Here is a 144179-nt window from a genome sequence, read left to right as displayed (position 1 = left end):
GTCCATAAGATGCACAAGAAGGTGAACTTGTATCGTGAGCATGCTAGTGGGCAGGTATTTCTCAAAGAGACAGACCGTCTCAACTGTTCCCCGCCTTGCAGATTCAATAGAGGACATCTTAATCTCTTTCTATGAGATCCATTGCACCAAAGTCGACAACTTGTAAATGGCCCCGCGAATTTCTAGAGTAAGGCATCTCGTGATCGCGATCGGTAGGACAAACTACCACAAATGAGAAAGCATTATGAATAATGGCCACTTTTCAAATTGCAAAATGTCCACGCTAATTAAAATCCATTCTGTTCACAAACCTAACATATCTTATGCCAATCATGGGATTTTAGCCCAGACATTTGGTCATCTTTAGAAAATGCGGACCTGAGAGAACGCATCATACCCGTCGGAGTGCGGATAGACTTGATTACTTGCTTCACAATGCGCTCTTCTTTGGTAAACAAAACCCAAGGTGCGCGAGGAAGCTGCACTCCCCCTTCAGCACTCGACTACGGCCAAAGCGCCTCCATCTTACCTACCTCCTTTAAATCCATTCGTGACCCTATAATGTCTCTCTTTCCTGTGATGTGGTCCCATAGCAAGCTGCTCACATTCTTGAAAATATGCATGGGATCCAACAAATGGTTGACCTGTAAGTGGGTTCAATATGGCAACTTGTAGAAAATTGAGAATCGTCGCATTCCATTTGGATGTGATTCCGGGTTTACCATTTTCAGCTCATACCAGCTTGCAGCGTTCATACGTGCTGGAGGTCGTCCAAGAAAACCTTCCCTGAGTTCATAATCCTTCGGCAAGAAAGTGGCATGTCCTTGATATATCATCTTCTTCATGGTTCGTGACCTTCGGGAGTCTAACTGTGGCCCACACAATGGACATGCATGATAACCTAAGGTAACCAGACCTGTAAGGTGAGCCACGACCTAGTGAATACTTGATTGAATGAAATTATAAAATATAGATATTACTAGTGAGAACAAAGGTCTGCTCACTTGAGCACTCTCCCAATCTCGGAAAGTCATGCATCATCCACATGAGAATGGCTCGAATGTTGGCTGACCGCCGACCATCGCGCCTGCTCATATCTTGCACCGTGACCCCCTCCTCCAACAAAATCTTAAGCTCATCGACTAATGGACGAAGATACACGTCCATATTTTTTACTTTGTAGCGGCCCGGGACGAGCAACCTAAGGATGAGATGTCCTTTCTTTGTAGAAAGCCATGGAGGGATGTTATAGTTGACAAGCACTATAGGCCACACACTGTAAGAAGTCGAGCGTAGACTGAATGGGTTCACACCATCCATGGCAGGTCCGAGCCGAAGATTCCTTGGGTCTTGCGCAAAGCTTGGGAAGGTAGAGTCAATGTGGCTCCCTGCGTGCGAATCCGCTGATATTCGTTGAACTCCATCCGTGGACTTATTCTGCACATGCCATGTTGTCAAGCTTGCCATGGCAGACGTGCGAAACATGTGATTTATGCGGGGGATGAGCGGAAAGTGTCTGAGAACTTTTTGAGGGATGGTTTGCTCTTGCAAGTCCTGTCGATACCTTTGAGCACCACACTTTGAACATGTCTCCATAGTCTCGTATTCATCTCGAAACAATATGCAGTCGTTGATACATCCATGGATGTTATTGTAGTCCATGCCAAGCTTCCGTAAAACATGTCGTGCATCATCACGAGACTCAAGCATGGTATTTACAGGTGGTAATATATGATATTTCAATAACCTGAAAAAATCATAAAACACCTTGAAAAAACACAAATGTTTGCAATAATACTGTTTTAAAAAAAATCAATGAAGCTTGTATGCAAGGTACCTGAATAACTCAATCACACTCGTATCGCTCCAACCGTATTTTGCTTGCACACTTAAGAGTGTAAGCAATGTCTTCAACCGAGATACTCGGCACCCATCATATAATGGTATGGATGCTTCCTCTCTAAGCGGGTCAGATGTCTCAACATCCATGGGAATCAATGCATCGATCATTGCCTCCATCTCAGGCTCCAAGATTGTAGGTAGGTCGGGAAGGTTATCTGTCTCCTCTGGCATTGACGGTATAGATGGGCCTTGCAAGTGGTCGATTGGCTCCTGCAATCCATCCATCACACGTCCACAAACTCTTCTAATTGGCCGCAAAGGGTGCCCTCCCCCTTGGGTCGAGACATCACCCCCCTGGATAGAAAATTTCCCAACAAGACCCAATCTTATTGTGTATGGTTTTCAATTAGCTTGAGAGTACAATGCATGATTAATATTAACTTCAAATTACCGTTTGCTGAAAATCCGCAATCGCCTGATAAATGATCTCAGATTGAAACTCGCCAAATCGTCGTACGTGTTCTATAGACAATCGGCGTTTTCGTCTAATTGCCAACTTGCATTGAGAGCAAGGACATGGGACACGATGATTAAGATACGTCTCGCGGTCTTAAACAATAAGACCTTCTTCGTTTTCCATCTTATCTACATTACAGCAAACGAGGCTTAAATGGATAGCTTTATGGAGATGTACGTCAAGTTGCAAGTTGACCATAAATCTTGCATTGTATATAGTAGTTGAGAGATTTTCCGATGTTATATCTCAGCCTTGTATCGTGCTCAAGGATTTGTTTGTCCCGGTAGATAATTAGTTGTTATATCTCGGCTTTGAGTATAAGTAATCCATTTTAAAATTAATGCGCGCCATGTATGAAATTTAATAACTATAGTAATAAAATTTATTTCAATCAATTCTACTCATAGTCATAAAACCTGAGAGAAAATATCATATACTCAATTTAAGGGTTTCTTCTTCTATAACAATACTTTTGGGTTCATTTTGATGAAGTACCGTAATGACCATTAGCTAGGGTATCATTTTCTTTTAGTCCTTCCGTTGACTAGTTGGCATGATTTCTAATTTGGTATGCCTATAAAGTTAATAAAAAAATAATGAATTATGCATATCACAATTAGATCCCCTACTTGGACATTATGAAGGAATTGACCATTTTTAAGCCATCTTAAAGAGTCACCAATGTACGTGGCCCATGGCAAAGCACATTGCATACCATTATCGATAAGTCTATTATCTTAAATTTCCTTCCCCTCTCTCTCCCTCTCCCTCTCCCTCTCCCTCTCCCTCTCTTTCTCTCTTACTCTCTCGTTTCCTCTCCTAAACAAGCAAAAAAGAAAGTGATTTAAACATTAAACAAGCAAAAGGGAGAGGGAGAGAGAGAATGCACTCTCCCTCTCTTTCTCTTTCTCTTTCTCTCCCTCTCCCTCTCCCTCTCTTTCTCTTCTCTTTCTCTCCCTCTCCCTCTCTTTCTCTTTCTCTCCCTCTCTATCTCTCTTTCTCTCTCATTTCCTAAACAAGCAAAAAATAAAGTGATTTAAACATTAAACAAACAAAAGGGAGAGGGAGAGAGACAATGCACTCTCCCTCTCTTTTTCTTTCTCTCCCTCTCTCATTTCCTTCCCCTCCCTCTCCCTCTCCCTCTCCCTCTCTTTCTCTCTCATTTCCTCTCCTAAACAAGCAAAAAAGAAAGTGATTTAAACATTAAACAAGCAAAAGGGAGAGGGAGAGAAAGAATGCACTCTCCCTCTCTTTCTCTTTCTCTTTCTCTCCCTCTCTCATTTCCTCCCTCTCCCTCTCCCTCTCTTTCTCTCTTACTCTCTCATTTCCTCTCCTAAACAAGCAAAAAAGAAAGTGATTTAAACATTAAACAAGAAAAAGGGAGAGGGAGAGAGAGAATGCACTCTCCCTCTCTTTCTCTTTCTCTTTCTCTCCCTCTCCCTCTCCCTCTCCCTCTCCCTCTCCCTCTCTCTCCCTCTCCCTCTCCTTCTCTTTCACTTCCTCTCCTAAACAAGCAAAAGAGAGTGATTTAAACCTTGAACAAGCAAAAGAAAGAGAGAGGAAGACTCACCAATGAGATATGGCAAGCGTGGGGCGGCTTCTCTTTGCGATGAAGGTTCCTCCTCTCCTTCACGAACAACGGCGGTGGCGGCGGCGGCGGCGGCAACAAGTCTTCTTCTCTCACAAAGCCTTCGCTCTCTCCCTCGCTCTCGCTCTCAAAACTCGAAGCAAAAGAAATGAAAACCGCGCTCGGGTTTCGACCGCGTTTTTTCCCTGTGGCGTTGCTATTTGCGTCGCATTTGTGACCAAATAGCGTTGTAGTGTTAATCAAATGGTTTATTAAGTGTTGCAAATAAGGTTTAACAAGTATGTTTGCTTCATTGAGAAATTCAAGAATGGAAAAGCTAGCAAACTCATAGCTTGTGGTGAAAAGAAAGATATGTTATTTGCTTTGGATGCAAGAACCCCCATCATACATAGTTCTATGTATGTTGAGGTTGGGCATGGAGAAGATAAAGATGTCAACTATTGCATAGAAGAATAAAAAATGTGAATTTGCAAAGTCTTAAATAGATGCAATCCAGATAGGTTGCTCATGGGCTTCCATAGTTTGGTCATGAGATTATGATCATGTATGTTAGGCTTATCAATTTGGCAAGTAGTCCAAACTCCTACTTTTGAAGAGGGGGGGAATGAGTAGTTATCCTTTGGAAATGGTACACTCGCACATTTGGTGTCCATGTCAGAATGTTTGCTTGAGTGGAAAATGCAAGTTCTATATCACTTTCTTTAATAATTTCAACATGATAACATGGGTGTACTTTTTGCAACATAAGAGTAAAGCATTAAAAAATTTGTTAGAGTTTAAATCCATAAATGAGTTCTCTTACTTTTTGAAAGACCATGGAATAAAAAGACAAGTTACATGCAAGTGTACACCACAATAACATAGTGTGGGTGAAAGGAAGAATATGATGATTGAAGAAGTAACAAGGGCAATGATGAATTAGATGCGTATGTCCTTCATTTATTAGGCTGAGGTAGTATATACTGATATCTATATCATGAATAGGACACCTATAGCTTTGACTCATCACATGTCTGCATATGAGAAGATGTATAGGTCACCTATAGTTGCATATCTTAGGGTGTTTGGTTGTGTATGTTATGCTCATGTCCCTGATGGTTTTAGGAAAAACATGGAACTAAAGGCTATTAAATGAATTTTTATAGGGTATCCAAATGAGAAGAAGGGTTACAACTACTATGATCCTATCAATAAAGAGGTCTATATAAGCAAGGATAAGAAAATTCAGTGAATATGAGTCTTGTTATAGATGGAAAGCTATAGTTGAGATAGATGCATATGAGAGTAGTGATGATTATGTTTATGGAAAGAAAATTACAAAAAATAATGGTCAAAGAAATCAATATACTAAGGATGTGTCTAGACCTCAGGATCATGAAGAAAGTAGTGGTAGTTATGGTCCATGCAATGACAAGTTGAGGAGCATACAAAACAGGGTAGAATTTGCACAAGGAAAGAAGCCTATGGGTGAAAGTTCTAAGGATGAGTCTATGGATGACGAGTTTGGCATACCACATGTTAGAGCTCTAAAGATAAAGAGTTCAGGAAAGTATGTTCTAGCATATGTAAGAATGATTGAGACACCACCTAATGCACCTCATTCGTGGAGATTAGATAAAGTAGGATATCTACTATTTAGCATGTAGAGTCTACTTGCTTTGAAGAGGTAGTTGGAAGAAAAGATTGGAAGAATGCTATGAATGTATTGATAAAGAATAAGACATGGCATCTAGTTGAGTTTCATTATGGCAAGAAGGAAATTAGCTGCAAGTGGGTGTATAAAGTCAACTACAAAAGATATAAAGAAAGGTTGGTTGCGATTGGTTATGCACAAACATATGGTATGGACTATGGTGAGACATTTAGTCCAGTGGGTTAAGATGACTATAGTGAGATCTACAATTACAGTAGCTTCTATTTATGGCTAGAATTATACCAAATGGATGTGAAGAATGCTTTCTTAAATGATAGATTGAAAGAGGAAATATATGTGGACTAGTAAGAAGGGTATATACACACAAAATATTTACATTATGTATGTAAGTTAGGGAGGGCATTGTATACATTGAATCAAGCATTTAAATCTTGGTGTAAGAAGATCAACAAGTTTGTATGTAGCATGGGATTTTGACAAAGAATGGCTAATTATTCACTTTATGTAAGACATCTAGAGGATGGAATGTTTGTCATGGTCATCTACATTGATGAACTCATCATAAAACATAGTCTTGAGAGAGAGATTGTTGAAGTAAAGCATGGAGTGAACAAGGAATTTGACATTAAGGACCTTGGTTTATTAAGGTACTTTCTTGGCGTTTAGGTAATTGACAATCCACATAGAGTTTGGTTAGTGAATAGGCAATACTCATTGGAGATGTTAAAGAAGTCCATGGAGAGTACAAACCGATTAGGCTACTGTTTTTCTCTAATAGAGAGAGGCTATGGGACATGTACATCCTGTCTAACTGTCAAGATTGTGGGAGAGAAGGAATGAGTCTCACTTGTAGCTTTCTTGCTTGCACAATGGGGGAATACACACAAGGGTGGAGGCTGAAAACAGTTTTTCTCTTCTTAGTTGTGTAAGCCAAAAGAACTCTAGTATAAGGAAATAAAAGAACCCTATATATGGGTCTCAAACCAAACTCAACTAACTAAGGTGGCATACTAACTGAGCCACGAACTAGAGTAGATAAGGATAGCTAATATGTAGCTATTATTCATGGACGGTGTACCAACTGCATCTAACTGACAAGTCGGTGACATAAAAACACAACGGTCACCCTGGTATATCACGAGTGGAGCTCGATATCTCAACACTCCCCCTCGAGCTCAATCCCAATTCCTGCACACCAAGCAGGTCTCTGAACTTGCGCAGCTTCTCTGCGCCCAATGCCTTCGTGAATATGTCAGCTACTTGATCCTCTGTGCTGAACATAAACTAGATCAATAAGACCTAGTAAAACCCTCTCCCGCACATAGTGATAATGCACCTCAATGTGCTTTGTTCTAGCATGATAGACTGGGTTATTTGCCAAGTGTATACTACTCATGTTGTCACAATAAATGACAACAGGCCCATCTGTAGGCTGATGCATATCATAAAGTAGCTTATGCAACCAAGCTACCTCACATGCAGCCATTGCTGCACCCCTGTACTCAGCCTCTGTGCTCGACAAGGCAACTGTAGGCTGTTTCTTGCTGCTCCAAGTGACTGCAGCACTCCCAAAAGAGAACACATATCCACTGGTAGATCGTATATCAGAAATGCTACCAGCCCAATCAGCATCAGTGTATCCATGCAACTGTATCTGAACCCCAGTCTCATAAAATAGTCCATACTGCAATGTATACTTCACATACCTGAGTATGCGTCTAGTCGCATCCAAATGCGGTTTCCTTGGAGCCTGCATAAACTGACTTACCAATCCAACAGCATAGCTCAAATCTGGCCTGGTAATAGTCATATAAATCAAGCTTCCTACTATGCGTCTGTACATAGTAGGATCTTCCAGAAGCTCACCTGCATCTGCGCTCAGCTTCACATTCTACTCCAAAGGAACTGAAATAGGCTTATAGCCTGTCATCCCATATTTGGACAGCATGTCCAATCCCTACTGCCTCTGCAAGAGCTGTATCCCACTTGGTGATCTAATCACCTCAATGCCCAAGAAATAACGCAGCTCTCCCAAATCCTTCATCTCAAAGTTCTGCTTCACTAGCTCACAACACTAAAGATAAGCTACGCGGTAGAGACAGATGACCACAGCAATTCCAAGCCAATGGTAATTATGGATCTAAACAATTCAATTCCAATTTTACAAGATTTAATCCAGGTCGTTTCTCTTCATCATCTTTCCGTAAGAATTGGGCTAAACCACCTGCATTGCCATCTAATGTCAATCAAAATCCTAAGCCTATTCCATAGCCAAATCCTAATGTACCTAGACTTCCTGCTATTGCAAACAATGTAACCAAAGCCAAGCCAATAGTATGCTATAAATGCCACCAGCCTGGACATCTAGCAGCAAATTGTCATTCAAAGAAGCCACCAACTCATATCAACTATCTTGGAGCCATGGACGAAGACGAACATGAGGATATGCCTGATTTCACTAAAGATGAGGACGACACTACTACTACTTCCGATACTTTACCAGGTATGTCTACTCCACATTCTTTATTGACTATGAAATGTTTGGTGCATGGAAAGGAAAAGACTATTTTGCATGATGACTGTAGTACTCATGATTTTATTTCAGCAAAATTGGTAAAAGAATTGAATTTACAGACTGTACCTACGCATTATCGCATAAAAACTACATTTTTAGGCCATAGGTATAATGGTACACAAGAAGTACAAGACTTAGAGATTCAAATTGGTTCATACACTGAAAGAAGAAATTTCTTAGTTGTTCCATTACAGTCGAGTGACATTATTTTAGGAATGCCTTGGCGTCACCAGCATAACCCAGATATAGATTATTCCACACACACAATGAATATTAATTTTCAAGAAAAATCTATTATATTATATGGTATACATGCATCTAATGTTTTTCCACTGCTTTCGCATACTCAAGCTAAACGTGCATTATGCAAGAGTAGTAAATCCTATCTTATTTGGGTGAATGAATTGCAAGTAAAGGAAAATCACATGCACCCTAGGCATAAGGAATTTCTTGCATATTTTAAGGACTGTTTTGTAGAAGACCTACCACCTGGTTTACCTCCTTCACGTCCAGAAGACCATAAGATAGATTTGATCCCTGGCACACAACCACCTTGCAAAGCACCATATAGGCATAACCAGATAGAGCAAAAAGAAATCCAAAGTCAAGTTGAGGAATTACTAAATAGAGGTTTAATTCGACCTAGCAGTTCTCCATTCGGTGCACCTCTATTGTTAGTCAAGAAAAAGAATAATACCTATCGTATGTGTATTGACTATCGAGCTTTAAATAAGATCACTGTAAAGAATAGGTATCCTATTCTTAGAGTTGATGACCTTATGGACAAACTACAAGGATCTTCTATATTTAGTAAAATTGACCTTAAGTCTGGTTATCATCAAGTGAGGCTAGATAAGTCTGACATATTCAAGACTGCATTCAGAACACAGTTTGGTCATTACGAATTTTTGGTCATGCCATTTGGATTGACTAATGCACCTGCTACCTTTAGTAGAATGATGAACCGTATCTTTTTGAAATATCAGTATTGTGTAATTGTTTTCTTTGATGATATTTTGGTGTTTAGTCAAAATGAGAAAGAACATTATGAGCATTTGTCATTGGTTTTTCAGTTATTGAAAGAAAATCAACTGTATGCAAATCCTGAAAAGAGTGAATTCTTTAAGACAGAAATTGAGTATTTAGGTCATATTGTATCATCTGATGGAATTAAAGTTGATCCTAAGAAAATTGATGCAATATTGAATTGGCATGTTCCTAAAAACGTGCATGAGTTACGCTCATTCCTTGGTCTTGCTAGTTTCTATAGGAAGTTTGTACGTAATTTTTCATTACTTGCTTTACCATTAATCAAACTTTTGAAGAAAGGAATTGTTTATCAATGGACCGAAAATCAACAAAAATCCTTTGACTTACTGAAACATGCATTAACCAATGCCCCTGTTCTACAGTTGCCTGACTTTAATAGACTATTATTTCTAGTAGTGACCGATGCTAGTGGATCAGGAATAGGAGCCGTACTTATGCAAGACAATCATTCTATAGCCTATTCTAGTTGTGAACTGAAACCCTCTGAGCTGAAATATTCCACATATGACAAAGAACTATTAGCAGTTGTACAAGCATTAAGACAGTGGAAACACTACTTAATGGGTTCAGAATTTATGATAAAGACCGATTAGCAAAGTATTAGACATTTACTTAGCCAACCTCAAATATCTGACCGTCATATCAAATGGGCTTCCTTTATTCAGAGTTTTCATCCTATCATTCAATACTAACCTGAAAAAGAAAATGTAGTGGCTGATGCATTGAGTAGAAGACCTGCCATTCATAATATTTATGTCATATCTTTTGATTCTTTGATTGCTATGAAAGATACATATCACCAGGATATTACTTTTTATTCTGATTGGAATAAATTAGTTCAAAATAATTTCATTCTTATTGATTCATTGTCATATAATGATGGATTTATGTTTTATGAAAAGAGATTGTGTGTTACAATTCCATTCCGATCTTTTGTTTTGAATGAAATTCATTGTCCCCCATATCAAGGTAATGGAGGTATCATATCTACATTACGTATGTTAATTGAAGATTTTTTGCCCGCATATGGATGCTGATGTATCTAACTTCGTTTCTGAATGTTTGATTTGTCAAAGAATTAAGAGACATCATGGTAAACAATATGGATTACTTATGACCTTGTCTATTCCATCTAAACCTTGGAAACACATTTCTATGGATTTCATTACTGGTTTACCAAATACTAAATCTAACCATGATATGATTTGGACAGTTGTAGATAGATTTAGTAAACAAGCATATTTCATTCCATGTAAGAAAACTTTAACAGCATCACAAGCAGCACAATTGTTTTTGAAAACTGTTTTTACTAACCATGGATTGCCAAAAGTGATTATTTCAGATCGTGATTCTAGATTTTGTAACAACTTTTGGATTACCCTGTTTGCTAATCTTGGCACAAAGATTGATTTCTCATCTGCATTTCATCTAGAAACTAATGGACAAACAGAAGCCACAAACAGCACCATTCTAGATCTTTTACGTGCATATACTATCTCTAAACCTCAGACATGGGACATACATTTGCATTTATTACAGTTTGCATATAACAATACACCGCACACATCTACAAAGAAAGCACCATTTGAAGTCATTTATGGATATAGATTATCTACACCTGTTGCATCTTTGTCTTATAGAATTCAAAGTGCTGATGATATTGCTAGTATGCATAACACTATTTTTTATGAGGTTAAAGATATGATTACTAAAGCCCAGCAATCATATACCAAACAAGCCAACAAGAAAAGACAAGCCATGAATTTCAAAGTTGATGATTATGTTTGGCTAAGAATAGAAAAACATAGATTGCAAAGTGTAGATAGACATCCAGTTGTCAAATTAGGTCCCAGATTCTATGGACCATTTAGAATCATTCATAAAGTTAATGACAATACATTCAAGTTAGAATTGCCATCTCATTGGAAAATTCACAATACATTTCACATTAGTTTATTGAGACCATTTAGAGGCCAATTACCTGTCCACCCTGTTTATGAAAACCCACCTTTATTAGAGGAAGAGACTGAAATACTTGAACCAGAAGCTATCATAGACACTGACTTTATGACCACTAGAACTGATCGAAGGTATTCTAGATATCTAGTTAAATTTAAGAACCATCCTGTAGAGGAAGCACAATGGATGCACGCTAGAGACTTAAATGCTTTCCCCACTCTATTAGCTCCACATTGAGCTAATAGCAATTGAGGTCAATTGATATCCCATCTCGGGGGTATGATGCCAGGAGGCATATTTCACGGTGGATTCCGTACCATGGTGGATTCCGTGAGGTTTTACGGTGGATTCCGTAAACTTTGATGATTGGGGCTCATACACAAAGTGGATTCTTTGTGTGAGAAGTTGATGGGGACGCCTGTCCTTTTCAGGCGTTTCATTAATTTAGTGTGTACATGGGTGATTCCATAGCGGGTGATTCCGCAAAATGCATATTAAATTAATAAACGTTTATGAGTTTAGAGTGTGCACTCGTAATAAATTAAGGTTAGGATTTATTTCTAACCAGTTGATTTATTTATGTAGCTGAAGACTGCTAGGTATTCACTTTTGTCGGTTTAATTGTATTATTTTACTAACGATTGTGAATGCTTCAGTTGATGTGTAGAGATAGCAGCAGTGGCGGAGGAAAGCATTGGAGTTTAGCGAGTATTCGACCTATGGATTATATTTTGATAGGCGCCACGCCTATATTTTGTTATGTCTATTGAGGCATCGATTATTTATTATTATTTTGTATGCATCTATGCGCACGGATATGTTATTTCTATTTGGACATTGTATTGGGCGTGCCAGACTCTTTGGGCACCGTCCATTAGCTTTATCTTCTATTTTTGTAAAAGTAAACTCAAAAGCTAAAAGCTTGATATATTTTTGTAAATTGGGCTATTATTGAGCATGAAGAAGAAATATACATAAAATACATGCTTTGTGAAGCGCTCACACAAGGCATGGGGGGAGATTGAACCCAATTGGTCTCTTGCTCTTGTCGTTCATGCTTTTTACCTTGTAATTTGTGCAAAAAGTAGAGTTCATTGTTCTTGGGGACCTTCCGGGATTCACTACGTGAGCATACAGCGACCGATCTGCACACCATTATCAGAGATTCGTGCGACAATGTCATGAAGATCATAAAATAGATTTAATCCCTGGTTCTCAACCACCATGTAAAGCACCTTATAGACACAATTAGATTGAACAGAAATAAATCCAAGCACAAGTTGAAGAACTATTAACCCAATGACTTATTAGGCCTAGTAGTTCTCCTTTTGGTACACATGTCCTATTAGTTAAGAAGAAAAATAATACATATGGGATGTGCATTGATTATGGTGTCCCTACACAAGATTACTCTTAAGAACAAATATCCGATCCCTAGGGTTGATGATCTCATGGATAAACTACAAGGAACCACTATTTTTAGCAACATAGATCTCAAATCTGAATATCATCAAGTACAATTGGATACACCTGACATTTTCAAGATTGCATTTAGAAATCAATTTGGTCATTATGAATTTCTTGTTATGCCTTTTGGTTTGACTAATGCACAAGCCATATTCAGTCGTATGACGAATTGAATATTTTTTAAGTATCAATATTATATAATTGTTTTCTTTGATGATATATTGGTTTTTAGTAAGAATGATAATGAGCATTATGAACATCTATCTTTGGTTTTCAAATTATTGAAAGAAAATCAATTAGATGCTAACCCTAAAAAGAGTGAATTTTTCCAAACCGAAATTGAATACTTAGGTCACATTGTTTCTTCTGATGGTATTCAAGCTAATCGTAAAAAGATAGAATCAATTTTGAATTGGCCAATCCTTAAAAATGTGCATGAGTTATGTTCTTTCTTAGGTCTTGCTAGTTTTTACAGAAAATTTGTGAGAAAATTTTCATTACTTGCATTGTCTTTTACGAAATTATTAAAGAAAGGTGTTATATATCATTGGTATGATAATTAGCAAAAGTATTTTGACTTATTGAAATATGGTTTAACACATGTACTTGTTTTAAAATTATCTGATTTTAATGGATCATTCTTTCTAGTAGTCTCTGATGCTAGGGGATCAAGAATAGGAGTTTTCCTTATGCAAGATTCACATCCCATAGTCTATTCTAGTTGAGAACTTCGACCCTCCGAGCTGAAGTATTCTACCCATGATAAGGAATTGTTAACTGTAGTACAAGCTTTACATCAATGGAAAAACTATCTAATGGAATCTGAATTTATGATCAAAATTGACTAACAAAGTATCAAATATATTCTTAGTCAGCCACAAATTTTGGACCATCATACCAAATGGGTTACTTTCATTCAAAGTTTTCATCCACTTATCCAATATCAATGTGGAATAGAGAATGTTGTTGCCGATGCATTGAGTAGAAGACCAAGTATCCATGATATTTCCGTTATATATTTTGATTCCCTTATTCCTATGAAGGATACCTATGACCAGGACCCCACTTGTCAAGCTTATTGGAATAAATTAGTTGCTAATAATTGGATTCCAGTTGATTCTTTTTCTTATTTTGATGGATTTATGTTTTACGAGAAAAGATTGTGTGTCAGTGTTCCATTTAGATCATTTGTATTACACAAAATTCATTGCTCCCTATATCAAGGCCATAGAGGTATTATTTCTACTTTAAGCACATTAGTTGAAGATTTTTACTGGCCACAAATGGAATCTGATGTTTCTAACTTTGTTTCTAAATGCTTAATTTGTCAACGAGTCAAGTGACACCATGGTAAGCAATATGGTTTATTGATGCCTTTACCAAATCTTGAACAACCATGGACACATATTTCAATGGATTTTATAATTGGTTTGCCTAACACACAAGCTAATCATGATATAATTTAGACTATTGTACATTGATTTAGCAAACAATTCATATTTCCTTCCATGTAAGAAAACATTAATTGCATCTCAAGCTGCACAATTTTTCTTAAAGACTGTTTTCACTAATCATCATTTGCCAAAAGTTATTATTTTAGATTGTGAATAACACCATATTGAGGAATATGGGAATTTTCCATAAGTTTGGGACACATGGTCAAATCTTTGGGATTTTCATAACTTGAATACTATAACTCCAAATCGAGCGCTCTATAGCTCAATAGATTCCATTTTTCAAGCACTTTCCAATGATAGGTCACATCATATGGTTTTGAGAAAATTATCGGTATGTTATTCGGGTGCCACCTTTTTAGTATTCAAAAAATGGTAATTGGGAGATTCCCAAACTTACTAATATTGTGTTGAATGTAGATTCTGTAACAATTTTTTGACTACTTTGTTTTCTAATTTAGGTACTCAAATTGATTTTTCATCTACATTTCATCCAGAAACCAATGGGTAAACAAAAGCTACTAACATTACAAATCTAGATCTTTTATATACATACACAATTTCAAAACCACAAACATGGAATACACATTTTCATCTACTTCAATTTGCATATAATAATACACCACACACAGCTACACAATAAGCACATTTTGAAATCATTTATGAACATAGATTGCATACACCTGTTACATCATTGTCAAACAAAGTTAAAGTTGCTGATGATATTGCCAATATGTATGCTACTATCTTTGCTTAAGTTAACGACATGATTGTGAAAGCCTAGCGATGTCGTGCCGCTACACGCATACCATGTGAAAAACTCTAAAGTGTGGATTTCTTATTGATCTCCAGAGTCAATGCCATTTTAGACATTAATGTTAGTGTCCATGGTTCAAACATATTAGTTTTTGGACAAGTATAGCCAATTTATGATATTTTAGATATTATCTCTTGTAAAAAAATCCAAAAACTGTAGACAACTTCTAGATTAGGATGACATGAAAAAGAAAGCATGTAGCTTTCAGCCATCTGTGAGGATTTTATGTAAAAAGAGAGATGGACGAAATCGCGTGCGTCGTGATCGCTGTTTTCAGACAGTGAACAATACTCCCAAGTGGGAGATAAAGAAGGAGCGATCTAGCAAAATTCTGGCCAAGTGTGCTAGTATTTTATCTAGCATAGAGGAAGGCATTATTTTGTGTATGTTTTTGTGTACAAGAGATTTGTCTTCTCATAATGGAGAAATAAACTAACATGCTTCAATTCTGTGAGTATTATTCTACATCTTCTATTTCTTTATGCGATTATTCTTTCATGTATTCTCTTTCTTTCAACCCCTTCTCTTCGGTCAACTCCACTCCTTGAATCTCCCTTCACCCTGTTGTCTCTTACTCCCGCAGTTGCCTTTCGACCGCAAACGCTCCAACAGTGGTGAACCCGACGTGAAAGTTGGCAGCAAAGGTGTGTAAAGATGGGAGATTCTACAGCTTCAAGTGGTGGTGATGCTTTACAACAAATGATAGCTTTGTTACAACAACAACAACAGTAGCAGTTGTTGTTACAACAACAAATGCAAACTCGGCAGGAAGTAGAAAGAATTGATTTCTTAGCCGTGAATGCATTGCAGGTAGTGGGACAAGAATTGAAGCAGTTTAAATGTCAAAATGTTTTGGCCTTCATCCGACTGTATGAAGAAAAGATGTTGTTTCATGGGATACCGTAGTATGCATGGAGTCAGTATTTCTCCAGTTTGGTCATGCATGCTTTGCATGATTGAATTGATGAGTTACATAGAAGAGATGCTGATTCGACAGCTTTTAAGAAAGATTTGAGAGAAAAGTTTTTCTTGGAAGATACAGGATTGGTAACTAAAAAGACATTTACAGATTGGATTGAAAATCCCAATAAAGGGTTGGTTGCTACAACTTTGCTCCGTGAATTTGAAAGTCGGTATATGCAATTGGATGCTGGTGAGCAGCAAATCATTGGAGAGTTAGAAAATTGATTTGTTTCTGAAGGCTTCAGATCCTATCTTGCAGAGGAAGCTGACTGATCGTTTAGAAGATGCCTCTTCTGAAACAAGACTGAAATCAGATTGGGCTAATGTAACTGAAGCAATGCATATGTTGGTAAAGAGAGAGCGGATGAAATTAAGATGGGATATAGGCACCACAACTGCTAGGGCTCAGAAGGGGGCTGAAATTGCAGCCAAGGAGCCTGTAGCTATGGCAGAACAATAGGCTATACATGTTGGTCCAGCTCTTAAAGGTGATACTGTTGATGAATTAATCAAAGGCATGTGTGATTTGAGACTGAATTTGATAGAAATACATATAAAGGTCAAAAAGTTGGATGTTAAGGTAGAAGAGAAGGCTTGGACAACAACCCAAAGACCATACAAAGAAGGATACAAGAGGAGATGCATTTGGTGTGATAGTTTACAACATGAAAACCGAGATTGTACAGCTTACCGTGAAGTGGAAGCAAAAAGGTTAATCTTTTGAAAAGATGGAAAAATATATGCAATAGAAATTGGTCTTCCAATAGAGCCGAATTTTGGAAAAGGTGGCATGCATAAGAATTTGGTAGATATGGCTACAAGGATAGCATTTGCTGCCATAGATGCAACCACATATGGGTTGAGAATTGAAAGGATTGATGAAGCTCCTAAAGGAAGCATGGTTGAAGAAAAATCTTGTGTTTGGATGCAAGCATTAGATTGCATGGAAAAGTGCAAAATAGCAAAGTCTAAATTGGCTGATACAAGTCAAAGTATACGAGGGAGAACATGATGGAGTATACCAATGAACTCATTTTTAGCCTATGCTTATTTGGCTGAGGTTCATAATCAATAAGCTCTTGTGGAAGAAAAGAGAATAAGAGATGAGGACATTGCTGGTCCTTCCTCTTCAAGCCCGAGAAGATCAAGATGCAAATTTTGGAGCCCTCTTTAGCTCCAAATTCAAATCAGTGGTTTACCATTCCAAAGAAGAATGGTTCTTTGAGGTTTATATAGGATTTGCAGCCAGTTAATAAAGTCACCATAAGGAATGTTGGATCAGGCCCGATAGTGGATGAATTTGAAGAAGCATTTGTAGGCAAAGCAATTTACTATTCGAGAGATTTATATTCACAATATGATCAGTTCTAGCTTGCATTAGAAAGCCGAGATATCACTACCATGAAGACACCACTTGGATTGGTTAGGATGTGTGTTCTTCCATAGGGGGCAACCAATTCAGTGGCATATATGATGAATACTATGCATAAAGTATTGAGGGAGTAGATTCCTCAGTTGACCTTACCCTTTCTTGATCATGTGCCGATAAAAGGGTGCAATATCCATGAGAAGAATGAAGAGTTGAATGATCAAGGATGTAGAGGATTTGTGGTTGATCATATTTTTTATTGTGACAGGATTTTGAGTCATCTTGAAGAAGTGCATTTGACTCTATCACGAGAAAAATCAGTTTTTGGAGTAGAGGAAATATTAGTTGTTGGGCACATGTGTGGACCATATGGAAGAAAGCCCTCACTAGTAAAGATTGACGCCATAAGCAAGATGTGGGAGACATGTTCAAATGTATCCAAGGTAAGAAGATTTTTAGGGTGCATGTGTCTTTTACTTGATATGGATTCCGCATTTTGCTCATGTGGCTGAAAGTCTATATTAGCTCTTGAGAAAAGGGAAAAAGTTTTGGTGGGGAAAACAGCATATGAAGGCAGTTTAAAAGTTAAATAGCTTATTGATTTCAGCCCTAACACTAAAGAGAGCAAATTATGAGAATGGGCAACCTATTATTCTCACTATGGATATAAGGCCAATTGGCCTTGGTTGGGCAGTGGGTCAGGATGATGCTGATGGGAATAGGTATGCCATTCCGTTTGGAGCAAAGGTCCTTAATAAATGCCCACGATGGTATTCTCAAGTCAAAAGAGAGCTTTCACTACAAGATATAGACCTTATACCGACGTTTAAAGCGACGAAAATACAAACAAAAAAATTTACCCCCGTCATCGCAAAAAGCGTTGTTATTGACGACGCCATAGAAACGTCACTATTGGCGTCGCTATATGCTACACATATAGCGACGCAACCAGTAAATTTGCGACACACATAGCGATGCAACCAGTAAATTTGCGACGCAAATAGCGACGGTAATAGGGAAAAAAAAAATTGTAGCACTCTGTGCTGTATGAAGCCATACAAAATAGTTTCTGCACTACTATATACAAAGCGCTTGCAAACAAAAAGAATGTATACTGAAATCATAAAGCTGATACATGAAATAAATACATGATCGCATAAAAAGAGATCGGTACAATTATGACAGGATATCACTAATACATAGAAAATGTCTACATAAATCATGCAACTAAAAAATAAAGGTGTGTGAGCTCCAAGGATCCAAGGGCGAGCTACAAATCCTTGTCCCCTGAAAGCTCGTCCCGCTGCAAAGGAGCATCGAACAGATTCTGCAGAAAAAGAAACAACACATCAATCCACCATACAATAATGCATTCAAATATCTCATGGTAACTACGGACAAGAAAGATGAGTGACTTACAGGGCCACCGCGTCTATATAATTGCTCGATCAATGCATTGAGACCATGCCTCTCTGCATATCGAGTCTCAAGGCATTGTGGATCGCAATTTGTAATCGAGTGCTGCAAAGAAAACAAAGTGCTAACTGTTAGAAACATGATTGTCAGTACAAAGAATATTTCAAAAAAACAAACAAGCAAAACAAAATAGAAACTTACAAAGTCCTCCAAATATGTTCTATGGCCGCCACTCCCAAGATGATGGGCCACTCCAGCCTCGAGTCATGCCCTCGCCGCCTCCCGCTTCTGACTCCAACATCCTGGCAAATCTGTAGTCTCCTCCCTCAGTCGGTGCCAGTCGTCTGCATCTAACCACTCGGGCTTTGCAGCCCCACTCTTGATTGCCTTGCGTGCGTCGGATCGTCCATGTGACATATATACACGCATGCAATCCATCATCCAGCCCGTAGAGAATCTATCTACTGCGGCTGGCACTGGAAACTCCTCGTGCAAGGATGCTACTATGTAGTCCTTGCTCCCCTCCGGTATGTTCTTCCAATGATCCAGGACGTTGTATCGAAAAACTTGTTGGCACAACTCTCTCATATGAGCCATCACCCTCCTTCCCTCATCATTCATGATGATGGCTCCTGACCTACTATCAACCAGATATCCATAACCCCTAGGAGTCTCCCTAAGATGGGTCCTCTCACATCTCCGTCCACGCTCCTGGGCATATCCAGGAGACCCCTCTACATCCGGTGTACCGACGGGGGTAACCTCTCTCGAAGTGGCACTCAAAGGGGTGCCACCAACAAGGGTACCACCAAAAGGGGTGCCACCTGCTGACGGCTGCGCAAAAGCCGGAGTAACTGGAGTAGACATCCCCACAGGTGTGACAAATCTTGGAGGTGACGCAGCTCTAGCCAAACGACGAGACGGAGACACCACATCCGTGTTTCCACAGCAGCATCTCCCTGATCCCGATGCAGTCCCTCCCTCTGGCCCAAGTCGTGAGCGTCGAGATCGTCTGCTCGAAGCTGAAGCATCTGATCGCGCTTTAGCAGATCTAGTAGAGCTCCTTGATGAAGAACGAGACAGCTCGTGGTCTGCCATCTCTCTGAATCGCGCGAGATGGTCTGGAGACATGCTTTCCATCATGTCCTGAAACTCCTCATCGCTCATCCCTCGACTCATCCTGAAAATGTCACCTACATAGATAAAAAATGATGTTAGAATAATCAATTTAAACTATACAAAGCAGAGTAATATAAATCATTTTTTAAAAATCCCTCTTAAATTGCATATCTTATGTACCTTTATAAGAGATCTAAACAACGAATTGAGTAATACAATTCTCCAAGAATGAAGTACCCTATGGTCCCATGTTAATCTCCTGACACAACTCTGCATACACTGGAAGGTCAATAGACATGTCACCACAAAAGAATAAGTCTGGTCATTCTCAAAAAATTCTTGGACTCCTGTATTTCCATCATTGTTAGCCGATGCGGGCTCCAAGCTTGCGGCAGCCTCCACCCCTTGTAATATCGACCCCTCTATTTGGATATTATCTTCATCTATGTCCGAAACATCGCTTTGATCATATACTCTCACACTTCGAGGAGTTGAATGTATAACATACCACCATCGAGGTTGTCGGGGGTTTGGATAGAAGATTACATGTTCACAAACACGTACAAAGCGAGTTCAAACCATTGTGACATAAACCATGTCGTATTACAACTAGCAAGAAAATGACTCTATGCACCTGTTCACAATGGGCCGGCAACGCAAAGGTGTCGCACAAATCCGTCCATTTTTTTTTGGAATCTATTTCGAGAAATCCAGATGGACCTCGTCGAATTGTTGCACCAGCTCCTCCAAGTACCACTTTGAACCACTGCACATCGAATAGTATCATGGAGAAGCTATGGTAATCCATTGTAATAATACTTTGCAAGTTTCCAAAATACTCCATCTCATCCACAACCGTGTTCGGATCCGTTGCTCGTCGCCAGCTCTCTTGCTCAAACCTTGCCATGACACCACAGTCCATTCTGGAGCGCACTTTGTCAATACGCTCCACGCGAAAATGTCGTCCGCGCGACCACGCTGCACTATATATTTTGTACTGTACATTGAAACGCTCAAATAAGACCCCCTCCTTCCACAAAATCTTTAGCTCATCGACTAATGGACGAAGATACACGTCGATATTTTTTACTTTGTAGCGGCCTGGGACGAGCAAGCTAAGGATGAGACGTCCTTTCTTCGTAGAAAGCCATGGAGGGATATTGTAGTTGACAAGCACTATAGGCCACACACTGTAAGAAGTTGAGCGTAGACCGAATGTATTCACACCTTCCATTGCGAGACCGAGCCGAAGATTCCTTGGCTCTCGCGCAAAGCCTGGGAAGGTAGAGTCAATGTGGTTCCATGCGCGCGAATCTGCTGATATTCGTTGAACTCCATCCGTGGACCTATTCTGCACATGCCACGTTGTCAAGCTTGCCATGCCGGACGTGCGAAACATGTGGTTTATACGGGGGATGAGCGGAAAGTGTCTGAGAACTTTTTGAGGGATGGTTTGCCCTTGCAAGTCCTGTCGATACCTGTGAGCACCACACTTTGGACATGTTTCCATAGTCTCGTATTACTCTCGAAACAGTATGCAGTCATTGATACATGCATGGATGTTATTGTAGTCCATGCCAAGCTTTCGTAAAACATGTCGTGCATCATCACGAGACTCAGACATGGTATTTGCAGGTGGTAATATATGATATTTCAATAACCTGAAAAAAATCATAAAACACCTTGAAAAAGCACAAATGTTTGTAATAATAGTGTCAAAAAAAAAATCAATGAAGCCTATGTGCAAGGTACATGAATAACTCGGTCACACTCATATCGCTCCACCTGTATTTTGCTTGCACACTTAAGAGTGCAAGCAATGTCTTCAACCGAGATACTCGGCACCCATCATATAATGGTATGGATGCTTCCTCTCTAAGCAAGTCAGATGTCTCGACATCCATGGGAATCAATGCATCGATCATTGCCTCCATCTCAGGCTCCAAGATTGTAGGTAGGTCGGGAAGGTTGTCTGTCTCCTATGGCATTGACGGTATACATGGGCCTTGCGAGTGGTGGATTGGCTCCTGCAATCCATTAATCACACGCCCACGAACTCTTCTAATTGGTCGAAAAGGGTGCACTCCCCCTTGGATAAAGACATCAACCCCCTGGATAGAAAAATTGCCAACAAGACCCAATCTTATTGTGTATGGTTTTCAATTAGCTTGCAAGTACAATACATGATTAATATTAACTTCAAATTACCGTTTGCTGAAAATCCGCAATCACCTGATCAATGATCTCATATTGAAACTCGCCAAATCATCGTATGTATTCTATAGACAATCGGCATTTTCGTCTAATTACCAACTTGCATTGAGAGCAAGGACATGGGACATGCTGATTAAGATACGTCTCGCAATTTTCAATAATAAGACCTTCTTTGTTTTCCATCTTATCTACATTACAGCAAACAAGGCTTAAATGGATAGCTTTATGGAGATGTATGTCAAGTTGCAAGTTGACCATAAATCTTGCATTGTACATAGTAGTTGAGAGATTTATTGATGTTATATCTCGGCCCTATATCATGCTCAAGGATTTGTTTGTCCCGGTAGATAATTATTCGTTATTGTAAAAAACTGCACTAGAGGGCTTTGAGTATAAGTAATCCATTTATGAGCATCATTGAGGATCTTAGTCTAATAATAAATCAATCTCAACAAAAAGCATCTTAGAAATGTGGTTTTTTTGTCCTAGGATCGCGTATTAAAATTAATGCCATCTATGAAATTTATCAACTATAGTAATAAAATTTATTTCAATCAATTCTACTCATAGTCATAAGACCTGAGAGAAAATATCCTATACTCAATTTAAGGGATTCTTCTTCTATAACAATACTTTTGGGTTCATTTTGATGAAGTACCGTAATGACCATTAGCTAGGGTATCATTTTCTTTTAGTCCTTCCGTTGACTAGTTGGCATGATTTCTAATTTGTTATGCCTATAAAGTTAATACAAAAACAATGAGTTATGCATATCACAATTAGATCCCCTACTTGGACATTATGAAGGACATGACCAATTTTAAGCCATCTTAAAGAGTCACCAATGTACGTGGCCCATGGCAAAGCACATTGCATACCATTATCGATAAGTCTATTATCGTACATCTTAAATCTTCTAATTAAACTTTATAAAGTGTATGACTAATTTTTAGCCCTCTTAAGGAGTCGATGTAATGGTACCCATAAAAAAAGCAAAGTGGATACCATTACCATAATCATGGATATGCTATCATTCCAATATATGTTATCTTTCTCTTTCTATCCCTCTCCCTCCCTCTCTTTCTCTTTCTCTCGCATTTTCTCTCCCTCTCACAATATATCTTAACACTCTCCAAAAGCAAAAGGGAGAGGAAGAGAGAGAATGCACTCTCCCTTCCTCTCCCTCTCCCTCTCCCTCTCTTTCTCTTTCTCTCCCTCTCTCATTTCCTCCCTCTACCTCTCCCTCTCTTTCTCTCCTTCTCTCTCATTTCCTCTCCTAAACAAGAAAAAAAGAAAGTGATTTAAACCTTTAATAAGCAAAAGGGAGAGGGAGAGAGAGAATGCACTCTCCCTCCCTCTCCCTCTCCCTCTCTTTCTCTTTCTCTCCCTCTCTCATTTCCTTCCCCTCCCTCTCCCTCTCCCTCTCTTTCTCTCCCTCTCTCTCCCTCTCCCTCTCTTTCTCTCTTTCTCTCTCATTTCCTCTCCTAAACAAGCAAAAAAGAAAGTGATTTAAACATTAAACAAGCAAAAGGGAGAGGGAGAGAGAGAATGCACTCTCCCTCCCTCTCCCTCTCCCTCTCTTTCTCTTTCTCTTCCTCTCTCATTTCCTCCCCCTCCCTCTCCCTCTCCCTCTCTTTCTCTCTTTATCTCTTTCTCTCACATTTCCTCTTCTAAACAAGAAAAAAAGAAAGTGATTTAAACCTTAAACAAGCAAAAGGGAGAGGGAGAGAGAGAATGCACTCTCCCTCCCTCTCCCTCTCCCTCTCCCTCTCCCTCTCCCTCTCCCTCTCTTTCTCTCCCTCTCCCTCTCCCTCTCTCTCCCTCTCCCTCTCTTTCTCTCTCATTTCCTCTCCTAACAAGCAAAAGAGAAAGTGATTTAAACCTTAAACAAGAAAAAGAAAGAGAGAGGGAGACTCACCGATGAGATATGGCGAGTGTGGGGCGGCTCCTCTTCGCGATGAAAGATCCTCCTCTCCTTCGCGAACAACGGCGGCGGCGGAAAGACTTCTTCCTCTCCTTCACTCACGATGGTCCCTCTCTTCGTCACTCTCGCTCTCAAAATACACAAGCTGCAAACGCGAAATGAAACCGTGCTCGATTTCGGCCTGCTTTTTTTTCCCTATGGAGCGTCGCTATTTGCATCGCTAATGCTATTTGTGTCGCATTTGCTATTTGCGTCGCAAATGCTATTTGTGTCATAGTTGCGACGCAAATAGCGACACTAGCAGCGACACCAATAGCGACGCCGCTACCCGCCGTCGCTAATCGACGTCGCTACTAGCTCAAATCCTTGTACTGTTTGGGGTGTAGTGACAGCCCTTAAGTGTGATAGGGAGTATTTTATGGGAGCTCATGCAGTGGTAGAGATTGATTGTCTACCTCTATTAGGCATGTTAGAAAATTATGAGAATGGGCAAATTATGAGAATGGGCAACCTATTATTCTCACTGTGGATATAAGCCCAATTGGCATTGGTTGGCAGTGGGTCAGGATGATGTTGATGGGAATAGATATGCCATTCGGTTTGCAGCAAAGTCCCTCAATGAATGCCAACGATGGTATTCTCAAGTCAAAAGAGAGATTTGGGATGTAGTGACAACGCTTAAGTGTGATAGGGAATATTTTATGGGAGCTCATATAGTGGTAGAGACTGATTGTCTACCTCTATTGGGCATGATAGCAAATTGCTCAACTCTTGATATTGCCATGTTACGATGGATTGCATATATAAAGACACTTAACCCTGATTTTCAGCATATTGCAGGTAGAGAAAACCTCGTGGCCAACATGCTTTCACGAGCGAGGTTTGAAGATGAAGAGGATGATGTGATAGGTGTTGAAAATGACTTTATGACAATAGGGAATGAGTATGGAGCTATTGTTACTGTAGGTACAACTATTGTAACAGGGATTTCAGTAGTAAGAAAAGAGCTTACAGCCATGGGGAAGAAATGGCATGGGATATAGAGAGAAAGCATCATCAGTGTTATGCTTCAGTGAGAACACAATTTTTGGAAGAGTTGTATGAGGATGATTGGCTGAAAATAGGTCAATATCTCAACCTCATGACAAAGAAGACTGAATGGTCTGAAGCTGAATTCAAAAGGATTCAAAGAAAATATTATGGGTTTTTTCTTAAAAAATGGATGTTTATGGAAGCATGCAAAAAAAAATAGAGGAGCTCCAATACGTGTTTTGGGAGATAGGGCTTCTCAATAACAGGTGATGCAGGAGTTTCATGAAAGCTTATGGGCTGGACATAGAGGAGTTTGGGGCACATTTGCCAAGATCAAAGAGAAGTATTGGTGTCAAAACATGTATAAAGATGTGGAACATTATGTGGAATCATGCAATGTCTGTCAGATGTATTCCATTGTACAGCATAGAGATGGGTTGCAACCGACCTATCCATCGTCTATGCATTACAAATGGATAGTTGATTTGATTACCATGCCTACAGGTTTATGGAATATGAGATATCTTGTGCTTGCACGAGAAGACTTGACAAATCAAGTGGAAGGTCGAGCTCTTAGTGCAAAGACTACTCAAGAAGTTTGCAAGTTTTTATTGGAAGAAGTCTTTTGCAGGTATGGTTGTGTTGCTGATAGAGGAGAATTGGATGTGGATGAGGCTCGTGACTTCTTTTCATGATTCGGTATCAAGCTGGCTTTAATTTCAACCTACAATCCTAAAGCAAATGGAAAAAGTGAAAGAGGTCATCAACCTATCATTAAGACACTAGCAAAGTCATGCAAGGGCATGATGAAAGAATGGCCAAGAATGTTCCCTTTGCTTTGTGGGCTGATAGGACCACTCATAATGCAGTTACAGGGTATATGCTTGCTGAATTAATGTATGGACAAAAGCCAATCATGCCTATTGAGGAGACTATTACTACTTGGAGTATTCTACCATGGAAAGAGGGTTTGAATAGAGAAGAGTTGCTGGTCCTACGCATTAGACAGTTAAAAAGAAGGCCTGAAGACATTGAGATGGCCATGAAAAAACTGAAGACTGCAAGGATCAAGAATAAGAAGAGGTTTAAAAAGCGACACAGACTTCAGCCACAAGCTATACAAGAAGGAGATTGGGTGCTAGTTTATGACAGTAGCTTAGAAAATCAGCATAGTGCCAGTCGGAAGATGACAAAGCGGGGATGGTTTGGTCCATATGTGGTAAGGTTTGTTTTTGACAATGCTACCTATGCATTAAATGAGATGGATGGGACAACTCTAAGGATTCCAATGGCTAGAAAACGTATCAAACTCTTTTGAGTTGAAGGAGCTGGATACTCAGCATGTTGCGCACGTCGTGATCACTATTTTTAGGCAGTGAACAACACTCCGAAGTGGGAGATAAAGAAAGAGTAATCTGACAGAATTTTGGCCAGGTGTGCTGGTATTTTATTCTCCTTTCAGAGTCAATGGAAGCATCAGATTGGCGGTCTGAGCAACATAGAGGAAGGTATCGTTTTTGTGTACAAGAGATTTTTCTTCTCATAATGGAGAAATAAATTGACAGCCTTCAATTCTGTGAGTATTATTCTACGCCTTCTATTTCTTTCTGTGAGTTTTCTTTCATATCTTCTCTTTCTTTGAATCCCTTCTCTTCCATCTACTCCACTCCTTGAATCTCCCTTTACCCTGCTGTCTCTTACCCCCTGCGGTAGACTTTCGACCGCAAACTCTCTAACAGCGATCATACACTAAACAAGTTAATAAGAAAAAAAAAGCCATGAGTTTCAAAGTTGATGATTATGTTTGGTTACATATTGAAAAGAGAAGATTGCAAAGTGTTAAGAAACATCCTCTTGTTAAATTAGCACCTAGATTTTATGGACCTTTCAAAATCATTCACAAAATCAATGAAAATACATTTAAATTAGAACTACCCCCGCATTGGAAAATCCATAATACTTTTCATATCAGTTTATTACAACCTTTAGAGGCCAATTACATGTCCACCCTGTCTATGAAAACCCTCCTTTGTTAGAAGAAGAAACTAAAATTCTTGAACCTGAAACTATTCTAGACTTTGTTTTTATGACCACTAGAACTAGCCATAGATATTCTAGATATTTGGTTAAGTTTAAAAATCATCTTGTTGAAGAGGCCCAATGAATGCATGCATGTGACCTAAGTTCTTACCTGTCACTGCTTGCTCCACATTGAGCTAATAGCAATTAAGAACAATTGCTATCCTGCCCCAAGGGTATGATGCTGTGAGGTATATTCGACGATGGATTCTATGATATTTTTATTCCACGGTGGATTCCGTGAGGTTTTGCAGTGGATTCTGTAAAACTATATTTTCCGGGGCTCATACACAAGGTGGATTCCTTGTGTGAGAAGTTGACGGGGATGCCTGTCCTTTTCGGGCATTAGATTAATTTAATGCGCACGTGGGTGATTCCACATCAAGTGATTCTGCAAAATACATATTTAAATTAATGGATGTTTATGAGTTTAGAGTGCACTCTTATTAAATTAAGGTTAGGACAAAGCTTCAACCTATTTATTTATTTTGTAGCTAAAGAGCTGAAGACTGCTAGGTATTCACTTTTGTTAGTTTAATTTTATTATTTTCTAACAGTAGGGAATGCTTCAATTAATGTGTATAGCAAGCAGCAATGGCATTGGAAAGCACTAGGCGATGGTGTGTATTCAAATTACCTAGCAGAAGTTATCATTTATGATGGGCGCGGGCCTTATCATTAAAGGCGTGGCACTAATATTTATTTAGGTACACTTAGTTATTGAAGCGCTTGAAAAATATTGATTATTTTGTATACGCATAGATGCTTAGTTTAAATATTTTGTTATTGGACATTGTATTAAAGCACAATTTGACTTTTAGGATACCCAACTGCTTTATTCTTTATTTGGACAAAAGCAAACACAAAAGCCAAAGCATGCTAATTGTAAATTGGGCTATTTTTGAGCTTGCTTCATATTTTGCGAAACCTTTTTATTACTTTACGAGTTTTAGTAGAGTTCTTTATTCTTGGGGACCTTCCGATGTTCACTACGCGTGCATACAACAATTTGTGCTCTATTATCTAAGCGCGACTTCATTCTTTGTGGATACAAAGATTTTCTAACAAAGGATGCTTTTCTCCATAGTAGAACATATAGATTACCATAGTATTCTACATGGATGGGGCTTTATCGATCCAGCTAAACATGCAAGTGTGGTAACTACTAGGACCATGAGTTGCATAGTGGTATTTGTTGATACAAGGGGCCCAACAACTATATGTGATGTTAAAACATGCAAAAGGACCTACCATTTTTTGTCTTATCTACAATTTTTTCTAGAAAATCCAACCAATGACGTAGAAGCCACATACAAGTGGCAAGAATACTTCCATTAGTGTATGGGTATTAGGCTTTTAGTTGTTGCATTCAAGCTAGGAAGTGAAACCCCACTAACAAGAGAAAATTCTTGCAAGTTAAATAGTAATTACAATCTTTTCTTGCCAAAGGATATGTTGTAGTGAGGAGGGTTCACTTATGTGTGTTTGGTTTTCCATTCTCATATACACTACGCATAAGAACAACTAAGACTTCTCTTAAAGGATTTGATTAGTATATGTTGATGTGGTGCTACTTTTCTTGTTCACTCATAAAGATGAGATTATAAAGAAAATTTCATCGTTACCATCATTCTAACACATCATCTTCAAAGTAAGAGATTTCTAATTGCTCTACACCATAAAGGTCTCTATAAAATGAGTCTATTAAGCTTATTTCACTTTCCCATATGCACATATGCTTGATGTTCACAAAAGCTAAATACCTACTCATTTGTTTTCAAATAACCTTGTGTGTGTAGTGTAATAGAGTTGCCTTATAATCCATAACTACTCCACTATTTTAGAAAATGCTTGCTTGCAAGTGTTAAAACTTAGCTATAGAAATCTTTTGAACTTCTATTAAACATCCTTGATCACTATTTTGTTAGTACACATGCATGAGTACATATTCCGATATGGAGAGGTATTTGGAAAGGTTATGTCTTTAACATGCATACATAGGCATGTCTACACACAAATATAAATACGTATCCATGTGTAACTTGCATGTGTATTACTCATCCCCTCGAGGCAGTTACTCTTGAATATATGTGTGTATCACATGGGTTCAAAATAAGCGATTTTAAAAATACTATTTTTACAAATTTTTTATATAAAAAAGAGTGTCATATAAAGGAGTTACTTATAGATTGAATAAATAAGGGTAAAAAATCATCTATATAGCGTGTGTTAAAAGGCTATTAAGAAATACCTTTCTTTGCATGCTATAAGGCCATAAAATGACCCCTTTTACTTTACTAAAAATATCAGTTTTTTCCAAAGTAAAATTAAAAAATCTTTTTTGTAAATTTTAGTAAGTAAAATACCATTTTCTTTGAGCTCACGTGGTATTTTACATTTATTCAAGAAAAATTCACACAAGGTTATGTATAACCAAGCCTTAAACACACATGATACGAAGCATATATATATAGTAAACCCTTTGAGCCCATTGTCCACTTGCACATATGTATGCACACGTGCACATACACACACTTAGAGTTGTTAAGGAAACTCGTAAACCAAATCAAATATACATAATATAACATGATAGAGAAATTTTAAAGAGATCTTTATGTATATCTTACTATTAATTTGTAAAATAAAAACTTGAGACAAAGAAAAACAAGAATTTGATATGTGTAATTTGAGTAACTCATTTCTTAAGATTTCTCCAAATTTCTTTATTATTTGAGCACCTTTATAACTATTTCTATGTAAATTTCCCATGTGGTTATTATATTTGAACTTAGCATCTACTTTTACCTTAGCAATCCCTTATGATTACATCACCTCGTTACATTGTAGAATAGTGCTTCCCATAAAAATAGAACTCTTGACCTTGGGTTTATTACACCATCTCTCTACATTCTACCTAGCAAGTCTTGGGATATATTGCATTACCTTGCACATTACAAGAATAGCGTTAGTTTATGCTACCAATCACAACATTAGATGGGTTAATGATATAAATATGAAAATCCCGAGCCTCACACCTTGTAGTGGCCATTTTCCATAAACGGGCAACGCTCATGAAAACATGTTTTCTATCCATCTTGCGAAATGATTAACTACCAAGTCGTAGGCCGAGCGATCGGACGCATTCCATGAACGTGTGGACGACGACTTCATAGGTATTTTATATAAGATAAATACTTTCTGCATACACGTAGGATGAAAAGTAGAGTCTCTTATTTTAATGTTAATCAGGCCGGACGCGCGTGATTGGATACACAAGAGCGTGAAAGACCTGGTAAACAAGCTGATGACTTGGTATACGAACGATTATCCACGCAAGCTCATGACCTGCACAAGGAACTTTCAATCGATCCCTATATAGGAAAAAAAGAGAATTCCCCATGGAATTCCCTAGTTGAAAATACATATAGGTGGGGAAAGTAAAAACTAGGGAGAATGGGACATTTCCTAATAAGAATAAGTAGGGAATCACATAAGACCTTTTCTATGTAGGAAATATTTCCTACATAGGAAATTCCTATGTAGGAAATATTTCATACATAGGAAAATACAGAATTTTCTATGTAGGGAATAATTCCTATATAAGAAATATTCCATATATAGGAAAAAAATTCTAGATGTGATTCCCTAGGTACTCTCACTACGAGATCTCTCATTTTTCCTATTTTTTGCATTCCCTACTTATATGTACTTTCAACTACGGAATTCCGTGAGAATTCTCTTTTTTCCTTATCAATTTATCTACTTTGCCCTTACTCTTAGACACGCTAATATCAAACAAGAATAATATTACACAATAATTTTTTAACTAGAAATTTATATAGAGAATGTCATCATTTCTAAGTAAGGATCAATAACATACATCTAATGATCAAAATAGATTAAACAAATTAAGACATCAACATCTACTTCTAGCAACCAAAAGAAAAATGAAAATACTTTTAAATGAGCATAGAACTAAAAACTAATTAAGCAACATGTGTGTCTTGAATGTTTTATCCCTTAAATCTCCAATATGTTCCAAAGTAATAAATGTTTGAGTAATCCCTCAAATCTCCAATATGTTGAAAAGCAATAAATTCTTAACTCAAAGTAGAAGTTATGCTAAAACTTCCACATCATCTAGACTAAGCACATTGCTATTTTTGTTTAATACAACTTTGCCATTTCCTAGTAGCCAATAAACAATCTCCTTAATCATATCATCACTTGTTGGCTTCTTTGTATCCTTAATCAAGACTCGAAAGCTAGCTTCAATCTTTTTGAGATTCATGTATGTACTCTTTAAAGAAAAGTACATATCATGAATTGTAGGCACACCAAGATACTTCAAAAGTATGGTTTCCATGTTCTCTTTTGTCATATTAACCTGCATTGAATAACAAAATGAGAATAAGTAACTTATTATACTATGTATAGATAATTAAATGACACGAATTATAATATGAAAAGCCATAAATTTAACTACATGACTATTATATATGTGTATATATATATATATATATATATCAACTATAAAGCTACCCTTTAAGCATCATTTGAAATGTTAATCTCAAAGCTACAAATTCAATTACATGACTACAATTATATATATCTAATTAAAATATAAATTAACAATAAAGTTACCCTTTGAGTATCATTTGAAATGTTAATCTCAATGCCTTGGTTTGGGAGATCTTTAAATTCCTAATTCAAATAAAATAAAAAGATTAGATTATGCTTTTCATGTATGACATAAACAAAAATATAAACATTTACATCTAGCACCTTTGGTTCTTTTTCGTTGATACTGGTACCTCGTTTCATGCTCCTTTGTTGCAAAATATCCTTCATCTTCTCACTTGGCTAGTCAACACGTAAAATAAATAGTTATTTAATAAATCATATCTTTAGTTATTCACTAAACTATGACGCTATTGTTCTCTCAAAAACATATATCAAATACCTTCCTCTTTCTTTGACTTTTTCGAGATGTTTCATTAATGTCATCATTTGGATTAGTCTACATTCAAAACTAAAATTAGTAATCACATTAAAAATATTTATATAGAAAAAAAAGTTACATACCTTATCATTGCTTGAACTATGGATACTTTGTTCTAGAGTTTCTTGACGTTAAGTTGAGTACATTATTTTGTCTAAACCATGTGACAATAACTTTGAAAAGCTGGCACAATTTTCCATATCAAGTGTCTCATCTTCATTTTCAACATCCTACATTTTAAGCATGTAAAGGATAAGATATTGTTAAGAACATGAATCATATGGTTAATCTTAAATTTAATATAAAGCAAAGAACCTCATCGGATGTATAACATTGAAATTCTTCAAAGCTCTTTTCTTCCTCCACGAACATTTTCATCTATGGGAAATTAAAGTTAATGTATAAGTATCTGTATAAGAGACATTCTCAAAGAAAGTTATTAGATATGAGCTCAAAAGCATTACCTGCAATGATAAATCTGTTTGCTTGTATTGTTGTCCTTCAAAGGAGCTACTTTCTTCAAGAGGCTACATCAACAAAATAAGATCATGTGTATACATCAAATGTCTCCAAAATATATGGAATCAAGTACAAAAATGATAAACATATAAGATTATAAGATACCTTTTTCAAACCTTGTTCATTCGCAATATCATCCATGCTAGGAATGTATACATCAAGTTGATTAGAATCAATAGTAGCAACATATGGTTCACTCTGCCATCAATAGACACCCCTAAATGAGTATGGGAGAAAAAGAGCCAATCCTACACTTATGATATCAAACTTATAAATCATCTTACCATTGATGATGTTATGTCATTTGATACATTTTGAAGCTTATCTATATCATCCACTCCAAGAGATGTGGATAATTCTCTCTATATGTCATGTAATATTCCCACCCGTGAATATTGACGTCCCGCACACGACGTAAACCTTGTGCAAAGGTTATCTCTTGCATTGAAATTATTGGCAGTGTAATGCGTGACCCGCACACGTGAAATGGGGTCCTCCGCATTGGTAAATCAAAACCGGGAGTTCAAAACCGCAAGTCTCACAAAAACACCCTCTTGGGAGGGGCAATTTGAATAATTCAATGCAAATTTTTTTTATTTTTAACCCTTTTTCTCCAGCCGATGCATGGCTCGAGAAGAGGGAGTGTGGAAAGGATGGGGATATGACTGTCGTGGCCTGCATGGGAAGGGGGGAACCCATGCAAGTGGGCCACGTGGTGGAGGCCTTCTCCCCCCCCCATGCCTATATAAACACCCCCTAGCTAGAGGGGGGGAGGCTAGAGGGAGGGCCGTGCTGGGGGAGGTCGTCGTGCTGGGGAGGTCGCCATGCTGGAGAGGTCGCCGTGCTGGAGGAGGTCGCCGTCGCCGTGCTGGAGGAGGTCGCCGTGCTGGACGTGCTGCAGCCGCCGTGCCGCTGGCCGCCATTGACGCTGCCGTGAGGACCACCTACAATGCCTGCTGCCGTCGCCCATTCCCTGCCATCATCATCATGATCTTTCCCCCCTTTCCGTCGTCATAACTCTCCCCCAATCATTACCCCTCCCCTCTCCCACGTAATCTGTGGAAGCAGAAGCTTCTTAAGAAGCTTCTAAGGATTAAGGCCATAGGCCTTGATCCTATGCGACTTTTCGGGTTTTGAATCCGGTTAGGGACATTCTTATTCCCAAGCGAGGAGAAGATATCGATTTCGTAGCCGTCTCGAAAAGCGAGAGTAAAGGAGTCCGTAACCATGACTACAATGGCTCCTAAGAAGTTGCAAGGCGCGATTGCGGGAGGTTCATCTCCAAGCATACAAGTGGACATCTCCCCGAGCCCACAAGTCCAGGTTTTTTTTTCGAGTTTATTCTCGCATAAAGAAATGTTTAGGCACGCTTAATTCCATAAGGAAGAACGCATTTTACGCTTATTTTTAATGCATTGTGGTAGCGTTAAAAATACATTTGATAAATTATCTCTTTAAACATTAGATAAGGTTGATGCATGTCATGAAATTGAAACGGTTGCATTTCGAGAGTTGTCCGCCTTAGAAGACTAGCTGCATGTTACTATTTTGGAACATTATCAAAGTAATGAGTCTAAACATATATTACTTAGGCAAAGAAATGAAGTTGATAAGTGCATTTGGTTACTAGACATGGTAGGAATAAGCGTGTGCCGCATTTTAGGCAACATCTTCCTTGTAATGATTCGTGAGGAAAAGTTAACACCCATAAGATATTACCCGAAAAGAAATAGAAGAGTACGATAATGATCTTATGGACTTGCAAGTAGCATGTAACATGGAATAAGTTAACACTAGCTTTAGTTGGTATGAACTTCATTAACTACATTGTAGCTAGGGGAAAGTTGCGTGTAGCATAGTCATCATGCAGAAATTTCATTCATCAGGAGCCGTATTTAGGAAAGGTCGCATGGTTTATCAAAGCATGAGATTCTAAAGTGTAGACAACAAGGTTGTAAGCATGATTATTTGATGTAAGTCCTAGCAAGGAAAGATAGAGTTATTGTGAACCATGTGATGCGTAGGAGCAAGGAAGCACATGTTTACATGTATTGTGTTAGTTGCAACTATTTTTTCTCCTTTAGATCTAGTTTATTGTCTCTAGGAAGGATTCATCCTTGTCGCGAGACAAGCATAATGAATTATCCAAATCACCTAGCCACAAAGGAATCATATGGTACGATAGACACCCCAAACACTAACTAGGTTAAGGATTCGGCCAAGTTTTCCAAATGTCGCTAAGTCGAAACCTTCAAGCCAATAGTCCTAACCACATTCCCAAAATGTTGAGCTAATTGGATGCTCATGTAAACAATAATCTAGGATTCCTACCTTATGGACCAAGCGTTCAAGATGATGAAACTTGATTTGAGTTGGACTAAACGCTGTCGATTTAGTGAAATTAAGGATGGGTGGGTAAAAAGACACCCTAAACCCTCCTTCTCGTCTAAAGTTAATTCCGTGACCTGAATATGCCATTCATTAGGAGAAATGATCTCTTAGAATGGAGGCGTCACTTGTGCAATAAACTGCAACGTCACTTAGCCTTGCGGGTTGATCGTAAGAATTTTTGCCATTCCGTAGATTAAGGTTGGCAGGTTCTTGCGCCAGTTTAAACTCCCAAGGGGAAAAGGGTAGTCGTCCTTTTTTTTTCTCTATCCTCATTAGGGAAACTTTGTCAAGTTAAGGGAAGCTAGGCATTTGCTTGGACGAAAATGATTAATCAATAAACTAAAGAGACATGGTCGCCGGAATTTACCATAAACCAAACCTAAAGTATTGACAGGGTATGACCCTAACCCAAGGACGATAGGAATCTTGCCAAGTTGCAATTGATTCCGGATCGAATGCGGGTTGCATTCGGAGAAAAGGAGTCACTCCTTAACAGTTTGCCAGCTAAAACGACCACTGGAATTGATTGTGCTTGTAACAATTTAGAAAGCACTGTTTGCATTGTTTGTTCAAGGAACTAAAGGATGAAAGATATATAAATGCTTCAGGTTGAAGGCCTGAAGAAAGAGGCAGCTCAGTTACCCCCGACTGCCTGCCTGACCCTAACCAAGGGGGTTGTTGACCGCGCCGGGAACGTGGACCGAACCCGCCGTGAGAGGTCTCTCCGTTGAGTTCTACTTGGAGCAGGAGGACGCTTGGGTGCCAGAGGGGGCTCTGGCCGTAAATCCCTCGCCTTCCGGGCCCTGCACAAGAGGCTAACGTGACTCGGGATTGGATCTCGAGGCCCGCATACTAGTCTACGGGCAGAAGCTTGGATTAGTGATCCCTGGTGGATTACTGGATAGCCTTCGGGCGGATTATGATTAAGCCTACGGGCGGAACTCTTTGTATTTCAAAGATAAAAGGGATAAAATGATAACAAAGAAGTTGTTTGACATTGTTTTCTTTATGTCCTGTGATAAGATTACGTGAAGGAACCAGTGCTTAACAGGGTTAATCAAAGAAGCTGTTTGATATGTGTCAAATTAATGTGGTAGGTAATTACATAACTAAAACAAACCGAGGAAAGTGTGGAGGACGGACCATGGGTCTGTCCTATGGATGGGTGGTCCCGGTTAGCCGTGAACTTTTCTCAAAAATCTTCAACGGACAGAGCAATGATCATCTTCGCCAAAGCAAATAACGAGAACGATGACTTAGATTTACCTGTTACCCGATTCACGCTGTTTTAGGGGAACGGAATGGGACTATGCCTTATGGCAGGGAGGTTGAGCATTGCATCCCTCTCGTTTCCCATTCTCCTTGAACCAAGTGTAGCGTGAATCCGCTTCGGACCTGGCGTTTCTGCGTAAAGTAGTTCGCTCGGGTCCGACGTTAGTTGCTGCTAGCTAATGACCAAACTAGAAAACCTTAATTCCGGTCGATCCTAAGTGGGAAACGGCCAGGACACTTCCGCTACGTGGCAGACGCGGAAAGACCTAGATTACAAAACCCGTAACATTCCATGGGAGTGCCGGGCGGAGTTCTCTAGACAGCCTTCCGATGGACTGCCAAGACGTGTCCTAGAGGATTCTAGTGGACACGTTACAGTTGGTATCAGAGCCGACCAACAATGGAATTGTTTTCATAAGATTTCATTAAAAATGAAGTAAAGAAATTGTTCCTGTCCAAACATTTCCTCATCTTCAATACTGTCTTGCAGAATTACGAGGCGTGGAACAAGTTTTTGGTGTTCCGGATCATGTTTATGACTGCAATGCATTCTCCGCATTATAGGCAGAGAATTGAAATGATGAACATCCTGGAGCAGATTTATAATCCATCACCGCTATATATAGAGCGAAGATGGACGGGGTCTTCAGGAATCTACTACATAGCTGCCCACCGGTTCGCTTATCTACAGACCAACCTGAAGAGGATCAAGTGGTTGGAAGATTTGAAAGTCATGAAGCTGTTCATTTTTGTGGAAGCTCACGTAAATTCGACTTTGCATATTCGAGGTCGGAGAGTTGAATTGAACTCATATGTATATGAGGAAGTAACCCGTGTAATCCCAGCTGATAGGATTAAGGTATTGGGCCACCATGGGAAGTATGGATTCCAGCGGAAAGGATATCCTGAACTTCCGATGAATTATCGATTCCTAAAGATTCATAACCCAAAACCCTACTATTACACAGCTCCTGTAGACAAATCCAATACAATGTTATTCTCCCCAAACTAAAATGTAATGATTGGATTATTATCACACGAGATGTTGTATAAGGCTACGCCGTATAAATATAAATAAGGACTTCTTTTTATCACTATCCGATTGTGCATTAGGGTTGTTGCAAAAAGTTAAGTAGCTTCATGATTTACGAGATAGCTGAACTAAAGATAAGCTAATGTCAATTATCATACAATAATGTTAAGAAAAATTTTACTCAGGCACAACCCCAGGTACAGGTTCCAAATTCGCCCCCTACATCAAGTACTACTGTGATCCAGGAGAAGAAGTTCCTCCTCAAACAGATAAAGCCACCTGAGTTTGACGGGAGAGGCAGATTCGTCCAGTCGGATGCTGAGATTTGGATTGAATCTATGGAGGATTACTTCGAAGCAGCTGGTACAGCACCTACCAATCAGGCCATGCTCGCCAAATTAAAACTCACCGGTGAAGCCAGACTATGGTGGAAACAATGGTGCAGGGATCAAGGGATTTCAGAGGGGTCCGTTATCTGGGAGAAGTTAAAGCAAGCCGTGCAAGGGAGATATTTGCCGCTTGCATATCGTACACAGAAAATGAATGAGTTCTATGAGCTAAAACAGTTAGGACTCACTCTTGACGCATACTATTCTAAATTTGTCTCACTCTTAAAGTATGCGCCACAAATGGACACGACACAGCAGGTGTCCAAATTTTGCGCGGGCTTAAATCCACCTGTAAATACCCGTCTCGAATCTATGCGTCCATCAGATCTTCAGGATGCACTCATTCGAGCGGCACCTATAATTCAGGAAGTGCAAGCTAAACCAAGGGGTATTAAGAATTGGTCTTATAGCGACCCGAACAGAGGAGCATTCAGACCCCAGGTTAAGAGAGTTCAAGGCCACAATCAGGGACAAAGGAAGAAAGCAAGGACAAATAACATCAACAACTTTGTTCCTTCTCACGGTAATGGCCGAAACATCCGATGTTTCCACTGCAACGAACTCGGTCACTTCAAAAAGCAATGTCCCAAACTCAGCGAGGGACACCGTCAAGGTGCTGGGCGCGGTCAGGGAGCCGCCGCCCGTGGAAGGGGAAGAGCTGCCTGCATTACCAATAGGCAAAGATGTGAAGCAGAAGAAGGGGAAGACCCGACTATGGAAGCGGAATTCGAAAGAGCGACGGTCCATGCCGCTCTACATAAGAAGGGCCCGAATCGCCAGTTCTCGGTGATTCAAACACCGTCAGACTATCAAGGTAAAGGTTTCAAAACCTTGATTGACTGTGGCAGTACACATTCCTTTATCTCACCAGCGTGTGCTAAGAGATTAGGAATAGCCACAGTAGAAGCACCTACCCTACTTGTGGAATTGGCAAACGGTCGTGAGGTAACTTGTGCTAGGCAAACTGCTAAGGAGGAGTTCTATCTGGGAGGAAAGAAAACCTCAGTCAAATTCAGAGTCATGAATTTAGGTATCCATGAGTGCCTACTCGGGATGGATTGGCTTAAGCCTAATGACGCTCACATCCACTGTGGAAAGGGTCAAGTTTCTTTTCGAAACTCTGAAAGAGAGTTTGTTACGACTCAAGGTGAAGCGGGAGTGCCAAGAATCCAGTTAGCCAAAGTATCGCGGATCATAAAAGGGGTTAGGAAAGGATTACCTGTTTACTTGATCAAACTCAACAAGTTAGATCAAAAGCAAGAGTCTCATGAGGGACCCTCTTGGCTAAAAGAATATGCTGACGTATTCCCTGAGGAATTAACTGAACTTCCACCTCCAAGAGAAGTTGATCATGAAATAAGGCTAATACCTGGAGCTGCGCCTATTGCAAAGAGACCTTATAGAATGTCTATTCCGGAAGCTATTGAGTTGAAGGAACAACTCAAGCAACTGTTAGATCAGGGTTACATCCGGCCTAGCAACTCACCATGGGGAGCTCCAGTTCTATTCCAGAAAAAGAAAGATGGGACACTTCGACTATGTATTGATTACCGTGGGTTGAATCACTCAACAGTCAAGAACAAGTATCCTATTCCTAGAATAGATGAGCTTCTCGATCGCCTTCAAGGTGCAAAGATCTTCTCCAAAATTGATCTCAAGTCAGGTTACTATCAAATCAGGATCAAGGATGAGGATATTCCAAAAACGGCCTTCAATACAAGATATGGGCACTTTGAATTCTTGGTTATGTCATTCGGGCTTACAAATGCACCTGCCACCTTCAATAGATTAATGCAGGATATTTTTAGACCATATCTTGATGATTTCGTGCTTGTCTTCTTCGATGACATTTTAGTCTATTCTAAACAGGAAGAAGATCATGAACCTCATCTACGGATTGTTTTGGAGACAATGAGGTCTCATAAGCTGTATGCAAAAATGAAGAAGTGTGCATTCTTCAAACGTCAGATCGAATATCTAGGATTCATAGTATCATCAGAAGGAATATCAGTAGATCTAGCCAAAGTCAGAGATGTGCTTGAATGGCCAATACCATTATCCGTCAAAGAGATACGTAGTTTTCTTGGCTTGACAGGATGGTATAGGGCCTTTATCAAAAACTATGCTTTGATTGCAGCACCTCTTACCGACTTACTAAAGAAGCAGACTTCTATTACATGGTCAACTCCCGAACAAAATAGCTTTGACCAATTGAAGCAATGTTTGGTATCAGCACCTATTCTGAAACTTCCTGACCTCAATAAGGAGTTCGAGGTAGTAACTGATGCCAGCATTCTTGCCTTGGGGTGTGTTCTTATGCAGGAAGGTCATCCAGTAGCATACTCTTCAAGGAAATTGAAGAGTCACGAAAAGAATTATGCCACGCATGATCTGGAGTTATTAGCTGTCATCCATGCTCTAAAGCTTTGGAGACACTACCTGTTGGGCAACAAGTTTACTCTAGTAACCGATCATAAGAGTCTCAAATGGATTTTTACCCAGAACGAGCTCAACATGAGGCAACGTCGATGGATTGAAGTATTGGAGGAGTATGATTTTGAAATCAAGTATCGACCAGGGAAAGAGAATGTAGTTGCCGATGCACTCAGTCGCAAGGCATTCCTAAACTCCCTAATCTTGCAGAATCCATCAACGGCCAGATCTCTGGCTACAAAGGTATCTATGCCAAGCAACCCTATACTCGAACTAGCTAGAGAGGAAGCATGCCATGACTTAGCCTACCAAGCAATGATAAAAGAAATATCTACCAAGGATCAGAATCTGAAGTTACAGGCCAAGTATCATGAATTTTCTATTGACAATGGACTTATTTACTAGAGAACAAGGCTATGTATACCAACAAGTCAGTCACTTAAGCAGAAGATATTATGGGAAGCTCATGATTCCCCTTTCGCAGGACATCCTGGCTATGCAAAAACTCTTAATGCAGCTAGGAAGAGCTATCATTGGGAGAGGCTCAAGGGTGACGTTCTCAAATATGTCACTGAATGTTTGTCTTGCCAACGTATCAAGGCTGAACATGTCTTGATGCCAGGAAAATTACAACCACTTGACATTCCCCAAATGAAATGGGAATTCATCAGTATGGATTTTGTGGTGGGCTTACCCCAAGTCCAAGGAGGATACAACTCCATTATGGTTGTAGTTGACATGCTTACTAAGGTTGCACACCTGATTCCAGTAAAGACAAACTATAAAGCCTCCGACATTGCTAGAGTGTTTATCAAAGAAATATTCAAGCTACATGGGTTACCTAGAAGGATCATTAGCGATCGAGACTCTCTTTTCACTTCACACTTCTGGAGAGCTATCTTTGAAGCTATTGGGACTCAACTCTGTTTTAGCACTGCCTACCATCCCCAAATGGATGGACAAACAGAGCGAGTAAATCAAATCATTGAGGATATGCTTAGGGCTTACTGCTGTCGGGAGCCGAAGAGGTGGATTCAATACTTGCCGTTAGTAGAATTTGCTTACAATGCTTCTTACCAGCAGAGCATTCAAATAACCCCTTTCCAGGCATTGTATGGTCATGATTGTCGAAGTCCCCTAAACTTTTCTGATCCTACCCTAAGGGTGGAAGCTTCAAGACAAATGTTGGAGGACATGGATGACCAAATAAAGTCAATAAGACAAGACATACAAGCAGCCAAAGATAGACAAAAGGCATATGCGGATTTGAAACGCCAAGAGAGGGTCTTCGGAGAAGGAGACATGGTTTTCATTCGTGTAGGCCCAAAAAGGAGTTCTTTATCTCTAGGTGAATGCAAGAAGCTAAGTCCAAGGTATTGTGGTCCGTATAAAATCCTCAAATGCCTAGGACCCAATGCTTATAAATTGCAACTTCCGGATAACCTAAAAGTTCACAATGTATTCCATATTAGTCTCTTAAAAAAATATGTACCCAACCCAAATCATGTACTTGATGACCAACAAGTTGTAACGCCTAGTTAAGGAGTCCTTGAACTAAGACCGGAAAAGATTTTAGATGTTAGAGAGAGACAGTTAAGATCTAGAACCTTGAAAGAATGCCTCGTCCAGTGGAAAGATTATCCTGAAGAGGATGCTACCTGGATGGATGAAAACTCTCTCAATCTTCAATATCCCCAGTTTATCACGAGATGAGGACATCTCGATTCTTCTAAGGGGGAGAGAATGTAATATTCCCACTCGTGAATATTGACGTCCCGCACACGACGTAAACCTTGTGCAAAGGTTATCTCTTGCATTGAAATTATTGGCAGTGTAATGCGTGACCCGCACACGTGAAATGGGGTCCTCCGCATTGGTAAATCAAAACCGGGAGTTCAAAACCGCAACTCTCACAAAAACACCCTCTTGGGAGGGGCAATTTGAATAATTCAATGCAATTTTTTTTTATTTTTAACCCTTTTTCTCCAGCCGATGCATGGCTGGAGAAGAGGGAGTGTGGGAAGGATGGGGATATGACTGTCGTGGCCTGCATGGGAGGGGGGGAACCCATGCAAGTGGGCCACGTGGTGGAGGCCTTCTCCCCCCCCCATGCCTATATAAACACCCCCTAGCTAGAGGGGGGGAGGCTAGAGGGAGGGCCGTGCTGGGGGAGGTCGCCATGCTGGGGAGGTCGCCGTGCTGGAGAGGTCGCCGTGCTGGAGGAGGTCGCCATCGTCGTGCTGGAGGAGGTCGCCGTGCTGGACGTGCTGCAGCCGCCGTGCCGCTGGCCGCCATTGACGCCGCCGTGAGGACCACCTACAATGCCTGCTGCCGTCGCCCATTCCCTGCCATCATCATCATGATCTTTCCCCCCTTTCCATCGTCATAACTCTCCCCCAATCATTACCCCTCCCCTCTCCCACGTAATCTGTGGAAGAAGAAGCTTCTTAAGAAGCTTCTAAGGATTAAGGCCATAGGCCTTGATCCTATGCGACTTTTCGGGTTTTGAATCCGGTTAGGGACATTCTTATTCCCAAGCGAGGAGAAGATATCGATTTCGTAGCCGTCTCGAAAAGCGAGAGTAAAGGAGTCCGTAACCACGACTACAATGGCTCCTAAGAAGTTGCAAGGCACGACTGCGGGAGGTTCATCTCCGAGCATACAAGTGGACATCTCCCCGAGCCCACAAGTCCAGGTTTTTTTTTCGAGTTTATTCTCGCATAAAGAAATGTTTAGGCGCGCTTAATTCCATAAGGAAGAACACATTTTACGCTTATTTTTAATGCATTGTGGCAGCGTTAAAAATACATTTGATAAATTATCTCTTTAAACATTAGATAAGGTTGATGCATGTCATGAAATTGAAACGGTTGCATTTCGAGAGTTGTCCGCCTTAGAAGACTAGCTGCATGTTGCTATTTTGGAACATTATCAAAGTAATGAGTCTAAACATATATTACTTAGGCAAAGAAATGAAGTTGATAAGTGCATTTGGTTACTAGACATGGTAGGAATAAGCGTGTGCCGCATTTTAGGCACCATCTTCCTTGTAATGATTCGTGAGGAAAAGTTAACACCCATAAGATATTACCCGAAAAGAAATAGAAGAGTACGATAATGATCTTATGGACTTGCAAGTAGCATGTAACATGGAATAAGTTAACACTAGCTTTAGTTGGTATGAACTTCATTAACTACATTGTAGCTAGGGGAAAGTTGCGTGTAGCATAGTCATCATGCACAAATTTCATTCATCAGGAGCCGTATTTAGGAAAGGTCGCATGGTTTATCAAAGCATGAGATTCTAAAGTGTAGACAACAAGGTTGTAAGCATGATTATTTGATGTAAGTCCTAGTAGGTCCTAGGAAGGTTAGTATCCAGATTATCATGCATTTTTACTATACCAAGGAAAGATAGAGTTATTGTGAACCATGTGATGCGTAGGAGCAAGGAAGCACATGTTTACATGTATTGTGTTAGTTGCAACTATTTTTTCTCCTTTAGATCTAGTTTATTGTCTCTAGGAAGGATTCATCCTTGTCGCGAGACAAGCATAATGAATTATCCAAATCACCTAGCCACAAAGGAATCATATGGTACGATAGACACCCCAAACACTAACTAGGTTAAGGATTCGGCCAAGTTTTCCAAATGTCGCTAAGTCGAAACCTTCAAGCCAATAGTCCTAACCACATTCCCAAAATGTTGAGCTAATTGGATGCTCATGTAAACAATAATCTAGGATTCCTACCTTATGGACCAAGCGTTCAAGATGATGAAACTTGATTTGAGTTGGACTAAACGCTGTCGATTTAGTGAAATTAAGGATGGGTGGGTAAAAAGACACCCTAAACCCTCCTTCTCGTCTAAAGTTAATTCCATGACCTGAATACGCCATTCATTAGGAGAAATGATCTCTTAGAATGGAGGCGTCACTTGTGCAATAAACTGCAACGTCACTTAGCCTTGCGGGTTGATCGTAAGAATTTTTGCCATTCCATAGATTAAGGTTGGCAGGTTCTTGCGCCAGTTTAAACTCGCAAGGGGAAAAGGGTAGTCGTCCTTTTTTTTTCTCTATCCTCATTAGGGAAACTTTGTCAAGTTAAGGGAAGCTAGGCATTTGCTTGGACGAAAATGATTAATCAATAAACTAAAGCGACATGGTCGCCGGAATTTACCATAAACCAAACCTAAAGTATTGACAGGGTATGACCCTAACCCAAGGACGATAGGAATCTTGCCAAGTTGCAATTGATTCCGGATCGAATGCGGGTTGCATTCGGAGAAAAGGAGTCACTCCTTAACAGTTTGCCAGCTAAAACGACCACTGGAATTGATTGTGCTTGTAACAATTTAGAAAGCACTGTTTGCATTGTTTGTTCAAGGAACTAAAGGATGAAAGATATATAAATGCTTCAGGTTGAAGGCCTGAAGGAAGTGGCAGCTCAGTTACCCCCGACTGCCTGCCTGACCCTAACCAAGGGGGTTGTTGACCGCGCCGGGAACGTGGACCGAACCCGCCGTGAGAGGTCTCTCCGTTGAGTTCTACTTGGAGCAAGAGGACGCTTGGGTGCCAGAGGGGGCTCTGGCCGTAAATCCCTCGCCTTCCAGGCCCTGCACAAGAGGCTAACGTGACTCGGGATTGGATCTCGAGGCCCGCATACTAGTCTACAAGCAGAAGCTTGGATTAGTGATCCCTGGTGGATTACTGGATAGCCTTCGGGCGGATTATGATTAAGCCTATGGGCGGAACTCTTTGTATTTCAAAGATAAAAGGGATAAAATGATAACAAAGAAGTTGTTTGACATTGTTTTCTTTATGTCCTGTGATAAGATTACGTGAAGGAACCAGTGCTTAACAGGGTTAATCAAAGAAGCTGTTTGATATGTGTCAAATTAATGTGGTAGGTAATTACATAACTAAAACAAACCGAGGAAAGTGCGGAGGACGGACCATGGGTCTGTCCTATGGATGGGTGGTCCCGGTTAGCCGGGAACTTTTCTCAAAAATCTTCAACGGACAGAGCAATGATCATCTTCGCCAAAGCAAATAACGAGAACGATGACTTAGATTTACCTGTTACCCGATTCACGCTGTTTTAGGGGAACGGAATGGGACTATGCCTTATGGCAGGGAGGTTGAGCATTGCATCCCTCTCGTTTCCCATTCTCCTTGAACCAAGTGCAGCGTGAATCCGCTTCGGACCTGGCGTTTCTGCGTAAAGTAGTTCACTCGGGTCCGACGTTAGTTGCTGCTAGCTAATGACCAAACTAGAAAACCTTAATTCCGGTCGATCCTAAGTGGGAAACGGCCAGGACACTTCCGCTACGTGGCAGACGCGGAAAGACCTAGATTACAAAACCCGTAACATTCCATGGGAGTGCCGGGCGGAGTTCTCTAGACAGCCTTCCGATGGACTGCCAAGACGTGTCCTAGAGGATTCTAGTGGACACGTTACATGTCATAAGATTAATAGTTCAATAACTAAGAATCTACACCTCAAATATTAGGAAAGCCAATCAAAAAAAGTAACAATCAACTTACCTTCTTTAAAAAATCTTTTTTCTTCAAATACTTTCTTTCATCTTGCTTTGTACCCTTCCACCAGTCATATATGTCATTCTCTCTCCATATGTACTCACATCCAGTAAACTTCAATGGTAAAATCTCATGGTGATTCTCTGATATAATTTTCATGATATACTTTTTATCCGCATTTTTATAACGTAGATTATCTGGGTTTAAGGATTCAAACCACCTACGTACTCGGTGATAATTTTCGAGCATGATAGTGTGTTGACTTTTAAAGTATTCAGCCAAGAGCTTTTTTCCATAAAGTCTACCCTCTTCTCTAAATTTCAACATGGGTGGCCGATAGATATCATCATATGATGGTATGCGTATCACTCCTATTGATACTCAAGTGATCAAATATCATTAGTTAGTATAACCATTTCAAAAAATGACTCATTATCAACATAAGAAAGCTGATAATACCTGATTCTTGGCTTGAAGAAGTGTTAAGGCAAGCAATCTCAACGTCTTCCTTTCTTACATTGTCTCTTGTGTCATCTTTAGTAACTTTTTTACCTATATATACATAGATTTAACCAAAGCTCACGATAATACAAGGTTATGAAAATTTTCAATAACACAAAAGAAAGTAATTAGATATTGTGTATCAATTTGGGTCACCAAATTTGTACAAGTTTTTTATCCTTAAAGTTGGTACCTGCATCTTGACTTGAAGAAACATTATCGCAAGTAACCTCCTTATCTCCCTTTCTTACATTACCTCTTTTCCCACCTTTTGTTGTTCTTTTATCTATGTTTACATATATACACACAATTACTCAAAGTTTAAAGATATGAATAACTATGAACATTTTAAATTTGGCAAAGAGACTAATTAAAGCTAGTTAATCTCAAAATGAATCACCTAATAAAGCAAGATGTAATATATGTACAAATTTAAATTTTCAAAGTTTAGTAGAAATAAAGACATATACCTGTATCGTGATTTGAAGAGACATTAGGGCCAATGACCTCCTTAGCTTACATTGTTCCATTATCTCTTGTACCTGCATTTGTGATTTTGTTACGTTTGTGTACACATAATAAACCAAAGTTTAGAATTATAAGAGACTTATATTTTTTAAAAAGAAGTATTATATCAAACTAAATCACTTAATTCCTTAGCACTTGGATTAGAACACATAAAATAGTAATAAAATTAGGTATAAATTTAGTTATTAGAGTTAGTTACCTTTCACTTCTTCCACAACTGAATCCACAAGCCCAAGTAGTTTGGGATCCTCACTCATCATTTTTTTCAAAAGAGCCATCATCTCTAGATTAGAAGTCAACATGGCAAACCTACATAGGCATGGTAACAATAAGAAAGTATTTGCAATGTATGTTTGAAAATGTAAATCACATTAAGCAATACAAAACAAAAGACTTCAATAAACATATCGTCATAATGTTTGAAAATGTAAATTACATTAAGCAATACAAAACAAAAAACTTCAATAAACATACCGTCATAACATTGTTGCCTCATGCTCATGCGAATGCCACATGGTAGGTACAATCTTTCTTTTGTTGTCAATTGCAATTGCTTTTGTTTTGAGTACTTGCCATTGCTTTTTCGTGGATACACATAGCCACCAATCCTTCCAATCTTGATCCTCTATTCTCACTTTCCAAATATTTTCTTGCAAGTGTACATTAGTTAGCCATCCCACTTTTACTTGCTTCATTTCATAGTGTACTGCTCTTATAACCGCACATTTGAGGTCATTTGGCTCACATAAAGCATCTAGATGAGACTTCATATAAACAACATCATTTTCCTCTGGCCAAGGAGGAATGCAACCGATGCAACCTATTGTAATCAAACGTGACCTTGGTCTCAAATCTTTTGTCTCATATGCAATGATATTGTTTCCATGTTGAAGTGGAATAAATTTGTGTAACAATGATTGTATTGGTCTAATACAATCCCATGAAAATGGAACAAAACCATTTTGCAAGACACTCATACCTGTAGTGGTATCCACAACGAGACTTTCATGGCCACTTTCAACAACAATACATTGTCTATAGTAATAAGCTCCAAATAATAGTTTCACTTCACCATTGCATTCAAACGAAAAAAATGATGATATGCATGCTTTCCAATGGCCAACATCTATGTCCACTCTAGAGTCTTCATCGCATCTTACCACCACTTTATCTCCCACTTTATAAACTTCTCCCTTTAGAAAAACCTTTTTATATTCTGTCACTGTTTTCACCTCTATGTTGAAGCTATGATGAACATATCTCTTTTCTTCATTAGTTGCATCTCTGCGTCTTAACTTCTTTGCTCCTATGGTTATTCCCTTTGTTAGAGCTACTCTTTTGCACGCACAATCATTAGCCTTTTCTAAAAAACTCCATATTTCTTTTGCTTTCTCCACACATGATACATGCATGAGACCTGATGCATGCCATTCTGGACATTCATCGTACCTATTAGAATCCACTAAGTATCCATCAGGTGGTAGTAAAGCTTTGTGGAGTTCTCTTGTCATCCTTTGATACGGCATAAGTCTGTCACATTGGTCTTTTGTAATATGCATAAATATCCATGTAAAGAATCTTCGTCTTTGGTAGTTTGCATAAGAAATCTCATTATCTTTGTTATTTGTTTTGATATTGACATATACTGAGACCATACGCTCATAAATATAACACCAGAAAGCATCATGACTACCATGTCGAATAATGTCATCCAAGAATTATCCAAAACCTACATGTAGTAAGGCAAGAAAATATATAGGATTAAAGTGAAATATAATTTCTATATAAATAAAAAAACTAAGAAAATAAAAAATATTTATACCTGCAACATGTTCCAAAGGAGCTGAGTTTGATCCTAAGAGCTCCTCAGAGCTTACTCTCCATTAACCAAGCAATTCTCTCAAAGTGTCTATATTTTCTCTAGACCAACCATTGTCGCGAGTGTAGTTGTAAAAATCATGAGCAATGTCTATCAGAATCAATCCTAGGTCATAGAATACCTTTGGAATACCTTCAATCTCACATAGTACATAAGGCAAACACCATTGAATCCACTTTTGATTTTCCTCAGCCTTGTAGCTCTCACAATACTTACTAGGATATCTTGGCCAGCGACCATAACGAATAGAGTATGGTGTTACTTTAGTGACACGATGTGTTGTCTCATCAATTTTTACTTTCATCCTGTTATCCACAGTCCTTACTAGAGCACATATATATTTTGAGAACAAATTTAGGGCCAAAATATGCATGCAATCATATACAAGGTCCAGGGATAAATCAAAGCCATAGAGTTTATATAGTCTCCACAAGCATGATCTACTAGAAAGTCCTGCATCTTTCAAAATCTCTTCTCTTTCTGCTTGGGTGAGGGCTCGCTCTGCCATAGTCAAAGAACTTAGCATTTCATTGGTTGATCTTTTAATTGGTCTATATCTCAACTGGAATCTATTTTGACCATACAAGTAACGTCCTGAGCCCTCACCCTCCAAAGTGGCTATTGCTTTGTCTCTACGACAAAATGATTGACCACCATCTTTGAAAGATCCAATCTTGCACTGAGCTGGATGGTCTCCAGTTACCATCATTAGCATAGCACGTGCAATGAATCTTCGACTAAGAGAATTTTCATGCTCAACAATCTATGTAACTGGATAATTGAAGTCTACTTCAAATCCATCAACAAATAGACTTTCTAATTCATCTATCAATGGCTGCATGAATATGTGAAAGAGTTTACTAGAGCTTCCAATAACTTTTTTGCAACTGAATGGAATAAATAAAACTGGTATAACTCCAATAAGGGAGCTCTTTCCAACATTGAGAATTTTGATTTCAACAACTCCACATTTCTTCTGGGTTGTCTTTGAGGCTTGGAATCCATCCCAATGTAATAACAAGGCGAAATTGTGTGGATCACCCTATTTATCACAAAACACACCACATTTTAGTAACCTGTATCAAATTTCATTTATATTAATTAAAAAGACGAGCATGATAATAAAGTGTACCTTACAAATCCTTTTGTACCCATGTATGTGAGTTTGACATGATTTGCAGATAAACTTGTAGGCACTCTCAATATCATCCCATGAATGATCAAGCAATGGTGACCTTTGGGCAGAAGGCCAAGCTGTATAGACTTGTTTGCAATGCATGTTATTACATATCAATGGAAGCTCAAAGTATGTAGACGCAATTGTTCTCTAATGGAGACATAGTCAAAAGAGAGCATATCTTTTCTCGGTAGAGAACACTTGGAACACTTTTCACAACATTGTGAACAATCACGCTTTAACTTCTTCCTTCCTCCTTTTCTGGTGTTACACAAGCATTCAATTGTGTCTCTAATGTAGTTATCCTCCTTGCTTGGCTGATAAAGCAATGGTGCATGAATAGAGCTCTCACTTCCTTGGCATACCCTATAACGTTGGGAGTTAACCATACCTAGCCGTGTGAACATGATACCAAGTTTCTCCCAACAAGTAGGAATATTTATACCATTCAAGTCTCCATCCCATGTGTTAGGCATTTGCACTAGTAGTTTGGCCAAGCTTGGCATATATATATTGTCCATATGTGCTTGGGGGGGATCAGAACTGACCATATCACCAAAAAGAATTTTAAGCATTTTATCTTGAAACTCAATTGAAGCTTGATGCTTATCCCAAAGTGCTTGCAATTGAATTATTCTTTGAACGATTTTGTCAAATAAATATGGTTCAACATCATCCATCTCGAACGCTTCATTTTGTGGTTCCACCTCATTATCCTCCCTTTCGTCTAAATTGCCAATCTCATCTGATGGGTCATTATGGACCTCATCTCCCATGTCATTATGCTCTAGTAGAATGTCATCTTGTGGTAGTCGTTGGCAGGAATTAATTAGAGGTTAGGTAGGGAATTAATTAGAGGGTAGGTAACAATAGTGGAACTAGAATCAAACTTTGTTCCTATTTCACACACATCCACTTTTTCTCTCAGTGATGTATTTTGATGGGTGGAACTAGAATCAAACTTGGGCCCCTTTACTCTAATGGAGAGGACTAAAAGGGCACTTAGGTAACTTCCAAGTTAGCCCATAAAAACAACTTTACAAAGCAGGTGCAAAAACATTCAACTTAATGACTATCAATAAAAGAGTATTAAGCTAACTTCTAATTTATGGATTTTTTTATATCTTGAGTGCTTTGCAATTTACCATGTTTTTTGACTATGTAGATAATAACTTAAGGCCTTATCATATGATTCATCATAAAAGGTGTCAAATTTTTCATTTATGTACTTCATTTGACACTTGAAAACCTTCAAACTATTTTTTTTTGGGAGGGGGGGATTTTAAACGGTTTTTATCATATTGTGATTAAAAAATCATTGTCTCTAAATGTGCTAATTCCTTTTTCCAAATTTAGAATTTGCTTCACACTAAGCTCAAAATTTTCATGCAATTCAGGTGGTGCACAATAGCATTGCATTGGACAAGTTTAACGTGATTGCTTACTTTTAAGAAGTGAGTAATGAGAACTAAAAATGATGCAATTTTGTTCAAAGTGCACATAACTACTTGTGCTTTTATTTAAAAAAGAAAAGAAAACTAAAATATTTTTTAAAAACAAAGAACAAAACATAGATCTATACCAATAAACTTTGGGTTAACTTGATGCAACTTAATTACTTTACCATTAGTGCACAATAAGGGTTCAATACTCTTGAGGTATCATATTATCCAAGATTTTGCCTTAGATTTTTAAGTGTTTCTATGTAAGAAACATGTAAAGAATACGAAAGATTCAAATTTAAAACACTATAGGGTGGAACAAACCCATAAGAAGAAAGTTGCAAACTCATTCTTATCAGGCAATATGCTTATATGTGTCATAAGCTCTATGGCACACAGAGCACATCTAATGGGCAAGCTAAACTATAAAAAGTAAACTAGGTTACTTCTAACTTCTTATTGTTGCTTATTTATGGGGGGCACGGCTCTTTTTGAAATGGGCTAGGAAGCAATACATGTGGGTATCCCTTTAGGTGTAGCTTTGCCCAACTAAAGCTTAGGGAATTTGCTTTGGGATATGTAAGGAAGAATGTGTATGAAACAAGAGGGGTTTTATCCTATAGTGGAGTTATAGAAAGTATAGATAGATCTTGGGGTTTTGAGAAAGGTGCAATATCTTTACTATATCCTTTTTATATAACCAACTAAACAATAAAAAAACTTGACACCAATCTCCATTCCTAAATGGTTAGAGCTTGAGGTTCCCAAACCTGACAAGTTCTTTTGAAGAGAAGGGAATTAAAGGAAACCTACGTAAACAAGCTTTCTTTTGCTCAGACTAATCACCACACCCTATAGAGCTTTGAAAAACTATCATATACACTTTCGTGAATGCATCTACACATTTGGTCTTTGCTTGCACAATGTTGTTATCGTTGCCATAGAATCAAGAGACCAAATGTTATCTTTATGGCATATGAAGCCTCTTGGTTACTCCATGTTGCACCTTCAAATCCAATCAGTCTATATGGATTCAACAATAAGATTGATTGCACTAAGAACATCTTAGTAATTGTTTGTAAATAGTCAAAGAGATGCAAATCGTAGTTTTGATTTCTACAACCAATCTTAATTGTAATAGCTTTAGTTATTAGGATATCCCAAGATGTTGGGCCTAACCTCATGAAGGATGGTAGGTTACAATCCAATTCTTGACAATGATAGCCCACTGTTGTTGTGCATCCAACCTCTTCAGCAGTTGAAACACAAAGGAATATGATCCCTCTTTTGCTTTCGTTAATCCAAGTCCTCCTTTTGACCTCTCAACTATGACCAACTCCCATGCTACAACATGCCATCTATATTTGTTTCCTTGCTTTACTAGAGTTTTGAATGGTTCAAGGATAAGATCCAAGGCAAGGTTCACAGATGGTCCGATGAAAATTACTTAGTGAGGGACAAGCTTAATGTATTAGCACACATATAAAGTTTTAGCCAATTGACAAATATTAGCCACTAAAGGGGGACTTAATATGGGGGCATATCCCTAATGTATATGCTTATGTAATTTTGGGAAAAGCCCCCTCCCCTGTACTTACATGATTCTATAAGTTGTCCATGTGAACTCCCCAAGCGTCTAGCCTACGTTTGCAACTCTCCCTTCACTTCTCTCCTTCATGTTTGAGTCAATCTCCATTTTTACAGCCATCCTAACAAACTTGCAAATCTAAATTTCAAGTTGTCCACATTTGCATTGTCACCCCTCATGCCAATCTCATGAGTTAGGTGCCTCATTTTCTGAAGAAGTGTTGAACCTCCACATTATGTGCCTCAAAAGAGCATCCATCTCCATATAATCCCACATTACAAATTAGCCATCATTTATTTTGGAGAAGTAGCCATCTTGGATTTCAATAGTAGTACAATTGTGGCATGCAAACATGGAAATACAATAGTGCCCTCTGATTTCCATTATGATATTCTAATCATCTTTATGCTTACATTGTGCTTGCTCTCTACTTGTGGATGATGGTGTAAAAAAACTTATGGTGGAAATACAAACCCAGCATGTGAGGTTGTACAATGCATGAGAAGCCCAAGCTTAGTCTGCTGTGACACTCCCTTTGTCTTACTTTCAGAAGAAATTGTTCACCCTTCTATTGATTATTTGCTACAATCACTAGTTCTATTTAAATCACCCTCTTTTCACGGTTTCATCACCTTCTTCACCATGGTCTTCTTCTCGATACGTGTCTAGAATATCGTTTGCCTCCCTTGAAAGACAATAGCAGCCCCTAGTCATGGTTCTCATGGATCCACCATAATCTGTTCCTTCTTTGTTTATCCAAAAACAGGCCCCCTGTTTGTTTTGTTCAGTTGCATGTGGCATGATGATGCATAGTGGAATTGTCATACAACTAGCAAGAGGTCGACAAGTTGCTGAAGGTTCAAATGAGAAATATATGCCTTAGCTATCTACCAGTACCCTTCAGGGCTCCATTAGCACATGAAACTCTATGGGATCCATTTTCAGCTCCTCACACTATAATATTGAAGTTATTGAGGCATGCTTTAGAAACCACATAGGCACAAATCATCCAAAAACTCACATGCCATAACTAGAATCAAACTCTGTTCCTTATGCACATTCATTTTTTCTCTATGTGATGTATTTTGATTGGTGTAATTTAATGTTTTATGTGATATCTTTGATAACTGTATTGTGTGATCCTTATATTCGAATTGTATCTTTGATAATTGTAAGTTGGACAAGATTTTAGCCCCTGCAAGCCAACAAGTGTGATTTATGAATAGACTTGGAATGGTGCTCTATCTAATCTTGGTTAGACGTACTAGGTTATCTGTGTAAAGAGCCAAAGCTGACTTGTGGACCTCATCACCTTGAGAAAAGTTGTTGGCTTAAGAAGGTCTCATGAATGTCTAGACAAAAAAACACCTTAGAATGCATAAAGCGAAAGCCATGAAAGGCACATCAAACATGATTTGAGCACTCTTGCTTTCAAAAATTTCTTGGATGCTTGCATGCATTTGATTGGTACCAATGGCTAGTCACTCATTTTTGTGCATTATCAAAAACTATCCACTCACCTCCTACTTGTCAAATTCAACAACCCTAAGATAGTTCTATCCCACATCGGATAATGTCCACCTCCATTAATGGCTTTGTTGCACACATTTGTCCCCGAATGAATTTGAAATGACCCTTAGTCCTCCCTTAGTCATTTTAGAGTATCGATCCAAAATATGGTAAACACGTTTGTCTTAATTGATATGCTTAGGTCCCTCACGGATTACATGGACATTGCTAAAAAATGGATGTTTGCTAACATCGCCACTCTAGAATGAGTTGCGATAAATAAGAAAAAGTGGAGTAATTCTTGTGTATGTCGAGGACCCCACCCAAGCTTATAATGCCACCCTTACATTCATTTGGAGATTGTTCTCTCATAGGAGTCTCATACTGACTACCAACCAAGCCATTGCAATGGGTTGTTGAACTATGTTGTTGTTATTTTGTATTTTTATTTTTTATGGTTGTAATAGTCAAAGAGTGTAACTCCTCCTTTCTAGGGACCTCTCATAAGGGGCCTTACTAGGAGATCCTAGGGTTTTGGAGTTATTTAGAGTATACAACATATGTGCCTTGCTATTTTAAAAACTACTGAAGGAAGATTATGGCTCATTGGACACTTGCTATCACTATGGCAGTCAAAGGCTAGCACCATCTTGCTCATTTAAAGAAGTTATTAGAATACCAACATTTTCTTCTAACAAGAGTAACAGGATATCCCAAAAAGATTGGATCATTTCAATCATCTAGGTCATCAGTCCAAACACTACAATCATTCAAAATCTTGATGGTATCTCACCCAAGGGTCATAGGGTGCTAGACCAAGATTATGGTTACATTGGTATGTCTAAGCTTGGAAGGGTTAGTATTTTACTATTGTTCTTAAATTAACCATGAGTTGTAGACCAATTCATGCAAGGCGTGCATGAGAACCTATAAGTTTTTAATCCAAACATTGCCATATGTGCCTTTATACAATATTCTATGTCTGCATGAAATGCATTAAACGGTTACATCACTTGAAAAGTTAGAGAAAAGAGAGTAATGTTGCACAAAATATGTATGTAGCTACTTGGTTTGAGGCCTCCTCTTTTTGCAACATGGTGGTCATTTCCAACATTTAGTGCTATGATAAACAAGCCCATAACTATATTTAAATATTGTCTTTTGATGACTAGAAAAGAAGAGGGGTGCATGTGTGTGGGTACGCATGTACACACGTGTTCATATATGTATATGTGCACATGTATGTGCATGCAATATGTTCATATGTGTAGGGGGTTAGAAAATCTAGGTTCACATCCATATGGTTACTTCCAATTTCATTAATTTCATTACAATTGGAGAATGGCGTTCTTACATAATTCTGTTATATAGGGAATTTTGAGAGAACATAGGGAATCTTCATAGTGACCTACGATTCCCTACAAGTAGAAGTAGGAAATTACATTCATGTATACTCTTATATAGGAAATTTTTAATGAAGGTAGGAAATAGTCTAGATTGACCTTTAATTTCCTACTATTAGATGTGGGGAATGTAATTCCCTAGTTGTACATAGGGAATACATGCATTCACACATAGGAAATATTACAACATTTCCTACATTTCACAAGTTTTCCTATATAGGGATTGATTAAAAGTCCCTTGTGCTGGTATACGAACGATTATCCACGCATCTAGCTCGTACTACTTATATGGAATCGAAGGCTCCATCTTCCCACCATGCGATCAGCGGTGCAGCAGTTGTTCATTCCTAGACGTTAGAAAGCCGCACTTGTGCTTGCTGAAAACCGTGATCTGCTAATACAGTATTCGCTGATCGGAAGAGGTTAACTAGCTAGTAGAGAACCATTCGGGGCCCTGCTTTCTCATAGCTACCGTCCTGCACTCTCCATACGCAATACTCTATCCATGGCATCATCACTAAAGCTTGCTATGCTAATTGTAGCTATCACATTGGCGCAGCAGCTCTTCCACCCGATAACTCGCACTGAGGCGGCGGACGAGGACCCCTTGCAGGACTTCTGCGTGGCTGATCAGGGGGCGCAGGCGGCCGGAATCACAACCGTGAACGGTCTGCTGTGCAAGAATCCCCAACAAGTGCAGGCCAAGGTCTTCGCCTCTCCTCTGCTTCGCCAGCAAGGCCAGTTTAACAAGGCGCTCGGCTCCGCTGTGCAGCTGGCGTCGGCCCTCACCTTCCCTGGACTCAACACCCAAGGCCTGTCCGTGGCCCGCATCGACTTCGCGCCCAATGGCGGGCTCAACCCTCCACACGTCCACCCGCGTGCCACCGAGGTTCTCTTCCTTGCCGAGGGCACGCTTGTGGTAGGCTTCGTCTCCACCACCAACAACACCCTCTTCCAGCAGACCCTGTACAAGGGCGATCTCTTCGTCTTTCCCCGCGGCCTCGTCCACTTCCAGATCAACCCGGACAAGAAGAAGCCTGCCCTCGCTATCTCCGCGCTCAACAGCCAGAACCCGGGCACCTCCCAGGTCGCCCCCGCTCTGTTCGCCGCCATGCCTCCCCTGCCGGAGGACGTGCTGGAGACCGCCTTCGCCATCGACAAGGACGAGGTTTATAGCCTCATTAAAAGCGTCGCCACCACACTGCCGTGATGGTACTAATACGTGTCACGACTCACAGCATCTCAACACATCATTGCTGCACAGTCGAGGTTTACAGCCTCATTAAGACTCGCCACCACAATCCCGTTATCATGCTAATATATCCGTCATCGCCACCCTCCCGTGGTCATCCTTATATCTATGTCGCACTAAGTTAACACATTATTGCTATACAAATCAATATTCTTAAGCATTATTGTTACAGAATCGATATTCTTGCCACCACATTTCTTTGATACTTTACACGCAACACCTACAAATTTGGAAATCATAAAAAGTAATCCATCCGGAGGTCACAAAATTTTGAGCTTTCATGTTCCATGATTCCCAAGTCTATTTATGAAAAAAAATATCAAAATGGAAAGCACAAAAAACATTATGCAAGAAAAGCCCATCTACACAATATAGTTACCATGAATATTGCAATAATTGCTATTATTACTATCTTATTGAATTTTCAAACTTCCTTTTATGCAAACGAAGTACTATGAATTTTACTTAAAAATTGACATTCAATTTATGAAGTTTAAAATTTTGCATGTGATATAGAAAATATAGTTTCCATGAACATTGCAATAACTACTATTGTTGTTTTTTGCTACCAATAGTGCTGTGATAATTGATGCTCCTCCTCCTCCTCATAATACTACTACTATGATTTCTCCTTCTACTTTGCTACTATTAGTATTGTTATTGCCATTGCTACTAGACTAGGTGTCACTAGCCAATGTGGTACATATCAAGTCTTTATGTTAGCGAGCACACTTTCACCATATAGAAATGATAGACACATTCAAACAATAAAGGCAATTATAATTGTATGGAATAAATGCACTAATGTATCTTTATCTTTGATGCTTCCTTGGAAGTCAACCTTATAGATTATGTAAGATACCACGTAAGTTCAAAAGAAAGGGTATTATATTTCATAAAATTTACAGGATTATATTTACAAATAGGGTTTTTCAACTAAAATTTGAAAAAACTGCGTAAGTTGAGTAAAGAAAAATGAGTTATTTTAGGGTCTTATAGCATATAAAGAAATGGTATTTCTTAATATCCTTTGAATGCATGTTATATAGATGAATACTTATAGATAAACCCCCTGAGCTACTTCACACTCTAGAACCAACTCTAATAAAATGGAGATAAGAATGCAAGAGTGAAAGAAAGAAAAAGACTTGATTGTGTTCATTGTTGTACAAGCAATGCTTATATATAAGGATGCCTCATAAAGAGGTCAATGTGAAAGGTGGGTGATTAGTGGAAAAAAGTATCCACTTGGTAGATGCTATATGATAAGATGATAATAAATGAGAAGATGTGGAATGGGTAATCTTTGTTGACTTTTGAAGGCTTACATTTAAAGATATTTGAATATTCTTCCAACATACCTTCTTAAATTGATGTGATAATTGATGCTTCTCCTCCTCATACTACTAGTTCTATGATTTCTCCTTCTGCTTTGCTACTATTAGTATTGTTATTGCCATTGCTACTAGATTAGGTGTCACTAGCCAATGTGGTACATATCAAGTCTTTATGTTAGCAACCACACTTTCACCATATAGAAAGGATAGACACATTCAAACAATAAATGCAATTATAATTGTATGGAATAAATGCACTAATGCATCTTTATCTTTGCTGCTTCCCCAAGGAGTCCACCTTATAGATGATGTAAGATACCACATAAGTTCAAAAAAAATGGTATTTTATTTTGTAAAATTTATAAGATCATATTTACAAATAGGATTTTTTAATTACAATTCGAAAAAAATATGTAAGTTTAGTAAAGTAAAAGGGATCATTTTAGGGTCATATAGCATATAAAGAAACTGTATTTCTTAATATCCTTTGAATGCATGTTATATAGATGAATACTTATAGGTAAACCCTCTGAGCTACTTCACACTCTAGAACCAACCCTAAGAAAATGGACATAAGAACACAAGAGTTAAAGAAAGTAAAAGACTTGATTGTGTTCATTGTTATACAAGCAATGCTTGTATATAAGGATGCCTCTTAAAGAGGTCAATGTGAAAGGTGGATGATTAGTGAAAGATGCCACTTTTGAAGGCTTACACTAAAAGATATTTGAATATTCTTCCAACATACCTTCTTAAATCGAGAAAAGACAAATTAAAAATGATTTCAAGAAAAGGAGTTACTACTTTTTATCCCCTTATAGAAAGGAATGGGTTGCGAGTACAAAAAATGATGTCAATAGAAATCAGGAGCATTAGAGGTGAGACAAAATTTTTCATGAGTGACAAGTTTTGTGAAAATGTCTATCTAGTAAGAACTAGGCACATGCTCAATGTGAAGATAGCTCTCCTAATATAAATATTTTACAAAATGGAAATGTGTTTGAGTTTGTCAGAATTGACATCACCTAAAGTGATGAGTGTGATATAAGATTGATTATCAAAATAAATGGTAAATTAAGTAACTTTGTAGTAGAAGTCTGATTCCTAGATCATGATGTGATATAATTTTACTTGTTGGCACTCTACATAGAAGAACCACCCATGAGAAGTAGGTAGCCATCGGTAGTCAATCTATGAATGAAAATATCACCTCCGCAATCAACATTACAACAGGCACAGAGGGTATCTTGGGATCGAAGGTGATACTTGAGGCTCAAGCATAAGGAACTTTTAATCATTTTCTACATAGGAAAAACTAGGGAATCCCCTATCAAATCTATAGATAAAAACACACATACGTAGGGAAAGTATTTAGGGAAAATGGAATATTTCCTAATTAGAGAAACTAGGAAATCACATAGGAAGTTTCCTACATAGAAAGGGAAAATTCCCTTCAAAGAAAACTTTTCTTTATGGGGAAAATTTTCTACATAGCGAAATGTTCCATTTTTTCTAATATTTACTTTTCCTACCTACATTTATTTTTTACCAAAGAAATGATAAGGAAAACCCTTTTCTTCTTTCATATGTAGGAAAATTTTCCTATGTGCAGAAATTTTCATACATAGGGAATTTTCCTATGTTTCCCCACATAGGGAAATTTCCCTACATTTGATAGTTTTCCTACATAATAAATTTATTATGTTACTCTAGTTTCTCTCTAATTGGAAATGTAACATTTTTCCTAGTTTGCACATTCCTACTTCTATGAATTTATAAGTAGAAATTATACAGTAAATTTAAAACTAGGATATACATAGATTGTTTAGTTAATTTCAAATAGGCCATAATGTACATCTAATAGTTTAGATAGGTAAATTTTCACCATACAGGTTTTTTTTCCTATGTTAAGAGAAAAATCCTAGATATGTAATATTTTCTATATACGCTTTTTTTCTATGTGAAGAAAGTTTTTTAATGTAGATAATTTTATTTTAAAAAAATATTTCAGTAATTAATATGATGCCATAATATGGTGGTACTATATCCTTACTCTAGTTGATTCCTAATGGCTAATGAAATGATAAATAGAGACATCGCATTGTAAATTACTTGGACATAGAATTGAAAATCTCTATCACTTGTGTCGATGCCAATGCTAATGGGTTGCTTGGGAATTGCTAGAGAAGGAGAGCTTGCTCGTCATTGTCAAGTAGTTCCATGTAGCTATCAATGGTTATGGCATGTATATCCCTCTGCAATACATAGAGATGTATCGGCACAATGGGAAGCTTAGCTAAATCAATCACAGAATGCAAAAAACTTGAGCAACCCACAACCAAAACCTACCACACTGAAAGTGAAGAAAGAAATAAAAATAGAACTTGCTCACCAAGAACAAATAAGCAAGCCAAACTGAGAATAGGGACACTATTAACAAAAACTAGAGTCAACAATAGTAGCCAACTCACATAGATATACTGAAAAACCTGTAGCAACCAAAACAAATACGACATGTTGCTAGAAAATGGGCCGCATAGAAGGCTAAAAAAAATCACATTGCTGTCAACTTTGGCTACAAAGAAGACAAACAACAAGGTGCGTCAAATGTATAGAAATACCTAAAAAGAGACTCAACCAAGAAGGACAATATTGTAGTATCACACTATATGCAAGGCACACATCAAGAAGTAGCACTCTCTCAACAACCAAGTTCACATGCTCTAGCAATATCAATCCATAGGAGACAATTGCAGAGGAGACAACCATCAACACACAGGAAGGTCATGTAAGAAAACTCGAACCACTAATCGACATAGGAATTTTTTCCCTCAATAGCTACTTCTAAATAAGAGTCCCTAAAGTAGTGGAAACTATGGGATTGAAGGCAAGTTTTTACTTGAGCATATGCATAGATTTAGGTTTTGGAATAACCTAGTACCACTTCCATTAGCAATCAAGTAGCACTTGCATCACATTTGCTCCCATAAATGTAGTAGTTTCTGTGAAAACCATGTCATCAAGGAAAGAAAGAAGCTTCTTCTCTGAAGACCATCTCACTCAATGCACTTTAAATTTCTTCAACTTGTACAACTCATTCTCACTATTTCTTCACAAATCTTTCTTGGTGAATGTACAACCACAAAAAACACTGGAGTTGTGTGCCTTTCTTGGTGGAAATCATGTGTAGGTACAAAGCATTTCTTTAGCTCACCCCAGCAATGTTCATCCTACTTGCAGCTTGACACAAGCCAAAATTTTGTATTCTCTTCTCAAATCTGCGCTTACTTTTACCTTTTAAGGTTCTATATTGACCTGCTTCAATAGTCTCTTCTTCTACTATTATTTTACCCAAGAAAGCAGCCATAGCCAGATATTGCAACTCTTGATTTGTCTCCCTTTGTGTCCATCTTTCTAAATAAGAAGCCATAATCTGCATCTATTTCAAGCCCCAAGGGTCTCCACTTGAAGCAGCAAAACTTGCAAGATTGTGAAGATCAATCCCACATGTCACAACTAGTCAAAGATGGAGCTACAGGTAAGCTATAGCCCAATGCCATTAGCAAAATTTAAAATGGGCTCCAAACAATGGTCCGCTCACATATTCCTCCTTGAAAAATAGCACGAGGAGAGGGCACAATAGTTTGATAACACTAGTGATGATGATGATTATTGTTAGCTCACAAATAACCTTTCCAATGCATAGCGGTTCAGGAAGCCCACCCACATGCTCGCTCACATGTGAGGTTGCCTTTGCTTAGTATGGCAAGAGCCTTTGGTTCCATAAAACATGAAAAGACAAGGAAATTATAGCAATCATCTCATGCTCTACAAATGTAAGATGCATGTGATGCTAAAATTAATGTTGTTATTGTATAGGGTATCCATCAAGCTACAAGCTCCACAAAAGTAGCTCCAAGGACCTAAATCTATCGATGACATGTTTAGAAAATCTAGCCTTACAAAATTAAAATATTAAAGAAAATCCATATACATGTCAACTCATCATGTGGTTGACAGAAAAGATAATTGTTCCAACTCCTTTTGCTTATGGGGATCAATATTACTTTTTGTCCTATCGTAACTTACAAGCCTAGGATGTTGAACATGGAGATGATTCTTTTTGTATAGCTGATATATAGCTAGTATTAAAACTTCACAGCCAAGTTTGTAATTATTGGCAATCGGCAACACTGAACAACCACCTACATAAAGACATTTGACATTTGATTGCTGCAAACAATCGTGCAAACAGTCCTCGGGGAAGTTACTATATGTATATTCTCTACATCACGTGCGTTCAAGGCCTATTTATAAATATCCTTATCTATGAATTTTTTTTAAATAAAACATAACCATTTTTTATTCAATCTGTAAATAACCCCTTTATATTATATCCTTGTGTATGTTTAAAAAAATTGGTATTTTAAAACTACCTTATTTTAAACCCACGTGATGCATACATATATTCATGAGTAACTTACTCGAGGCATTTGACTGCAAAAACTTTTAAGAATTAACTTAGATCTACATATTTACAAACCTAATCCACTACTTAAGAAATTATGGTGAGATAGGTCACCATTTTCCATAGTCCATACAATGCTCAATGAACTTTTTTATGAGCAGGTTTAGTGTGGAATCTAGGCTACAAAATCTCCTTCTCCATGTAGCATTCCATCTTTTTAATCAACAATCCAACCATCATGTCTCATGTAGAAGCTCTCAAGGCTTTATAGATGTCTCCCATTTTTTGTTTGAAATAACAATCCATTCTTCCTATGATTTTGTCAGTCTTCACACTAGTATCTTCCCCACAAAATTAAGTTGACAACAAGATATGAGGAACGTGAAAAGTACCTGAGATAAATGAGTATATATACTAGCATACATCACACATGATGTATTAAGTTCTTGTCCTCTCAACTAGGAGGATATGAAGTTGAAGTTTTTTGAAAGAGATGTAGGCTTACATATTCAATTTTTCCTAAAACACCTTCATCCAGTTTTAAAGCTTATCCATGCCTTGAATCTAGTGACATCTTGGCAAAAATTTATAATAGTTATAAAACCTTATGCATAATCCATCAACATGAGCACAAGGATATAGAATGAATAGACTAATGCATGTTTGCACACATGCATAAAACAAAAGCTACTAGTTGCAAATGCTCCTTATGTTTACACACAATCTTGTGAAACACACTACACATCACTCTAAAAATACACATGAAATATGGAGGCATAGATGTAATAAGGTATGTATCGTACACACAAGACAATGAACCTTTTCAAATTGTTAATCTTCGTGTTTATTCACTCTTCATGTTTGAGTTTTACCACTTTAGAAGAAAATAAAAACACCAATGCTAAAAGGATAAAGATTACAAGGATAATTTAGCAAGTAAAAAAAAAGTCTCAATAAAGTCACAAACTATCTGGTAGCTTCCTTAATCTTTTCCATGTATTAGTTAGAACCCATTGTATCTTGGAGATTCTCCACAAAACCTTCATTATGAGTACTTGAGATTTAGGCTTCTTCAAAGAGATTTTCTCTACTTCACCTGGCATAACATTAATAAGCTACATCTGAATAAAAGCATACAAATTGAGGACATATTGCAAAGAACATCTACATGGCATCTTCCATACATATCATGAATATTTAAGTAAGCTTCAAATGTGAGTAATAGTTTTGACACTCTCCATTGCATTCAATGACCACCAACAAAGGGCATCAATCAAGGCCTTCATCATCACAATAATCTTCATTGTGGTCAAAACCTATTACAAGAGACATGTGAAAAAAATTGTGGGTACCTTAATGATCAACTTGACCTTACAACAATTCACACATTCCTCACAAGGCATGGCAATAGGAGATGATGTCCAGTGTTTTATTCGAAAATAAAAGTGCCTACTACTTTCACTATTACTAGTACATAAGATTAGAGATCCACAAAATTCCAGTCCATAATTCTTGTGTAGCATAAAGATGACTCCAAAGAAAAATAAGCCATTTGTCAAAATATGAAAGATGAAATTTACCACAAAAACACTGAGGTTGCACATTGCACCTATCAAAATAAAATGTGCATGTGACCTCAAAGACACTAGCACTTTGGGTCAGTTTGTTACTCCAAAATGTGCCTATGCCATAGTCCATTAGCATCCATTTCATAGGTATCCTGTAAGCTTCATAGTAGTAGCTGACTTAGCACTCAAACCTATAAAGCTCAAAACATCAGAGATACAATCATGGTCTAACTCAAAAGATCAAGAAGTGGTAAAAGATAATAAAGAAGTACAAAGCTTATAATAGGAGACATAAGAACAAACTTATGGGTATCATAATGATGAGCTTGTCCTTATTACACAATGTCAGAGATATTCAAAATTCCATGATCAGCCTGTCCTTGTTACACAACATCAGAGATATTCTAAATTTCAACCCATGAGTTTTTCTTTTGCATGATAAAGATAAATCCGAGACACCATGAGCTTATCAAAATGAGAGATGTGATTTACCATAGAATAGTGGTTGCACATTCCACATGTCAACATGAAATGTGCAAATAACCTCAAAGATATTGACACTCTAGGTTAGTTTCCTTCTCAGAAATGTGCCTATGAGAGAGACCCTAAACTAATCTTTATTTCAATTGGGAGGGTAGCATACTTTGATTGCAACTCTGGTATCTCCTTCAATTGGTAAGCAATTTTGGAATGACTGAACATCAGGCCATTAACTGCACTCATAACAATAGTATGATTGGTTGCGCCCAATTACATTCTTCTCTCGCAACTTCATCAAGGCAGATACTGCCATGCAAGTGTCTGGGCAAGTAAACACTTCTATCGTATTAGCCAAAGAACTAGCATCCATTATTTCTTCTTTTATAACCTCTTACAATCTCCTCAAAATTTCAAAGGGTAGAAACTGCATGATCAATGGATACTAAATCACTAGTTTGAATAGCAGATGCAAAAAAGGGGTTGGCCTTCATAGGTGTATAATTATTCCACCTGGTCTTATAATATAGATGCATTGGATTGGCATTTGTTGTTGCGGATTGTGCACCAACTAGCTTGGGAATTCGATTAGTCAAGCCAAGTTCTTTGCACATAACAAACCCCTAACAAAATCCATAGATGTTCCCATAATTGCTTCAATGTATAATAACCCAGTGAGGAATGTCCCACTTAAAATCTCTATGGCTATAGTTTTCTGGCCTTCCAAGTGAAGGCTTTATAAAGAATTAGCCAAGTATATGGGCATTGCTTCTATCACTTCTCAAATTAGATGCATGCACCTATCAAAATTGGTGTCCAGGCTCAATAAGACTACCCCATTGGCAATTTGTTGCACCAAGTGGGCAATTCAGATTTTGTTTGCTGGTAAAAACACAATAGGAGGAATGCCAAGTCCATCAAAATAAGTTGAAAGTGTTGCAGATATATCAATAGTTGATGCATAGTTGACATCAATGAGAAGATTATTCATTTTCGTTAACCTCTTCTCTTGACTCAACAAGACCATCATGCCAAGATCCTTAAAGCTCCCCGTGTGACTGATACCACACTACTTCACCCACAAGTCATTCAAATTCAACATCTCATTATCCAATTGCTATGCATGGAACAAAGTCAAATTCCCTTGAAAAGTATTTACAATATCATATGTCCATCTTAGGAAGTACACAATTTTCCTTACTCCAAGCACTTGATCCAAAATGGCCAAGTAGTTTTACTAACATAGAAATCAAACCTCGTTCAAATACTTCACATCATATTCCTTAGGGCCTCCATATCATGCTCAACATCAAGAACCAAACCATCCTTGATTTTGTAAATGACCTTGTCCAACAAATACCCCTCATTGATAGGGTCATATGGGATGAAAGGAATTTACTTGGCAGAGAAGGTAGTAGGCGGCTCAAACAAACCATGGTGGCATGCATTGTCAAAGATGTTGTCATTTGCCTTCTTTTTCCTAGAGGCCAAAGTGGAAGAGGTGAGCCTCCATGGGTGAGCAGATCTCACGAATAGTGCTGTGTTAAGACTCCACCTCTTTTTACTAGTTTAGCTTAAAAAAATTGTCAAAAAATACTATTTGCTAACTCTTCTTACTAGTTATTCTTACTAGCTAAAAAAAATTGACAAAAAATACTATTCGCTAACTCTTCTTACTAGTTCAGCTTTGAATGGTAAAAAAGTCTCATGCGAACAAAAGCATAATACTTTAGTTGTGATTTACCATTGCACACCCTAGGAAAGCAAGTGAATGACCTTTGAATGGAGTTTGTAGTAGCTACAAACTTGCATTGGAAATTCTTCTGAGCACTTCCAAAGCTATTCTAAATGCAAGTACATCCTACACATGCATTGAAACATGAGAAAGGGAAATTTTTATTTTAGTGGCCCTAATGCATGAAATTATTTCAAGAGTGTATCAACCATCGAATGCACCCATCAGAATGGGGAAAAAATAGACCATCCCACTAACTCATTATTGTGATAAAAGAAGCCTTTACACTAAAAACTTGTTGCATTTATAGCTATTTGTTTTGCTTTGCAAGTTTCACATCTCTCGAGTGTTGAGATATCAAGCTCCACTCGTGATATGCCAGGGTGACCATTGTGCATTTATGTCACCGACTTGTTAGCTGCAGATGCGGTTGCTACACCGCCCATGAATAATAGCTAGATGACAGCTATCCTTATCTACTCTAGTTCGTGGCTCAGTTAGTATGCCACCTTAGTTAGTTGAGTTTGGTTTGAGACCCATATATAGGGTTCTTCTATTTCTTTATACTAGAGTTCTTTTTGGCTTACACAACTAAGAAGAGGAAAATTATTTTCAGCCTCCATCTTTGTGTGTATTCTCCCATTGTGTAAGTGAGAAAGCTACAAGTGAGACTCCTTCCTTCTCTCCCACAATCTTGGCATGGTATCAGAGCCTGGTTCGTGGTAAGGAGCTCAAGAAAGCAAACCAAGTTAGTGGTGTTCTGGTAAAAGGACCAGTGTTGCTTTCATTTTTTGAGTTAGGGAGCAAGTCTCTGCAGGTAGCACAGCCGGAAAGTGCAAGAGTGCATTGTCTCAGATTGAGAGACCCTTCGCGGTGTAGCAAGAGGGCAGTATATGCTGCGGGCGAGGGATTTAGCCCTCGGTTGCCCTGTTTTTTTTATTGGAGGCCATTTCGATGCCTGTTTTGGAGGCGGAAGTTTTCCACACGCACTTAGGAAAAGGCCCTGTTTTTTGCTGTGGCATCACTTTTCTACAGGTCGATGAAAAGTTACTCTAGAAATTGCATCGTATGCCTGTGCCTAGAGACATTGGGAGTTACAGAATCATCCTTGTTGCCTGTCGATGCAAAATTGTCACTTGGAAGTGACTGTGTGGTCAAATACCACTTTCGTCAGTTTTGCAGATTTGCCCTTGTGAGACTGAAGTTGTGTTTTTTGTAGTGACATAATTTTTTGCAGTGTTCTGTAATGATGTCTGATTCTCTTTCATAGATTGTCACTGAAAAGATTGACAAGAACAACTTCCAAGCATAGAAGTTTAGAATGACGAATTTCCTTATGGAAAAAGGATATTAGAAATTCGTTGCAGGAAATGAAGAAGAACTAGTTCTTCCTGATGTTCCCAATCAATAGCAAATGCACGCATTTAAAGGATGGCATGAGAGAGCCAGGAAAGTTATGTACTGGCTGTCTATTAGCATTTTAGACTCTATGATTGTGCATATTCACAATGCAAGTACGCCAAAGGAGGCATGGGATACTTTGTCAAAAATGTATAGCACAAATACACAAGCCAGGAAAATGCAGCTCAAGCAAGAGTTGCACAATGTGCAAACAGAAAGTATGAGCATCAATGACTACCACATGAAGGTGAAGAAGATTGCAGATGCACTTGCTTCCATTGGGTCGCCAGTGAAAGATGATGATTTAGTTTCTGTGACCTTGACTGGTCTAGGAAAGGATTATGCATAGTTCCGAACATCGATTTCCATCCGTGAAAGATTTCTTGATTTTGAGGAGTTGATTGCTCTTCTAATTTCTGAGGAGTAGAGAAATGGTGGTGCATCTTCTTCAGGAGGAACTTCAAAAGAAGTTGTCTTCTACTCAAATGCTGGAAGAGGTAGAGGCAGAGGTAGAGAAAGTTGATCTGGAGGCCGTGGTAGAAATCAGAATATGTAGCAAACTCAAGAAAACTAGTCCTATGGAGAAGGACGTGGTAACTCTAGAGGCAGGGGGAGCCAAAGAGGTCGTGGTGGATAGCAAAGAGGCCAAAATGCAAATAGCAATGTTGAATGCTACTACTGTGGTAAAATGGATCATATGGCTAAAGACTGCTATAAAAAGCAGAATGACATCATGAATGGAAAATTGCAGCAAGGCAATTATACATCTTCTAGTAGACAGGGTGATGACAGAAATGAGCATTTATTTATGGTGCAGCACATGACCAATTCTGGACAAGTGCAGAAGAAAGCAACGATGTGTGGTATATTGACTCAGGTGCATCAAACCACATGACAGGTCATGCAAAATGGATGCAGGATGCAAGGAAAATGGAAAAACCAAGATTTGTGGAGACTGGTGATGATACACATCCTATTGTGCAGATTGGAAAAATTCATTTGTCTATGCAAGATGGGAAAAAGAAATACATGTCGGATGTATTTCATGTCCCGAATATCACCAAGAACCTGGTTTTTGTTGGTCAAATGGTTGAGCAGGGTTTGCAGGTCAGATTTAATTCTCATGGATGCTTTGTTGAGGATATGAAAAATAAAGGTGGCTTGATAGCAAAAGGAAAGAAGAATGACAGAATATTTACGTTGGATGCAGACATGCCTAAATTGAGTGCATCAATGTTTGCACATGGGACCGGTGTAGTTGCAGATATTGATACCTAGCATAAATGCATTGGTCATGTTAATGTACAACGACTTAAATCAATGCAAGCCCAAAATATTGTTGCAGGATTGCCTAAATTCAAGGTTGCAGAAATGCATAAGGTATGTGAAGCCTGTCAATTTGGAAAACAGGCAAGGAAACCATTTCCTAGACATGTTCAAGAGAGTAAGAAGCCATTGGAATTAATCCACTCTGATGTGTGAACTACTAAAGCTGCATCTATTGGAGGCTGTCATTATTTTCACTTTTATTGATGACTATAGCAGAAAAGTTTGGGTGTATTTTATGAAAAAGAAAAGTGAAGTGTTTGGGCATTTCAAAACTCTTAAAGCTATGGTTGAAAAAGAAGTAGGCCTGCAAATAAAATGCCTAAGGTCAGATGGAGGGGGAGAGTACCTCTCAAATGAGTTTGCAAGGTTCCTGCAAGAGCATGGCATAAAGCAACAATATTCATGTAGTCATACCCCACAACAAAATGGAATTGCAAAAAGGAAAAACATGCATATTGGAGAGGTATCTCGTGCCATGCTCAACGAAAAAGACTTGCCAGATTTTTATTGGGCTGAAGCAGTTGCTACAGCAATCTACATAATGAACAGGACTCCCACTACAGCAATACATGGGATGACTCCAGAGGAGAGGTATACTGGTAGGAAACCAGATATTTCTCATTTGAAGATTTTTTGTTGCATTGCCTATGTTCATGTGACAAATGAGTTGAGATCCAAAAGCTGAGAAGTGCATCTTTATTGGTTACTCTTTGCAGCAGAAAGGGTATAGATGCTATAACCCTTCCACTCGTAATTTTATAGTGAGCAGAGATGTTATTTTTTATGAGATGAGTAGCTGGTATAAACTAGTAAATGTGATTGATGATGTAGATGCACAAAATGGTAATGCTGCACAGAATTCACAACAGCAGTCATAAAATATTAGTGGACCTGGAGTGTCCTCTAGCAATGGTTCACATTCTTGGCCATGGACAGGCAGATTCAGATCAGGAGAATCTCCTCAAAACAATGCAGATAGTGGTATGCAGGTTTCACGAAAAGGAAAAGAGAAGGTAGATCAGCCCATGCTTGATGTGAATGCAGGTCACTCTTATGTGGATGGTGAATCCACTGGCTCAGAATAGAGCATTGATGATGAGTTGGGTATTCCTTCTATTGTTAGACCTGGAGTAAGGAAGACTAGGGATGTTTTGAGAGCACCTGGGAGTGAACCTACTTTGCGGAGCTCTACCAGAGCTAGGTATCCTATGGATAGACTGAAATATGATGGATTTATAGCCATTCACTATGCTTATATGGTCAAAGTGATACAGGAACCAAAACCCAGTTCTTTTGTGCAAGCCATGGGAAAAGAAAAATGGAAGAAAGCCATGGATGAAGAAATGGATGCCTTGGAAGCAAATGCTATATGAAAATTGGTACCTTTGCCTAAAGACAAGAATGCAATCGGTTGTAAGTGGGTTTATAAGGTGAAACACAATATAGATGGTTCTCTGAATATATACAAGGAAAGATTAGTAGTCAAGGGTATGCACAAACATATGGCATTGATTATGAAAAAACATTCAGTCCCGTTGCAAGGATGGAAATCGTAAGAGCAGTCATTGCTATGGCTGTATCAAAGGGATGGTCTTTACATCAGATGGATGTAAAGAATGCCTTCTTGCATGGTGATTTGCAAGAAGAGGTCTATATGGAGCAGCCACCAGGTTATGTGCATGTTGTTCATCCTGAGTTTGTTTGCAGGTTGAAGAAAGCCTTGTATGGCTTGAAGCAAGCACCTAGAGCATGCTGTCCAAATATGGGATGACAGGCTATAAGCCTATGTCAGTTCCTTTGGAGCAGAATGTGAAGCTGAGCGTAGATGCAAGTGAGCTTCTACCCTACTATGTACAGATGCATAGTAGGAAGTTTGATTTATATGATTACCAGGCTAGATTTGAGCTATGTTGTTGGATTGGTAAGTTAGTTTATGCAAGCTCCAAGGAAACTGCATTTGGATGCGGCTAGATGCATACTCAGGTATGTGAAGTCGACATTGTAGTATGGACTACTTTATGAGACTAGGATTCATATAGAGTTGCATGGATACACTGATGCTGATTGGGCTGGTAGTATTTCTAAAGACGATCTACCAGTGGATATGTGTTCTCTTTTGGGAGTGCTGCAATCACTTGGAGCAACAAGAAACAGCCTACAGTTGCCTTGTCGAGCACAGAGGCTGAGTACACGGGTGCAGCAATGGTTGCATGTGAGGTAGCTTGGTTGCATAAGCTACTTTATGATATGCATCAGCCTACAGATGGGCAAGTTGTCATTTATTATGACAACATGAGTAGAATACACTTGGCAAATAACCCGATCTATCATGCTAGAACAAAGCACATTGAGGTGCATTATCACTATGTGCGGCAGAGGGTTTTACAAGGTCTTATTGATCTAGTTTATGTCAGCACAGAGGATCAGGTAGCTGACATATTCATGAAGTCATTGGGCGCAGAGAAGCTGCCCAAGTTCCGAGACCTGCTTGGTGTGCAGGAATTGGGATTGAGCTCGAGGGGGAGTGTTGAGATATTGAGCTCCACTCGTGATATACCAGGGTGACCATTGTACATTTATGTCATCGACTTTTTAGCTGCAGATGCGGTTGGTACACCGCCCATGAATAATAGCTAGATGATAGCTATCCTTATCTACTCTAGTTCGTGGCTCAGTTAGTATGCCACCTTAGTTAGTTGAGTTTGGTTTGAGACCCATATATAGGGTTCTTCTATTTCTTTGTACTAGAGTTCTTTTTGGCTTAAACAACTAAGAGGAGGAAAACTGTTTTTAGCCTCCACCTTTGTGTGTATTCCCCCATTGTGTAAGTGAGAAAGCTATAAATGAGACTCCTTCCTTCTCTCTCACAATCTTGACATCGAGTCCATCTTCATTTTCTTCCTATTTCAAATCACTACATACAATGATACAACATCTAACAAAAGGCATAGGAATTGACGAGCTAGAATCTCATAGATGTGAGAGAGGCACAAAAAATAACATGATACATGTGTTGCAAAGATTCCTAGTGGCATGCCTAGTACATTTCATGGTAAATCGTAGGTGTAGTCTCAATAAGAACCCCTCTTGATTAGGATGTTCTTATCAATCACACTGACTGCCACTATCCTCAATGAAAAAAAATCATACATGTGCAATTACTAGGCCAATTAGGACTAAAAAAATTAATTGGATACTTCTTACAAACACAAAAAAAGTAGTCACCATACTAAGGTGTTTTGGTCCTGCAAAAGGTTATGTGCAAGGACCATCAAGGTGGTTGTGTTTATTCTTCACATGTTGAGATTTAGGGTGATGTGGATGTATTCTAATCTTGGGCTATCTAGATCAAATAGGCCCCACTCTAGCAATCACAGAGGATCTAATTTCTTTTGTTTTATTTCTTTATATATTTTTAGTTTAATCTTTGGTGGCAAGTTAATGATGCAACACTATTCATTGGCTTTGGATTTTTGAGAATGAAGGTATTGTAACAAGCTAAATATATTTGATAGCAATAGCCTATGGTCATACTTTCCATGATAATATATATCTAGCTTCACAATTTGTTTGTTTAATAAATAGGTACCACCAAATATAAAAAAGCTTACTATTTATGATGTGAATTGAATGATTCTATGTGGGTGGTTGAAATAAACAAAGCCATTGCTAGTCCCTTCCTCGAAACTAGGCAAATAGTGGCTTATCATATGACTATTGATTCTGAAATTCCTTGGATATAGTCATTATTTTTTCAATATTAATATCCAGAGATTGGTTATGGACATAAACTTAAGGAAGCGACTTTGACCTCTAGAGAGTGAGTACAGAAAATGTCATGACTAAGGCACTAGTGTTATTCTTTGAATGTCGATAAAGAAACCCTTTGCTTGGCTTTAGACACAAGATATACTAGAATATTAAGAAGTAAAGCTATTACAAGAATAAAAGGCCTATTTAAGATCATTTTCTAGTTTATCAAATTCTCATCCATTAAGTCACCTAGTTTGGAAGACATCAATTGGAGGATTTGTTTGCTCATCATTAGTTATCTAGTGGAGTGGTTAATGTGACCACTAAAGTGAAGCTTAAGATACAAATTTTCCATATTTCCTAAACTATGAGCACCAAGTATCTTATTTTTTATTCATAAGGAATACCATTTCCATTATCTCCTCCTCAAATGATGGCCTATTAAGGAAGGCATTCACTCAAGAAAGTGATTGTGAGAGCCCTCGCTTGACCGCCAAGACCCACGGACTACTTATTATTTAAGCATTCCAAGCAAGCTTTAGTGGCTACCTCTCACCTAGATGACATGCCTCTAAACCTATGAATGTAGTGAGATTTCATGGATGCAAAAATGAGTTGTCTCCTCCTTCATACACACCGGTAGCTCCATGATCTTAGATGCTAGCTCAAGCATCCTCAAGCCTCCTCCTTCAAGCTCCATCAACCATAGCCATGCGCGAGCAAGAAAAGAGAAGAGAAGAGAATAAGAGAAGGGGGAATGGTGAAGAGATTAACACTCTTGATTCCAAAGAAGAATGGTTCTTTGAGGTTTATACAGGATTTGCAGCCAGTTAATAAAGTCACCATAAGGAATGTTGGATCAGGCCCGATAGTGGATGAATTTGCAGAAGCATTTGTAGGCAAAGCAATTTACTATTCGAGAGATTTATATTCATGATATGATCAGTTCTAGCTTGCATTAGAAAGCCAAGATATCACTACCATGAAGACACCACTTGGATTGGTTAGGATGTGTGCGCTTCCACAGGGGGCAACCAATTCAGTGGCATATATGATGAATACTATGCATAAAGTATTGAGGGAGTAGATTCCTCAGTTGACCTTACCCTTTCTTGATCATGTGCCGATAAAAGGGTGCAATATCCATGAGAAGAATGAAGAGTTGAATGATCAGGGATGTAGAGGATTTGTGGTTGATCATATTTTTGATTGTGACAGGATTTTGTGCCATCTTGAAGAAGTGCATTTGACTCTGTCAGGAGAAAAATCAGTTTTTGGAGTAGAGGAAATATTGGTTGTTGGGCACATGTGTGGACCATATGGAAGAAAGCCCTCACTAGTAAAGATTGACGCCATAAGCACGATGTGGGAGACATGTTTAAATGTATCCGAGGTAAGAAGATTTTGGGGTGCATGTGTCTTTTACTTGATATGGATTTCGCATTTTGCTCATGTGGCTGAAAGTCTATATTAGCTCTTGAGAAAAGGGCAAAAGTTTTGCTGGGGAAAATAGCATACAAAGGCAATTCAAAAGTTAAATAGCTTATTGATTTCAGCCCTAACACTAAAGAGAGCAAATTATGAGAATGGGCAACCTATTATTCTCACTGTGGATATAAGCCCAATTGGCCTTGGTTGGGCAGTGGGTCATGATAATGCTGATGGAAATAGGTATGCCATTCGGTTTGGAGCAAAGGTCCTCAATAAATGCCCACGACAGTATTCTCAAGTCAAAAGAGAGCTTGGGGGTGTAGTGACAACCCTTAGTATGATAGGGAGTATTTTATGGGAGCTCATGTAGTGGTAGAGATTGATTGTCTACCTCTATTGGGCATGATAGCAAATTATGAGAATGGGCAACCTATTATTCTCACTGTGGATATAAGCCCAATTGGCATTGGTTGGGCAGTGGGTCAGGATGATGCTGATGGGAATAGATATGCCATTCGGTTTGGAGCAAAGGTCCTCAATGAATGCCAATGATGGTATTCTCAAGTCAAAAGAGAGCTTTGGGGTGTAGTGACAACGCTTAAGTGTGATAGGGAGTATTTTATGGGAGCTCATGTAGTAGTAGTAGAGACTAATTGTCTACCTCTATTGGGCATGATAGCAAATTGCTCAACTCTTGATATTGCCATGTTACGATGGATTGCATATATAAAGGCACTTAACCCTGATTTTCAGCATTTTGCAGGTAGAGAAAACCTCGTGGCCAACATGCTTTCACAAACGAGGTTTGAAGATAAAGAGGATGATGTGATAGGTGTTGAAAATGACTTTATGACAATAGGGAATGAGTATGCAGTTGTTGTTACTGTAGGTACAACTATTGTAACAGGGATTTCAATAGTAAGAAACGAGCTTACAGCCATGGTGAAGAAATGGCATGGGCTATAGAGAGAAAGCATCATCAGTGTTATGCTTCAGTGAGAACACAATTTTTGGAAGAGTTGTATGAGGATGATTGGCTGAAAATAGGTCAATATCTCAGCCTCATGACAAAGAAGGCTGTATGGTCTGAAGCTGAATTCAAAAGGATTCAAAGAAAAGCTTATGGGTTTTTTCTTAAAAGATGGATGTTTATGGAAGCATGCAAAGAAAAATAGAGGAGCTCCAATACGTGTTTTGGGAGATAGGGCTTCTCAATAACAGGTGATGTAGGAGTTTCATGAAAGCTTATGGGCTCGACATAGAGGAGTTTGGGGCACATTTGCCAAGATCAAAGAGAAGTATTGGTGTCAAATCATGTATAAAGATGTGGAACATTATGTGGAATCATGCAATGTCTGTCAGATGTATTCCATTGTAAAGCATAGAGATGGGTTGCAACCGACCTATCCATTGTCTATGCATTACAAATGGGTAGTTGATTTGGTTACTATACCTACAGGTTTATGGAAGATGAGATATATTGTGCTTGCACGAGAAGACTTGACAAATCAAGTGGAAGGTCGAGCTCTTAGTACAAAGACTACTCAAGCAGTTTGCAAGTTTTTATTAGAAGAAGTCTTTTGCAGGTATGGTTGTGTTGCTGATAGAGGAGAATTGGATGTGGATGAGGCTCGTGTTTCTTTTCACGATTCGGTATCAAGTTGGCTTTAATTTCAGCCTACAATCCTAAAGCAAATGGAAAAAGTGAAAGAGGTCATCAACCTATCATTAAGACACTAGCAAAGTCATGCAAGGGCAGGATGAAAGAATGGCCAAGAATGTTGCCCTTTGCTTTATGGGTTGATAGGGCCACTCATAATGCAGTTACAGAGTATATGCTTGCTGAATTAATGTATGGACAAAAGCCAATCATGCCTATTGAGGAGACTATTACTACTTGGAGTGTTCTACCATGGAAAGAGGGTTTGAATAGAGAAGAGTTTCTGGTCCTACGCATTAGACAATTAGAAAGAAGGCCTGAAGACATTGAGACAGCCATGAAAAAACTAAAGACTGCAAGGATCAAGAATAAGAAGAGGTTTAAAAAGTGACACATACTTCGGCCACAAGCTATACAAGAAGGAGATTGGGTGCTAGTTTATGACAGTAGCTTAGAAAATCAGCATAGTGCAAGTCAGAAGATGACAAAGCAGGGGTGGTTTGGTCCATATGTGGTAAGGTTTGTTTTTGACAATGCTACCTATGCATTAAATGAGATGGATGGGACAACTCTAAGGATTCCAATGGCTAGAAAACATATCAAACTCTTAAAATGTAGGGAGTCTTCGGCATCTAAGTTGAAGGAGCTCGATAGTCAGCATGAACATGAGGATATGGAAGAAGAAGAGGTAGAAGATGAAGACATTGACATGGTAGTGAGACTTTGGCACATGCTAGAGGATGTGCCGATTAGGAGGGGGTGGAGTTGTGCCACTACGTGCACACCATGTGAAGACTCTAAAGTGCGACTTTCTTATTGATCTAGAGAGCCAATGCCATTTTAGACATTAGTGTTAGTGTCCATGGTTCAAACTTATTAGTTATTTAGACGAGTGTAGCCAATTTATGATATTTTAGATCACTACAACAAAAAGGCCTCATAGACGCACATTTAGATGCGATTTTTGAATATATAGAAAATCTTACGGGCATATCTATCCGCCCTTCTATTTACACGTCTACCATTTCATGTCTATAATCGCATGTATCAATGAATTTACGCGCAAAAATAGACGTGCAATAGACGCACATATACACGCGCATATAGACACGCTGGTAGACGCGTTTTTACAAGCAGTGGTAGACGCGAACGGAAAACAAAAAATGTCATTTTTAAAAATATATATATAATTTTTTTTTAAATTTGAATTATAAAGCACGTGTATAAGCGCATGTAGTCTGCACTATAGACGCGTGTATAAACGTGAATTATCTGCAATTTAGATGTGCGGATAGACGCGCAAAACAGAACTGGAAAAAAAAACCAGAGAGCATGTGGTTGCAAAGATGCTCTCTAGTTTTCTTTTTCCCCCTCCCATACATCAGATTGTGCATTTGGGAAAAAGATAATGTATCTTACGGGCACGAGAATTGAAAATAAAAGTCCATATATTCATTATATATCAAAAGTGTTTTCATGGGAAGTTTAAGTGCTTGCGACCTAAAGCGTGGCCGCAAGCAGTAGGCTCAAAGATGGATCATACATATATAAGAAAAGAAGGAATCATGAGGAGGTATGGTGCTCCTCTACGAATTTGAAGAGGAAACATCTTCGCTAGTACCACCATGGCTACTAGCGTCGCTATCCCTCTCCTCACTATGCTCCACATCCGAGTTCGCCTACACACACAAAAGATCAGGATTGCTTACATAGACAAGGTGGAGAAAAAGTTATAATTAGCTATACTTTTAATAGGAAAGTAAGAAAAACATACCTCCTCTAGCTGTCGAATCCTCATGGCCCGGTTGTATTGGTCCTCAGTGATGAGACCCTCCTCATAGAAGTGAAGCCATGTGGCTACACGGTTATGGCCTCGATGCTAACCTACCTCTCTAGGAGTAGGTATCCTACCAACGATGGTAGTCTGCAAAACATTTAGATATATACAAACGATTATGAGTCACAATATATTAGAATAAAATATATAAAGAATTGAAAGAAATATAAATTTTAAAAAACTAGAAATCAAAATATACTTACAAACTCTGCCTCCCACGACTCTCTGCTACCCGATCCATAATGCGACGATCCCATGGTTTCCATTTGGATCCGTCGCGCCTCTGCATGCTGGCAACTCTTCACTTTCTTTGTTGCTTTCTTCTTGGCTTTCTTCCACTCTATGTGGTGGCACATAGGTGGTTGGCTATAGGCTCCACGCCCCTCCTCCTACCTCCGTAGTGAGTCCCTGGCCCATGTCATGAGATGGGATATTTTGTTGTGAAGCATATCCCTCACTTTTGTGCGTCCCCAATCATCCGAGAATCGCTGACCCTCAGGATTTGGGTACCTCCTATGGACTGCTCTCAACACCTCCTGCCACAAGCCGCTTTTCTGATTTTTGAAGGCGTTGAAACAATCTTTATACGTCGCATGCACGACGCTCCTCATGTACGCCATTACATCCCTTTCTTCATCATCATGAAAGATGCCACCAACATCTGTAACTCTATAGTATTGGCGTGCAACCTTCTCTACGTGATCTACTGGTAAGTGTCATCGCTCGCCATCTCCTAGGCAACCCCCATACAAGCCTCGTCCTCCCCCTCGACTCTCCCTCCTCCCTCACTGTCGACTACCCTCTACCTCGCTGGACGCACGAGCTTCTGCAGATACACGTGCTTGTGTAGATGCTTGTGCTTCAGTCGATGCACGTGGAGCACGTGGAGTACCTGCATATGGAGTACCTACATGTGGAGTTCGGGAAGTAGTGCCAGGCAAAGATGTCAGAGGCATCCCAGACATGACACTGAACACCTCGTCCGCTATGGGAGAGCGGCCAATCCGCTGTGGGAGAGCGGCCAAAGTGTTTGGTCATCTCTCCCATGAAGTCTTCCCTACTAGGAAAACCTCCAAAAAATGCATTGATCCCCCTACCAAAGGAGGCCAATGTATCATTCATGTGATCCAAATCCGGGTCATTGCTAGATGAACCAGGATACGACATCTGTAAAAAAAAACATAGGAAAAAGACAAATTTATTTGCATACAAAAAATCATATATTACCTACATTTTCAAAGAGCTTTCTTTAGACATTAAGCATAAAACTTAAGTGCTAATGCTTCTCATGAACAAGAAAACTGATAAACACAAACATGGGATTGGTCACATTCATCATTACAAAAATATATTGTTTACTATCAGAATCGGGAGACCTGGCGCATGTATCCCCGCGTCTAAATTACAGGTTAGACGAGCCCTCAGACGCGCTCCAAAGTCAACCTTCTGTCCAGCGCGTCTATCTTCGCATCTGAGATGCAACACAGATGCACTGTCAGACGCACATTTCAGGTCAATGCGCGTGTATAATCGCGTGTAGACTGCAGGTCACAGCGAGTGTATCATCGCATGTAGATTGCAGAGCACACGCGCTCTAAGACACGCCCTCAGACACTATGAGAGGAAAGATTTTTCGTATCTATATATGTGTCTACACTGAAATGTAGATGTGCTATCAGACGCGCTCAGTCGGCTGATTTTAGCCCAAAGACCGCCATTGATGATTTACAAAATGGAATACATAATGGAATCACAAATCCTAAATACACAGACAGAGCAGAGAGAAAGAAAGAAAGAGAGAGAGAGAGAGAGAGAGAAAGACTCACCTTAGGTGTTTGGTGTGGCGGGTGGTGGCGCTTCTTCCTTCTCCTTCTTCCTCTCCTTGGTAAGTTACCCTCCCTTGATGCTTGCTTGCTTGCTTGCTTCTTCTTCTTATTCTTCTCTCTCTTGTTCTCTCTTTCTTCCTCTCCTTGGCTTTCGTTTTTCCCTTCTTGTGTGTTTGAAATGAAAGAAGAGGTGAGTCATGAGGAGGTGAGGCATGAAGAGACTGCATGTCGGCTAAACTCAAGCTTCAGAACCGCAAAAAACGCAGGAAAGGAAAGGCGCAGTTTGAAAATAAATGATTTAAGTATGGTTTGAATTTTGACATGTGTGTCTATTTTTGCGTGTATATGCGCATCTATTGTTCAGATAGACGCGAATATAGACGTAAAAATAGACGTTAATATAGACACGAGGATAGACACGAATATAGATGCACATTTAGGCTTTATCATAATTTTTTGTTTTTACGATAAGTTTTAATAGTGAATTCTTAATATAAGTTTTAATGTATTTATGATGATTTTTGTGTATTTAAAATTGAGATCTTATGTAAATATATGAATGACAAATATTTGAATTTGATGTTATTATGAATTATTAGGTTTAATCATGTCGTCGTCATCACCTAGTGTGGTGCATGCTGATGAGTCAATGAGCACATCCTCAAGTGAGGATGAAACATTGCGTCTTCATAATCGAGATGCATGGGTACAATGAAAAATTAAATGCATGTGTGATCGTTGTCGAGGGTGTATTTTTCGAGCTCGTCGAATTGCAATGTCACACCTCAGCTTGTATGGAGAATGGGACGGAGAAAAATCACCGGTATTCATTGTTTTTTTTACCACCACTAAGATTGCTAGTCTATGTTATGGGAATTATATATCAACGTACATGAAACTCCCTTTTGTGGTTGAGCAAGATGCGGTGTCACATCCTCAGATGCTCCCTCCCGGGCGTCGAGAGGCTGCAAAACATCGACACGAGGAGGCAGAGTCTTCAAGAAGAGTAGAGACTGACGACCATGATAGTAGCCCTCATGAAATGCCCCATCAAGTCGTAGAGGATGAGATTTTGGACAACATGGTACACCATCTATTTTCGCAACTGGTTCAGGGAGAATGTCACTCTACGAAGCCAGATGATCCACTATATGTAGCATCATCTACTCCATTGTATGAAGGTTGTACGTATTCCGTTCTTCGTGCGTCCCTCGAGATACTTAACTTGCAAATAATTTATGAATAGAGTAATGTCAGTTTGGATGCGTTATTGAAGTAGGTATCAATTCAATTTTATTTTGAAATCAGACATAAATATATGACGTTGGTGGTTTTTTAACTCACTTTTAAAAATATATGTAGGTCATTATCACAAATGCTTCCAAAAGGAAACAAATTTCCAACTAAGAGAGAGCAAGCAAGACATTACTTGACATCTATGGGAGGCCTCGATTATGTCAAGATCCATGCATGTATCAATGATTGTGTCTTATTTCGTGGGATTCATGAGTTCGCACGAGAGTGTCCTATTTGTGGCGAATCAAGATACGAAGTGGAGATGAAGTCAATGGATGTGCCTCGTAAGGTTTTGCGACATTAGCTTCAACCTATTTATTTATTTTGTAGGTAAAGAGCTGAAGAATGCTAGGTATTCACTTTTGTCAGTTTAATTTTATTATTTTCTAACAGTAGGGAATGCTTCAGTTTATGTGTATAGTAGGCAGCAATAGCATTGGAAAGCACTAGGCGATGGTGTGTATTCAAATTACCTAGAAGAAGTTATCATTTGTGATGGGCGCGGGCCTTATCATTAAAGACGTGGCACTAATATTTATTTAGGTACACTTATTTATTGAAGGGCTTGAAAAATATTGATTATTTTGTATGCGCATACACACTCAGTTTAAATATTTTGTTATTGGACATTGTATTTAGGCACAATCTGACTTTTAGGATACTCAACCGGGACAAAAGCAAACACAAAAGCCAAAGCATGCTAATTGTAAATTGGGCAATTTTTTATCTTGCTTCATATTTTGCAAAACCTTTTTATTACTTTACGAGCTTTAGTAGAGTTTCTTATTCTTGGGGACCTTCCGACGTTCACTATGCGTGCATACAACAATTTGTGCTCTATCATCTAAGCGCGACTTCATTCTTTGTGGATACAAAGATTTTCTAACAAAGGATGCTTTTCTCCATAGTAGAACATATAGATTACCATAGTATTCTACATGGATGGGGCTTTGTCGATCCAGCTAAACATGCAAATGTGGTAACTACTAGGACCATGAGTTGCATAGTGGTATTTGTTGATACAAGGGGCCCAACAACTATATGTGATGTTAAAACATGCAAAAGGAGCTACCATTTTTTGTCTTATCTACAAATTCTTCTAGAAAATCCAACCAATGATGTAGAAGCCACATACAAGTGGCAAGAATACTTCCATTAGTGCATGGGTATTAGGCTTTTAGTTGTTCCATTCAAGCTAGGAAGTGAAACCCCACTAACAAGAGAAAATTCTTACAAGTTAAATAGTAATTACAATCTTTTCTTGCCAAAGGATATGTTGTAGTGAGGAGGGTTCACTTATGTGTGTTTGGTTTTCCATTCTCATATACACTACGCATAAGGACAACTAAGACTTCTCTTAAAGGATTAGATTAGTATATACTGATGTGGTGCTACTTTTCTTGTTCACTCATAAAGATGAGATTATAAAGAAAATTTCATCGTTACCATCATTCTAACACATCATCTTCAAAGTAAGAGATTTCTAATTGCTCTACACCATAAAGGTCTCTATAAAATGAGTTTATTAAGCTTATTTCACTTTTCCATATGCACATATGGTTGATGTTCACAAAAGCTAAATACCTACTCGTTTGTTTTCAAATAACCTTGTGTGTGTAGTGTAATAGAGTTGCATTATAATCCATAACTACTCCACTATTTTAGAAAATGCTTGCTTGCAAGTGTTAAAACTTAGCTATAGAAATCTTTTGAACTTCTATTAAACATCCTTGATCACTATTTTGTTAGTACACATGCATGAGTATATATTCCTATATGGAGAGGTATTTGGAAAGGTTATGTCTTTAACATGCATACATAGGCATGTCTACACACAAATATAAATACGTATCCATGTGTAACTTGCATGTGTATTGCTCATCCCCTTGAGGCAGTTACTCTTGAATATATGTGTGTATCACATGGGTTCAAAATAAGCGATTTTAAAAATACTATTTTTACAAAATTTTTATATAAAAAAGAGTATCATATAAAGGAGTTACTTATAGATTGAATAAATAAGGGTAAAAAATCATCGATATAGCGTGTGTTAAAAGGCTATTAAGAAATACCTTTCTTTGCATGCTATAAGGCCATAAAATGACCCCTTTTACTTTACTAAAAATATCGGTTTCTTCCAAAGTAAAATTAAAAAATCTTTTTTGTAAATTTTAGTAAGTAAAAAACCATTTTCTTTGAGCTCACGTGGTATTTTACATTTATTCAAGAAAAATTCACACATAAGGTTATGTATAACCAAGCCTTAAACACACATGATACGAAGCATATATATATATAGTAAACCCTTTGAGCCCATTCTCCACTTGCACATATCTATGCACACGTGCACATACACACACTTAGAGTTGTTAAGGAAACTCCTAAACCAAATCAAATATACATAATATAACATGATAGAGAAATTTTAAAGAGATCTTTATGTATATCTTACTATTAATTTGTAAAATAAAAACTTGAGACAAAGCAAAACAAGAATTTGATATGTGTAATTTGAGTAACTCATTTCTTTAGATTTCTCCAAATTTCTTTATTATTTGAGCACCTTTACAACTATTTCTATGTAAATTTCCCATGTGGTTATCATATTTGAACTTAGCATCTACTTTTACCTTAGCAAGCCCTTATGATTACATCACCTCGTTACATTGTAGAATAGTGCTTCCCATAAAAATAGAACTCTTGACCTTGGGTTTATTACACCATCTCTCTACATTCTACCTAGCAAGTCTTGGGATATATTGCATTACCTTCCACATTACAAGAATAGCGTTAGTTTATGCTACCAATCACAACATTAGATGGGTTAATGATATAAATATGAAAATCCCGAGCCTCACACCTTGTAGTGGCCATTTTCCATAAACGGGCAACGCTCATGAAAACATGTTTTCTATCCATCTTGCGAAATGATTAACTACCAAGTCGTAGGCCGAGCGATCGGACGCATTCCATGAACGCGTGGACGACGACTTCATAGGTATTTTACATAAGATAAATACTTTCTGCATACACGCAGGATGAAAAGTAGAGTCTCTTATTTTAATGTTAATCAGGCCGGACGCGCGTGATTGGATCCACAAGAGCGTGAAAGACCTGGTAAACAAGCTGATGACCTGGTATACGAATGATTATCCACGCAAGCTCATGACCTGGTATACGAACGATTATCCACGCATCTAGCTCGTACTACTTATATGGAATCGAAGGCTCCATCTTCCCACCATGCGATCAGCGGTGCAGCGGTTGTTCATTCCTAGACGTTAGAAAGCCGCACTTGTGCTTGCTGAAAACCGTGATCTGCTAATACAGTATTCGCCGATCGGAAGAGGTTAACTAGCTAGTAGAGAACCATTCGGGGCCCTGCTTTCTCATAGTTACCGTCCTGCACTCACCATACGCAATACTGTATCCATGGCATCATCACTAAAGCTTGCTATGCTAATTGTAGCTATCACATTGGCGCAGCAGCTCTTCCACCCGATAACTCGCACTGAGGCGGCGGACGAGGACCCCTTGCAGGACTTCTGCGTGGCTGATAAGGGGGCGCAGGCGGCCGGAATCACAACCGTGAACGGTCTGCTGTGCAAGAATCCCCAACAAGTGCAGGCCAAGGACTTCGCCTCTCCTCTGCTTCGCCAGCAAGGCCAGTTTAACAAGGCGCTCGGCTCCGCTGTGCAGCTGGCGTCGGCCCTCACCTTCCCTGGACTCAACACCCAAGGCCTGTCCGTGGCCCGCATCGACTTCGCACCCAATGGTGGGCTCAACCCTCCACACGTCCACCCGCGTGCCACCGAGGTTCTCTTCCTTGCCGAAGGCACGCTTGTGGTAGGCTTCGTCTCCACCACCAACAACACCCTCTTCCAGCAGACCCTGTACAAGGGCGATCTCTTCGTCTTTCACCGCGGCCTCGTCCACTTCCAGATCAACCCGGACAAGAAGAAGCCTGCCCTCGCTATCTCCGCGCTCAACAGCCAGAACCCGGGCACCTCCCAGGTCGCCCCCGCTCTGTTCGCCGCCATGCCTCCCCTGCCGGAGGACGTGCTGGAGACCGCCTTCGCCATCGACAAGGACGAGGTTTATAGCCTCATTAAAAGCGTCGCCACCACACTGCCGTGATGGTACTAATACGTGTCACACCATCTCAACACATCATTGCTGCACAGTCGAGGTTTACAGCCTCATTAAGACTCGCCACCACAATCCCGTTATCATGCTAATATATCCGTCATCACCACCCTCCCGTGGTCATCCTGATATCTATGTCGCACTAAGTTAACACATTATTGCTATACAAATCAATATTCTTAAGCATTATTGTTACAGAATAGATATTCTTGCCACCACATTTCTTTGATACTTTACACGCAACACCTACAAATTTGGAAATCATAAAAAGTAATCCATCTAGAGGTCACAAAATTTTGAGCTTTCATGTTCCATGATTCCCAAGTCTATTTATGAAAAAAAATATCAAAATGGAAAGCACAAAAAACGTTATGCAAGAAAAGCCCATCTACGCAATATAGTTACCATGAATATTGCAGTAATTGCTATTATTACTACCTTATTGAATTTTCAAACTTCCTTTTATGCAAACGAAGCACTATGAATTTTACTTAAAAATTGACATTCAATTTATGAAGTTTAAAATTTTGCATGTGATATAGAAAATATAGTTTCCATGAACATTGCAATAACTACTATTGTTGTTTTTTGCTACCAGTAGTGCTGTGATAATTGATGCTCCTCCTCCTCATAATACTACTACTATGATTTCTCCTTCTACTTTGCTACTATTAGTATTGTTATTGCCATTGCTTCTAGATTAGGTGTCACTAGCCAATGTGGTACATATCAAGTCTTTATGTTAGCGAGCACACTTTCACCATATAAAAATGATAGACACATTCAAACAATAAAGGCAATTATAATTGTAGGGAATAAATGCACTAATGTATCTTTATCTTTGATGCTTCCTTGGAAGTCAACCTTATAGATTATGTAAGATACCACGTAAGTTCAAAAGAAAGGGTATTATATTTCATAGAATTTACATAAAGAGGTCAATGTGAAAGGTGGGTGATTAGTGGAAAAAAGTATCCACTTGGTAGATGCTATATGATAAGATGATCATAAATGAGAAGATGTGGAATGGGTAATCTTTGTTGACTTTTGAAGGCTTACATTTAAAGATATTTGAATATTCTTCCAACATACCTTCTTAAATTGATGTGATAATTGATGCTTCTCCTCCTCATACTACTGCTACTATGATTTCTCATTTTGCTTTGCTACTATTAGTATTGTCATTGCCATTGCTACTAGATTAGGTGTCACTAGCCAATGTGGTACATATCAAGCCTTTATGTTAGCAAGCACACTTTCACCATACAGAAAGGATAGACACATTCAAACAATAAAGGCAATTATAATTGTATGGAATAAATGCACTAATGCATCTTTATCTTTGTTACTCCCCCAAGGAGTCCACCTTATAGATTATGTAAGATACCACATAAGTTCAAAAAAATGGTATTATATTTTGTAAAATTTATAAGATCATATTTACAAATAAGATTTTTTAATTACAAATTGAAAAAAATATGTAAGTTTAGTAAAGTAAAAGGGATCATTTTAGGGTCATATAGCATATAAAGAAAGGGTATTTCTTAATATCCTTTGAATGCATGTTATATAGATGAATGCTTATAGATAAACCCTCTGAGCTACTTCACACTCTAGAACCAACCCTAAGAAAATGAAGATAAGAACACAAGAGTTAAAGAAAGTAAAAGACTTGATTGTGTTCATTGTTGTACAAGCAATGCTTGTATATAAGGATGCCTCTTAAAGAGGTCAATGTGAAAGGTGGATGATTAGTGAAAGATGCCACTTTTGAAGGCTTACACTAAAAGATATTTGAATATTCTTCCATCATACCTTCTTAAATCGAGAAAAGACAAATTAAAAATGATTTCAAGAAAAGGAGTTACTACTTTTTATCCCCTTATAGAAAGGAATGGGTTGCAAGTACAAAAAATGATGTCAATAGAAATCAAGAGCATTAGAGGTGAGACGAAATTTTTCATGAGTGACAAGTTTTGTGAAAATGTCTATCTAGTAAGAACTAGTCACATGCTCAATGTGAAGATAGCTCTCCTAATATAAATATTTTACAAAATGGAAACATAAACTAATGTGTTTGAGTTTGTCAGAATTGACATCACCTAAAGTGATGAGTGTGATATAAGATTGATTATCAAAATAAATGGTAAATTGAGCAACTTTCTAGTAGAAGTCTCATTCCTAGATCATAATGTGATATAATTTTACTTTTGGCACTCCAGATAGAAGAACCACCCATGAGAAGGAGGTAGCCATCAGTAGTCAATCTATGAGTGAAAATATCACCTCCCCAATCAGCATTACAACAGGTGCAGAGGGTATCTTGGGATCGAAGGTGATACTTGAGGCTCTAGCATAAAGAAGTTTTAATCATTTCCTACATAGGAAAAACTAGGGAATCCCCTATCAAATCTATAGATAAAAACACACATAAGTAGGGAAAGTATTTAGGGAAAATGGAATATTTCCTAATTAGAGAAACTAGGAAATCTCATAGGAAGTTTCCTACATAAAAAGGGAAATTTCCCTTCAAAGAAAACTTTTCTATATAGGGAAAATTTTCTACATAACGAAATGTTCCATTTTTTCTAATATTTACTTTTCCTACCTACATTTATTTTTGACCAGAGAAATGATAAGGAAAACCCTTTTCTTCTTTCATATGTAGGAAAAATTTCCTATGTGCAGAAATTTTCATACATAGGGAATTTTCCTATGTTTCCCCACATAGGGAAATTTCCCTACATTTGATAGTTTTCCTACATAATAAATTTTTAATGTTACTCTAGATTCTCTCTAATTGGAAATGTTACATTTTTCCTAGTTTGCGCATTCCTACTTCTATGAATTTATAAGTAGAAATCATACAGTAAATTTAAAACTAGGATATACATAGATTGTTTAGTTAATTTCAAATAGGCCATAATGTACATCTAATAGTTTAGATAGGTAAATTTTCACTATATAGGTTTTTTTTCCTATGTTAAGAGAAAAATCCTAGATATGTAATATTTTCTATATAAGCTTTTTTTCTATGTGGAGAAACTTTTTTAATGTAGATAATTTTATTTTTTAAAAATATTTAAGTAATTTATATGATGCCATAATATGGTGGTACTATATCCTTACTCTAGTTGATTCCTAATGGCTAATGAAATGATAAACAGCGACATCGCATTGTAAATTACTTGGACATAAAATTGAAAATCTCTATCACTTGTGTCGATGCCAATGCTAATGGGTTGCTTGGGAATTTCTGGAAAAGGAGAGCTTGCTCGTCATTGTCAAGTAGTTCCATGTAGCTATCGATGGTTATGGCATGTATGTCCCTCTGCAATACATAGAGATGTATCGGCACAATGGGAAGCTTAGATAAATCAATCACAGAATGCAAAAAACTTGAGCAACCCACAACCAAAACCTGCCACACTGAAAGTGAAGAAAGAAATAAAAATAGAACTTTCTCACCAAGAACAAATAAGCAAGCCAAACTCAGAATGGGGACACTATTAACAAAAACTAGAGTCAACAATAGTAGCCAACTCACATAGATATACTGAAAAACCTGTAGCAATCAAAAAAAATACGACATGTTGCTAGAAAATGGGCCGCATAGAAGGCTTTAAAAAAAACACATTGCTGTAAACTTTGGCTGCAAAGAAGACAAACAACAAGGTGCATCAAATGTATAGAAATACCTAAAAAGAGACTCAACCAAGTAGGACAATATTGTAGTATCACACTATATGCAAGGCACACAGCAAGAAGTAGCACTCTCTCAACAACCAAGTTCACATGCTCTAGCAATATCAATCCATAGGAGACAATTGCAGAGGAGACAGCCATCAACAAACAGGAAGGTCATGTAAGAAAACTCGAACCACTAATCCACATAGGAATTTTTTCCCTCAATAGCTACTTTGAAATAAGAGTCCCTAAAGTAGTGGAAAGTATGGGATTGAAGGCAAGTTTTTACTTGAGCATATGCATAGATTTAGGTTTTGGAATAACCCAGTACCACTTCCATTAGCAATCAAGTAGCACTTGCATCACATTTGCTCCCATAAATGTAGCAGTTTCTATGAAAACCATGTCATCAAGGAAAGAAAGCAGCTTCTTCTCTAAAGACCATCTCACTCAATGCACTTTAAATTTCTTCAACTTGTACAACTCATTCTCACTATTTCTTCACAAATCTTTCTTGGTGAACGTACAACCACAAAAAACACTAGAGTTGTGTGCCTTTCTTGGTGGAAATCATGTGTAGGTACAAAGCATTTCTTTAGCTCACCCCAGCAATGTTCATCCTACTTGCAGCTTGACACAAGCCAAAATTCTATATTCTCTTCTCAAATTCGCGCTTACTTTTAGCTTTTAAGGTTCTATATTGACATGCTTCAATAGTCTCTTCTTCTACTATTATTTCACCCAAGAAAGCAGCCATAGCCAGATATTGCAACTCTTGATTTCTCTCCCTTTGTGTCCATCTTTCTAAATAAGAAGCCATAATCTGCATCTATTTCAAGCCCCAAGGGTCTCCACTTGAAGCAGCAAAGCTTGCAAGATTGTGAAGATCAATCCCACATGTCACAACTAGTCAAAGATGGAGCTACAAGTAAGCTATAGCCCAATGTCATCAGCAAAATTGAAAATGGGCTCCAAACAATGGTCCGCTCACATATTCCTCCTTGAAAAATAGCATGAGGAGAGGGCACAATAGTTTGATAACATTAGTGATGATGATGATTTTTGTTAGCTCACAAATAACCTTTCCAATGGATAGCGGTTCAGTAAGCCCACTCACAAGCTCGCTCACATGTGAGGTTGCCTTTGTTTAGTATGGCAAGAGCCTTTGGTTCCTTAAAACATGAAAAGAGAGGGCAATTATAGCAATGATCTCATGCTCTACAAATGTAAGATGCATGTGATGCTAAAATTAATGTTGTTATTGTATAGGGTATCCATCAAGCTACAAGCTCCACAAAAGTAGCTCCAAGGACCTAAATCTATCGATGACATGTTTAGAACATCTAGCCTTACAAAATTAAAATATTAAAGAAAATCCATATACATGTCAACTCATCATGTGGTTGACGGAAAAGATAATTGTTCCAACTCCTTTTAATGCTTATGGGGATCAATGTTACTTTTTGTCCTATCGTAACTTGCAAGCCTAGGATGTTGAACATGGAGATGCTTCTTTTTGTATAGCTGATATACAGCTAGTATTAAAACTTCACAGCCAAGTTTGTGATTATTGGCAATAACCAATAGTGAACAACCACCTACATAAAGACATTTGACATTTGACTGCTGCAAACAATCCTGCAAATAGTCCTCGTGGAAGTTACTTTATGTATATTCTCTACATCACGTGCATTCAAGGCCTATTTATAAATATCCTTATCTATGAATTTTTGTTGAATAAAACATAACCATTTTCTATTCAATCTGTAAATAACCCCTTTATATTATATCCCTGTGTATGTAAAAATAAAATAAAAATGGTATTTTAAAACTACCTTATTTTAAACCCACGTGATGCACACATATATTCATGAGTAACTTACTCGAGGAATTTGAGTGCAAAAACTTTTAAGAATTAACTTAGATCTACATATTTACAAATCTAATCCACTACTTAAGAAATTATGGTGAGATAGGTCACCATTTTTCATAGTCCATACAATGCTCCATGAATTTTTTTATGAGCAAGTTTAGTGTGGAATCTAGGCTGCAAAATCTCCTTCTCCATGTAGCATTCCATCTTTTTAATCAACAATCCAACCATCATGTCTCATGTAGAAGCTCTCAAGGCTTTATAGATGTCTCCCATTTTTTGTTTGGAATAACAATCCGTTCTTCCTATGATTTTGTCGGTCTTCACACTAGTATCTTCCCCACAAAATTAAGTTGACAAGAAGATATGAGGAACGTGAAAAATACCTGAGATAAATAAGTATATATACTAGCATACATCACACATGATGTATTAAGTTCTTGTCCTCTCAACTAGGAGGATATGAAGTTGAAGTTTTCTAAAAGAGAAGTAGGCTTACATATTCAATTTTTCCTAAAACACCTTCATCCAGTTTTAAAGCTTATCCATGAATTGAATCTAGTGACATCTTGGCAAAAATTTATAATAGTTATAAAACCTTATGGATAATCCATCAACATGAGCACAAGGATATAGAATGAATAGACTAATGCATGTTTGCACACATGCATAAAACGAAAGCTACTAGTTGCAAATGCTCCTTATGTTTGCACACAGTCTTGTGAAACACACTACACATCACTCTAAAAATACACATGAAATATGGAGGCATAGATGTAATAAGGTATGTATCGTGCACACAAGACAATGAACCTTTTCAAATTCTTAATCTTCGTGTTTATTCACTCTTCATGTTTGAGTTATACCACTTTAGAAGAAAATAAAAACACCAATGCTACAAGGATAAAGATTACAAGGATAATTTAGCAAGTAAAAAAAAAGTCTCAATAAAGTCACAAACTATCTAGTAGCTTCCTGAATCTTTTCCATGTATTAATTAGAACCGATTGTATCTTGGAGATTCTCCACAAAACCTTCATTATGAGTACTTGAGATTTAGGCCTCTTCAAAGAGATTTTCTCTACTTCACCTGGCATAACATTAATAAGTTACATCTGAATAAAAGCATACAAATTGAGGACATACTGCAAAGAACATCTACATGGCATCTTCCATACATATCATGAATATTTAAGTAAGCTTCAAATGTGAGTAATAGTTTTGACACTCTCCATTGCATTCAATGACCACCAACAAAGGGCATCAATCAAGGCCTTCATCATCACAATAATCTTCATTGTGGTCAAAACCTATTACAAGAGACATATGAAAAAAATTGTGGGTACCTTAATGATTAACTTGACCTTACAACAATTCACACATCCCTCACAAGGCATGGCAATAGGAGATGGTGTCTAGTGTTTTATTCAAAAATAAAAGTGCCTACTACTTTCACTATTACTAGAACATAAGATCAGAGATCCACAAAATTCCAGTCCATAAAGCTTAATTCTTGTGTAGCATAAAGATGACTCCAAAGAAAAATGTGCCATTTGTCAAAATATGGAAGATGAAATTCACCACAAAAACAGTGAGGTTTCACATTGCACCTGTCAAAATGAAATGTGCATGTGACCTCAGAGACATTAGCACTTTGGGTTAGTTTGTTACTCCAAAATGTGCCTATGCCATAATCCATTGGCACCCATTTCATAGGTATCCTGTAAGCTCCATATTAGTAGTTGACTTAGCACTCAAACCTATAAAGCTCAAAACATCAAAGATACAATCATGGTCAAACTCAGAAGTTCAAGAAGTGGTAAAAGATAATAAAGAAGTACAAAGCTTATAATAGGAGACATAAGAACAAACTTATGGGTATCATAATGATGAGCTTGTCCTTATTACACAATGTCAGAGATATGCAAAATTCCATGATCAGCCTGTCCTTGTTACACAACATCAGAGATATTCTAAATTCCAACCCATGAGTTTTTCTTTTGCATGATAAAGATAAATCCGAGACACCATGACCTTATCAAAATGAGAGATGTGATTTACCATAGAAATAGTGGTTGCACATTCCACTTGTCAACATGAAATGTGCAAATAACCTCAAAGATATTGACACTCTAGGTTAGTTTCCTTCTCAAAAATGTGCCTACGAGAGAGACCCTAAACTAATCTTTATTTCAATTGGGAGGGTAGCATACTTTGATTGAAACTCTGGTATCTCCTTCAACTGGTAAGCAATTTCAGAATGACTGAACATCAGGCCATTAACTGCACTCATAACAATAGTATGATTGATTGGGCCCAATTACATTCTTCTCTCGCAACTTCATCAAGGCAGATACTGCCATGCAAGTGTCTGGGCAAGTAGAAACTTCTATTGTATTAGCCAAAGAACTAGCATCCATTATTTCTTCTTTTATAACCTCTTACAATGTCCTCAAAATTTCAAAGGGTAGAAACTGCATGATCAATGGATACTAAATCACTAGTTTGAATAGCAGATGCAAAAAAGGGGTTGGCCTTCATAGGTGTATAATTATTCCACCTGGTCTTATAATATAGATGCACTGGATTGGCATTTGTTGTTGCGGATTGTGCACCAACTAGCTTGGGAATTTGATTAGTCAAGCCAAGTTCTTTGCATGTAACAAACCCCTAACAGAATGCATGGATGTTCCCATGATTGCTTCGATGTATAATAACCCAGTGAGGAATGTCCCACTTAAAATCTCTATGGCTATAGTTTTCTGGCCTTCCAAGTGAAGGCTTTATAAAGAATTAGTCAAGTATATGGGCATTGCTTCTATCACTTCTTAAATTAGATGCATGCACCTATCAAAATTGGTGTCCCGGCTCAATAAGACTACCCCATTGGCAATTTGTTGCACCAAGTGGGCAATTCAGATTTTGTTTGCTGGCAAAAACACAATAGGAGGAATGCCAAGTGCATCAAAATAAGTTGAAAGTGTTACATATATATCAATAGTTGATGCATAGTTGACATCAATGAGAAGATTATTCATTTTCCTTAACCTCTTCTCTTGACTCAACAAGACCATCATGCCAAGATCCTTAAAGCTCCCCGTGTGACTGATACCACACTACTTCACCCACAAGTCATTCAAATTAAACATCTCATTATCCAATTGCTATGCATGGAACAAAGTCAAATTCCCTTGAAAAGCATTTACAATATCATCTGTCCATCTCAGGAAGTACACAATTTTCCTTACTCCAAGCACTTGATCCAAAATGGCCAAGTAGTTTTACTAACATAGAAATCAAAAAAAGTTCAAATACTTCACATCATATTCCTTAGGGCCTCCATATCATGCTCAACATCAAGAACCAAACCATCCTTGATTTTGTAAATGACCTTGTCCAACAAATACCCCTCGTCGACAAGGTCATATGGGATGAAAGGAACTTACTTGGCAGAGAAGGTAGTAGGCGGCTCAAACAAACCATGGTGGCATGCATTGTCAAAGATGTTGTCAGTTGTCTTCTTTTCCCTAGAGGCCGAAGTGGAAGAGGTGAGCCTCCATGGGTGAGCAGATCTCACGAATAGTGCTGTGTTAAGACTCCACCTCTTTTTACTAGTTTAGCTAAAAAAAATTGTCAAAAAAATACTATTCGCTAACTCTTCTTACTAGTTCTTCTTACTAGCTTAAAAAAATTGAAAAAAAATACTATTCGCTAACTCTTCTTACTAGTTCAGCTTTGAATGGAAAAAAAGTCTCATGCGAACAAAAGCATGATACTTTAGTTGTGATTTACCATTGCACACCCTAGTAAAGTAAGTGAATGACCTTTGAATGGAGTTTGTAGTAGCTACAAACTTGCATTGGAAATTCTTCTGAGCACTTCCAAAGCTATGCTAAATGAAGTACATCCTACACATGCATTGAAACATGAGCAAGGGAAAATTTTATTTTAGTGGCCCTAATGCATGAAATTATTTCAAGAGTGTATCAACCATCAAATGCACCCATCAGAATGGGGAAAAAATAGACCATCCCACTAACTCATTATTGTGATAAAAGAAGCCTTTACACTAAAAACTTGTTGCATTTATAGCTATTTGTTTTGCTTTGCAAGTTTCACATCTCTCGAGTGTTGAGATATCGAGTTCCACTCGTGATATGCCAAGGTGACCATTGTGCATTTATGTCACCGACTTGTTAGCTGTAGATGCGGTTGCTACACCGCCCATGAATAATAGTTAGATGACATCTATCCTTATCTACTCTAGTTCATGGCTCAGTTAGTATGCCACCTTAGTTAGTTGAGTTTGGTTTGAGACCCATATATAGGGTTCTTCTATTTCTTTGTACTAGAGTACTTTTTGGCTTACACAACTAAGAAGAGGAAAATTGCTTTCAGCCTCCACCTTTGTGTGTATTTGATGCCAGGAGGCATATTCCACGGTGGATTCCGTGCCACGGTGGATTCCGTGAGGTTTTACGGTGGATTCCGTAAACTTAGATGACCGGGGCTCATACACAAAGAGGATTCTTTGTGCGAGAAGTTGATAGGGACGACTGTCCTTTTCGGGCGTTTCATTAATTTAGTGTGTACGTGGGTGATTCCATAGTGGGTGATTCTGCAAAATGCGTATTAAATTAATAAACATTTATGAATTTAGAGTGCGCACTCGTAATAAATTAAGGTTAGGATTTATTTCTAGCCAGTTGATTTATTTATGTAGCTGAAGACTGCTAGTTATTCACTTTTTTCGGTTTAATTGTATTATTTTACTAGCGATTGTGAATGCTTCAGTTGATGTGCAGAGATAGCAGCAGTGGCGGAGGAAAGCATTGGAGTCTAGCGAGTATTCGACCTTTGGATTATATTTTGATAGGCGCCACGCCTATATTTTGTTATGTCTATTGAGTCATCGATTATTGATTATTATTTTGTATGTGCGTATGTGCACGGATATGTTATTTCTATTTGGACATTGAGATTGGGCGTGCCAGACTCTATGGGCACCGTCCATTAGCTTTATTTCCTATTTTTGTAGAAAGCAAACTCAAAAGCTAAAAGCTTGTCATATTTTTGTAAATTGGGCTATTATTGAGCATGAAGATGGAAATATACATAAAATACATGCTTTCTGAAGCGCTCACACAAGGCATGGGGGGAGATTGAACCCAATTGGTCTCTTGCTTCTTGTCGTTCATGCTTTTACATGGTTTTTTGTGCAAAAAGGTAGAGTTCATTGTTCTTGGGGACTTTTCGGGATTCACTATGTGAGCATACTGTGACCGATCTGTGCAACATTGGTATCAGAGCGGAGCTGAGATCAAGAGCTTCCAATCGCTATCAATCTCGAGCGAAGGTGGAGCTCTAGGAACGATCGGGCTCTACAGTCAATCTCATCGCGAACCGTCGATACAGGCAGACTTCTGGCGATCAAGAACCCCTATTTCTACTGTCAGATCGCGAAGGACCAGGCTCTGAAGGCAGAGGACCATGCATCCATCTCCTTCATCAAGTCGTCAAGAAACAGTGAGAAAACAAAATTCATATCTTTCATCTCTCATAAGTTTAAGCTTAAGTTAAGCTTAGAAGAAGCTTAAGAAGCTTTGAGCTTCAAATTTCATATCGACTGATTTGGAGGAGGCCCGCGTTTTTCGCGCCGTCACGAAAAACGCCCCCCCCCTCACCAAATCTGACGACGTCTGCTCATTAAGCTTTTTAAGCTTAATTTCCTTAAGTCAAGCAAGCTAAGCTATTCAAGTCACACAGAACAAGCAAGTCAATAAACTCAGGGTCCTGCGCACCAGAAGTCAAGTTCAATAAGTCGATGGGAATCAAGTCCTGCAAGTTCATCAAGTCGGCCTAAGTACTGCAAGTCTGCAACTCTGTAAGTCTGCTAAGTCTGCAACTCTGCAAATCAAACTAGTCAACTGGAGTCAGAACTGACCAGTGCTCACTCAAAACTCCTAAAAGGCTTGTTCCTACGCAAAAACTCTGAACTGGAAAGTTGTTCATGACAAGGTGTTCTACCTATCTACAAGTTCGCTGAAGTACTTTCAGCAAACGAAGACGGAAATATTGCAGATTTTTTGAAAATTGAGAAAGAAATACCCAAAAATACATAGCCTTGTAACCCCGAATTTGAGCTACGCTCATCCTGCTAACTTGATTTTGAGTGAGAAAGGTTTATTGAGTTTTACAGGATGACTACCCCACATATGGATGATCCTATGACTGAAGACGACCTACCTGAGCCTACCATGGAACAAAAGCTGGATCTAATCATGTTACAATTGGAAGAAGAGCAAAGGGCTAGGCAAGCATTGCAAGCGCAATTGACAAAATTACAAAGAGCGTCCACCGACAAAGAAGAACCTCAAGCTGAAGATTTGATTCGACGTACCATCGACGCCACTCTTGAAGCACAAACCATTCGCAAGGAATCAAATATAAGTAAACAAAGTTTCAAATTTCGCACTTTCAATGGCATACGAGAAGGAAAAACTGTTTTATCTTTCATTAGCCAGTTTGATGACTATTTCCATGAGGAAACTTATCTAGAAAAAGATAAAATCAAGTGTGTTACTAATCATCTGATAGACAGAGCATCACTTTGGTGGACTGTAGTACGCAAGAGCATAGAATGTTCTACTACTTGGGAAGATTTCAAGAAGAAGTTACTGCAGAATTTCCTTCCACTGCAATTTCATCAGAAGGCTATCAAGCAATGGGATTTACTTCAACAACAGGATCGTGAGCCTATTCCACAGTATATAGAGCGTTTTTGGAATGCACTCCTACAGCTATGCATGCTTGAAGACGTACCAGAGACGACACATAAGCGGAAGTATATGTCTGGACTTCTTGGACATTACTACGCTGAAGTGAACATGTTCAAGCCTGCTACCCTTGAAGACGCCATCTCCTTAGCTCATGACACTGAAGATAAGTTACGCGGAAGAGACAGACGACCACAGCAATTCCAAGCCAATGGTAATTATGGAACTAAACAATTCAATTCCAATTTTAGAAGCTTTAATCTAAGTCGTTTCTCATCACCATCTTTCCGCAAGAATTGGGCTAAACCACCAGCATTACCATCCAATGTCAATCCAAATCCTAAGCCTATTCCACAAGCAAATCCAAATTTTCCCTGACTTCCAGCCATTGCAAATAATGTAACCAAAGCCAAGCCAATAGTATGCTATAAGTGTCACCAGCGAGGGCATCTCGCAGCAAATTTTCATTCAAAGAAGCCACCAGCACATATCAACTATCTTGGAGCCATGGACGAAGACGAGCATGAGGATATGCCTGATTTCACTGAAGATGAGGATGATCCTACTACTACTTCCGACACTTTACCAGGTATGCCTACTCCACATTCATTGTTGACTATGAAATGTTTGGTGCATGGAAAGAAAAGAACTATCTTGCATGATGACGGTAGTACTCATGACTTTATTTGCGTAAAATTGGTAAAGGAATTGAAATTACAAACTGTACCTACGCATTTTCGCATAAAAGCTGCATTTTTAGGCACTAGGTACAATTGCACACAAGAAGTACAAGATCTAGAGATTCAAATTGGTTCATATATTGAAAGAAGAAATTTCTTAGTTATCCCATTACAATCAAGCGATATTATTTTAGGAATGCCTTGGAGACACCAGCATAATCCCAATATAGATTATTCCACACACACAATGAATATTAATTTTCAAGGAAAATCTATTACATTATATGGTATGCATGCATCTAATATTTTTCCACTGCTTTCGCATACTCAAGCAAAACGTGCATTACGCAAGAGTACTAAATCATATCTCATTTGGGTGAATGAATTGCAAGCAAAGGAAAATCATATGCACCCTAGGCATAAGGAATTTCTTGCATATTTTAAGGATAGTTTTGCAGAATACCTACCACCAAGTTTACCACCTTCACGACCAGAAGACCATAAGATTGATTTAATCCCTGGCACACAACCACCTTGCAAAGCACCATATAGGCACAATCAGATAGAGCAAAAAGAAATCTAGAGTCAAGTTGAAGAATTACTAAATAGAGGCTTAATTCGACCTAGCAGTTCTCCATTCGGTGCACCTGTATGTGTATTGACTACCGAGCATTAAATAAGATCACTGTAAAGAATAGGTATCCTATACCTAGAGTTGATGACCTTATGGACAAACTGCAAGGATCTTCTATATTTAGTAAAATTGACCTTAAGTTTGGATATCATCAGGTGAGGCTAGATAGATCTAACATATTTAAGACTGCATTCAGGACACAATTTGGCCATTACGAATTCTTAGTCATGCCATTCAGATTGACTAATGCACCTGCTACTTTGAGTAGAATGATGAACCGTATCTTTCTGAAATATCAGTATTGTGTGATTGTTTTCTTTGATGATATTTTGGTGTTTAGTCAAAGTGAAAAAGAGCATTATGAGCATTTATCATTAGTTTTTCAATTACTGAAAGAAAATCAATTGTTTGCAAATCCTTTAAAAAGTGAATTCTTTAAGACAGAAATTGAGTATTTAGGTCATATTGTATCATCTAAAGGAATTAAAGTTGATCCTAAGAAAATTGATGCAATATTGCATTGGTCTATTCCTAAAAATGTGCATGAGTTACGCTCATTCCTTGGTCTTACTAGTTTCTATAGGAAGTTTGTACGTAATTTTTCATTACTTGCTTTACCGTTAACAAAACTTCTTAAGAAAGGAATTGTTTATCAATGGACTGAAACTCAGCAGAAATCCTTTGACTTACTGAAACGTGCATTAACCAATGTTCATGTTCTACAATTGCATGACTTTAATAGACCATTCTTTCTAGTTGTGACCGATGCTAGCGGATCAGGAATAGGAGCGGTACTAATGCAAGACAATCATCCAATAGCATATTCTAGTTCTAAGCTGAAACCCTCTGAGCTCAAATATTCCACTTATGACAAAGAACTATTAGCAGTTGTACAAGCATTAAAACAGTGGAAGCACTACTTAATGGGTTCAGAATTCATGATAAAGACCGACCAACAAAGCATTAGACATCTACTTAGCCAACCCCAAATTTTTGACCGTCATATCAAATGGGCTTCCTTCATTCAAAGTTTTCATCCTATCATTCAATACCAACCTGGAAAAGAAAATGTAGTTGCTGATGCATTGAGTAGAAGACCTGAAATTCATAATATTTCTGTCATATCTTTTGATTCTTTGATTGCTATGAAAGATACATATCACCAAGATATTACTTTTCATTCTGATTGGCATAAATTAGTTCAAAATAATTTCATTCTTGTTGATTCATTGTCATATAATGATGGATTTATGTTTTTTGAAAAGAGACTGTGTGTTACTATTCCATTCCGATCTTTTGTTTTGAATGAAATTCATTGTCCCCCATATCAAGGTCATAGAGGTATCATATCTACATTACGCATGTCAACTGAAGACTTTTATTGGCCGCATATGCATGCAGATGTATCTAATTTCGTTTCTGAATGTTTGATTTGTCAAAGAATAAAGAGACATCATGGTAAACAGTATGGATTACTAATGCCTTTGTCTATTCCATCTAAACCTTGGGAACATATTTCTATGGATTTCATTACTGGTTTACCAAATACTAAATCTAACCATGATATGATTTGGACAATTGTAGATAGATTTAGTAAGCAAGCATATTTCATTGCATGTAAGAAAACTTTAACAGCATCACAAGCAGCACAGTTATTTTTGAAAACTGTTTTTACTAACCATGGATTGCCAAAAGTGATTATTTCAGATCGTGATTCCAAATTTTGTAACAATTTTTGGATTACACTATTTGCAAATCTAGGCACAAAGATTGATTTCTCATCTGCATTTCATCCAGAAATAAATGGACAAACAGAAGCCACAAACAGCACCATTCTAGATCTTTTACGTGCATATACTATCTCTAAATCTCAGACATGGGACACTCATTTGCATTTATTACAGTTTGCATACAACAATACACCGCACAGATCTACAAAGAAAGCACCTTTTGAAGTCATTTATGGATATAGATTGTCTACACATGTTGCATCTTTATCTAATAGAATACAGAGTGCTGATGATATTGCTACTATGCATAATACTATTTTTGATGAGGTTAAGGATATGATTGCTACAGCCCAACAATCATATACCAAACAAGCCAACAAGAAAAGACAAGCCATGAATTTCCAAGTTGATGATTATGTTTGGCTTAGAATAGAAAAGCGTAGACTGCAAAGTGTAGATAGACATCCAATTATCAAATTAGCTCCTAGATTCTATGGACCATTTAGAATCATTCATAAGATTAATGATAATGCATTCAAGTTAGAATTACCATCTCATTGGAAAATTCATAATACATTTCACATTAGTTTATTGAGACCATTTAGAGCCCAATTTAACTATCCACCCTGTTTATGAAAACCCACCTTTATTAGAGAAAGAGACTCAAATACTTGAACCAGAAGCCATCATAGACACTGGCTACATGACCACTAGAACTGGCCGAAGGTATTCTAGATACCTAGTAAAATTTAAGAACCATCCTGTAGAGGAAGCACAATGGATGCACACTAGAGACTTAAATGCTTTCCCCACACTACAAGGGAATGGGGCAATAGCGACGCCGATTAGCGACGGCGGATATCGCAAATAGCGATGCATATAGTGACGCATATAGCGACGCCACAGGGAAAAAAAGCGCGGCCGAAACCAGAGTGCCGTTTTCATTTTGTTTTCTTCGCCTTTTGAGAGCGAGAGCGAGGGAGAGAGCGAGGGAGAGAGCCAAGGCTTTGTGGGAGAAGAGGAGGAAGAGACTTACCACCGCCGCCGCCGCCGCCGCCACCGTCGTTGTTCGTGAAGGAGAGGAGGAGCCCTCGTTGCAAAGAGAAGCCGCCCACGCTCGCCATATCTCATTGGTGAGTCTCCCTCTCTCTTTCTTTTACTTGTTGAAGGTTTAAATCGTTCTCTTTTGTTTGTTTAGGAGAGGAAATGAAAGAGAAGGACAGGGAGAGGGAGAGAGAGTGAGAGAAAGAGAGGGAGAGGGAGAGAAAGAGAGGGAGAGTGCATTCTCTCTCTCTCCCTTTTGCTTTTTTAATGTTTAAATTACTTTCTTCTTTGCTTGTTTAGGAGAGGAAACGAGAGAGTAAGAGAGAGGGAGAGGGAGAGGGAAAGAAAGAGAAAGAGAAATAGAGGGAGAGGGAGAGGGAGGGGGAGGAAATAGGAGAGGGAGAGAAAGAGAAAGAGAGGGAGAAGGAGGGAGAATGCATTCTCTCTCTCCCTCCCTCTCCCTTTTGCTTGTTTAATGTTTGAATCACCTTATTATTTACTTGCTTAGGAGAGGAAATGAGAGAGAAAGAGAGTGAGAGGGAGAGGAAGGGAAAGGAAATGAGAGAGGGATAGAAAGAGAAAGAGAGGGAGAGTGCATTGTATCTCTCCCTCTCCCTTTTGCTTGGAGGATGTTTAAATCACTTTATTTTTTGCTTGTTTAGGAAATGAGAGAGAAAGAGAGATAGAGAGGGAGAGGGAAAAAAAGAGAAGGAGAGGGAGAGGGAGAGGAAGAGGGAGAGGGAGGGGGAGGGGAAGGAAATGAGGGAGAGAGAGGGAGAGGGAGAGGGAGAGGGAGAAAGAGGGAGGGAGAGGGAGAGAGAGGGGGAGGGAGGAAATGAGAGAGGGAGAGAAAGAGAACGAGAGGGAGAGGGTGAGGGTGAGGGTGAGAGAAAGAGAGGAAGAGAGGGAGAGGGAGAGAAAGAGAGTATTTTTTGCTTGTTTAGGAAATGAGAGAGAAAGAGAGATAGAGAGGGAGAGGGAAAAAAAGAGAAAGAGAGGGAGAGGGAGAGGGAGAGGAAGAGGGAGAGGGAGGGGGAGGGGAAGGAAATGAGGGAGAGAGAGGGAGAGGGAGAAAGAGGGAGGGAGAGGGAGAGAGAGGGGGAGGGAGGAAATGAGAGAGGGAGAGAAAGAGAACGAGAGGGAGAGGGTGAGAGAAAGAGAGGAAGAGAGGGAGAGGGAGAGAAAGAGAATATTTTTTGCTTGTTTAGGAAATGAGAGAGAAAGAGAGATAGAGAGGGAGAGGGAAAAAAAGAGAAAGAGAGGGAGAGGGAGAGGAAGAGGGAGAGGGAGGGGGAGGGGAAGGAAATGAGGGAGAGAGAGGGAGAGGGAGAGGGAGAAGGAGAAAGAGGGAGGGAGAGGGAGGGGGAGGGGGAGGGAGGAAATGAGAGAGGGAGAGAAAGAGAACGAGAGGGAGAGGGAGAGGGTGAGGGTGAGAGAAAGAGAGGAAGAGAGAAAGAGAGGGAGAGGGAGAGGGAGAGGGAGAGGGTGAGAGAAAGAGAGGGAGAGGGAAATGAGAGAGGGAGAGGGAGAGGGAGAGAAAGAGAGGGAGAGGGAAGGGAAGAAAATTTAAGATAATATACGTATTGATAATGGTATGCAATGTGCTTTGCATACGGCCGCGTACTTCATCAAAATGAACCCAAAATTATTGTTATAGAAAAAGAAACCCTTAAATTGAGTATAGGATAATTTCTCTCAGGTCTTATGACTATGAGTAGAATTGATTGAAATAAATTTTATTCCTATAGTTATAAAATTTCATAGATGGCGCGCATTAATTTTAAAATGGATTACTTATACTCAAAGCGGAGATATAACAAAAAATTATCTACCGGGACAAACAAATCGTTAAGCATGATACAAGGCCGAGATATAACATCGGATAATCTCTCGACTACTATATACAATGCAAGGTTTATGGTCAACTTGCAACTTGACGTACATCTCCATAAAGCTATCCATTTAAGCCTTGTTTGCTGTAATGTAGATAAGATGGCAAACGAAGAAGGTCCTATTGTTCAAGACCGCGAGTCGTATCTTAATCAGCGTGTCCCATATCCTTGCTCTCAATGCAAGTTGGCAATTAGACGAAAACGCCGATTGTCTATAGAACACGTACGACGATTTGGCGAGTTTCAATCTGAGATCATTGATCAGGCGATTGCAGACTTTCAGCAAACGGTACGGTAATTTGAAGTTAGCATTTTTCATGCATTGTACTCTCAAGCTAATTGAAAACCATACACAATAAGATTGGGTCTTGTTGGCAAATTTTCTATCCAGGGGGGTGATGTCTCGACCCAAGGGAGAGTGCACCCTTTGCGGCCAATTAGAAGAGTTCATGGACGTGCGATGGATGGATTGCAGGAGCCAATCGACCACTCGCAAGGCCCATCTATACCGTCAATGCCAGAGGAGACAGACAACCTTCCCGACTTGCCTACAATCTTGGAGCCTGAGATGGAGGCAATGATCGATGCATTGATTCCCATGGATGTTGAGACATCTGACACGCTCAGAGAGGAAGCATCCATACCATTATATGATTGGTGCCGAGTATCTCGGTTGAAGACATTGCTTGCACTCTTAAGTGTGCAAGCAAAATACGGTTGGAGCGATACGAGTGTGACTGAGTTATTCAGATACCTTGCACACAGACTTCATTGTTTTTTTTTAAAATAGTATTATTGCAAACGTGGATAGATTTTTCAAGGTGTTTTATGATTTTTTCAGGTTATTGAAATATCATATATTGCCACCTGCAAACACCATGCCTGAGTCTCGTGATGATGCGCGACATGTTTTACGGAAGCTTGGCATGGACTACAATAACATCCATGCATGTATCAACGACTGCATATTGTTTCGAGATGAATACGAGAGTATGGAGACATGCCCAAAGTGTGGTGCTCACAGGTATCGATAGGACTTGCAAGAGCAAACCATCCCTCAAAAAGTCCTCAGACACTTTCCGCTCATCCCCCGCATAAACCACATGTTTCGCACGTCTGCCATGGCAAGCTTGACAACGTGGCATGTGCAGAATAGGTCCACGGATGGAGTTCAACGAATATCAGCAGATTTGCGCGCATGGAGCCACATTGACTCTACCTTCCCAGGCTTTGCGCGAGAGCCAAGGAATCTTCGGCTCGGTCTCGCCATGGATGGTGTGAACCCATTCGGTCTGCGCTCGACTTCTTACAGTGTGTGGCCTATAGTGCTTGTCAACTACAACATTCCTCCATGGCTTTCTACGAAGAAAGGACATCTCATCCTTAGCTTGCTCATCCCGGGCCGCTACAAAGCAAAAAATATGGACGTGTATCTTCGTCCATTAGTCGATGAGCTTAAGATTTTGTGGGAGGAGGGGGTCATGGTGCAAGATATGAGCAGGCGCGATGGTCGGCGGTCAGCCAACATTCGAACCATTCTCATGTGGACGATGCATGACTTTCCGGGATTGGGAGAGTGCTCAGGTGAGCAGACCTTTGTTCTCGCCGGTAATATCTATATTTTATTTCATTCAATCAAGTATTCACTAGGTCGTGGATCGCCTTGCAGGTCTTGTTACCTCAGGTTATCATGCATGTCCATTGTGTGGACCACAGTTAGACTCCCAAAGGTCACGAACCATGAAGAAGATGGTATACCAAGGACACGCCGCTTTCTTGCCGGAGGATCATGAACTCAGGGAAGGTTTTCTTGGACGACCTCCAGCACGTATGAACGCTGCAAGCTGGTACGAGCTGAAAATGGTAAACCCGGATTCACATCCAAATGGAATGCGGCGGTTCTCAGTTTTCTACGAGTTGCCATATTGGACCCACTTACAGGTCAACCGCTTGTTGGATCCCATGCATATTTTCAAAAATGAGGGCAGCTTGCTATGGGACCACATCACAGGAAAGAGAGACACTATAGGGGCACGAATGGATTTAAAGGAGGTAGGTAAGATGGAGGCGCTTTGGCCGCAGTCGAGTGCTGAAGGGGGAGTGCAGCTTCCTCGCGCTCCCTGGGTTTTGTCTACCAAAGAAGAGCGCATTGTGAAGCAAGTAATCAAGTCTATCCGCACTCCGACGGGTATGATGCGTTCTCTCAGGTCCGCATTTTCTAAAGATGGCTAGATTTCTGGGCTAAAATCCCATGATTGGCATAAGATATGTGGTGGTTGGAAATGGTGGTTGGAAATGGTTGGAAATGCTATGGACGTTGAAGGACGATGACAGGCTGACTGGAGATGTGGTGGTTGGAAATGGGGTAGAAAAAAGAATGGATGCCTCAATGGAAGAGAAGGTGAATCGCTTTTGTATGTTGCACCATGCCTCCGTGGAGACGTGGCTCGCCAAGTACCAGATTGCAAGGCAAGATCGAGAGGAAGCATGAGCCGAATTCCGACGCAGTACGCGTCACCGACCGATTCGATATCTCGAAGGCATGGAGGAGATGCCGCGGTTTATGTCAACACGATGGTTGCATGGAGCCTTGACCGCAGCATCCAGCGAAGGGAGAGAGGTCTCAATGGAGGAGTGGGAGTTCTCGAGGGGATGTAGTCCAAAGGTAATGAGGGGTTTAGAATGTGTCGTATCTAAATTTGCTTGCTACATCTAACTTGAGTGTTTCAATGTGCAGTACAAAATATATAGTGCAACATGGTCACGCGGACGGCATTTTCGGGTGGAGCGTATTGACAAAATGCGCTCCACAATGGACTGTGGTGTCATGGCAAGGTTTGAGCAAGAGAGCCGGCGACGAGCAACGGATCCGAACACGGTTGTGGATGAGATGGAGTATTTTGGGAATTTGCAAAGTATTATTATGGTGGATTACCGTAGCTTCTCCATGATAATATTCGACGTGCAGTGGTTCAAAGTGGTACTTGGAGGAGCTGGCGCAACAGTTCGACGAGGTCCATCTGGATTTCTCGAAATAGATTCTGAAAAAAATGGATGGATTTACGCGACACCTTTGTGTTGCCGGCCCATTGTGAACAGGTGCAACTAGGCATTTGCTTGCTAATTGTAATACGACATGGTTTATGTCACAATGGTTTGAAGACGGTTTGTAAGTGTTTGTGAACACGTAATCTTCTATCCAAATCCCCGACAACCTCGATGGTGGTATGTTATACATTCAACTCCTCGAGGTGCGAGAGTATACGATCAAAGCGATGTTCCAGGCATAGATGAAGAAAATATGCAAATAAAGGGATCGAAATTACAAGGGGTGGAGGCCACCGCAAGCTTGGAGCCTGCATCGGCTAACAATGATGGAAATAGAAAAGTCGTAGAATTTTTTGAGAACGAGACAGACTCGTTGTTTTGTGGTGACATGTCTATCGACCTTCCAGTGTATGCAGAGTTGTGTCAGGAGATTAACATGGGACCATAGAATACTTCATTCTTGGAGAATTGTATTACTCAATTCGTTGTTTAGATCTTCCATAAAGGTAAATAAGATATGCATTTTAAGAGGGATTTTTCAAAAATGATTTTATTAATGTGCTTTGTATAGTTTAAATTGATTATTCTAACATTATTTTTTATCTGTGCAGGTATCGACATTTTCAGGATGAGTCGAGGGATGAGCGATGAGGAGTTTCAGGAGATGATGGCACGTATGTCTCCAGATCAGCTCGCGAGATTCAAAGAGATAGCAGATCAGGAGCTGTCTCGTTCTTCGTCAGGACACTCTGCTAGATCAGCTTCAGCGCGATCAGATGCTTCAGTTTCGAGTAGACGATCTCGACGCTCGCGACTTGGGCCAGAGGGAGGGACTGTGACTGCAGGAGGATCAGGGTGCTGCTGTGGAGACACAGACGTGGTGTCTTCGTCTCATCGTTCAGCTGGAGCTCGGTTATCACCAGGATTTGTCACACCTGTGGGGACGTCCACTCCAGTTACTCCGGCTTTTGCACAGCCGTCGACAGATGTCACGCCTTTTGGTGGCACTCCTTTTGGTGGTACCCCCTCTGGTGGCACTCCTTTTGGTGGCACACCCTCTGGCGGCACCCCTTTGTGTGGCACTCCGGGAGAGGGTACCCCCGTCGGTACACCGGATGTTCAGGGATCTCCTGGATATGCCCAGGAGCGTGGACGGAGATGGGAGAGGGCCCATACACGGCACACTCCTAGGGATTATGGATACCTAGTGGATGGCAGGTCAGGAGCCATCATCATGAATGATGAGGGGAGGAGGGTGATGGCTCGCATGAGGGAGTTGTGCCAACAAGTTTTTCGGCACAACGTCCTGGATCATTGGAGGAACATACCGGAGGGGAGCAAGGAGTACATAGTAGCATCCTTGCACGAGGAGTTCCCGGTGCCAGCCGCAGTGGATAGATTCTCTACGGGCTGGATGATGGATTGCATGCGTGCATACATGTCACATAGACGATCCGACGCACGCAAGGCAATCAAGAGTGGGGCTCCAAAGCCCGAGTGGTTAGATGCAGACGACTGGCACCGACTGAGGGAGGAGGCTACAAATTCGCCAGGACGTTGGAGTCAGCAGCGGGAGGCGGCGAGGGCACGAATCGAGGCCGGATCGGTACATCATCTTGGGAGTGGCAGCCACAGGACATATTTGGAGGACTTTGTAAGATTCTCTTTTGTTTTGCTTATTTGTTTTTTTGAGATATTCTTTGTACTGACAATCATGTTTCTAACAGTTAGCATTTTGTTTTCTTTGCAGCACTCCATTACAAATCGCGATCCGCAAGGCCTTGAGACTCGATATGCGGAGAAGCACGGTCTCAGATCATTGATCGACCGATTGTATAGACGCGGTGGCCCAGTAAGTCACTCATCTTTCTTGTCCGTAGTTACCATGAGATATTTGAATGCATTATTGTATGGTGGATTGATATGTTGTTTCTTTTTCTGCAGAATCCGTTTGATGCTCCTTTGCGGCGGGACGAGCTTTCGGGGGACGAGGATTTGTAGCTCGCCCTTGGATCCTTAGAGCTCACATACCTTTAGTTTTTAGTCGCCCGATATATGTAGACATTTTCTATGTATTAGTGATATTGTTTTATGATTGTACCAATCGCATTTTATGCGATATCATGTATTTATTTCATCCATCAGTTTTATGATTTCAGTATACATTCTTTTTGTTTGCAAATGCTTTGTATGAAGCAGTGCAGAAACTAGCCCTGCCACAAATTTTTTTTTTCTCTGTTACCGTCGCTATTTGCGTCGCAAAATCACTGCACGCGTCGCTATTGCCGTCGCTATCAGCGTCGCAAATTCTCTGTAACCGTCGCTATGTGCGTTGCTATATGCGTCGCAAATTATATGCGTCGCTATATGCGACGCATATAGCGACGCACATAGCGACGTATATAGCGACGATTCTATGGCGTCGTCAATAACGACGCTTTTTGCGACGACGGGGGCAAATTTTGTTGTTTGTATTTTCGTCGTTTTAAACGTCGCTATAACGTCTATATCTTGTAGTGCCACTCTGTTAGCTCCACATTGAGCTAATAGCAATTGAGGTCAATTGTTATCCCACCCCGGGGGTATGATGCCAGGAGGCATATTCCACGGTGGATTCCGTGAGGTTTTACGGTGGATTCCGTAAACTTAGATGACCGGGGCTCATACACAAAGAGGATTCTTTGTGCGAGAAGTTGATAGGAATGCCTGTCCTTTTCGAGCGTTTCATTAATTTAGTGTGTACGTGGGTGATTTCATAGTGGGTGATTCTGCAAAATGCATATTAAATTAATAAACGTTTATGAATTTAGAGTGCGCACTCGTAATAAATTAAGGTTAGGATTTATTTCTAACCAGTTGATTTATTTATGTAGCTGAAGACTGCTAGTTATTCACTTTTGTCGGTTTAATTGTATTATTTTACTAACGATTGTGAATGCTTCAGTTGATGTGTAGAGATAGCAGCAGTGGCGGAGGAAAGCATTGGAGTCTAGCGAGTATTCGACCTTTGGATTATATTTTGATAGGCGCCACGCCTATATTTTGTTATGTCTATTGAGTCATCGATTATTGATTATTATTTTGTATGTGCCTATGCGCACGAATATGTTATTTCTATTTGGACATTGAGATTGGGCGTGCCAGACTCTATGGGCACCGTCCATTAGCTTTATTTCCTATTTTTGTAGAAAGCAAACTCAAAAGCTAAAAGCTTGTCATATTTTTGTAAATTGGGCTATTATTGAGCATGAAGATGGAAATATACATAAAATATATGCTTTCTAAAGCGCTCACACAAGGCAGAGGGGGAGATTGAACCCAATTGGTCTCTTGCTTCTTGTCGTTCATACATTTACATGTTTTTTTGTGCAAAAAGGTAGAGTTCATTGTTCTTGGGGACCTTCCGGGATTCACTACGTGAGCATACTGCGACCGATCTGCGCAACAATATTCCCCCATTGTGTAAATGAGAAAGCTACAAGTGAGACTCCTTCCTTCTCTCCCAAAATCTTGACATGGTATCAGAGCCTGGTTCGTGGTAAGGAGCTCAAGAAAGCAAACCAAGTTCGTGGTGTTCTGGTAAGAGGACCAGTGTTGCTTTCATTTTTTGAGTTTGGGAGCAAGTCTTTGCAGGTAACACAACCGGAAAGTGTAAGAGTGCATTGTCTCAGATTGAGAGACCCTTCGCAGTGTAGCAAGAGGGCATTTCGATGCCTGGTTTTTTTATTCGAGGCCATTTCAGTGCCTGTTTTGGAGGTGGAAGTTTTCTACACTCACTCAGGAAAAGGCCTTGCTTTTTGCTGTGCCACCACTATTCTACAGGTCGGTGAAAAGTTATTGTAGAAATTGCATCGTATGCCTGTGCGTAGAGACATTGGGAGTTACAAAATCATCCTTGTTGCCTGTTGATGCAAAATCGTCACTAGGAAGTGACTGTGTGGTCAAATATCACTTTCGTCAGTTTTGCAGATTTACCCTTGTGAGGCTGAAGCTGTGTTTTTTGCAGTGACAGAATTTTTTGCAATGTTTTGTAATGGTGTCTGATTCTCTTTCACAGATTGTCACTGAAAAGCTTAACAAGATCATCTTCCAAGCATGGAAGTTTAGAATGATGAATTTCCTCATGGAAAAATGATATTGGAAATTCGTTGTAGGAAATGAAGAAGAATCAGTTCTTCTTGATGTTCCCAATCAACAGCAAATGCACGTATTTAAAGGATGGCATGAGAGAGCCAGGAAAGTTATGTACTGGCTGTCTATCAGCATTTCAGACTCTATAATTGTGCATATTCAGGATGCAAGTACGCCAAAGGAGGCATAGGCTACTTTGTCAAAAATGTATAGCACAAGTACGTAAGCCAGGAAAATGCAGCTCAAGCAAGAGTTGCACAATGTGCAAAGAGAAAGTATGAGCATCAATGACTACCACATGAAGGTGAAGAAGATTGCAAATGCACTTGTTTCCATTGGGTTGCCAGTGAAAGATGATGATTTAGTTTCTATGACCTTGAATGGTCTAGGAAAGGATTATGCATAGTTCTGAACATCGATTTCCATCCGTGAAAGATTTCCTGATTTTGAGGAGTTGATTGCTCTTCCAATTTCTCAGGAGCAGAGAAATGGTGGTGCATGTTCTTTAGGAGGAACTTCAAAAGAAGCTATCTTCTACTCAAATGTTGGAAGAGGTAGAGGCAAAGATAGAGGAGGCCGATCTGGAGGCCGTGGTAGAAATCAGAATATGTAGCAAACTCAAGAAAACCAGTCCTATGGAGGAGGACGTGGTAACTCTAGAGGCAGGGGGAGCCAAAGAGGTCGTGGTGAATGACAAAGAGGCCAAAATGCAAACAACAATGTTGAATGCTACTATTATGGTAAAATGGGTCATATGGCTAAAGACTGCTATAAAAAGTAGAATGACATCATGAATGGAAAATTGCAGCAAGGGAATTATGCATCTTCTAGTAGACAGGGTGATGACAGACATGAGCATTTATTTATGGTGCAGCACATGACCAATTCTGGACAAGTGCAGAAGAAAGCAATGATGTGTGGTATGTTGACTCAGGTGCATCAAACCACATGACAGGTCATGCAGAATGAATGCAGGATACAAGGAAAATGAAAAAACCAGGATTTGTGGACACTGGTGATGATACTGCACATCCTATTGTGTAGATTGGAAAAATTCATTTGTCTATGCAGGATGGGAAAAAGAAATACCTGTCCAATGTATTTCATGTCCCGAATATCACCAAGAACCTGGTTTCTATTGGTCAAAGGGTTGAGCAGGGTTTGTAGGTCTAATTTAATTCTCATGGATGCTTTGTTGAGGATATGAAAAATAAAGGTCGCTTGATAGCAAAAGGAAAGAAGAAGGAAAGAATGTTTACGTTGGATGTAGACATGCCTGAATTGAGTGCAGCAATGTTTGCATATGGGACTGATGTAGTTGCAGATATTGATATCTGGCATAAATTCATAGGTCATGTTAATGTACAGTGACTTAAATCAATGCAAGCCCAAAATATTGTTGCAGGATTGCCAAAATTCAAGGTTGAAGAAATGCATAAGATATGTGAAGCCTGTCAATTTGGAAAACATGCAGGAAAACCATTTCCTAGACATGTTCAAGAGAGTAAGAAGCCATTGGAATTAATCCACTCTAATGTGTGGACTACTAAAGCTGCATCTATTGGAGGCTGTCATTATTTTGTCATTTTTATTGATGACTATAGCAAAAAAGTTTGGGTGTATTTTATGAAAAAGAAAAGTGAAGTGTTTGGGCATTTCAAAACTCTTAAAGCTATGGTTGAAAAATAAGCAGGCTTGCAAATAAAATGCCTAAGGTCAAATGGAGGGGGAGAGTACCTCTCAAATGAGTTTGCAAGGTTTCTGCAAGAGCATGGCATAAAGCAGCAATATTCACGCAGTCATACCCCACAACAAAATGAAATTGCAGAAAGGAAAAATAGGCATATTGGAGAGGTATCTCGTGCCATGCTCAACAAAAAAGACTTGCCAGATTTTTACTGGGCTGAAGTAGTTGCTACAGCAGTCTACATAATGAACAGGACTCCCACTGCAGTAATACATGGAATGATTCCAGAGGAGAGGTATACTGGTAGGAAACCAGATATTTCTCATTTGAAGATTTTTGGTTGCATTGCCTATGTTCACGTGCCAGATAAGTTGAGATCCGAAAGCTGAGAAGTGCATCTTTATTGGTTACTCTTTGCAGTAGAAAGGGTATAGATGCTATAACCCTTCCACTCGTAAGTTTATAGTGAGCAGAGATGTTATTTTTGATGAGATGAGTAGCTGGTATAAACCAGTAAATGTGATTGATGATGTAGATGCATAAAATGGTAATGCTGTACAGAATTCATAGCAGCAGTCACAAAATATTAGTGGGCCTGGAGTGTCCTCTAGCAGTGGTTCACATTCTTCGCCATGGACAGGCAGATTGAGATCAAGAGAATCTCCTCAAAACAATGAAGATAGTGGTATGCAGATTTCACGAAAAGGAAAAGAGAAGGTAGATCAACCCATGCTTGATGTGAATGTAGGTCACTCTTATGTGGATGGTGAATCCAATGGCTCAGAACAGAGCATTGATGATGAGTTGGGTATTCCTTCTATTGTTACACCTGGAGTAAGAAAGACCAGGGATGTTTTGAGAGCACCTGGGAATGAACCTACTTTGCGCAGGTCTACCAAAGCTAGGTATCCTGTGGATAGGCTAAAATATGATGGATTTATAGCCATTCACTATGCCTATATGGTCAAAGTGATACAGGAACCAGAATCCACTTCTTTTGAGCAAGCCATGGGAAAAGAAAAATGGGAGAAAGCCATGGATGATAAATGGATGCCTTGGAAGCAAATGCTACATGGAAATTGGTACCTTTGCCTAAAGATAAGAATGCAATTGGTTGTAAGTGGGTTTATAAGGTGAAACACAATGCAGATGGTTCTCTGAATATATACAAGGAAAGATTAGTAATCAAGGGGTATGAACAAACATATGGCATTGATTATGAAGAAACATTCAGTCCGGTTGCAAGGATGGAAACCGCAAGAGCAGTCATTGCTATGGCTGCATCAAAGGGATGGTCTTTACATCAGATGGATGTAAAGAATGCCTTATTGCATGGTGATTTGCAAGAAGAGGTCTATATTGAGCAGCCACCAGGTTATGTGCATGCTGTTCATCCTGAGTTTGTTTGCAGCTTGAAGAAAGCCTTGTATGGCTTGAAGTAAGCACCTAGAGCATGCTGTCCAAATATGGGATGACAGGCTGTAAGCCTATTTCAGTTCCTTTGAAGCAGAATGTGAAGCTGAGCATAGATGCATGTGAGCTTTTGGAAGACCCTACTATGTACAGATGCATAGTAGGAAGTTTGATTTATATGACTATTACCAGGCGAGATTTGAGCTATGTTGTTGGATTGGTAAGTCAGTTTATGCAGGCTCCAAGGAAACCACATTTGGATGCGGCTAGACGCATACTCAGGTATGTGAAGTCCACATTGTAGTATGGACTACTTTATGAGACTAGGGTTCAGATACAGTTGCATTGATACACTGATGCTAATTGGGCTGGTAGTATTTCTGATAGACGATCTACCAGTGGATATGTGTTCTCTTTTGGGAGTACTGCAGTCACTTGGATCAGCAAGAAATAGCCTACAGTTGCCTTGTCGATCACAGAGGCTGAGTACACGGGTACAGCAATGGCTGCATGTGAGGTAGCTTGGTTGCATAAGCTACTTTATGATATGCATCAGCCTACAGATGGGCAAGTTTTCATTTATTGTGACAACATGAGCATAATACACTTGGAAAATAACCTGATCTATCATGCTAGAACAAAGCACATTGAGGTGCATTATCACTATGTGCGGGAGAGGGTTTTACTAAGTCTTATTGATCTAGTTTATGTCAGCATAGAGGATCAGGTAGCTGACATATTCACGAAGGCATTGGGCACAGAGAAGCTGCACAAGTTCAAAGACCTACTTGGTGTACAGGAATTGGGATTGAGCTCGAGGGGGAGTGTTGAGATATCGAGTTCTACTCGTGATATGCCAGGGTGACCATTGTGCATTTATGTCACCGACTTGTTAGCTGCAGATGCGGTTGGTACCCCGCTCATGAATAATAGCTAGATGATAGCTATCCTTATCTACTCTAGTTCATGGCTCAATTAGTATGCCACCTTAGTTAGTTGAGTTTGGTTTGAGACCCATATATAGGGTTCTTCTATTTCTTTGTACTAGAGTTCTTTTTGGCTTACAGAACTAAGAAGAGGAAAACTGTTTTCAGCCTCCACCTTTGTGTGTATTCGCCCATTGTGTAAGTGAGAAAGCTACAAGTGAGACTCCTTCCTTCTCTCTCACAATCTTGACATCGAGTCCATCTTATATTCATTTTCTTCCTATTTTAAATCACATCATACAATGATACAACATCTAACAAAAGGCATAGGAATTGACGAGCTAGAATCTCATAGATGTGAGAGAGGCACAAAAAATAACATGATACATGTGTTGCAAAGATTCCTAGTGGCATGCCTAGTACATTTCATGGTAAACCGTAGGTGTAGTCTCAATAAGAACCCCTCTTGATTAGGATGTTCTTATCAATCACACTGACTGCCACTATCCTCAATGAAAAAAAATCATACATGTGCAATTACTAGGCCAATTAGGACTAAAAAAATTAATTGAATATTTCTTACAAACACAAAAAAACTAGTCACCATACTAAGGTGTTTTGGTCCTGCAAAAGGTTATGTGCAAGGACCATCAAGGTGGTTGTGTTTATTCTTCACATGCTGAGATTTAGGGTGATGTGGATGTATTCTAATCTTGGGCCCTCTAAATCAAATAGGCTCCACTCTAGCAATCACAGAGGATCTAATTTCTTTTGTTTTATTTCTTTATATATTTTTAGTTTAATCTGTGGTGGCAAGTTAATGATGCAACGCTATTCATTGGCTTTGGATTTTTGAGAATGAAGGTATTGTAACAAGCTAAATATATTTGATAGCAATAGCCTATGGTTATACTTTCCATGATAATATATATCTAGCTTCACAATTTGTTTGTTTAATAAATAGGTACCACCAAATATAAAAAAGCTTACTATTTATGATGTGAATTGAATGATTCTATGTGGGTGGTTGAAATAAGCAAAGCCATTGCTAGTCCCTTCCTCGGAACTAGGCAAATAGTGGCTTATCATATGACTATTGATTCTGAAGTTCCTTGGATATAGTCATTATTTTTTCAATATTAATATCTAGAGATTGGTTATGGACATAAACTTAAGGAAGCGACTTTGACTTCTAGAGAGTGAGTATAGAAAATGTCATGACTGAGGCACTAGTGTTATTCTTTGAATGTCGATAAAGAAACCCTTCGCTTGGCTTTAGACACAAGATATACTAGAATATTAAGAAGTAAAGCTATTACAAGAATAAAAGTCCTATTTAAGATCATTTTCTACTTTATCAATTTCTCATCCATTAAGTCACCTAGTTTGGAAGACATCCATTGGAGGATTTATTTGCTCATCATTAGTTATCTAGTGGAGTGGTTAATGTGACCACTAAAGTGAAGCTTAAGATACAAAATTTCCATATTTCCTAGACTATCAACACCAAGTATCTTATTTTTTATTCATAAGGAATACCATTTCCATTATCTCCTCCTCAAATGATGGCCTATTAAGGAAGGCATTCACTCAAGAAAGTGATTGTGAGAGCTCTCGCTTGACCGCCAAGACCCACGGACTACTTATTATTTAAGCATTCCAAGAAAACTCTAGTGGCTACCTCTCACCCAGCTAACATGCCTCCAAACCTATGAATGTAGTGACCTTTCCTCGATGCAAAAATGAGTTGCCTCCTCCTTCATACACACTGGTAGCTCCATGATCCTAGATGCTAACTCAAGCATCCTCAAGCCTCCTCCTTCAAGCTCCATCAACCATAGCCGTGCACGAGCAAGAAAAGAGAAGAGAAGAGAATAAGAGAAGGGGGAATGGTGAAGAGCTTCACCCTCTTGATTCCTCACTCCCACATGCTCACTCCCTCACCCTCTCAATCTCCCTCTCTCTATACTTATCTCTATATCACACACACACACACACAAATAAGAGAAGAGAAGAAGACAAGGAGAGAGGTCTCTTGTTAGCCACACACCAAAGAATGACCTTCCATTTACTTTTTGAATTTTATATACAAGCCCTAAAATCCCATGGACACCCATTTATTTTTACATGGCTGGACTTTGTGGCAAGGTCATTTTTCCTATTTCCCTTTTCTTGCCTCATGCCTTAAGCTACACCCGTCTATTCTTTTACAAATGGCACAAAAGGGAGCTTGACACCTTCTATTTAAAATTGTGCTTTTCCCTTAGCTTAGATTTTATTGTATGCCTCTGCGCCTTTTCTATTTTTCTTTTCTTTTTGTCCTTTTTGCTTCATATTTCTACCTTTCGAACTGAGGGTAACATTACCCCCCTTCGAGACGGGTGCAAGTCCCATGGCATTTCGCGGTCTTTGTTGTGGAAGGGTGGGGTCTGGGCCAGTGGCTGGGGGGGTGATGGGGCCGCATGTGGACTCATTTGATTGGGATGATCTGGTAATGATTTGGATAGAGAACCCAAGGTGTGTCAACGAGATGCTAAGGGCCTCCAAAGTTGGTGGTTTGTAGCATCATGTTGTACCTGGAAGGAGAAAGTGCTCGACCTAAGGGAAGTGTCTACCTTGCCGTGCGGTGCTCTGTGCTCATGCTGGTGGAAGAGGGAGTTGGGTCTAACCCTAGGTAAGCCTAGGTGATGTCCCACACTTGAGGACCCATTTTGTGCAAAGGGAGGTGCGGTGTATGTAGCTTAGGTTGAAAGGCCTAACCATAGGCGAGTCTTATCTCCTTAGGTATGTCCTGCCCTTGGGATGCCCTAAGCATGAAGTGGGGAGGCAAAAGGGTTAGGGGGTTAGGACCAGAGCCGATAGATCGAGGCCATTGGACGTGCCAAACTTGAGGATCCTTAGGTGCAGTGACTAGGAGCTATGTGCCGTGACTTGCGTTTGGACATGTCATGGGCTCCTTTCATTTTTATCTTTTTACTTTTATTTTTAAAAAAAAACTTGTTGAGGTATAGGATTCGGGCAGTAGCTAATTACTAGTTCTTGTCATCAGAAGGCGGTGGAGTGACTCTAAAAATTTCAACTCTGCATGAAACCCTTAAGATTCAACCAGACCTAGAGAGGGGTGGTGGAGAGAAATGGATGGTTACAGTGAGTGAATTGGATGTCACTCATATCCTCAAGAGTAGCGAGGCAGAAGGAAGGTAGAAGGCTAACTTGCATTATTAGGCGGGTCATCGCGCAGCTATCAATGGCATTAGGGTCAAAAAAGAGTGGGGAGAGACCATGTTCTACCAAGGTGGGATCCTGCCTAAGTAAGATTTTTAATAGCCTAAGATAGTTGCATGTGGTAAGGAAGGCAAGATCAGGATAGGAGGACAAGTCAGCAATAAACTGGGTCGTGGTGGCATCTAGGCTATCGGAGGTGAAAGTGAGGGCTTGGGCTAAGGTGGTAGTACATGGGTTATTATGATAGGAAAGTTGTAACGGCCATGGGTGTTTGCATCAAACTCTAATCCTACGCTACGAGGATATGCCATGAATGTGGGTTTCTTTCTCTCAAAAGGGAGGGTATTACAAAAAGCCATCCATGGCAGCACATTGTCGTCACAAATATGTCTCCACCACAGTAGTTGGCACTCATATCCAGACACGGACCAAGGCACTTCAAAAACCTTATTTTTCCAGTACTCGCCATCCTCGGTGCCTTAGAGGGTGGGATTCTTCTCTCTGTCTTCCAACCATTGTTGGCTTAGTTGGCTTCTGATGTCGATCACCTTGTCCACTATTTTAGGGGAAAGGACTCTGCACAAGGCATTTTGGGATGAGGAAGCTGAAGTTGAAAGGATGTTTCTCTTTGTCACATCTCTCCTAGACTATGAGCTCCGCCTGAAAATTGGTCGGCAGGTCATGTGGGCATGTGGAAGGGGTACACACAGTTGTGCCATAGGGTTAGCCCTCAATCTTTGTTTGTCTTCTTTCACCATTTTTCTTCTCTTCTCCCTCAGGGTGGTTTTTCTTTCCACGGATTTGTCTATTGGCTGCTACCACTGCTCTACAGAATGGGGTGAAGGGGGTTGTGGGATCACTTCTTCTTCAAATCTGCCCATGTCAAATTGCGATTCAGCTTCACTTCCTGGGCAATCTTCGTGTTTTACCTCCTCTACAAACCCTAGAGCATCAATCTCCTGGGGGGTTAGGCCCGCCAATAATAGGCACCTATGTTGTTCATCAAGGCTTAGCCCTCCAAAGTTAGGGGGGCATGTGTAGCCCTACTTGCAGAGCTCTGCGTGCTACGCTCAACTTTTTCTTTACCACCTCCAAGGACTTGCCTTCCTCCGCGTGAGTGGCATCCATCACGGTATTCACAAAAACTTATTGTTAAGTATTGAAACCCACTTGGGCTGCCTCTACTCTACTTTCTACTAGAAATTTCTCTTTTTCTACGAGAGTTAGGCGATGCACCAAGGTCTTCACTCTTCGTTCATTTTTTCCTGCCCACTCTTTGGCTCTCCTTTTCATTTCTTCCATACCTTCTCCTTGTCTTTGTACCAGTGCCATGAGTCTTTGCTCCTGGTCTTCCAACTCCCTGCTAATTCTCTCACGCTTCTCTCTTTCAAGACTTATCTTTTCGGTCATGGTTTCCATTTCTCTGTGGTGTTGTTCCTCTTCTTGCTTCCTTCCTTCTTTCCTTGCGGAAAACTCTTTCATGCCTCGTTCGATCTAACATATTTTTGCTACCAGATCGTCATGTTGTATGATTCAAAGCTTATAATCTCTTTGCATTTTCACTAGCTCTTGATTTTCATCTACAAGTTGTTGCCACCAGCTTTGCTCCTTTTCATCTTTGGCCTTTAGTTCCCATTTCAAATCAAGGATTTCCTTTTGTTGCATAACCATTTTCCTCATCTTTTGGAGCTGGAAGGCTGCCACCACCGACGCCTTTTTCGCTTTCAACTTAGCCACCGCTATCTTTCTTTCCTCCCTTGCCTTCTCTAACTGAGAGAGCAATTCAGCAACATATTCATCATAATTTGCTAGTGGCGTCATAGTAGTAGGGATTGTGATGGTCAAAGCTTCCATCTTTTGGCATTTTGGATCTTTCCTAGACTCGATATCTCTGGCTGGCCTTTTCTTCCCAGTGGCCATAGTCTCCATCCTTGCCTTTGATGACCATAGGCGGTATGACTTCAGGTACGTGAGCACTTGAGCTGGGTATGTGAGCACTTGAGGAGGAAGTCATCCCTGGGCGGACTTAAACCCCCTAGGCCATCGAGTCGGCTTTGTTGTTCTATGGACCGGCGAGTTGCTTCGGCCATGTCTTCCTCCTCCTTTATCCTCAATTCCACCTCCTTTTCCATAGCTCTTCCTTCTCTCTGATTCTCTTTTTTTCCTTGATTCTTTTGGCAGCTTTTCAGCTTCTTCCTTCTCCTTCTTCTTCCCCTCTGCAGCCTCTCTTAGGGATTCCCTTTTGGCTCTCTCTAGATCTTCTTTTTCTTCTTCTTGCCCTCATTCTGTTACTTCTTTTGAGCTTCCTTTTTACTAGGCTTCTTTGTTTTTTCCCTTCTGGATTGAGCCTCCTAATCCTCCTTCTTTGTCTCAGTTTTTGTCCTGTCGCTCCATGGCTCTTTTCCTTGGTGGGTCGGCCATCTATCTGGAGTCTCATCTGCTCCTTCATTTTCTTGTTGGGCTTCTTTTACAGCCTCTTGGATGATGGCCGTCAGCACACTTCCATACTCGATGAAGGAGGCTTCTGAGGAAGGTTTCTTTCTCTCTATATTTTTAGAGGTTGGGGATTCTCCACCTGCCTGTCTATTGCCCAGGGCTAGTGCTTTGGCTACTTGGTCTATAGTCTTGCGCGAATAGCTATTCCAATCCACCTCATCCAAGGTGTGGGCTACCACATTCTCCAACACAGGCACACTGATTTGGTGCATGATGGAGTTATAGTGCTGACTGGAGAAAAGTGAGTGCAGCAATTTGCTGAAAAGAGAGGCTTCGTGTTTGCTGAATTAAAATATTTAAGCTCCAACATAAATTTTTCTTTCAAACTTTTCATCCTTTATTTCAAGATTTTTGTGACATTTTTCTTTAATTGCAAATTAACGTGTTTCTTTCCTTCTTGCGTTTAAATATTGACTAAGGTTTTCACAACAGTGTGTGTTTTTTTTAATGTGTTTATGCATTTGCTTGATTTTGATTGCTTCCGATTTGACTCACTCACCTTATCCCCTCCCCTTTTGGATTTGGGTAAAATCCTTCCTAGGATTGAAGGCTAGCAAGCCCACGGCATTGAGTGTACGGGTTGAGTGTTTACTTTCACATGAGCCAAGCATAGAAGTCTGGATTGTACAACTGAGCGTCATGGTCCAAATCGAAGGGTCGGCTACCTACGTGTGTGATGTAAGTAAGGACACCTATCAAGACTTCACCGAAATCGATACGGCTAGCAATATCGAACTCTTTCTCTATCTGGAGGCAATCAAGGTAAGGGTGTCCTTTGATGTGCACTTCTAGGGGGTTGGTCAAGAATAGTTGTTAACACCCTATACAAATTTTGGGTGACATAAGTTAGGTCATATTCCGATGTCTTGATCATGTGTCGTTGCTCAGCATTGGTCATCATTTGGCATCCTTTGAGTTCCCATCGCAATCGAAGAGCGTACCAATTTTGTAAGAATGGGGATTCGGTTTCAACAAGCTGTTTCAACTCCTCGACTTCTCGTTCAGTGAGAGTGGAAGGGGCTCGCTTATTGTATGATGTAATGAGATGTTTGATGGCTGGCTCTGTAGATATCTCAATGTAGAGTAACTCTGCAGTTGAGTGGGGTGCTTTGATGAATGAAAATTTGAGTGTGTCCCATGAACAAGGCATTGTACGAACTTCTCTCGCAAAGGGCTCTTGAAACAGGTCCAAGTCCAAGCGGTCATAGCTCAGAGCCAGTGACATGAATGTGGCATCTAAGAGTCTGAGGCAAGCAATGACCTCATCCCTTGTATCTTCCGCTAGATCTGAAGTGAGTGTCAAGAATGAGTTTGGCTCATAGGAGGGTCTAAGGCTTGCAGGGTGGTTGAGGTTTGACAGAACTAGAGAGTTTGATAGCAAATAGTTGTAGGCTCGGTTGTTCCTGAGATTGCAGTTGGATCCCTTGCCTAGTGGGCTGGGACAACTGGATTGCGAATGGGGCATCAAAACTTGCGGATGCGGCCTCCTGAGTCTTGGTTGAGTTGCATGGGACTAGTTCGGGAGTAGCAAGCTGAGATTTGGGCTGGTTGACTTGGTCAGTCTTCATGGGCATAATCAGTTGTGAGTCAATGGGCTTGGTGTCTCGAGGCTTCTGTGGTGTTAGGCCTTGACACATTGTATGGTTGGGTATGGTTACACGTGAGGTGGAATTTGATTAGTGCTCTTGGCTGTTTTAGACTTAGGGATCTATATCTAGGCATTACCCTCATAACAGCCTTGCACCTGCAATAGGGTCTTAGGAACCCATCACCGCTTGACCACACATCACTCTTTGTAGCTCTTTTTTGGCCTCCTAGTTTTCGAGGTTTTGTTGTTAGCCTTATGAAAGCAAAGTTGATTGCATTGCGGTGGCAGGCTCTAACATTTAGGTACCCATATTAACTGGGGTTGATGGGCATTGACCTTGGCTTCAACAGAATGCTGGCAAAGAGGCTTGGGAGGGTGTAACAAATCACAACCCTCCTCCTTGGACTTGACTGAATGCGTGTCTATTGGTGGCATTGCAGGTCGTCTGGTGGGAGTCAGGTAGCCCTTACTGAAAGCCGCCACTATGCGGACATTGCAAATGGCTAAGTGGATATGCTACGACTCTTAATCGACATTGTAGTGAGCTTTCTTTTTAAAGTTTTGATAACCCAGCAGTGATTTGGTTCCTGCATTTTCAGCATTCGTCAACACATAAAATGTCATTGGTATGCTCTCACACTCGATAGAAACTGTGGCCCTGATTTTTCCTAGGAGTGTGTATGACCGACCCCCATATGGGTCTAGTTTGGTGGTAGTGGGCTGTAGTTGTGGTTTGCCAATATGGGTTCAATGATCGTGGGTTAAGACATTGAAGTCTGCTCCCTCATCAATCAAGGCGTTGACAGTGTGTGCTTGCTTGGTAATGATCGTCATGCGGAGGTAGGCAGGTTCTATGGTTTCCTCATCTTCATCATCAATCTTCGTGATTGTGGCTAACGGTACTTTGACCGACGGTTCTAACATTGGTTATTCGTGCAAAGGATGTGTGGGAGGATAATACTTCTTGATGTGACTACCATTGAAATTGCAGCCAAGGCGCCTGTAGCTATGGCAGAACAACTGGCTATACGTGTTGGTCCAGCTCTTAAAGGTGATACTATGGATGAATTAATCAAAGGCATGTGTGATTTGAGGCTGAATTTGATAGAAATCTATACAAAGGTCGAAAAGTTGGATGTTAAGGTAGAAGAGAAGGCTTGGACAATAGCCCAAAGACCATACAAAGAAGGATACAAGAGGAGATGCATTTGGTGTGACAGTTTACAACACGAAAACCGAGATTGTACATCTTACCATGAAGCGGAAGCAAAAAGGTTAATCTTTTGGAAAGATGGAAAAATACATGCAATAGAAATTGGTCTTCCACTAGAGCCGAATTTTGGAAAAGATGGCATGCATAAGAATTTGGTAGATATGGCTGCAAGGATAGCATTTGCTGCCATTGATGAAGCTCCTAAAGGAAGCATGGCTGAAGAAAAATCTTGTGTTTGGATGCAAGCATTAGATTGCATGGAAAAGTGCAAAATAGCAAAGTCTGAATTGGCTGATGCAAGTCAAAGTATACGAGGGAGAACATGATGGAGTGCACCAATGGACTCATTTTTAGCCTATGCTTATTTGGTCGAGGTTCATAATCAAGAAGCTCTTGTGGAAGAAAAGAGAAGAAGAGATGAGGACATTGCTGGTCCTTCTTCTTCAAGCCCATCGAAACGCATAACACGAAGTGAAATGGAGCAACAAAAAGAGACTGAGAAAGCCATACCTGAGCATGTTATGGATGACGCATCTTAAGAGAAGAAAAAAGAAGGGAAGAAAATGGGCAAGCAGTCCGATTACATGTTACAATCACATCTTGAGACTACCCCAAATATTAAAAAAGTATTGGAAGATCACATACTTGGCAGTAGAGTGGAATTCACACTTGGAAAAGTTCTTGGAATTGCAAAGCATGAATTTCATAATGCAATCATTGATATGTTGAAACGAAAAAGACAGTTTGATGGTGAAGTTTTGCAAGCATTGATGCACGTTGACAAAGACATAGAGAAATATCTTCAGAGGGAATATGATGATATATGTAATGTTGTTTTGGAACAGACTGATGCTGAAAATGGGTTAGATGGACGTATAGGCAGCAAGCTTGTGGCCGAAAATGGTATTATGGGTAGCACTAAGCATAGAGAAAACGCTATGTATAATAGGGATGTCCATCAAAAAGCACATGAAGAAGAAGCTGCTCATTTTGTTCCAGGCACTCATTCTTCACGAATGCATTGGGCTTGTGCTACAATAGAGACAATTGTTAAAGTGGGAGAAAGAGAGATGCCTTGCATAGCTTTCTTGGATCATGGTTCTGAAATCAATGTTATGGCACGCAGTTTGTATGAGAATTGAGGTTGGCCAATTGATGTAGATCCAGGATGGCGCATGTGGGCAGCAAACAATTCATCAGGGGATCTTTATCCAGCTTGTTCGAATGTAACCATGACTATTGTAGATGTTAGGGATGAATATCATTTTTTAATGCAAGATTCATATAGTTATCTAGTGATTTTGGGACAGCCCTATATTTTAGAGTCAAGGCTGGAAACAAAAGTCTTGGATGATGGTTCATCATATGCTCGGGTTCAGAGTAAAGATAATACAAAGGAAGTACAGTTTCTCACTGTTTTTATGAATCATCCCCACAATCGAGATAAGATGTGGGATAATCCCATGCCACCTAATGCATGAGAGTTTAAGGGTTTTTACATAGCACTGTTGTAAGGAGAGGCTACGATAATGCCTCTGGGAAGATAATTATGCCTCCAAGAAACAGGAAAATTGTGTTTGTGTTTGGATTGCAGGAATAGAAAGCATGTAGTCTTGGCAGTTTTAAGAATGTTTCAGCCATGTGCAGGGCTGAAAAGAAATATGTAGGATGGGTTGGAAAAGAGCCGAAGACATATGGTTTGATGGCTGCAAATGAAGGTATTTTAAGGCTGTTTTCAGGGTTGATTGATGTTGATACAGTGGCTGAAATTTTTGCAACAATTAATGCTAAAAGCATGGCAGAAAAAGAGGTTATTTATGTTGATACTTTAGAAACGTATGAAGTCATTCAAGAGTTTGCTAAGCATGAATGTTATGGGCTGCAAAATAGGGCTAAAGCAAGGGTGGATACAAAGTACAAAACAGTTGCAAAGAAGGTTAAGCCTGTGGCTTTGCCTTTACCACTTGAAAGTGATACATTAGCTGTGTGACTCAACAGCCTAGTTTACACGATCCACATGAAGTGGGACATAAATTTACAACTGAAACTTTACAAAAACTGAAAATTGGTGATACATGCTTTCTTTTACCGGAAGAAAGAGCTTGTTTCTTGTAGATGTTGGCAAGGCATGGGAAAGCCTTTTCATTTTAGCCAAATGAAATTGGATGTGTTGATCTGACCATAGTTGCACCTATGGTTATCTTTACAGTACCTCATGTGCCATGGAATTTAAAGCCTATTCCAGTACCTCGAGCATATTTGCCTAAGTTACTGAAGTTTTTGAACGAGAAGACCATGATGCAAATTTTGGAGCCCCACCCTCTTCAGCTCCATATTCAAATCAGTGGTTTACCGTTCCAAAGAAGAATGGTTCTTTGAGGTTTATACAGGATTTGCAGCCAGTTAATAAAGTCACCATAAGGAATGTTGGATCATGCTTGATAGTGGATCAATTTGCAGAAGCATTTGTAGGCAAAGCAATTTACTATTCGAGAGATTTATATTCACGATATGATCAGTTCCAGCTTGCACTAGAAAGCCGAGATATCACTACCATGAAGACACCACTTGGATTGGTTAGGATGTGTGCGCTTCCGAAGGGGGGAACCAATTCAGTGGCGTATATGATGAATACTATGCATAAAGTATTGAGGGAGTAGATTCCTCAGTTGACCTTACCCTTTCTTGATCATGTGCCGATAAAAGGGTGCAATATCCATGAGAAGAATGAAGAGCTGAGTGATCAGGGATGTAGAGGATTTGTGGTTGATCATATTTTTGATTGTGACAGGATTTTGAGCCATCTTGAAGAAGTGCATTTGACTCTGTCAAGAGAAAAATCAGTTTTTGGAGTAGAGGAAATATTGGTTGTTGGGCACATGTGTGGACCATATGGAAGAAAGCCCTCACTAGTAAAGATTGACACCATAAGCAGGATGTGGGAGACATGTTCAAATGTATCCGAGGTAAGAAGATTTTGGGGTGCATGTGTCTTTTACTTGATATGGATTCCGCATTTTGCTCATGTGGCTGAAAGTCTATATTAGCTCTTGAGAAAAGGGCAAAAGTTTTGGTGGGGAAAATAGCATACAAAGGCAGTTCAAAAGTTAAATAGCTTATTGATTTCAGCCCTAACACTAAAGAGAGAAATTTATGAGAATGGGCAACCTATTATTCTCACTATGGATATAAGCCCAATTGGCCTTGGTTGGGCAATGGATCAGGATGATGCTGATGGGAATAGGTATGCCATTCGGTTTGGAGCAAAGGTCCTTAATAAATGCCCACAACGGTATTGTCAAGTCAAAAGAGAGCTTTGGGGTGTAGTGACAGCCCTTAAGTGTGATAGGGAGTATTTTATGGGAGCTCATGTAGTGGTAGAGATTGATTGTCTACCTCTATTGGGCATGATAGCAAATTATGAGAATGGGAAAATTATGAGAATGGACAACCTATTATTCTCAGTGTGGATATAAGCCCAATTGGCATTGGTTGGCAGTGGGTCAGGATGATGCTGATGGGAATAGATATGCCATTCGGTTTGGAGCAAAGGTCCTCAATGAGTGCCAACGATGGTATTCTCAAGTCAAAAGAGAGATTTGGGATGTAGTGACAATGCTTAAGTGTGATAGGGAGTATTTTATGGGAGCTCATGTAGTGGTAGAGATTGATTGTCTACCTCTAAGGGCATGATAGCAAATTGCTCAACTCTTGATATTGCCATGTTACGATGGATTGCATATATAAAGACACTTAACCCTGATTTTCAGCATATTGCAGGTAGAGAAAACCTCGTGGCCAACATGCTTTCACAAGCGAGGTTTGAAGATGAAGAGGATGATGTGATAGGTGTTGAAAATGACTTTATGAGAATAGGGAATGAGTATGTAGCTGTTGTTACTGTAGGTACAACTATTGTAATAGGGATTTCAGTAGTAAGAAAAGAGCTTACAGCCATGGGGAAGAAATGGCATGGGCTATAGAGAGAAAGCATCATCAGTGTTATGCTTTAGTGAGAACACAATTTTTGGAAGAGTTGTATGAGGATGATTGGCTAAAAATAGGTCAATATCTCAGCCTCATGACAAAGAAGGCTGAATGGTTTGAAGTTGAATTCAAAAGGATTCAAAGAAAAGCTTATGGGTTTTTTCTTAAAAGATGGATGTTTATGGAAGCATGCAAAGAAAAATAGAGGAGCTCCAATACGTGTTTTGGGAGATAGGGCTTCTCAATAACAGGTGATGCAGGAGTTTCATGAAAGCTTATGGGCTGGATATAGAGGAGTTTGGGGCACATTTGCCAAGATCAAAGAGAATTATTGGTGTCAAAACATGTATAAAGATGTGGAACATTATGTGGAATCATGCAATGTCAGTCAGATGTATTCCATTGTAAAGCATAGAGATGGGTTGCAACCGACCTATCCATCGTCTATGCATTACAAATGGGTAGTTGATTTGGTTACCATGCCTATAGGTTTATGGAATATGAGATATCTTATGCTTGCACGAGAAGACTTGACAAATCAAGTGGAAGGTCGAGCTCTTAGTGCAAAGAATACTCAAGCAGTTTGCAAGTTTTTATTGGAAGAAGTCTTTTGCAGGTATGGTTGTGTTGCTGATAGAGGAGAATTGGATATGGACGAGGCTCGTGACTTCTTTTCACAATTCGGTATCAAGATGGCTTTAATTTCAGCCTACAATCCTAAAGCAAATGGAAAAAGTGAAAGAGGTCATCAACCTATCATTAAGACACTAGCAAAGTCATGCAAGGGCAGGATGAAAGAATGGCCAAGAATGTTACCCTTTGCTTTGTGGACTGATAGGACCACTCATAATGCAGTTACAGGGTATATGCTTACTGAATTAATGTATGGACAAAAGCCAATCATGCCTATTGAGGAGACTATTACTACTTGGAGTGTTCTACCATGGAAAGAGGGTTTGAATAGAGAAGAGTACTTGGAGTGTTCTACCATGGAAAGAGGGTTTGAATAGAGAAGAGTTGCTGGTCCTACGCATTAGACAGTTAGAAAGAAGGCCTGAAGACATTGAGACACCCACGAAAAAACTGAAGACTGCAAGGATCAAGAATAAGAAGAGGTTTAAAAAGCGACACAAACTTCGGCCACAAGCTATACAAGAAGGAGATTGGGTGCTAGTTTATGACAGTAGCTTAGAAAATCAGCATAGTGCCAGTCGGAAGATGACAAAGTGGGGGTGGTTTGGTCCATATGTGGTAAGGTTTGTTTTTGACAATGTTACCTATGCATTAAATGAGATGGATGGGACAACTCTAAGGATTCCAATGGCTAGAAAACGTATCAAACTCTTTAAACGTAGGGAGTCTTCGGCATCTGAGTTGAAGGAGCTGGATACTCAGCATGAACATGAGAATATGGAAGAAGAAGAGGTAGAAGATGAAGACATTGACATGGTAGAGGATACTTGTTCTGACACTGCAGATCCATAAGACTTTGGCACATGCTAGAGGATGTGCAGGTTAGGAGGGGGTGGATGTCGTACCGCTACGTACACACCACGTGAAAAACTCTAAAGTGCGACTTTCTTATTGATCTAGAGAGCCAATGCCATTTTAGACATTAGTGTTAGTGTCCATGGTTCAAACATATTAGTTTTTTAGACAAGTGTAGCCAATTTATGATATTTTAGATATTATCTCTTGTTTTAAAAAAATCCAAAAACTGTAGAAAACTTCTAGATTAGGATGACATGCAAAAGAAAGAATGTAGCTTTCAGTCATCTGTGAGGATTTTATGTAAAAAGAGAGATGGATGAAATTGGGCGCGTCGTGATCGCTGTTTTCAGGCAGTGATGAACAACACTCCGAAGTAGGAGATAAAGAAAGAGTAATCTGGCAGAATTTTGGCCAAGTATGCTGGTATTTTATTCTCCTTTCGGAGTCAATGGAAGCATCAGATTGGCGGTCTGAGCAGCATAGAGGAAGGTATCGTTTTTGTGTACAAGAGATTTATCTTCTCATAATGGAGAAATAAATTGACTGGCTTCAATTCTGTGAGTATTATTCTATGCCTTCTATTTCTTTCTGTGAGTATTCTTTCATATCTTCTCTTTCTTTCAATCCCTTCTCTTCCGTCTACTCCACTCCTTGAATCTCCCTTTACCGTGTTGTCTCTTACCCACTGCGGTGGACTTTCGACCGCAAACTCTCTAACAACGATCATACACTAAACAAGTTAATTATTTAAAAAAAGCCATGAGTTTCAAAGTTGATGATTATGTTTGGTTACATATTGAGAAGAGAAGATTGCAAAGTGTTGAGAAACATCCTCTTATTAAATTAGCACCTAGATTTTATGGACCTTTCAAAATCATTCACAAAATCAATGAAAATACATTTAAATTAGAACTACCCCCACATTGGAAAATCCATAATACTTTTCATATCAGTTTATTACGACCTTTAGAGGTCAATTACATGTCCACCCTGTCTATGAAAACCCTCCTTTGTTAGAAGAAGAAACTGAAATTCTTGAACCTGAAACTATTCTAGACTCTGTTTTTATGACCACTAGAACTAGCCGTAGATATTGTAGATATTTGGTTAAGTTTAAAAATCATCTTGTTGAAGAGGCCCAATGAATGCATGCATGTGACCTAAGTTCTTACCCATCACTGCTTGCTCCACATTGAGCTAATAGCAATTGAGGATAATTGCTATCCTATCCCAAGGGTATGATGCTATGAGACATATTCCATGGTGGATTCTATGATATTTTTATTCCACGGTGGATTCCATGAGGTTTTGCAGTGGATTCCGTAAAACTATATTTTTCGGGGCTCATACACAAGGTGGATTCCTTATGTGAGAAGTTGACGAGGATGCCTGTCCTTTCCGGGCGTTAGATTAATTTAATGCGCACATGGGTGATTCCACATCAAGTGATTCTGCAAAATACATATTTAAATTAATGGACGTTTATGAGTTTAGAGTGCACTCTTATTAAATTAAGGTTAGGACAAAGCTTCAACCTATTTATTTATTTTGTAGCTAAAGAGCTGAAGATTGCTAGGTATTCCCTTTTGTCACTTTAATTTTATTATTTTCTAACAGTAGGGAATGCTTCAGTTAATGTGTATAGCAAGCAACAATGGCATTGGAAAGCACTAGGCGATGGTGTGTATTCAAATTACCTGGAAAAAGTTATCATTTGTGATGGACGCGGGCCTTATCATTAAAGGCATGGCACTAATATTTATTTAGGTACACTTATTTATTGAAGAACTTGAAAAATATTGATTATTTTGTATGCGCATAGACACTTAGTTTAAATATTTTGTTATTGGACATTGTATTTAGGCATAGTCTGACTTTTAGGATACCCAACCACTTTATTCTTTATTTGGACAAAAGCAAACACAAAAGCCAAAGCATGCTAATTGTAAATTGGGCTATTTTTGAGTTTGCTTCATATTTTGCAAAACCTTTTTATTACTTTGCGAGTTTTAGTAGAGTTCTTTATTCTTGAGGACCTTCCGACGTTCACTACGCGTGCATACAACAATTTGTGCTCTATCATCTAAGTGCGACTTCATTCTTTGTGGATACAAAGATTTTCTAACAAAGGATGCTTTTCTCCATAGTAGAACATATAGATTACCATAGTATTCTACATGGATTGGGCTTTGTCGATCCAGCTAAACATGCAAGTGTGGTAACTACTAGGACCATGAGTTGCATAGTGGTATTTGTTGATACAAGGGACCCAACAACTATATGTGATGTTAAAACATGCAAAAGGAGCTACCATTTTTTGTCTTATCTACAAATTCTTCTAGAAAATCCAACCAATGACGTAGAAGCCACATACAAGTGGCAAGAATACTTCCATTAGTGTATGGGTATTAGGCTTTTAGTTGTTGCATTCAAGCTAGGAAGTGAAACCCCACTAACAAGAGAAAATTCTTACAAGTTAAATAGTAATTACAATCTTTTCTTGCCAAAGGATATGTTGTAGTGAGGAGGGTTCACTTATGTGTGTTTGGTTTTCCATTCTCATATACACTACGCATAAGGACAACTAAGACTTATCTTAAAGGATTTGATTAGTATATGCTGATGTGGTGCTACTTTTCTTGTTCACTCATAAAGATGAGATTATAAAGAAAATTTCATCGTTACCATCATTCTAACACATCATCTTCAAAGTAAGAGATTTCTAATTGCTCTACACCATAAAGGTCTCTATAAAATGAGTCTATTAAGCTTATTTCACTTTCCCATATGCACATATGGTTGATGTTCACAAAAGCTAAATACCTACTCGTTTGTTTTCAAATAACCTTGTGTGTGCAGTGTAATAGAGTTGCATTATAATCCATAACTACTCCACTATTTTAGAAAATGCTTGCTTGCAAGTGTTAAAACTTAGCTATAGAAATCTTTTGAACTTCTATTAAACATCCTTGATCACTATTTTGTTAGTACACATGCATGAGTACATATTCCTATATGGAGAGGTATTTGGAAAGGTTATGTCTTTAACATGCATACATAGGCATGTCTACACACAAATATAAATACGTATCCATGTGTAACTTGCAGGTGTATTGCTCATCCCCTCGAGGCAGTTACTCTTGAATATATGTGTGTATCACATGGGTTCAAAATAAGCGATTTTAAAAATAATATTTTTACAAATTTTTTATATAAAAAAGGGTGTCATATAAAGGAGTTACTTATAGATTGAATAAATAAGGGTAAAAAATCATCTATATAACGTGTGTTAAAAGGCTATTAAGAAATACCTTTCTTTGCATGCTATAAAGCCATAAAAGGACCCCTTTTACTTTACTAAAAATATCGGTTTTTTCCAAAGTAAAATTAAAAAATCTTTTTTGTAAATTTTACTAAGTAAAATACCATTTTCTTTGAGCTCACGTGGTATTTTACATTTATTCAAGAAAAATTCACACATAAGGTTATGTATAACCAAGCCTTAAACACACATGATACAAAGCATACATATATAGTAAACCCTTTGAGCCCATTCTCCACTTGCACATATCTATGCACACTTGCACATACACACACATAGAGTTGTTAAGGAAACTCCTAAACCAAATCAAATATACATAATATAACATGATAGAGAAATTTTAAAGAGATCTTTATGTATATCTTACTATTAATTTGTAAAATAAAAACTTGAGACAAAGCAAAACAAGAATTTGATATGTGTAATTTGAGTAACTCATTTCTTAAGATTTCTCCAAATTTCTTTATTATTTGAGCACCTTTACAACTATTTCTATGTAAATTTCCCATGTGGTTATTATATTTGAACTTAGCATCTACTTTTACCTTAGCAAGCCCTTATGATTCTACCTAGCAAGTCTTGGGATATATTGCATTACCTTGCACATTACAAGAATAGCGTTAGTTTATGCTACCAATCACAACATTAGATGGGTTAATGATATAAATATGAAAATCCCGAGCCTCACACCTTGTAGTGGCCATTTTCCATAAACGGGCAACGCTCATGAAAACATGTTTTCTATCCATCTTGCGAAATGATTAACCACCAAGTCGTAGGCCGAGCGATCGGACGCATTCCATGAACGCGTGGACGACGACTTCATAGGTATTTTACATAATATAAATACTTTCTGCATACACGCAGGATGAAAAGTAGAGTCTCTTATTTTAATGTTAATCAGGCTGGACGCGCGTGATTGGATCCACAAGAGCGTGAAAGACCTGGTAAACAAGCTGATGACCTGGTATACGAACGATTATCCACGCAAGCTCATGACCTGGTATACGAACGATTATCCACGCATCTAGCTCGTACTACTTATATGGAATCGAAGGCTCCATCTTCCCACCATGCGATCAGCAGTGCAGCAGTTGTTCATTCCTAGACGTTAGAAAGCCGCGCTTGTGCTTGCTGAAAACCGTGATCTGCTAGTACAGTATTCGCCGATCGGAAGAGGTTAACTAGCTAGTAGAGAGCCATTCGGGGCCCTGCTTTCTCATAGCTACTGTCCTGCACTCACCATACGCAATACTGTATCCATGGCATCATCACTAAAACTTGCTATGCTAATTGTAGCTATCACATTGGCGCAGCAGCTCTTTCACCCGATAACTCGCACTGACGCGGCGGACGAGGACCCCTTGCAGGACTTCTGCGTGGCTGATCAGGGGGCGCAGGCGGCCGGAATCACAACCGTGAACGGTCTGCTGTGCAAGAATCCCCAACAAGTGCAGGCCAAGGACTTCGCCTCTTCTCTGCTTCGCCAGCAAGGCCAGTTTAACAAGGCGCTCGGCTCCGCTGTGCAGCTGGCGTCGGCCCTCACCTTCCCTGGACTCAACACCCAAGGCCTGTCCGTGGCCCGCATCGACTTCGCGCCCAATGGCGGGCTCAACCCTCCACACGTCCACCCGCGTGCCACCGAGGTTCTCTTCCTTGCCGAGGGCACGCTTGTGGTAGGCTTCGTCTCCACCACCAACAACACCCTCTTCCAGCAGACCCTGTACAAGGGCGATCTCTTCGTCTTTCCCCGCGGCCTCGTCCACTTCCAGATCAACCCGGACAAGAAGAAGCCTGCCCTCGCTATCTCCGCGCTCAACAGCCAGAACCCGGGCACCTCCCAGGTCGCCCCCGCTCTGTTCGCCGCCATGCCTCCCCTGCCGGAGGACGTGCTGGAGACCGCCTTCGCCATCGACAAGGACGAGGTTTATAGCCTCATTAAAAGCGTCGCCACCACACTGCCGTGATGGTACTAATACGTGTCACGACTCACAGCATCTCAACACATCATTGCTGCACAGTCGAGGTTTACAGCCTCATTAAGACTCGCCACCACAATCCCGTTATCATGCTAATATATCCGTCATCGCCACCCTCCCGTGGTCATCTTGATATCTATGTCGCACTAAGTTAACACATTATTGCTATACAAATCAATATTCTTAAGCATTATTGTTATAGAATCGATATTCTTGCCACCACATTTCTTTGATACTTTACACGCAACACCTACAAATTTGGAAATCATAAAAAGTAATCCATCAGGAGGTCACAAAATTTTGAGCTTTCATGTTCCATGATTCCCAAGTCTATTTATGAAAAAAATTATCAAAATGGAAAGCACAAAAAACGTTATGCAAGAAAAGCCCATCTACGCAATATAGTTACCATGAATATTGCAATAATTGCTATTATTACTACCTTATTGAATTTTCAAACTTCCTTTTATGCAAACGAAGCACTATGAATTTTACTTAAAAATTGACATTCAATTTATGAAGTTTAAAATTTTGCATATGATATAGAGAATATAGTTTCCACGAGCATTGCAATAACTACTATTGTTGTTTTTTGCTACCAGTAGTGCTGTGATAATTTATGCTCCTCCTCCTCATAATACTTCTACTATGATTTCTCCTTCTACTTTGCTACTATTAGTATTGTTATTTCCATTGCTACTAGATTAGGTGTCACTAGCCAATGTGGTACATATCAAGTCTTTATGTTACCGAGCACACTTTCACCATATAGAAATGATAGACACATTCAAACAATAAAGGCAATTATAATTGTATGGAATAAATGCACTAATGTATCTTTATCTTTGATGCTTCCTTGGAAGTCCACCTTATAGATTATGTAAGATACCATGCAAGTTCAAAAGAAAGGGTATTATATTTCATAAAATTTACAGGATTATATTTACAAATAGGGTTTCTCAATTAAAATTTGAAAAAAATGTGTAAGTTTAGTAAAGAAAAAGGAGTTATTTTAGGGTCTTATAGCATATAAAGAAATGGTATTTCTTAATATCCTTTGAATGCATGTTATATAGATGAATACTTATAGATAAACCCCCTGAGCTACTTCACACTCTAGAACCAACTCTAATAAAATGGACATAAGAATGCAAGAGTGAAAGAAAGTAAAAGACTTGATTGTGTTCATTGTTGTACAAGCAATACTTATATATAAGGATGCCTCATAAAGAGGTCAATGTGAAAGGTGGGTGATTAGTGGAAAAAAGTATCCACTTGGTAGATGCTATATGATAAGATGATCATAAATGAGAAGATGTGGAATGGGTAATCTTTGTTGACTTTTGAAGGCTTACATTTAAAGATATTTGAATATTCTTCCAACATACCTTCTTAAATTGATGTGATAATTGATGCTTCTCCTCCTCATACTACTGCTACTATGATTTCTTCTTCTGCTTTGCTACTATTAGTATTGTTATTGCCATTGCTACTAGATTAGGTGTCACTAGCCAATGTGGTACATATCAAGTCTTTATGTTAGCAAGCACACTTTCACCATATAGAAAGGATAGACACATTCAAATAATAAATGCAATTATAATTGTATGGAATAAATGCACTGATGCATCTTTATCTTTGCTGCTTCCCCAAGGAGTCCACCTTATAGATGATGTAAGATACCACATAAGTTTAAAAAAAATGGTATTATATTTTGTAAAATTTATAAGATCATATTTACAAATAGAATTTTTTAATTACAATTTGAAAAAATATATGTAAGTTTAGTAAAGTAAAAGGGATCATTTTAGGGTCATATAGCATATAAAGAAAGGGTATTTCTTAGTATCCTTTGAATGCATGTTATATAGATGAATACTTATAGATAAACCCTCTGAGCTACTTCACACTCTAGAACCAACCCTAAGAAAATGGAGATAAGAACACAAGAGTTAAAGAAAGTAAAAGACTTGATTGTGTTCATTGTTGTACAAGCAATGCTTGTATATAAGGATGCCTCTTAAAGAGGTCAATGTGAAAGGTGGATGATTAGTGAAAGATGCCACTTTTGAAGGATTACACTAAAAGATATTTGAATATTCTTCCAACATACCTTCTTAAATCGAGAAAAGACAAATTAAAAATGATTTCAAGAAAAGGAGTTACTACTTTTTATCCCCTTATAGAAAGGAATGGGTTGCAAGTACAAAAAATGATGTCAATAGAAATTAGGAGCATTAGAGGTGAGACGAAATTTTTCATGAGTGACAAGTTTTGTGAAAATGTCTATCTAGTAAGAACTAGGCACATGCTCAATGTGAAGATAGCTCTCCTAATGTAAATATTTTACAAAATGGAAACATAAACTAATGTGTTTGAGTTTGTCAGAATTGACATCACCTAAAGTGATGAGTGTGATATAAGATTGATTATCAAAATAAATGGTAAATTAAGTAACTTTGTAGTAGAAGTCTGATTCCTAGATCATAATGTGATATAATTTTACTTGTTGGTACTCCAGATAGAAGAACCACCCATGAGAAGCAGGTAGCCATCGGCAGTCAATCTATGAGTGAAAATATCACCTCCCCAATCAGCATGCATTACAACACGCGCAGAGGGTAGCTTGGGATCGAAGGTGATACTTGAGGCTCAAGCATAAGGAACTTTTAATCATTTCCTACATAGGAAAAACTAGGGAATCCCCTATCAAATCTATAGATAAAAACACACATAAGTAGGGAAAGTATTTAGGGAAAATGGAATATTTCCTAATTAGAGAAACTAGGAAATCACATAGGAAGTTTCCTACATAAAAAGGGAAAATTCCCTTCAAAGAAAACTTTTCTATATAGGGAAAATTTTCTGCATAGCGAAACGTTCCATTTTTTCTAATATTTACTTTTCCTACCTACATTTATTTTTTACCAAAGAAATGATAAGGAAAACCCTTTTCTTCTTTCATATGTAGGAAAAATTTCCTATGTGCATAAATTTTCATACATAGGGAATTTTCCTATGTTTCCCCACATAGGGAAATTTCCCTACATTTGATAGTTTTCCTACATAATAAATTTTTAATGTTACTCTAGTTTCTCTCTAATTGGAAATGTTACATTTTTCCTAGTTTGCACATTCCTACTTCTATGAATTTATAAGTAAAAATTATACAGTAAATTTAAAACTAGGATATACATAGATTGTTTAGTTAATTTCAAATAGGCCATAATGTACATCTAATAGTTTAGATAGGTAAATTTTCACTATATAGGTTTTTTTTCCTATGTTAAGAGAAAAATCCTAGATATGTAATATTTTCTATATAAGATTTTTTTCTATGTGGAGAAATTTTTTTAATGTAGATAATTTTATTTAAAAAAAATATGTAAGTAATTTATATGATGCCATAATATGGTGGTACTATATCCTTACTCTAGTTGATTCCTAATGGCTTATGAAATGATAAACAGAGACATCGCATTGTAAATTACTTGGACATAGAATTGAAAATCTCTATCACTTGTGTCGATGCCAATGCTAATGGGTTGCTTGGGAATTTCTGGAAAATGAGAGCTTGCTTGTCATTGTCAAGTAGTTCCATGTAGCTATCGATGGTTATGGTATGTATGTCCCTCTGCAATACATAGAGATGTATCAACACAATGGGAAGCTTAGCTAAATCAATCACAGAATGCAAAAAACTTGAGCAACCCACAACCAAAACCTACCACACTGAAAGTGAAGAAATAAATAAAAATAGAACTTGCTCACCAAGAACAAATAAGCAAGCCAAACTCAGAATGGGGACACTATTAACAAAAACCAGAGTCAACAATAGTAGCCAACTCACATAGATATACAGAAAAACTTGTAGCAACCAAAACAAATACGACATGTTTCTAGAAAATGGGCCGCATAGAAGGCTTTAAAAAAAACACATTGCTGTCAACTTTGGCTGCAAAGAAGACAAACAACAAGGTGCATCAAATGTATAGAAATACCTAAAAAGAGACTCAACCAAGTAGGACAATATTGTAGTATCACACTATATGCAAGGCACACAGCAAGAAGTAGCACTCTCTCAACAACCAAGTTCACATGCTCTAGCAATATCAATCCATAGGAGACAATTGCAGAGGAGACAATCATCAACACACAGGAAGGTCATGTAAGAAAACTCGAACCACTAATCCACATAGGAATTTTTTCCCTCAATAGCTACTTTGAAATAAGAGTCCTTAAAGTAGTGGAACTATGGGATTGAAGGCAAGTTTTTACTTGAGCATATGCATATATTTAGGTTTTGGAATAACCCAATACCACTTCCATTAGCAATCAAGTAGCACTTGCATCACATTTGCTCCCATAAATGTAGCAATTTCTGTGAAAACCATGTCATCAAGGAAAGAAAGCAGCTTCTTCTCTGAAGACCATCTCACTCAATGCACTTTAAATTTCTTCAACTTGTACAACTTATTCTCACTATTTCTTCACAAATCTTTCTTGGTGAACATACAACCACAAAAAACACTGGAGTTGTGTGCCTTCTTGGTGGAAATCATGTGTAGGTACAAAGCATTTCTTTAGCTCACCCCAGCAATGTTCATCCTACTTGCAGCTTGACACAAGCCAAAATTCTGTATTCTCTTCTCAAATATGCTCTTACTTTTAGCTTTTAAGGTTCTATGACCTACTTCAATAGTCTCTTCTTCTACTATTATTTCACCCAAGAAAGCAGCCATAGCCAGATATTGCAACTCTTGATTTGTCTCCCTTTGTGTCCATCTGTCTAAATAAGAAGCCATAATCTGCATCTATTTCAAGCCCCAAGGGTCTCCACTTGAAGCAGCAAAGCTTGCAAGATTGTGAAGATCAATCTCACATGTCACAACAAGTCAAAGATGGAGCTACATGTAAGCTATAGCCCAATGCCATCAGCAAAATTGAAAATGGGCTCCAAACAATGGTCCGCTCACATATTCATTCTTGAAAAGTAGCATGAGGAGAGGGCACAATAGTTTGATAACATTAGTGATAATGATGATTATTGTTAGCTCACAAATAACCTTTCCAATGCATAGTGGTTCAGTAAGCCCACTCACAAGCTCACTCGCATGTGAGGTTGCCTTTGTTTAGTATGGCAAGAGCCTTTGGTTCCATAAAACATGAAAAGAGAGGGCAATTATAGCAATGATCTCATGCTCTACAAATGTAAGATGCATGTGATGCTAAAATTAATGTTGTTATTGTATAGGGTATCCATCAAGCTACAAGCTCCACAAAAGTAGCTCCTAGGACCTAAATCTATCGATGACATGTTTAGAACATCTAGCCTTACAAAATTAAAATATTAAAGAAAATCCATATACATGTCAACTCATCATGTGGTTGACGGAAAAGATAATTGTTCCAACTCCTTTTAATGCTTATGGGGATCAATGTTACTTTTTGTCCTATCGTAACTTGCAAGCCTAGGATGTTGAACATGGAGATGCTTCTTTTTGTATAGCTGATATACAGCTAGTATTAAAACTTCACAGCCAAGTTTGTGATTATTGGCAATAGCCAGCACTGAACAACCACCTACATAAAGACATTTGACATTTGACTACTGCAAACAATCCTGCAAATAGTCCTCGGGGAAGTTACTATATGTATATCCTCTACATCACATGCGTTCAAGGCCTATTTATAAATATCCTTATCTATGAATTTTTCTTGAATAAAACATAACCATTTTCTATTCAATCTGTAAATAACCCCTTTATATTATATCCCTGTGTATGTTTATAAAAAAAATGGTATTTTAAAACTACCTTATTTTGAACCCACGTGATGCACACATATATTCATAACTTACTCGAGGCATTTGACTGCAAAAACTTTTAAGAATTGACTTAGATCTACATATTTACAAATCTAATCCACTACTTAAGAAATTATGGTGAGATAGGCCACCATTTTCCATAGTCCATACAATGCTCCATGAATTTTGTTATGAGCAGGTTTAGTGTGGAATCTAGGCTGGAAAATCCCCTTCTCCATGTAGCATTCCATCTTTTTAATCAACAATCCAACCATCATATCTCATGTAGAATCTCTCAAGGCTTTATAGATGTCTCCCATTTTTTGTTTGGAATAACAATCCATTCTTCCTATGATTTTGTCGGTCTTCACACTAGTATCTTCCCCACAAAATTAATTTGACAACAAGATATGAGGAACGTGAAAAATACCTGAGATAAATAAGTATATATACTAGCATACATCACACATGATGTATTAAGTTCTTGTCCTCTCAACTAGGAGGATATGAAGTTGAAGTTTTTTGAAAGAGATGTAGGCTTACATATTCAATTTTTCCTAAAACACCTTCATCCAGTTTTAAAACTTATCCATGCCTTGAATCTAGTGACATCTTGGCAAAAATTTATAATAGTTATAAAACCTTATGGATAATCCATCAACATGAGCACAAGGATATAGAATGAATAGACTAATGCATGTTTGCACACATGCATAAAACGAAAGCTACTAGTTGCAAATTCTCCTTATGTTTACACACAGTCTTGTGAAACACACTACACATCACTCTAAAAACACACATGAAATATGGAGGCATAGATGTAATAAGGTATGTATCGTACACACAAGACAATGAACCTTTTCAAATTGTTAATCTTCGTGTTTATTCACTCTTCATGTTTGAGTTATACCACTTTAGAAGAAAATAAAAACACCAATGCTACAAGGATAATTTAGCAAGTAAATAAAAAGTCTCAATAAAGTCACAAACTATCTGGTAGCTTCCTGAATCTTTTCCATGTATTAATTAGAACCAATTGTATCTTGGAGATTCTCCACAAAACCTTCATTATGAGTACTTGAGATTTAGGCTTCTTCAAAGAGATTTTCTCTACTTCACCTGGCATAACATTAATAAGTTACATCTGAACAAAAGCATACAAATTGAGGACATATTGCAAAGAACATCTACATGGCATCTTCCATACATATCATGAATATTTAAGTAAGCTTCAAATGTGAGTAATAGTTTTGACACTCTCCATTGCATTCAATGACCACCAACAAAGGGCATCAATCAAGGCCTTCATCATCACAATAATCTTCATTGTGGTCAAAACCTATTACAAGAGACATATGAAAAAAATTGTCGGTACCTTAATGATCAAGTTGACCTTACAACAATTCACACATCCCTCACAAGGCATGGCAATAGGAGATGATGTCTAGTGTTTTATTCGAAAATAAAAGTGCCTACTACTTTCACTATTACTAGAACATAAGATCAGAGATCCACAAAATTCCAGTCCATAAGGCTTAATTCTTGTGTAGCATAAAGATGACTCCAAAGAAAAATGTGCCATTTGTCAAAATATGGAAGATGAAATTCACCACAAAAACAATGAGGTTGCACATTGCACCTGTCAAAATGAAATGTGCATGTGACCTCAGAGACACTAGCACTTTGGGTCAGTTTGTTACTCCAAAATGTGCCTATGCCATAGTCCATTGGCACCCATTTCATAGGTATCCTGTAAGCTCCATATTAGTAGCTGACTTAGCACTCAAACCTATAAAGCTCAAAACATCAGAGATACAATCATGGTCTAACTCAGAAGTTCAAGAAGTGGTAAAAGATAATAAAGAAGTACAAAGCTTATAATAGGAGACATAAGAACAAACTTATGGGTATCATAATGATGAGCTTGTCCTTATTACACAATGTCAGAGATATGCAAAATTCCATGATCAGCCTGTCCTTGTTGCACAACATCAGAGATATTTTAAATTCCAACCCATGAGTTTTTCTTTTTCATGATAAAGATAAATCCGAGACACCATGATCTTATCAAAATGAGAGATGTGATTTACCATAGAAATAGTGGTTGCACATTCCACTTGTCAACATGAAATGTGCAAATAACCTCAAAGATATTGACACTCTAGGTTAGTTTCCTTCTCAAAAATGTGCCTACGAGAGAGACCCTAAACTAATCTTTATTTCAATTGGGAGGGTAGCATACTTTGATTGCAACTCTGGTATCTCCTTCAATTGGTAAACAATTTTGGAATGAATGAATATCAGGCCATTAACTGCACTCATAACAATAGTATGATTGGTTGGACCCAATTACATTCTTCTCTCGCAAATTCATCAAGGCAGATACTGCCATGCAAGTGTTTGGGCAAGTAAACACTTCTATCGTATTAGCCAAAGAACCAGCATCCATTATTTCTTCTTTTATAACCTCTTACAATGTCCTCAAAATTTCAAAGGGTAGAAACTGCATGATCAATGGATACTAAATCACTAGTTTGAATAGCAGATGCAAAAAAGGGGGTTGGCCTTCATAAGTGTATAATTATTCCACCTGGTCTTATAATATAGATGCAGTGGATTGGCATTTGTTGTTGCAGATTGTGCACCAACTAGCTTGGGAATTCGATTAGTCAAGCCAAGTTCTTTGCACGTAACAAACCCCTAACGGAATGCATAGATGTTCCCATGATTGCTTCGATGTATAATAACCCAGTGAGGAATGTCCCACTTAAAATCTCTATGGCTATAGTTTTCTGGCCTTCCAAGTGAAGGCTTTATAAAGAATTAGCCAAGTATATGGGCATTGCTTCTATCACTTCTCAAATTAGATGCATGCACCTATCAAAATTGGTGTCCAGGCTCAATAAGACTACCCCATTTGCAATTTGTTGCACCAAGTGGGCAATTCAGATTTTGTTTGTTGGCAAAAACACAATAGGAGGAATGCCAAGTGCATCAAAATAAGTTGAAAGTGTTACAAATATATCAATAGTTGATGCATAGTTGACATCAATGAGAAGATTACTCATTTTCCTTAACCTCCTCTTGACTCAACAAGACCATCATGCCAAGATCCTTACAGCTCCCTGTGTGACTGATACCACACTACTTCACCCACAAGTCATTCAAATCCAACATCTCATTGTCCAATTGCTATGCATGGAACAAATTCAAATTCCCTTGAAAAGCATTTACAATATCATCTGTCCATCTCAGGAAGTACACAATTTTCCTTACTCCAAGCACTTGATCCAAAATGGCCAAGTAGTTTTACTAACATAGAAATCAAACAAAGTTCAAATGCTTCACATCATATTCCTTAGGGTCTTCATATCATGCTCAACATCAAGAACCAAACCATCCTTGATTTTGTAAATGACCTTGTCCAACAGATACCCCTCGTCGACAGGGTCATATGGGATGAAAGGAACTTACTTGGCAGAGAAGGTAGTAGGCGGCTCAAACAAACCATGGTGGCATGCATTGTCAAAGATGCTGTCAGTTGCCTTTTTTTTCCTAGAGGCCGAAGTGGAAGAGGTGAGCCTCCATGGGTGAGCAGATCTCACAAATAGTGTTGTGTTAAGACTCCACCTCCTTTTACTAGTTTAGCTTTAAAAAAATTTCAAAAAATACTATTCGCTAATTGTTCTTACTAGTTTAGCTTTGAATGGAAAAAAAGTCTCATGTGAAAAAAAGCATAATACTTTAGTTGTGATTTACCATTGCACACCCTAGTAAAGCAAGTGAATGACCTTTGAATGGAGTTTGTAGTAGCTACAAAATTGCATTGGAAATTCTTCTGAGCACTTCCAAAGCTATGCTAAATGCAAGTACATCCTACACATGCATTGAAACATGAGCAAGGGAAAATTTTATTTTAGTGGCCCTAATGCATGAAATTATTTCAAGAGTATATCAACCATCGAATGCACCCATCAGAATGGGAAAAAAATAGACCATCCCACTAACTCATTATTGTGATAAAAGAAGCCTTTACACTAAAAACTTGTTGCATTTATAGCTATTTGTTTTGCTTTTCAAGTTTCACGTCTCTCGAGTGTTGAGATATCGAGCTCCACTCTTGATATGCCAGGGTGATCGTTGTGCATTTATGTCACCGACTTGTTAGCTGCAGATGCGGTTGGTACACCGCCATGAATAATAGCTAGATGACAACTATTCTTATCTACTCTAGTTCGTGGCCCAGTTAGTATGCCACCTTAGTTAGTTGAGTTTGGTTTGAGACCCATATATAGGGTTCTTCTATTTCTTTGTATTAGAGTTATTTTTGGCTTACACAACTAAGAAGAGGAAAACTGTTTTCAGCCTCCACCTTTGTGTGTATTCCCCC

General features: G+C 39.0%; 1 protein-coding gene and 6 pseudogenes across 1 annotated transcript; 3 read left to right on the top strand and 4 right to left on the bottom strand.

The window, feature by feature from the left end:
- Positions 1–31071: 31071 nt before the first annotated feature.
- On the bottom strand, positions 31072–31909 carry LOC148009380 (uncharacterized). Its single transcript, XM_087673608.1, has 3 exons — positions 31825–31909; positions 31684–31743; positions 31072–31426 (listed from the first exon to the last, which is right to left on the bottom strand). The coding sequence occupies exons 1-3, from the start codon at positions 31888–31890 to the stop codon at positions 31157–31159; spliced, it is 396 nt and encodes a 131-aa protein (XP_087529734.1). The 5' UTR covers positions 31891–31909; the 3' UTR covers positions 31072–31156.
- A 24241-nt stretch (positions 31910–56150) lies between these two features.
- LOC148009379 (germin-like protein 8-2 pseudogene) lies at positions 56151–56975 on the top strand (annotated as a pseudogene).
- Positions 56976–64861: 7886 nt separating this feature from the next.
- On the bottom strand, positions 64862–84449 carry LOC148009378 (threonine synthase, chloroplastic-like; annotated as a pseudogene).
- Positions 84448–85152, top strand: LOC148009377 (germin-like protein 8-2 pseudogene; annotated as a pseudogene).
- A 7730-nt stretch (positions 85153–92882) lies between these two features.
- On the bottom strand, positions 92883–119317 carry LOC148009376 (threonine synthase, chloroplastic-like; annotated as a pseudogene).
- Positions 119318–133099: 13782 nt separating this feature from the next.
- LOC148009375 (germin-like protein 8-2 pseudogene) lies at positions 133100–134325 on the top strand (annotated as a pseudogene).
- Positions 134326–141979: 7654 nt separating this feature from the next.
- Positions 141980–143118, bottom strand: LOC148009374 (threonine synthase, chloroplastic-like; annotated as a pseudogene).
- Between the last annotated feature and the right edge of the window lie 1061 nt (positions 143119–144179).

The sequence above is a fragment of the Lygodium microphyllum genome, unplaced genomic scaffold, assembly GCF_053477565.2.
Source record: "Lygodium microphyllum isolate KBCC unplaced genomic scaffold, Lygodium_microphyllum_v1.1.10 scaffold_31, whole genome shotgun sequence".
NCBI lineage: Eukaryota > Viridiplantae > Streptophyta > Polypodiopsida > Schizaeales > Lygodiaceae > Lygodium > Lygodium microphyllum.
The sequence above is the reverse complement of the archived record's forward strand: the minus strand, read 5'-3'. Positions and strand labels throughout refer to the sequence as shown.

What these genes read in the sequence shown, in the direction of transcription:
- LOC148009380 (XM_087673608.1), bottom strand. Translation starts at nt 31,890, where the DNA reads ATGAAGGATATTTTGCAACAAAGGAGCATGAAACGAGGTACCAGTATC. An exon ending in TCAACGAAAAAGAACCAAAG is followed by an intron (nt 31,744 to 31,824) that starts GTGCTAGATGTA and finishes TATTTGAATTAG; the next exon opens with GAATTTAAAGATCTCCCAAA. An exon ending in TTTCAAATGATACTCAAAGG is followed by an intron (nt 31,427 to 31,683) that starts GTAACTTTATTG and finishes TATTCAATGCAG; the next exon opens with GTTAATATGACAAAAGAGAA.